Here is a 124,572-nt window from a genome sequence, read left to right on the forward strand (position 1 = left end):
ATCTAAACGCTGGGAGGAGAATAAAGGGATTCCGTCGTCCTGCCTCTAGCTGACTAATAACATCATTTCAGCCGAAAGGTAACTGAGTTTCATGATGGCTTTTAAATCATAGAAGGTATTGGAAAAGTACTGTTGCAATTTATTGTAGCATTAAAGAAATGTAGAAGGTGGTCAGCTTATGCTTTGCAATTAAAAGAGAAACCCAACGCTTCACATTGGTAGTTGCCTTCAAAATTCAAGGCTGCACCATCAGTGGTTCTGTTGAAGAACAGACGTTCTAGACTTATGCCTTGATGAGAACCATCTATTATCAGCTAGCAAACAAAGTATTTTCCAGTGTTATATATATATATATATATATATATATATATATATATATATCTGTGTTCATCTTAAACCATTACTTCCCTCTCTGCCTTGCATATATTTCTAATCCTAAACCCTTACTGTTTACTGATTTTGAAACCCTTACTCCCTTTCCTGTCTTGTTTCTGACTTTATACCTTAACTCTCTCAGCCCATCTTGGTTCTTCTCCAGATCTAAATCTTAACCCTTGCTTCCCTTCCTGCCTTGTATCTGGTTTTGATCCCAATCTATTGCTTTCTCCCTGCCTTGTTTCTGATTCAGAACTCTTATTTCCTCCCTACTTTGTTTTAGGTGGTAGGAAGATTGGGGTCAGTTTTTCAAATATTTGGACATTTCCTTTTCAATACTCCTCTATCAGAAGGCAGTTCCACCGTATGCACCTAGTTAATCTTTTTATCTGATGATATTTCCCACAAATAAGTGAGTATCGTGAGCCCAATGTAGGTGTTCAAACATTAAGGTCATGAAACTAGTTCAATTTGTCTTTCCCCTTTAGATGGCCTGTAGGTGTAGACACTAATTTTTCCCCAAAAAGAAGCTACAAAAAGATTTGCACACTAAGGGTATATTTATTATTGCTATTTGCAGCTTTAAATCCAACCCAAAATTAATCATTTTAATTAATAATAATACATTTTACCAAAACATTGTCTGGTGGAGAATCCGGGGTGTTTCAGTGGCAGTAAATGATTCACCAGGGAATGTTTCTATTAATGTCAGGTATACCCCATAGAGTAGAGTCTGGACCTGCCATCTGGTCAACAGAGGCTGCCCTGGTGGGTAAATGGGAGTCAAAATTTCTTGAAAGCCCAACTCCAGCCTGTAAAAAGTAAAAAAATTCTGGACTATTTATTTTTAATGAATTCTGTGTGATGCAGTTCTATCCACGGGCTTTACTACTTTGTCCTGTAGTGGACGTAGCCACAGAATGCAGGGGAGGACCAGGTATCTATAATATATATCAAATCTTTATCTTTTTATTTACTAACAATTGCTTAAAAATTACATTTTTCTTCTTTTTAGAAACAAAATAGATTTACATTTCTTGCAATAATGACAAAACTACATAAGGTAATGTGCTTATACGGCACCTGAAATGTTTGAATTTTAATTTAAACGTAAATACAGTCCATTTGGTGTTTTTTTCTCCCTCTTTCACTTTTTTTGCGCCAATCAGAACAGAATGTGTTTCCGAGGAGATTTACTGTACGTGAACTATGAGGGAAAGGTTAATGGCTGTATGCTACTTAACTGCCCTACGGAGTAACAGGGGGAGGTCTCTAATTGCTTAATCCAGCTGAAGGAGCAGCAACACACTAGCAAGTGCTACACAACGAGGAGAGGGGGGAAGAATGGGAATAAATGAATGGTTTACTTGATGGGTGATCTGAGAGATCCTTTCAGCTGGATGTAACGCACTAACACAGCAGTTAGACTGGAAGAAAACAATCGCCTGTCATGTTTAGCCATTTTCTAACCAAGAACAAGCTCAGCATGTCAAAAATTGAACTCCTCATTTTCCCTCCCACGCAACATTCTCATTAACTTTTCATTCCTTTATACATACATTAAGCTAGTCACCATACTGATGACTTTTTTTTTTCATACTGGTCAGCTTAACACTTTCAGGCTTTTACGGGCCAAGCTAAGCTGAGAAATGCAATAACCTGCGCATCTGGGGCCAGATTTTTATCACCACAGAATTTAGGGATACATATTTTGGCCCCCGTAGTGTTTTAGTTGATAAAGAATGATTTCTTTGCAGCTGTGATATTAATTACCATGTGCCTACCGGACAAACAGACCACAAGTAGTCCTATTTATGGCATATGGAAGTCATAAAGCTATTGTTGGCTATATAGTAACACCGACTGATCGCATCAGAAAGACAGTGGGCCTGATTTATTAAAGCTCCACAAGACTGGAGAAGATAGACTCTGAAGGGAGAACATGGGTAATCAAGCAACCCGGAATGGATATACTCCAGGATTGAAAACATTTGCCAAAAAAACAGCAAATAATTTCAGGAAATTCGTTCCAGGATCACCCAGGTTAACCCATGATAGCCCATCTTCTTTGGTCTTGGAGAGCTTTGATAAATCCGGCCCTGAGAATTATACAGTGTATGTCCCTGGTAGTCAAACCTGTTTATTGCTGATTTTCTGCTCTGCTCCAGAGGACTTACATCCCATGAATGGATGAGAGGACAATGATTGTGAGCTTTCAGTTAAACCTTCCTATATAACTGATTGAGGATTGCTGGAATCAGAGGTGCAACTAGAAAACAGTGGTTCCTTTTGCAAAATATGTAGGCACTCATGAAGAAAATCTTAAGGCTCTAACTGCCATTCAAACAGCCTTATTAGACATGATAAACTATACAATGTTTGATTGTTTTTTATATTAATGATATTAGGCAGTGTTGTATTCTGCGCTGCGGGTTAACACATTTCCACAAATCACTTACATTCTTGGTGGCATTTTCAAAAAGGAGGAAAAACAACCAGAGAGCAAAAAGCAACATATTGCATTCAGGATCCACGCCACAACCCTACAGCAATCGCAATGCAATACAACTGCATGCAAAACTTTGGAGTGCAAATGAGCATGCGCTAAACCACTTTAGATTACCACACTTGCCTTCGACAACATGTCCCCCACCCAGAACCATTGTCTGCATAGTGATTAAAAAAAACCCGTCTTTTACACCCAACTCTGTGGCACTGGGCAGCAACAAGTAGCTCAGAAATCTGGTATTGCCTGACCAACTTCCAATCCTGAGGAGAAGGAACAATTTGGAAATCTATAGCTGTAGTTGGCTCCTTTCCCCGGGAACTCAGCGACTATAAAGTTTGAGGAGTGATATTTATGCCATCTGGCAGGCCTGCCAATGCAGTAGTGAAAAAATACAGAGATCCAATACATCAGGGGTGCCCACACTTTTTTGGCTTGCAAGCTCCTTTTAAAATGACCAAAATGATCTACCAATAGTAAAAACTTGGACTTAATAACTCCCGTGCATGGTAGAGTTTATTTTGAAAGGCAGGGCTCCACGGTCTACTCGTGTTGCCTTTGCGATCTGACGGTAGATCGCGATCCACCTGTTGGGCACCCCTGCAATGCATGATCATCCTTTTCTAAGGGTCTTCTGGCCAGTCCAATGCCATATTAAGTTTTCCTTCTTTCCCAACAATATGTTTTGAACAGTGCAGTAGTAGTTTAAGGCTGGGCTGCTTCTTTATGCCCCCTCAGGGGTGGGTTCATGACATCCTGTCATTTGCCGGCTGTCATTTTACCTGGACGATTGGCTTCTAGTAGAAGAAAAGGTATTACTGCAGGGGACAGCTGTGCAATAATGGTATTTTTACTCCTATTGTGTAACTTACTTATTCTTACTTATCTGGAGTTTTGCATGAGTACTTCCCTTAATTTTCCCTTTAATTTCCTAAAGTTTTTTTACTGCAATTTCGGTGCAGGGGCAGAACCTGTACAATTATGCAAACTTCAATCCTACAATTATTACTTGGTGCAGTTTAAGATACCAGATCTGTTAAACATAAAACAAAACTTTTATGAAAGCCCAGATTCTCTCCATTTTATACTTACTTTTTTCAAGATTTAAAGCTGTTATTTTCTCTCTTGCTTTGCCCTCGTTTAGATAATATTACTACATTTAATGTAGTGAGAAAATAGAACCATGTCCTGCAAATATCATGCTGAGTGAAATGGTAAAACATTAGGAAGAACACCCACATATATTTATATATACAGGTAGTTCCCGAGGTAAGGACATCCGACGTGTGGACGACTCCTAGATAAGAACTGGGCTTCCCTGCTCCCTTGTGTGCAGGATGGAGGCTTGGTGGGGAAGGAGGGGGCAGTTTGCATGACTTGCAGAAAAACTCTGTTGCAGAAAACATCTTGTAACTCTTTAATGACCAAGACAAACTCTGAAGTTGTTTCTTTTTGCATATCAAAGCACAGCTTGCTCTAGAAGTTATTGAATGTCTAGGCTCCATAAAAAATTTTTTATGCCTTGTTTGTGATTAACTCACAGTGAAGATTTTATACAGTAACTGACACCACACTGCCTAATAATATGTTGAAACAATCATCTGTCCTAATTGCATTTATTAAAATAATGTTCCTGTTCCAACTTACAGGCAAATTCAACTTAAGGACAAACCTACAGTCTTTATCTCGTATGTAACCTGGGGACTCTCCATATATATGGGGACTATCCGTGTATATATATATATATATATATATATATATATATATATATATAGATATATAGATAGATAGATAGATAGATAGATAGATAATTAGTACTATGACTTAGGGGACAATCACATTACATTACATTGTTTAGCTATCTGGTGTCTCTGAATTTGCTATCACTTTTTAGCCTTTTTGGTTAACTAGATAACTTGCAAATCTTTTACTCAAGTAACACAAAATAGAATTTGTTCTGTAAATGTGAAATCATTACCAGTGTATGTAAGACAGCCTAAGGTCCAGGGAATGAATTTATTACAGAAGTAAAGTGCGCCACCTAGTGCTAGTGATCTCAATTTTGGGTTTGGAAGATGTATTTTCTAAAAAGATTATCCAAATGGACACAACACACCTACATAAATATACATATCACACATTTATAATTTCCTTTTAATTATTTACATGTAAGAAAAGCTCTTTTTTATATGAACAAGCCAATGTTATATAAAAACCATCATTTACTAAAATTCAGTGAGCCTTAAGGACCATCTGAATGAATGGCCTCTAATGTAATGTATGTACATTAGACATTAGCTAATATAAAACAGAATTACATTATAATTAAACTGATTACTTTTCTTTAAATAATTTGGCATTTGGATCATTAAGGTATGTCTTAAAACAGATGTTCATTGATGGCTATTATCATCAACTCCAGATTGTTGGCTCCCCTTCTATAACTTCATTCCTTCTTTACTGCTTGTCACTATTGATCTACTGATAAGTTTATATGACACCCAGAATCATTTACCCTTCCTATGTGAGTCCAGGTCATACCTCTTTGGGGTACATCATTACATCAAACTGAGCTTGGATCACCGCAGAGAAAAATCCCAATGAAAACCCATTGCTGTCACGGCAAGAGAAGACCTAAAGTCATCAAGTGATTATTCAGCAGACAGTTGGAAAAAAAGTGCAAAATATTTTTAAACCCCAACTAAACTTCCTGTTTAAATTTACCAAATAAATTAAATGTGTATGTCCTGACATGCTTCCTTCTGAATCAAAGCTTCCCAACCTCAAGGTAGCTTTGTACATTAAGATATTGGGCCTGATTTATTAAAGCTCTCCAAGGCTTGAGAGGATACACTTTCATCAGTGAACATGGGGAAACCAGCAAACCTAGAATGGATTTCATAAAATCATTGACTATTTGCTAGCAAATGTTTTCAATCCTTGGCCAGATCCATTCTAGGTTTTTCAAATTACCCAGGTTCATTCATAAAATTGTATCCTCTCCAGTCTAGGAGAGCTTTAATAAATCAGGCCCATTGAGTACTTTTTATATTGATGCGCATGTCAGGAGGGGTTATTCAAGCAGACTGTATCCATTACCCAAAAATACTGCATGCACATAATTTTGTTTTGTTATGGATGCAGTGATTTGGTGGAGCTTAGAATTGTGGTGGGATGTCTTCAAGTCATCAAGAGATACCAAGTTGTCCACTCACCAAACCTGTTTTTTGAAGAAGTTTCACCCACAATGCTAGAAAAGCATCTAAGTCTTCTGGGTGTCCCAGGCAGTTATTGGTCAGGTTTCTCTTGGAATCTCTAAGAAACCCATTTTATTAACTGACCCCCTGGTATCAAGGGGATTTCTATGGCAAAGGCTGATATTGGCCACTTTACCATTCCTTAAAGCAATCTGACTTCACAAACTTAGAGGCCACTTTAGCACCCCTTAAAGCAATTCTGCTGGCTGCAATGACACGGTAGCCTATTAACTGAATCTGCACAGCAGGGGACAAAGCATGACCCAGAAGTGTGTTGAATACCGTAATAGTATAAGCTCAGTGGGCTTGACAAGAGAGTGAAAATATAAGTACTAAGTGTCCCTGTTCATTTTAGTTTAAATTGTTTACTACAGCCCATTTCCAGCAAAATCTACCATTTTTGTAAAGGCTGTAAAGAATTCAGCAATTCTCTTCAGTGTTGCTCATTACAGTTGTAGAAGCTTGAAGTAAATACTCATATAATGCTACAGATCTGTGCACAGTTAACTAAAGTTGGACCATACAGACGCTTCTCACTTAACCCCCCTAGAGTTCCAATTCTGTTCATATTTTCATGCAAAAAGCGTTACTTTGTTTTGCATGGAAATTTATTTTACATTGTAGACTTATAATTCTTAGGCATAACTCACTGAAATATGTCCAATATTTAATAAATTTAATCAAAACACAAAAATCTGTTAAAAAAGGTGCATAAAAATAATGAAATCTGTATTATAACTGTACAGTAGCATGTATATACCGTTTTTTTGTATTAAATCCAATACATATTTATTTGAATTTACCGCCGCGTCTCCCGCACGAACCAACTCATGCACCGACGTCAATGGGAAACTCCAGAGAATGTCTCTGCTGTTACCAGGAGAAGATTGGAGAAGAAGGATGCCGTCGAAGACCTGTACAGATGAGCAGGACACCGGAGTACGTCAAAGGAACAAGGTAAGTGGGCTTTTTTTATTGTTTTTAGCAACCCCGTGTGTGACTCGGGATTACCGCTTTTTACAAGTAAAATCCACCCCGAGTCACACTCAGGAATACCGCTAGGGGGGTTAATCACCAGGTTCTGATCCTATGACTTGGTCATTTAGTCATTAATTGAAGAACACAGTAAAGAGTTAGTCTGCAGCCCTGTGAACGTGCAGTGAGTGTCAGAGACAGGATCACTGGCAGCCTGCAAAGACCTGGATCGTGTAAGAAGCCAGAAGAACATTACACAGAACAGGGGCCGGAGCTCACAAGTCCGAAGAGGAAATGCCATGTACCCGTACACTCTACAGCTTTTTACAGTGTACTCTTCAGAGGGCCGGTCATAAATGTGAGCTGTCGGTGTTAAATATTGCAGTACACAACAAAATATTAAGCCACAAACAGAATACCAAAGAATATGCAGTAAGTGAGCTATAATCGGCACTACCCAAAAAATTAAAGGATGCCTTAAAACTTTCATTATAAATTCTTATTTAGAAATGTGTTGCACTGCATTGATACGACACAGGTTGGTCTTGATCATATAACACTATATATGCCTTTCAGAATTTGGAACTGCACTTTACCAACTACTTTCTTACACCTTAAAATCTTCTGTTTAAGGATGGAAATCTAGTAAGTCAGTAATATGGCAGAAGTCACACAAGCTGGAGATTTCATGTTTGGTGGCAATAGCCTTTAATTTGCCCAATAAAACTATGTATATCTAAAGCACAAGGGCCAAAGTTGCTTCTTTTTCCAGACGATGCAAAGTTACTTCTACTCTATAAGCCTGAAGGTCACATGAAGTCAGTGTTGTAAAGTACTGCATATTATATAGTTACTTTCTCTTGCTAGTCATTACACAGAAGACAACCTGGCATGCCAAATCACCGGCTGCCTAAATTTGAACATTTCTTTATCGTTGGGCGTTTAAAGAGCTTGACTGACTTTTCAGCTAAGCAGTGAGGTGTGAACGTACGTTTACCTCTCTTGATTATTAGCGGCAACAAACATTCCCTATATAGGAGTCGAGTAAAGTAGGACATCAGCGAGCTATAGAAAGAGACCAATATGGGGTTGATTTATAGCAGAATATCTCCGTTGGCGCCACTGCAGTGCTCAGCGGCAGCAAAGTGCTAGAATGATTGCACCATTGGGCTGAGTTTAAACTTACAGAAGCACATAAAGGCTCTTAGAAGGGTGTCACCATGGGGAAATAGTGTAGGAAGTAAAATGAAGAACAGTTTATTTGTTGACTAGTAAACTGACTTGAGGGTTCCATTTGTGGTTCTGACTGGTGTGAGGAAGTTTTATGTTTTTTTTTTCCAGTAGAACGTTGAATCATAAAAAAATCTTTTTCTTAGATTTAGCATTTTGACTGTTGGAAAGGATAACAGAAAAGTAGTACTTGTGCTCTTGTAGTTCCAAAGAAACATGGTTTTGTAAAATAAGGAACATCACTGGGAATCAAATCACTACTATTATCTTTTATCTAAAAGGAGAACTCAAAAAAGAAAAATGTCACACTTACATTTATTCCTTTAGATCCCTCAATCGTGCTGGACCTTTCCTTGATTGGATACCGCACTGCCCTGAAATATTTCTTTGCCGGGAGCTGCCACCTTCAGTCACCTTCTTCTTCTTGCTACATCCGCATGTTGCAAAGGTGAAAAAAAGAGAGCCGATCTCACTGTGCATGGGTGGGATATACATAAGCATCTCTTTCCTCTCAGTGTAGGGACATGCCCCTTCTGCACATGCACAATCTCAGGCATGCGCGGTAGGAGCAACCAGGAGCCTCCCAGGATGCGTGACGTTGGTATCTCGGGAGGCTCTACTCTTATTTAGTCTTGATCACCGCAAGACAGAAAGGGGAGGTACTTCACCCTTTTAAATAAAAGGGTTATTAAAAAAATGGGTTGTCTACCCTTTTATGTAACGTGAAAACTTTGAGTTTAGGTTGGCTTTAATGTAACAGTCTATTTCAGCCAAATTTGACAGACCTTTCTCCATACTTCTTAGTTGGGACTGCAGGTTCTCAACTCATGAAGGTTCTATGAAGAACGGTGGTCAGAGTAGGGGCAGTTTAGAAGAGAACAACATTCATAAGAATTTTTTAGAGAAGCACGTCAGTACTAGAGACACAGAGCAACAGCAATGGGCCTGATTTATTAAAGCTCTCCAAGGCTGGAGAAAATTCACTTTAATCAGTGAACCTGGGTGATCCAGCAAACCTGGAAAGGATCTGGTCCAGGATTGAAAACATCAATGGAAAATTTGTTTGGGGAAATCCATTCCAGGTTTGCTGGATCACAGAGCTTCACTGATGAAAGTGCATCCTCTCCAGCCTTGGGGAGCTTTAATAAATCAGGCCTAATGTCTCTTTTAAGTGAGTTTAAAGAGCACCAGTGACAAAGGGCTTCAGTGAAAATCATAATATTCAGCCTTTTATTTAATAAAACTGTAATTTCAACATACCTACCCCAAACAAATGTTATTTCCACCCTCCTTAGCTTGAATCGCTTGGTTGAGCCTGACACTTTTGGGGTCACCAGAAGTCTAACAACTGCCTGTCACCAGCAACCAGCAAGTGGTCATGATTTTTTTTTTTAAGAAAGAAAGAAAAGAATAAAATCTTTTTTTCGATGACCCTTTTTCATCGACAAAGAACAAAAATAAAAGCAGGTGTATCTTTAATCTGCTTATTCCTAACACTATTTATTATTTCAACCTCTGTAATAGTTTAGTTATAAGAAATATAGTAACATCTCTCAGACTCTACAATTAGAGCCCACCATCCCTTCCACAAAACATATGTACATGCAGAAATGGGAAAGGGTCTTGGGGAGGGAGCTCCCGGATGCCTTTTGGAAAATTAAATGGCAACAGGCTCAAAAAGGCTCTCTGTGTATTATATACAAGGAAAATACCTACAAAATCCTTATGCACTGGTACCTTCCAGGATGTATGGTGCTTCAAAGGATATATCCGATGACTAGTAATTTGTGCTGGTAATTCTGATATGGGTACCTTGCAACACATCTTTTGGTCCTGTCCATTTATAGTCCCCTACTGGCATATGGTTAATAATCTCCTTCAAGTATTGCTTGAGGTTCCTCTAACCTTAGATCTCCTAACTCACCTCTTAGGACCCCCAGTACGCGAGATGTCCAAGCCTAGTAAACGCTTGATGACTAACAGACTTACAGCATCCAGTTGCCTGATTGCCGAAAACTGGAAATATATAAGGATGGGCATATGGTAATCAGCACTTATATCAATGTCTGCATACATTCCTTAAATTGGTGTAAATAAGTGAAGGGCAGAAGGTAGAGATTTAGCCAGTGGCAATTTTGCCATTACAAAATTCAGTAGTTGCCAGGAACAACAGCTGTTTACAAGTAGGACAGATATTAAAACAGTAAGTCCTCAGACAGATGTTCAGGGCCAACAAATGACAGTAGCAAAGTCAGCAGACTGAAGACCAAATCGGGGCAGGCAAACAGAGTTCAGGTTCCAGACAGAGCACAGCCCGCCAAGGTAACAGGCTGAATTACTAATGCATTCCAAACAGTTCACAGGAAGCTCAAAGACAGACAGACAGCCAGATCTGTTTTCCAGTAATATGGACAATCTGGTGGCTTCGCTTTAAAATCCCCTAATGAGGACAGGTGTGCACAGCAAAGATTGAAACTGAAGTTGTGTGGAATGACCGAAAGATGGAATTTCAAGATCCTTACAGTCACATAATTACAGATAATAGTCGCTTGAGGCGTGCGGTTGTGCTTGTTTCTGGTGAAAATTCAACATGTCTAAAGCGAATGACTGCTGTGCAGTTCTATAGAGGAGAGCACGATGGGGTGCAGCTTGTTCATTCTCCCCTCTCCATAGAACAGATCGGCTCTTTGTGTACAGCGTTCAGTCATTCATCACTAGGAACGATCACAAAAGATAATTTCCAGAGACAATTCACTGATGTCTGTATAAGGCTTACCTTGGACAATACAAATTTGATCAAATGAACACTCCATTTCGGTCACTGAGCTGCTTAGTCAAATTGTATCTCTTTTATAGAGTGTTTTATTGTGATTGTAGTTAGGATAGTGTTTTTTGTGTAATTTTTCAAAATGAAGTTTTGTAATTTTGCCTTTCCAATTGACTCCAATACAATTTGCCAAAATTAGAATTTTTCATAAATTTTCCAATTTTTTACTGACATTTTTGGAGAAATGTCTTCATTTCTTCGAACCATATAAAGTACATTCCTGACAATTACCAATAAATTGTATTGATCATGTTCACAAAAACATAAAAACCTGTTTTGGACAATCCCACGAGCCAGAGAATCCCTTATGTCCAGTCAATACCTCTTTTATGTCACATGGAGTACCCACTTGACTTCAGTAGGGAAGAAAATAGGAGAGGGGTGGGAGGCATGTTGCTTCCAAAAATCAGATGGATATACTCTATGACACCTAGTTGTTATCTGTTATATAATGGCAATTTTTCTAACTCAGTTGTTTGTTGTCGTTGGCGAAATCTGTCCTTTCCAAATCCCGGTTCTGCTCCCGATGTGTTTCCTTACGGACACAGTTTCATGCTTAATGGAACTGTGATGAAGAAGATGTCACCTTACAGAACTAGGACCCAGACTAGCATCCCTTGGAGGCTGAGTTTCAGATCATTATTTCATTTGACACCGTGCAGCTGTTGAGGCTTCTTTTCCCTAAAAGCGACTTTGATTTTTTTTCTATGTTTTTTTTTTTGCCACAGAAGTCTTTAGCAACAGCAGTATGACACGCCTTGTTTGAGATGAGATGTAACGCCAAATGACAGGTAGAATCCATGGACTTCTCCCCAGCCGCCGCCTCCTGAGTGATTTTACCACTCTAAACTCAATTACAGGGGAGTTTTACGCTCCACGGAAGACTCAGGTCCATTTTTGATAAAACCCTGCCAAGTAAATAAATCATGATGATGATATGGGCCCTCCATTTAAAATTCATACAACTACATATGTTTGGAAATTGGAGGCAGCGAGTCATTCATTCTTATTTATATCAACATGAAGCATATAAATGGATACTCTTCTTACCATTACCTTATCTGCGTAGAGGCAAAACCAGGGAGTGCAGGTCCTTTTAGAGATCAAGAAGAAGCAGATGTCCCATTGGCAGTTATACTATTGATAGAGGTATCAGTGAACCACATCTGCTTCCTGCAATGGATGATGGTAAAAGATTCTAATATGGATAAAAGGATGAGAATGAATCATATTGGCTGTCTGAGAATACCAGCATGGTGTGATGCACAAGAAATGAATATTGGACTGAAGACTTAGGTGTCCAAATAAAAGTAACTGTTTGCTTTTGAACCCCAAAGGGGTTTCAAGCAGAATTGCAGCCTGTCATAATAAACAATATAAAAAAGCCCACTTCTAATTCCTTTTTTGTTATTATTGTTTCCTACTTGCCTTTGACTTAGAGTAATATAATGTGTATAAAAAGTACAAGTAAAGTAAATGTACAATACAGTGATGCTAGTACCAGCCATTATGCACGATAATATCCTGTTTGGAGTGACAGGTGTATTTTTTGGGAAAATAAAATTCTGTTGATTACGATCAGTGCAACTGTAGCCCAAAAACTTTATCCTTGGTTTACTAAGGGAACAGAAACCTATCTTCTCCCCTCCAATCTCTTTAGGCTATGTTCACACTGTCCATGAGGTTGAAGTGCAGCTACCGCTTCCTCATGCCAGTGAACCTCTGCTTCGGGAGAGACGTAGATACTCCCTGTGATAGTCCCACAGGGAACAAATTGGGACAGCAGTCAGAAGTTCAGTTACTGCTCATTGCCACCAGCTGTATTGTGCAGACACTTGTGCTTTTAGATGGCAGGGTGCCAGCCGCTGGAAGCAGTGCAGGATCGCTTAATCCCAAGGTGGGTCTGAACCACCCCTTACAGCACCAAGTGTGGCACTATTTCTGTGAGCAATGTTAGGTAAGGAGACTCCAGGGAATGTGATAATAATTATTTTACCTATTTTAGGTACTAAACTGAATTCTTGGAACTTGAACGATGTGGTAAATTTATTAGAAAACCAGAGATTTGCCTGGAATTTCACTTTAATGAATAAATGAAATTCAAGTAGTAATGGCTTGTCCACATATTATAATTTGTATGGTAAAATCAGTCCAATTATAGAACTGTAATTGTTCATTTTTTATAAATATGAAATCGGACAGTTCTTTCAGTCAGAGACAGTTGAAAGGTATGAAGAGGGACAGTCTCCTAAATCAGAGATGGTCTGGGGATATGACCTACTAATGACTTCTTTACTTATAACCTCATCACATGCACGGCTCCAAGAATTTGCTGAACTTGCTTGCCCCAACTCTCTGAAATGATCTTCATCATCCTATTCAGCTTGCTCCTACTTTCTGCTCATTTAACAGAGCACTCAAAACCCAATTTTTCAAACTTTCCTACCTGTCTTCTTCTGTCTCTTAAAACTCTCACAATTTCCCACCATTCCATATCTCCCCTCCTATTGCATGATACTCCTATTGTATGATACTTCCTCTTAGATTGTAAGCTCTTCTGGACAGGGTCTCCTCCTCCTGTGTCACTGTTTGTATCTGTTTGTCATTTGCAACCCCTATTTATTTGTACAGCGCTGCGTAATATGTTGGCGCTAAATAAATACTGTTTATTATTATTATTATTATTACTTATAATAATAATAATATTAATAATAATAATATTATTAATAATAATAATAATAATAATAATAAAAATGAGGGACAGTCTAAGAAGTATGAAGAGGGACAGTTTCTCCAATCGTATACAGTTTGGAGATATTAGGGGGACAGTCCCTCCAATTAATGGACAGTTGGAAGATATGAAAGGTACAGTCCCTTCAATCTGATACAGTTGGGAGGTATAAAGATGAAGTCCATCCAACCAAAAACAGTTGAAATAAAAAATCAGGGTCAGCCGCTTCAATCACAGTCAGTTGGGTGGCATGTTTCAGAGCACACAATGTTATCAGTTTCCCAGTTATCTTCTGTGAACTACAGAACACATCCCTATATGGTATGGAAAGGGAAGTGCAGTCCAAATCAAAAGAAAAGCCTCGGACCTGTTTCTGTACAAAAGAAAATTATTGCAGGCACCACCCCTGACCAGTAAGCTGCTTTATACTACATTTTTGTTTTTGACTTTAGATGCACTTTAACATAAATGAAAAATTAGGCCTATAACATTGTAGAGTCATTTCCAGAACCATTTCAAAGAAGCGAGAGATACGTACAGGAGGCATGGAGGAGTTAATATCATGAAACAACCATTTATACGACTGACTGTTTAAGGTTGGTGGTACGGCTGATGGCACCTTCTTAAATAATGCAGCACCCTGTTTCCTGGGGGGACAGAGCTTGATTTGAAAACAGAATATGGTGCACTCTATATTTTCTTCCCCGAGGAAGGCTGACTAACTGATAAGTGCCATGAGCCAGCGTGGGGACTGATTCTGTCAAATTAAGCTCAAAGGCAAGAGCACAATGCGGAATCTTCTCAAGTCCCGGTGAAGTAATCCAAGCAGACATTTGTGACATTAGACAGTGCATCAGCCATGGCATGCTGTAAAAGTTCACTGGCTTACTACATGGTGGTCTTTAGATGACAGCGATAGAAATCAGTGCAAATTTGTTAATGTAACAACTTGGAAGAGAAGGCTGGAAAAAAAAATAGTCACTCTGCTGGGATATGTAATGCAAGGATATGTGACGACCGTTTGTGAAGCCCGGTGAAAGCATTGTTGCGAGCTACCGTACGTTGGATGATTAAAATAGTTAACGCGTATCGAACGGAAGAAGAGGAAAAACATGAGCTGCTTGTTAAGCACAAGTCTGTTAATGTGATGTGATGGCCATGCATTACCTTTCCCGGCTGTCCCAAGCGCTGACAGCTGAGTGGCGTTAAAGTTTTCTGATGCAAAATGTCATTTTTTTTATAAAGTTTTTTTTATGCCAGTTATGTCGTTGCAAGCACTTTTCGCAGCTTAAAGATTTTGAAATGCCTTAATTGCTTTAAAAGATTCAGTTCACTGAGTCTCAAATATTGAAGCACAACTCCTGCTTTTTCCCTCTCCCCCTGTTTTCTGAACTTTTTTCCTCTATTGGAGCACCCCTCACACTTTTATTCTTAAAACTAAATTTGTATACATAATATTTTACCTTTAGTTAATTTCCTGTAGTGGTGAGAGAGTTTTAAAGTCTGCAGAGAGTAACACAACATAAGTGGCACCACTCTCCATAGCACGGTGGCTCAGTGGTTAGCATTTTGGCCTTTGCAATGCTAGGTCCCAGGTTCAAATCTCAGCCTGGACACTATCTGCATGGAGTCTGCAGGTTCTCCCTAGGTTTCTTAAGGGTACTCTGGTTTCTTTCCACATTCCAAAAACATTTTGTTAGGTTAATTGGCTTCCCTTCCCCCAAAATTGACCTTATACTGTAATAAAGACATATGACTATGGTAGGGACATTAGATTGTGAGCCCCTTTGAGGGCCAGCTTGTGACATGACAATGGCATTTGTACAGCGCTGCATAATATAGTAATTCTCCCGTGAGTTCATATTGGCCTGATGAAGGAAAGGGTCCTTGACGCTAAGCATTATTTATTATGAAATACAACCTGGACTGGATAACACAATGAGCCTCCAAGGCTGGAGAAGATAGACTATCATGGATGAACCTGGGCAATCCAAAATGGATTTCTTGAGTAATATTATTTGGAAAATGTTTTCAATCCTGGACCAGATATATTCCAGGTTTGGTGGATCACCCAGGGTCTTCCATGATGTTCTTTCTTCTCCAGTCTTGGAGAGCTTTGTATATCAAGCCCAATGCTAAGTCTGAGTTGGCTGGAACTGGAGAGTAAAGAGGTAAATGCTGCAGCCATGGCTGCTTATTGTTCATGAGGATGATGTTAATATGGCGGGGCAATAGTTTTTTGTAACTGCAGTAAGCTTTATGGTCTGGAAAAAGCCTAAAAAATTGAATGTGGCTCCTTGCAGCTCCGAGAAAATCTCACGGCATAAAGGCTTTTCTTACTCCTAGTAGGCACGTGCCTTGTGGGTTAGGGGGTGCAAATCCTATCTAAGTGTCTGTTAGCATATTGCATGTGCTTGGGATCAGATACTACGATGTGCAGCAGATGTTTTTTTATGGGAAAAGGGTTCATTCATAAATCTGTGTGCAAGGCACAGACAGTGTACTAGAATGGAGTATGAACTCGGAGTTTTGAAGTAATCTGGTACAGAGAAGTGTCAATCAGAAGTTCAGCCACCAGATATCCCACTGGAATATTAGAAATAAATTTGTCATTTGAGCTGTGAAGATACTGGATCATTTCTGATTGTGAAACAATCTGTTCCACAGGGAGCAGAGCCATGATCGGGTATCTTCAATGTTACTGGTCATTCATCTGTCAATAAAAAGGAAACATACATTATATAGAGCATACATAATTCTTATATAATTCAAAAGTCAGGGTAAAGTACCTGAGTCTAATGACTAAAAAAAATAAAATAAAAGTATTTTATACTTACTTCAATGTCTACATGTCATGCTTCTAAAGCTCATTCCCAGGGAGAACATTTCTAGGTCTGCCTTGGCAATATGTCGGATCTGCTATTTTTGATGTTTTTTTTAAATGCATGAAATTATTCCACCACATGGTTTTCTGGAGCAGAATTATGGCCTTCTATTTAACAATCTGGGTGGTGAAGCACTTAATTATAAATGCATTTTACCTACAGTAATATCCTACAAATACCCGTTGATCCTGTCAATGAAGGCAACCTAATTCAGCTTCCTATGAAAGGGTGGCAAGGATGCTGTGTTGCTCTGAGCAGATTTGGCGCTATGTAGGCTGCGTCCGCTTGCAATGCAGTGAGAAAAAAAAAGGTGGCGTTCAGTATTGTCCCTATTGACAGCATGGACCCTGCTGAAACAAGCCCATAGCTTGTCAATAAGCACCTGGCCACACCGAGTTCCACCTACTGCTTCATGGGCTGGCAGCATTGATGCTAAAACCCTCCCACTGTGAGCTGCAGTGTCTAGAAGGGGGACACAAAAAAGTTGACGGTAGAAAAGGAAGTCTTTTTGTTTGCTTTAAAAGCCTTGCGTATCATTGTACATTTTCAATATGGTGCCAAGGTCTTGTTGGCAAAAAAAAATAAACTGTAATCATGGTTAAACATCAATCACAATAAATCAAAGAAAAAGATTAGTTAAGAGAACAGAGAATACCAATGCCACTTTTCACTTACTGCTTTGGATAAAACAAAACAAAAAAATAACAAAATGAGAAAAAAGTTAAATGTATTCGGAAAGTTGTATCCCTCGAGAGCTCAAAATCCAAAAGCAGCATCTCATCAAAACAATTTTTCAGTCCAGATGAATAAAGCACAAGAATAGAGCCAACATAGTGTGAAACCATTTAATATATCAGAAAAATAAAAGCTAAAATTTGCAGCTCACATTTTAAAAAGCCCACTGAGCACTATGAAGAAATATGGCTGCGGCAAGTAATCTACCTAACAGTACAGCTATGGGGATATTGTCCACTCGTGTCTCATGTTCTAGGACAGGGACTGAATATAACACACAACACTTTCTACAAAGCTGCATAATATCATAATATTAAGCTGCATGATAATCATCCTTTTACAGATAGAGTAAAGGGAAATAATGAAATGAACAGTGTGTAATACACATGTGAAAGAAAAACAGTAAAAACCCTTTACATAGTACTGAATGCCAAAAAGAGAAGAATCACAAACTTTGCTGGTAAATGACCTTACAAGATTTTTATTCTTATCCGGATTTGACATAGTCACTAATAATAAGCTATGGCAGGTGTTTTGTATTTGTCTATTTTACCCTGCCAAAGATAATGGTGGTATGGCATTTAGCCCCAATGCTGCTTATCCATTTAGCTTTCCAGAAATAAGAGTGTGGTAGCCCCTGTGGGGAACCCAGTGAAGGCATTAGAATGACTAGGGCAAAGCTTTAGTGTTCATTCTTATTTAGTCCCACCATCACCTTACCAGATACAATAAGGAAAAACTAAAACTTCTGTAACTTTTTATATTTATTATTTTTATTTATTAATTTTTACTTTAGCAAAGAACTAAATGGGAGTGAGAGGAATTACCATCAAATTGAGTTGTTCCTGGAACAAGTATACCCATTAGAATTATTAGAATTTGATTTTCCTTCACATTGTGGGTCTTTTTAAAAAAAAAAAAAATGTCAAAAATGGCGTTTGCCCTTTTTGATTGGATCTTCTTTTAGAAAGAGATACAGAGAAGAAAAAAGCCTGATAGGAGTTGTAACCATTCTATACCTTTATGCAACATTTTAACCTCCCTGGTGGTAATCCCAAGCGTGGCTTGGGGTTAATTTTCTGTACCAAAAGCAGTAACCCCAAGCCACACTCGGGGTAAATGGTGCCTGCAGGGTCCTCCAGTGGTGCCCGCGGCATCCTCCAGTGATGCCCGGCATCTTCTCCCCTGGTGATACTGGCCCCGCATCTGTGTAACGTGGCGATGCCCCACCAGCATCTGTGTCCCCTGTGTGTCAACGTTGGGGACGTGAGGCTAGGGGATGCAGATGCCAGCCGGGTATCTGCTTGCAAACATGCGGCTGGGGGGTGGGGCTGGGAGGCGGGACCAGGTGTAAAATTTAAAATACTAAGAATTTTTTAATGTACTGCTTTTACATTTAAAAATACTTAAAATTCATACCGTCAGAGGGGTTAACAAAGGCTCTGATTTTACATAAACTTTTATACGTTTTTGTTTATATATACCCCCTTACAGAGGGCCAGTACGGCCTACTTTGGAAAGCACTGGTTTACCATGATCTGTGAATCCTAGAACTCTGTGTTCATCACCAATCTTTAAGCTTTGTGCAGCCATCGATAAGTTGCAGTTGGGACCATTGTTGTCAATAAAATTCCAAGTGTTATAGACTTTTGGTGAGTTTCCTACAAGAAACATCAGGTCCTGTTGTTTCTGAATCCATGAATCAACACTATTAAGAATCAGGCCCTGTAATTAGAATGAGTACATTTTATATCCTTAAATGAAAACCTATTGGATGGCAAGTCCGGTGCCAGCAGCCATGGTAATTCCAGCTCCAATAGCATTACAGTTTCTGCGGTTAAAAGCTCATATTTGGATCTTGAGATTGAGCTGGCGTCAACCCGGAGGCAAGCTACCGCCTGTCCAAGCCCCTGCCTCTTGGCATCTTCCCGATGCTCTTGACTGAATGTCCCTGGAGGAAGGAACCATTTACTTTGAAAAAAAAAAGAAAGTGTTCAAACCAGGCTGGTTGCCTGAAGGAACCAGCAAGGAATAATGGAACAGGAGTTCTATTTTGTTGGTTTTCTTGTCTGGAGCCATGATTTAGTGGGATAGCTAGGGTTATTCGTATTGTGCTTCCAGAGGTGAAATTCTTGGACTGGATCAAGATGAAATTAAGAATGTTTTCACTAATCAAGAACGAAAGTCAGGTTTGAAGACAGTCAGATACCGTCATAGTTCCGACCATAAATGATACCGACTAGCGATCCGATGGCGTTATTCCCATGACCCACCAGGCAGCTTCCAAGAAACTAATTAGTTAACAGTAAGACATGGTTATGTGTCCACTCTCTTTTTTTAACATTTTTTTACTTGGCTTTGCTTTTACTAAGAGAATGACTTCCAAGCCGGTGCCAGCAAACACATTGCAAATAAATCAGGTAGAAACCGGTTTCAGCTGATGTCAACAGTGATTCCTGCTGGCATCGCAAAGCTTCCACAATACACAGGGGGCCCGAAAAGCACTGAGATGGCAGAGATTGTTGTGGCAGAAGCAACTGGAAGATGTCCTGAGATTGAAACACAGACATATTAACATCACCCTTGTGGACGCTAATGACTTGCATTTTAAAATGCCACAGGCTCATACTGCTAGCTGAAACAAAGAAAAAAACACATCTTTAGTCTCCTAAGACCTTAGATCTTTCCAAACTCTCAGGGCAAATTCAGCCATAATGTATTTTGCAGGATAGCTGGGCAGCTCATGCATGCCACTGGGGGAATCATTGCCCGCAGTCGCTGTAGGCCATCTAGCCAGCATAGCTAAATAAAACAGCAGCTGGGAAACTTAGAGAGGAAAAATCAGTTATGAAGCATCTTTTGCTTCCAAATTATCAAAGCTGAGTAGTTCCTTCTATAACTGACAAAAGAAATCTCTGATCACTTTTACAAGATGACAGTTATTAGATCAATACCTGAGTTGAAGCCTTTCATTAGCTTGTTCTCTGTCTGATCGTTAATAGCTAACCTGTATCTACAGGAGGCGTAGAGAGTGCAGGTGCTCCCGAGGCCCATCACGTCAGGGCACCAAATTGCAATTCCATTTAGTTTGTGATCCACTTTGTGCTCACATTATTATACTCTGTACAGAATAAAATAAGTCATTTTTCTCTCTTATATCCCCTTTTCTATTCTGCCACCTGTTGTTTGGGATTCTGGTTGACTTACTGAAACACAACAAACTATATCTCATTTCTCGTTTTGCCAAAGTTTTGGTAAAAAAATTGGCAGATTTCAGTAAAATTTTACCATTTGGTAGCAATGCAGTTGGTATTTTCGAATAGTACAACTAAAGTGCTTAAAAGAAAAAAACATAGTCAATAATGCTTGAACATAATATATGTAAAATCTCTATTTAATGTACAGCGCTGTGTAATATGTTGGTGCTATATAATTACTGTTTGTTAAAAATAATAATAATAATTTAATGTACACTTAGAATTCCATGCAGTCCAGCAACACCATGAAATTGTTTAAAGACTTCTTACCTCCTTTGATTTTTTGCATTGCAGATTCAAGTACTGGCAGGATCCTGTTCTGTTCTAGGTGCAGTGCATAGCATCCCACAATGAGGAGTTACAGAATGGAGAGCCTTCCTGCCCCTACCAATCATAACCACCAATAGAAATGCTCCTTGCTGTGTTACTTAACAACCCCAAACTTACCTCGGATTTAGAAAAAGAGCCCTACAACAAGATACTAAGGATATACGTATATGTAACCGAGACCCAGAGTACCGAGGGCACTACTGTGAATGTAGGGTGTTGTTGGCATGCCCTTTAAAGTGGAAATTAATTTTCGATCAGGCAGGTTCACACTCATCTGTGTTATCTTTGGCTTCTTTTCTTAGTATGCTGTGTTGTGCATGCAGGAAAGCACTGGGTATCCCAGGATCCCCCTGGGACTAAATGTCGTCACGCCATCTGGCCTGGTCAATCAAGATGGCAAAAGTTGAGAACTAGGAAGAAGAAAGGAAGACACTGACAGTACCCGCAAAGGGAAGGGGACATTTGATCAGGCAGGTATGGTTATTTTATTGCAGAAAGGACATTGCCTGTCCCCTCTGCAATAAAGGACCTATTTTGTTGCAATTTTTCATATTAGGGTTTACTTTAAAGAGGGGCATTATAACATTCTTCAGCAATACGTACTGATGCAGAGAATGATGCTGGATCAATAACATTTACTATGTCAAGATCACCCAACCCTTGAAAAAAAAAAGAAGAGAACCCAATGGGTCATATGATCAGCATGAAGACTTGAAAAAAGGTTGATGGCCAGGGAGGCTTAGCCTGGAGTTGGGCTTTGACATTGAGTTCTTTACATAATCTTTTTATTTTGTTCTAAATCAAATTGCTCTTTTTTTGTATACACTTCAGATGATTCTAGGACAAACAGTTATCCTCTCCTTTTGACATGTGTTTGGTGAAACAATGACTATGGAGGGAAGTACAGCGGGGTGCCGCTTGCTTATCCTTCCCTCTCCTCTCTCCATGGAACATGACAATAACAGTGATCTGACATCTATCTAATGTCTGTACAGGGCTATACTATGGGAGAATAAGTGATCAGTCACTTTAAATGAGAAACATAAGCATAGAGGCTGTTGCAATAAATGCTACAAAATATCTGATAATTGTATCCTTTCTATTCCTCCCAGTTACTACCAGAAAGAGGGAATGCATTCTTTGTATTTATTGCTCTACTGAATACAGCACAAGATACCAGAATACTGAATATTGTTTCAACCCAATTGTTTCCTTGAGGACAAAGTATAAACAGTATAATTACATTCATGGCATTTTCTAACAGTCTTACTTTGGATAAATCCAATGTAAAAGATTTGTATTGTTCATTGCACCACTTCTTTATATATTTTTTAAGCTCTTGCTTTCGAAATGATTTTTTGTTATAAATTGTTTGAACATTGCTGTTTGCTTGTTGTTTCTTTTTTGAACACCATCTAAAAAATGTTTTGTAACAATTGATTATACGGTGTTTTTTTTTGGATGTGCTTTTGTCACTGTGACATTTCTATTTATCTCAATTCCATGCTGTGTATTTGTTACAAGATGAGAAAAAACATTTTAAGCTAAAAGAAAAAAAAATGGCTGGCCAAGCGAAAGGAATTTACAAGGAATTACCACGCCCAACAGGGTCTTAAATTCAAAAGATTTGTCAAGATTTGGTTATTTTGGATAATATTACTTACAAATTCACAATATTTGGAGTGATAAAACCAAAACACCAATGAAACTGAGAAAGCAGGTGTTTATGCTACTTAGCAGTTGTAATGCGCCTGGGCACACAAATCACCACCAACTCCAGGAATCCCTTCAACAACCTTTATTGCGTAATCCAGATACAGGCCGAGGTCAAACACAAAAGGTCAGTCCAATAAAGTGAGGTACAGAAGGATGAGGCAGAAGGCATAGTCAGGGACAATCCGAAGTCAGGGCAGGCAGAGTTTATGCAAAGTCAGAAATCAGGCCGGGTCGCTGTTGGTAACAAGTCCGAGCTGGTGACAAGTCACGGAGGAAGACAACAGAGGTTATCACGGTAATCAAATACAAGGCCGCAGGGAATTTAAACTTAACTTGCCCCACCCTGTGGCAGGGCAACTAGCTGCCTCGCCCCAGGTGGCACAAGAGGTGCACCTAGTAGCACACTTGCTTCTTGCAGGAGGACCCTTGGACCATGCTGTACCGTGCACAACCGCAGGGATGCTAGGGATGCCGTTTGGTCGAACAGTAGTTTGGCAGGAACAGATCCCTACGCTGTTAGCAGAGCGGCTGCAGCTCTGGCTACGCTGCCTGCAAAGGTTTTTTATTTAAAAATACAGTACGATCAATGGGAAACATGATGTTGCATGTTCTTAGAGACAGATACAAGATCAGGTTCTAATGATGAGGAGTTCAGCAACAGAATGTCATTAAGGTGATTCTCAGTAAGCTGAGAGCGCAGCTTGTTCTTACAAAACTTCATCTTGGAGAACAGCTGCTCGCACGAATAAGTGCTGCCAAACATTGCGATCACACGCTTGGCACGGGCTAACAACATTGGAAACTAAGCATGTGGCAGCTGACGGTAGAAGTCAATAAAAGTCTCTGTACATGTGCGCGTGCTTGGCATCGAAATGCCCCTTGAAATTCGACCGCTTGAAAGTGCTGTTGGTGTTGTTGCACACTAAACACGGGTTTTTGTTGCCGCATTGGACAAAGAATAATTTGTCAGTCCATTCGGGGTTAAAGACATGATGTTCGAGGTAGCTGCTCGTTGCTTCGGCTCTTTAGGCATAGTAATTGGGATCACTGTGTGGGAACATGATGATGTCATGGGAACACGCGATAACGCGACAATTTAATTAGGCCGGACCCAACAATAAATAACTAGGGGGTCATTAGGCTGGGCTGGAATACTGGCTAGGCAAGAGTTTGCCTACCTCTGACCTAATCTATCACTGGGAAACTAAAAGCAATGTTTTCTAAATGTGGAACTTAATTCACGCAGTTTATATAATATAGCCTTGACTTTTCTGCACAAAACATTCAGCTCTAACTATCCATAGTCAAGGGACTAAGATAATTGTTTAACCAGTAAACCCTTGCTGGTAAGACAAAGAAAATGAAAGATATACAAATGGGGCAAACATAGGGCGGTGCAAAGTGTTTCATTGCATGAGGGCCCTGGATTGTCCTCAGTCAACAGGGACCCCCACAGCAGCCCTTTCATTGCCTCATTTATCCTTATATTATGTCTTAGTGGACTAAAAGCCCTTTGGAATGAAATGTGCTGTCAGGGAGTTTTGGATAGGGAGACGAGGGAAAGTCAGTTTTGCACAGGGGCCACTGTGGGCTACATTTGCCAATAGATCCAAACACTGCTGTGCTGGAGGAATGAAATACACAAATTGAGGGCTTATGATTTGCTTCTAACTGGTCAGTCCACCTATCCTAAACTTGACTTTTAATGTAATGTGTTATGTGCAATATAAAAGATCCTCCAATGTTCAGCAAAAGACAGAAAAAGCCACGTCCCCAAGGTAAGTATTGGAGGAAGATTTGGTGAACAAGAAGTGGTACTTTCAAGGGCTACCATATAAAGACAACAAATTGTATTCTGTGTCAAAAAAACTACATACAATGCACATTTAATAAACTGTATTGTGTCCGTATTGTAGCACATTACATCACACACATTTCACATATGACACACACATATTCATACCCACATATTTATACTGGATTACTGCTACAACTTTCAAGTTTTTTAAATAATTTTTTAATACACAAAAAGTTGATCCTGTTTTTAATAATACACAATTATTAACAATAACGCTAAGGCCTAGAGCAAAGGACCATAACATCCAGGTCAAACTGCTAACTTTTTGGCTTTTACATGATATAAAAATGTATTTTAGTGTGTATTAAACAAAAGAAAGCAGCTTGGTACATAAATCGTATCTAGTATCACATATCGTGGATGAGTAGATGAGAACTACAACCTTAGCGAAAACAGTCTACAAGACACAACATATCCTCAATTGGATAAAGAAGCCACAAGCATATTCTACAAAATCTGCTCATGCACTAAAGCCTCGTTAATGGTTGCTTTGTAGGTTGGTTACATTTGTTTTGCATTGTTCATTTGACTAAACAGAGCTGAATACAAGTTGGCTACATTGGACACTTCCAGGTACAATGATATATTGTGACTTGTTAAAGGTCTGGAATATTCTTAGTTCTTTATATTTTAAACCTACAGTTTAATGCAGCAATCATGTCTTTTCTCACCATTTCTCGGAAAACAGCAGAACATTTTATATTTTTTTCTGAATTTATCTGAATTTTTAGTTCAATTTGACTCTTTCTAATTAGACCTAATCAATTTAAACATTTCATACTATTGAAAAAAAAGGATAATTTAAAAACATAGCTTTTTTGTCACCGAAGCTATCACATTGTTCTGCAAAATTTTTTACAACATTTTTTTTGGAGGGGGGATTTCCAATTTAGGCATGTGGCATCTTGTTCTCTTCTTCCTCTACCTGCATCTGCATTGTTTTCAATACTCAGGCCATGAGATATCTGCAGCATTGTTCACGCACCAGTGTTGATGTAATGCAGGCTTTCTCAACTGTTTTAACATGTGGAATCCTTGAAATAATGTCCAGGTCTTGATGGAACCCCTGCTGTTATTACTATGTACAGTGCTGCGTAATATGTTGTCACTATATAAATCCTGTTTATTAATAATAATAATAATAATAATAATAATAATAATAATATTAATATATCCACAGCTCACAGTACATATGTACAATGTAATTACCTAACCTGAGAAGTCCAAACTGCTCATGGGTCAAGGAACCCCTAGCAACCTCTGGAAATACCCAAGGGTTCCAGGGGTCCTGGTTAAAAAACACTGATGTAATAAAACACCCTGGGGATGTGTTGGTGGTAGTCTGGGCTCACAGAATGGGTTTGAGGATACTGGAGTTTTTGTGAGTAATATTGGAGACAAGGTGAGTAATACAATTTGCATTGTTTGCATTTTTTGACAGTTTAATAACATTGTAAAGCATTTAAAAACAATTTTGCTGCTCTTTTCAAATAAAACAACGTGTTATTTTTATTTGCATTTGGTATGTATTATGTTTTATTCCAATAATATGCCAACATTCACAATTTTGTATACATTTTAAATAAGTTAAGTTGTAAGAAAATATATCATAGAGTCTTTTGTGTTTAACAAACCATTTTAAATTTAAAAAGAAGTATCAATCATGTGAAATATAGATTTAAAGAACCCCCATCTATTGTTTCATTCCTGTTCTTTATTTCAACAATTTACTATTCAGTATTTTCTTTGCATCATTTGTAGAGAAAAATAAGATTCCTTTACAGAAGGCACAGAAAGAAAAATGGCATATTTAATTCCCATTAAAGAATTATTCAATCATAACAACCCTCTATTTACCATAAGAAAACAAAGCGTTTGAAAATTGATACTTTAAGAATTTAAAGTCAGATCCAGCCTTTTGATTCTGTCAGGTTATAATATATAATTTCAGATGAACGATTGTGAATGATTAATAATATTCTTAGTACTGTACATAAAATGATATATTTACCAAATGTTTCCCTTGACTGATAACCATCTATCAGCATACCTATACCAAACAGTACAATCATGCCTTTTTGGGCCCTGGAGTTTCAATCCAAACAGTTTGATATCAGATCAAAATAAATTGCCATGTTAGCTTTAAGAAAAAAAATAACACAATAGTACCAACATTTATGTTTCAACTGACAATAGTGTCTTTTTACCTTCAAAACTTAGTAAATCTATTATTATTTTAAATTATACTTTACACACACTTCTCAAAAGCACTTATTTATTGTACACCCCCCATCCTAGTAATAAATAAGGATGCCATATATCAGTGCCTTGAATAATAATTGGTTAATGGGATGTTGGGTAGGGTTGGGTTCATAGTCAGCAAATAGCAATAGCAAATAGCAAATCATTTTGAAGAAATTCATTCTAGGTTTGCTGGATCACCCAGCTACACTGATGAATGTGTATCCCCTCCAGCTCGGAGAGCTTTAATAAATTAGGCCCATTGTTTCGGCAGTTTTTGAGGTGTATGTTAGGAGATGATTATCTGGCCAGCGATCCCGTGCAGTAAGCCACCACAGTTAAGCTGGCACTGTTTATTCCCGCTGATGGAGTCGCTTACAGCAGCGACGGGGATATCAAGCCCTTTGCTCTGAAGTCTGTGGCATCCCCAGTGCCTTTTTAGCTGTGAATGTTCTCTTGGCATCCCCTTCTTTTGACTGTATGCAGCTGAAAGGGATTTGAAGTGTATGCAACCAAAAAGCAGAGTGGTTCCTGGTCTGAATCCTGCGCTGCCATTGGCTGCTAGGACTTTATAGTGTCACTGCTCCAACCCAAGTTGCTTGTTGTAGCATTAGGAAGGGCTGACTAGCTGCTGGTGTGTTATTTTGTTGGATTTACCCTGCTGACCCTGCCATTGTATACTGCCTGGACTGACTTTTGCCTGTGACCCCAACTCTGCTTTGTCGATACCCTTGGATACCTGGTGGACAGATTATCTGTGTATGACCTCTGTCTTAGTATTCTGGACTTGCCTCTGTTGGAATCTTTTGTATTGCATTTTGTGGGCTCTTGGTCCTCTGTAAGTCTTTTCCCAGAACACATCCCTTACGTGCAGAAGTCCTGGGGGCAACCATGTGCTAGGATGGAGCAAGCTATAAGTGAAGAGTTCGGCATTAGATTAGGGGACTGGCATCTGGCGAGCACTGGTGCTGCACCAGGGCCTTACAGTATATCTAAAACAAAGACTTTTCATTTTGGACATAGTAGGGTACAGTATTTAACATTTTCAGGTGTCCCAACTAGGGATATTTACTCTATTTATTCTAGTGGCCTTTGTCATTAAGGTGCCTCAGGAAAGGAAGACTTTCAAACAAGAGGTGATTATTCCAATATGGCCAGCTGTTTTCATTACAAGTTTGGAGGAGGAGAATTCTCCAAATTTTAAAAAAGAACCAAACTTCAAAAGTGCACAAGGGGTAGACAGTATTTGTTCTGCAATATAAAAACAAACACACCTGCTTATTTGCAATTTTTTAATGCCCTCCCTTCTCTTTGTACTGTCTTTGGTTCCAGCATCTTTACCCAGTCTTCGTCCAGGTTTCGCCAGCTTTAGCCATTTTGATTGGCTAGGGCAGAATAGAGTAACTACTGTGCATGTGTGCAAGAGTAAATTTCCCAGCAGCTAGGATTTTACACACAGCTGCTGTTAGGAGATGCTTACCTGTCCAACAATCCCGTGCTGTGTGCCATCACAGTATCGCTTTTTTTTGTCCAGTAACCTCTGCTTCCCTTTAAGCCTGAGATGTGTTTTATCGGCATCCCCAGCACATACTCTGAGGCTGTGCACAGCTGAAGGGGATTTTAGAAGCAGATTAGTTCCTGACTCAATCCTGAGCTGCCATTGGCTGCTGGGACATTATAGCCTCCCTGCTCCCGGTCACCAATGCTTGTTGTAATGTTAAGTTAGGTTATCTTGCTACTGGAGTGTAAATTTGTCTGACTTAAGCTGCGTACACATTTCCAATTTTTGTCGTTGGAAAGGATCTTTCACGATCCTTTCCAACGACAAGGGAGTGCACGATACATGAACGGTGCTGTACATACAGCACCGTTCATGCTCTATGGAGAGGGGAGGGGGAGAGCGACGGAGCGGCACCCTGCTGCGCGCTCTCCCCCTTCCCTTTCATTAGGATCGGCTGTCGTCCATCGTCCGTGGATCCGGCAGGTCGGTCGTCCGGACGACACCGACTGTACACACGGCAGATTTTCGCCCGATAATTGGCCGATGTCGATTATCGGGCGATAAAAATCTGACGTGTGTACGTAGCTTTACTGTTGCTGACCATTGCCTGTTCCTGACCCTGCGACTTTATGCCACCTGGACCGACCTTTTGTCTGTTACTTCGACTTTGCATTTGTCTTGCCCTTGTCTGGTGGATTACCTGTTTATGACCTCTCGCTCTGTATTCTGGACTTGTTTGTGTTGGAATCTTGGTACTGCATTATCTGTGGGCTCCTGGATCTCTGCCAGCCCTTCCCCGGACACCATCCTTTGCGCACTGGGGGCAACCATGTGCTGGGAAATGTAACCAGTCTACCGAGACTGATGGGGGTCCTGCTATAGGTAAAGACTAGAATAGGTAAAGAGGTTTTAGATTGGGGGACCGGTGTCTGGCTAGTACTGTTGTCGGACCAGAGCCTTACAGCTGCGGATGCAGTGTTCATTAGGGGCAAGTACATTTGTATACTGAAAAAGGGACATTGTCTATCCACTTCTCAACAATATTTAGGTTAAAAACAAATGTGTGAATCTTGGGTGAAACCTGCCTTAATCTTGGGTTAAACATTTTTTAATAGAGACCTAAGTTAACAAATGAAGCAGCATGCACCATATGATGCCAGCTTTTAATAAGGACTTTTTAGTTTCAAGAGTTTTACAAGGCTGACAGGTCCACTTTAACATAACTGCTGCACAGTCCTTTACATTCAGATGTGTTCTGCTACCTGCATTTAAGAGGTGGATGCAAGAAGAGTCTACAATTCAATAAACCCGACGCCGGGATACTGTCTACCAGTGGTTGTGCAATCACTGAATCATCAAAATGATTTCTCAAAGGGACCCATACCCATATTTAGCGAGAACAAAATGGATAAAAAGCTTAATGCTGATAAATAATAGCATGCTATTAAAAGCCCACAGAATTAGGAATGAAAAAAAAAACTTTTAAAGCAAAGTTGTTTGGAGAACAATAAAAGTCTTTTTTTCTAAAAGCTCTGTAAAATGTCAGCTTTAGACAGATAATTGCATAGCACAGACTACCTTCCCTTCACTAGGATGATTTAAATAATGCATTTAAAATAATAATAATCAAGTATAAGACAACATGTAATGTTACGTGTCACTGTGCAGCAGATAAAAAGCTTCTCATGACCAAATATGTCTGTCTTTGTCGTACTTCAGTAATAATTACAATGTTGGTTAACAGGAAACTTAACTGTTACACACTCGCTGTTATTTGATGGATACGTGAACTGAACTTGTTGAAAGAGAGAAAACAGAATGTCTTGCCTTCTCCAAAAAAGTTTCAAAGTTGTAACAAAAGCAGAAAGTCTGCAATCATTTGGATTTTTTAGATGAAGGCTAAGAATGGCTAATAAAAAAATAGAATAGTCATTAAAATACAATGGAAAATGAAATTTGTTTAAAAAGAATACCATTTTAAATTCGCTAAAAAGCCATAATTAAAGAATTTCTTGAACTTTTTTTAATGACAGGCCACGTAGGATGAGAACATGTTCTACAATAAAAAGTATAACTAAGATTTGAAAGCTTTGCCCAACAAATAAAAGAGGGAGACTGTAATGGACAAGTTATCAGTATTTCCTGTGCTTTGTTCTGCAATGTGTCTTGGTGTGAAGGTGACCAGCTTCGTTAAGGCAGGGCCTTACTTCCTCATGTTGGAGCCTACAGCAAGGACAACAGTGAGCAGTATAGCGCTAAGATCACCAATTTTCACTCCAAGTGCAGTGAAATTATTTTTTTTAAGACTGCAGTGCCCTAGATCTTACACTGGATATGCATTGCTAGTTTAACGGAAAACCCTAACCAAAAGGTACATTTTTCAAAATACTGGGCGCAATATATATTTTCAAATATTCCCTATAAGACAGAAAATCTTCACTTAAGTTCAGGTGAACCTTAACCAGCAATTAAACAAATGTAATTGTGATAAATAGTGCAATTCTAATGCTTGATTTAGTTATAATTTCACAAATTTTAAACAACCTAAAATTCTTTTTAGCAATGATAATTAATTTGTAACCTGCAAAATTTGTATCACAATAAATTTAAAACCCAATTATTTACATTTTGAACTCTATGTACCATTATTCCTCATTTCATTTTTGAGTATTGAGTTGGCACTTTATAAAAAAGGGTTTTTATTATTAATAATAATAATAATAATAATAATCATCATCATTTGAGTATTTGTTTCAGCCGGGAAAATAGCATATTGTAAAAGACTAGAAGTAGACTTCTTGGGGCTTAAGGCGGTACATTAGTTTTAGTGACAGTAACAAACACAAGGTGTGTGATGAGGGGTGTGTGTCATCATACAAACAGCACTCGCAATACTCCTGGACATCTCTTACTCCTCTGGGCTGGAAAACTTTTTAAAAATGGCTGCTGCTCACGCAACAACTGGACAGTAGCTGAGTTCCTCTTCTGTCTGAGTGTAATTTTAAATGGCAACACGTTTACTGAGAACACTAGCTCACCTGTACTCCATTTGCAACAGCCTTCTTAAACCTCTTACTGAGTTCCCCGAATGGTGCTATATATAATCCCTCAGAAGAGTTAAGAATGAGCAGATCCAACAACTATTACCCTAAGAGTTGTCACCAAAACGAAGTATGGGCAGCACAGTGGCTCAGAGATTAGCACTCTGTTTGTTGCAGCGCCAAGTCCCAGGGCTTTGGCCAGGACACTATCTGCATGGAGTTTGCAGGTTCTCCCCGTGTCTGCGTGGGTTTCCTGCGGGTACTCCGGTTTCCTCCCACATCCCAAAAACATGCAGTTAAGTTAATTGGCTTCCCCCTAAAATTGACCTTAGACTCCATTAACCACATATGACTATAGTAGGGACATTAGATTGTGAGCTCCTATGAGGGACAGTTAGTGGCACGACTATGAACTTTGTACAGCGCTGCATAATATGATGGCGCTATATAAATACTGTATAATAATAATAATAAATTGACATATGACTATGTTAGGACATTAGACTGTGAGCCACTTTAAGGGACAGTTAGTGACATGACTATGGGCTTTGTAAAGTGCTGCGTAAAATACTGGATAATAATTAGTAAATTGCTTGGGAAAACAGAAAGTACCAGGTCCCACATGCCAGCCCATCATTTCCTCAATTCTGTCCCCTGGAAGTAATTTTCCAGCTTTATAGCCACCAAAGATGACGTGCAACACGTATTAGCATTGTTCAGAGATTGCCATGCTTTTATGGGGAAATTGGAGCGTAACCTTTCCTCTTTACTACTAGAATAATACTAGTAATACAAACCACATCAAATCTAAGGTCACATCAAAATCACTAGATGCCCACTGTATCAATGCTACAAGGTCAAAATGGCTAAATTTATTACAGCAGAGGAGACACGAGCTTTCTTTCACCACTATGAGGAAGTACTCTTAGGTTGCTGGTGCAGAGACTTGGGTGTCCAAAATAGAACAGTGGTCAGAGCTTGCAGAATATACATGAGATGTATGCCTCCACACTGCTAAATTAGAAGGCCAGACCTATACTAAAGTGTATCGGGTCTGAATCTCAGATGACTTCCACACACCCATGGCAGGATACACCTTTTAGCTGCATCACTCGGCATAAACTCTCCTCCCTATGATAGAGTGTATATTTCCAAAATTAGGAACATGCAATCTGCCACCTAGATGGTGTTGGTGGGGGTGCAATTATTGTTGCTGATGTAATAACTGCCTATGTATTACTTTTGCAAGCCTATCCATATTTCCAGTTACTGAATGATGATGCACTGGCCAACAATCCCACTGCCAGACAAAGCAAATCATGCCATTGCTTACTTCTGCTCCCTCAAACCCACCACCCTCTCCTCCTTTTTGTGCCCTCCCCACCCTAAAAAAAAGTTTACTACAAACCAAAAAACTAATGTAATGGTAAAACATTTTTGTAAGACCGCCCCAAAGCCTTCTACCTTTGCTTGAGCTGTATTTAATTTATTGGTTTAAAAGGACCTTTCAAGGGACTTTCCCCTGTCCTTATAGATTTGCATTGGCTTAGGAGGCTATAAACAAGGAGGTGGCCATTGGGGGCTTTGAACGCAGGGGTGGACATAGATATTGTAACTAAGGAAAAAGAAAAACAGAGAATGTAGAAGAAGTAAAGTGCATGGTAGCTGCTGAAATGGTGGTGAAAGTGGTTTTGCTAAATATTTCTAAGATGGAAATTTAAGAGTTTATGCCATCAAACCACATTCTACCAGTGGTAAATTAGGGTACTAAGGTGGTGGACATCAAGGAGGCAGTGCATTCCAAGGTGGATGTGAAAATCATGGAGGATGATAAGGAGCCTACCAGGGCCCATTTTATTATTATTATTAATAAAGAGGATTTATATACCGGTAGCACCAACATATTACGCAGCCCACTTACTGCTGCCCCCTGCAGATTAACCAGGGGGCGGCAGCAGTAAGTGGTATTGAACTGCTCACAGCTGACCATATTCATTTGCTAGAGGGCTGTCACAGATAGAAGCTACAAGTAGTTTCTTTCTCGAGGCAACAGTTCACTAGTAAATGGAAGCACTAACTGCCCTGCAAACTCACTGCCAGTCTGAACATAGCCTAAATGTAAATGGTTTTAAAAATAAATCCTCCAAGTGTTTTTACTTATGACTCTAGGAGTGGGCAGTGATTGCTGCCTCAGATGTACGAGTTACATTTGTATCAGTTGAACAATCAGTTGAGTATAATAAGGTTGTTTGCCCCGGTACAATCCTGAAAAACCCTAATAGAGCTCTGTTTCAAAAAACTTATGTTGCACTAATTTTCCTTGCTTCACCCTTTACCAACATAATCAGTTGAATTCTAGAAATATGGTAAAACATTTTTCTCCTTTTGTGTATGCAAGATTACATAGCAATTTTATTCACATTATCTTTTCTTCTGCCCCTTAAATAAATACACCACTATGTGAACATAGAGAGTTTACGTCCAGGACAATTAATAGGAAGCAATGCTATTCTGATTTCTGATTATTTCAAAAACCTAAAATATACATTCATTGGAATGGGAGGGGGTTAATATGTAATCAAGCCATGTAAACATGTAAAGGTTAAAAAGCTTTTTAAACATGCCTCAGAATAAAAAAAAGACTGTGTTTACTGTAGAACTGTGTATTGCAATTTGAAGTTTTTTCTTGAATAGGAAATGTCAATTATGGTAAAATTTGTTTTTTTAAAATGTGATTCCCAGGTTAACTGATAAACTGTACAAACTTTGTTATTGCAAAGATAATATTGCAAACTATGCAGCATTGAAAACTATACAGTAACAGAATACAGACTTAGCTTCAATGGTTACATAATTGGGAGTGTGTGAGTGTGAATGAGTGTGACTAGATACCAAGCAAGAAATGACAAACCAGAGCTACTTACATACCATTTTGTAGTTTTAAAATTTAGGCACTGCAGTGTCCTGTCTGGTAGATAAAATAATTAATTGAAAAATAACAGCCCAGAGGCTTTCTCCTTCATGCTAGAGATCCGACCCACCATAATATTTGCATTTTGGACAGTTTTAACTATTTAAAAGTCATACCTGACTGCAGCATTAAACATAAAGTGTTTTTTAAAGCGTACCTAAACTCAGAATTTTCACTTTACGCAGGGTAGACAACCCCTTTATGAAAAGTACCAACTCTGTTTGTTTTTTAAATGCAACACCCCTTTTTAAAAAAAAAAAAAAAAAAGGTGCAGTACCGCCCCCCAATTCTCGATCGCCTAGGGAATGAATGGTAGCACAAAGCCTCCCGGGATACCTATGTCACACATCCAAGGAGGCTTTTGGTCGCTCCTTCTGCACATGCCTGAGCAGCAGAAGAAGCCTTTTCGTGAAAAGGGAAAAAAATGCCGATCTCAAGCCTGGATCGTGTGAGGTAGGAAGAATGCTGAAAAAAAGAAGATGGCGACACCCAGATCGCCGGCCGGAAGACGGATGCCGGGACGATGAAGGACCCAATGGAAGAAACCTCCAGATGGATTGGACTGGCATGCAGGATTGAAGGTAAGTGTATTTTTTTCTTGTTTTGTTGGACTTTTGAGTTTTATTCCTCTTTAACTATTTAAATCATACCTGACTGCCTCATTAAACATAAAGTATTTTTTAAATAACAGAATGAAAACTCTGAAGACACTCTTATGTGGCTTTATTCTTTTATTGAGTAAATTGACAATTTCAAAACATTTTATTTTTTATTAATATAGCAAAGGTGGGATTGCACGTTAACATTTCTCTAGAACAGCTAGCACTGGCCTAATGCTTTTATTAAGAGAAGCCATCTATTTGGAGCAAATCATGACTTCTCCATTACTACCGTAGCTGCACCAAGGTTGCCATGACAGCACACCACCGCTCTACTGGCGGAAGTGCCAGAATTCCGTCTTCCGTGACGTCACTTCCTCTTTTCTCTCGCGTGGACTTGGTGCTGTGTGATCACGTGTTCCCACTGTCCTTGGCCGGCGTGAGTTGTGAAGAACATGGCTGCACTATTAGCAGGAGCTCGGCTTGTCCTTCGCCAGGGACTGCGCTTCCTCCCGGCCTATAGCACTGTCTATAGAGTGCTGCCAGCGCCAGTGTCCGTTAGGTGAGTGCCTGTCCCGTCTGGTGTGTGTATATCTGCAAAGTCTGAGTAACATGTCAGTCAGTGTGTGTCATGTCCTGTATGGGACTCTTGTTCTTCATATGGCTTCCACCTGACAGGACAAGCTTTGACCTTGGAGAACTGAGCTGCCTGACCTGTCCTGGGTTCCCCATACTAAGACAGGGTCATAAAAATGCTTTTAATACTGCAGCAGAATTGATATTTATAATTCTCTCAGGAAATGCTAATTGCTTGGCTGTCTGGGCTTATTCATAGTGAGGTTGGGGTGCCTTTAAATAGCGTTTACAACTTCCTTATGGCAGGAAATGTAGCGTCTCCCCATTTCAGCCCCCATAGTAAATGAATGGGGGAGGTTGCCGGTACCGCTTCCCGTCTCCAGCTAACGAATGTGCCAGGTGAGGGGCTGAGAGTCGGGTAATGTGTGCAAAATTGCGCCTTGAAGAAGCAGGTGTGCACCTACCCAATCAGACACAGTCATGGATATTCAAGAAGCCTGGTGCCTTGTTTAGTCCTGGGTAGGGATTGCAAATTGTGGAAGCTGAAGCATCAACATAGGATATGCAGAGTTCATGAGTATGCAGAACACTTTCTAAGCAGGTCAAATGCACCTGAAAGCTTTCTGATCAAGTCAAGGTAATTTCATCAACACAAGCCCAAAGCTTGTGCACACCGGTCCTAAAAGCCAGGTAATCATTCTGATTTTCCTCTGACAGGTGTCAGAACTAAACTTACCTCTGCTCCAGAGTTTTATTGTTTACACAATCCACAGGCACTGATGTCTACTTCCAGGATTCCAGCATCTATGACCTTTTTGATTGGCTACCCTGGGATGGCGTAGCTCCCACACCAATGTAGAATGACTGCAGAGCAGCATTTGCTTTAGGAAGCTTGCTAGTGGGCAGGTAAGATTTGATTGCAGCAAGACATCTGAGACTGAGTTCACAAATCTCTAACACAAGGGTAAGGACTTCTATAATCATTCCAATAAGATTTGAAAATTACAGTCACATGGCTAAAAATTCTTCCTGTAAATTGGGTGTAGAAAGTTCTATTTATAAAGTAGAGAATCTGACATTTACCAAAACATTCCCTGGTGGAGATTCAATTACTGCTATTGAAATACATACAGTATTCTCAGCCCCTTTTAGCTGGATGCACCACCTGGCACTTTTTAGTGATCACTATGCTGTCTTTGGGTGATTACTGGAGTTGGGTCACAATACAGGGGCAGCCACCTACCTACCTACAGTTTCTTCCAGTCATGAGGTCATCACTGCTTCTTGTGTACGTGTGATGGCATACTGGCTATCTTCTTCCTGGCATAACTTAGATCACTATATAGGGATAACACTGGGTTCATATTTGGTACACAAGTAATGTGACACATACTTTTCAGTGCATCAGATGCCATTTAGTTTGCTTTTAGAAAATGAAAGCAATGGAGATTAGGAGTAAACTGGACCAAAAAATGCATAAAAAGGTACATTATTGCATATGAAAGGGTGCAGGAGTGCCTATAGAAAAAACAGATTAGTGGGAATGATAGGCTGACTCTTCTTTAGAAAATTGTTTGTACTTTTGGAGTACAAAGTATGCTTAAAAATTCTGAACCAAAAGTTGAGGCAATGGGTTCTTCACACAGTTGAAAAATTCTTACTTTACTGTGCTGTTCCCTTGCTGTTTGGACAAGCTAAGTTTTCTTCTCTGGCTGATGGAAACTGTAGAATGTGAGTCGCCAGTTAGAAGGCCTCATGTGAAACTGGGTGAGTCCTTTTCCAACTTGGGCTTGTGTCCATAACATTAGTTTGAGAGCCTTAGACTACTTACACACAACAGATGATTCTCGTCAAATAATCACCTCGGCTGATATCGGATGAGAATCTGATGTGTGTACAGCACTTGTCAACCTTTCTGGTGGATCCACAGACAACAAATGAGGAAAGATCATAATGAAAGTGAAGGGAAGAGAGCACAGCGGGGTGCTGCTCCGTTGTTCTCCCCCACTCCTCTAGAGCAGAACAGTGCTGTATGTACAGCGCTCGTTCGTTCAGCGTGCAGTCTTTTGTCATTGGAAAGGATCATGAAAGATCCTTTCCAACGACAATTATTGCACGTGTGTACCCAGCCCTAGACTCTTTGCAGCTACCACAGCATTGTACTGTATGCTCAACTGCACTCCTATTCAGAAACATTTGGGACTCACTTTGTGTATGCAGTGATGTTGCAGCATTTACAGGTTTCTGTGGGTGTCATGCTGCTTCCAACTCCATATGATATGCAAGGGCAACGCATGCAAACAGTGACTTTCCGCGTGGTATGCCGCTACTGGGTGCAAAAAAAAACACACCAGGAATCAGCTAACCATGGAGTTTTCACCACAAATCTTAAAGAAACCCAAAAATCATTTGCTTATAAGTATTTTTCTACAGCTGACCTTTCTTTTACCCTTCACTTGGACTTTACAATCCCATTGACTTGAGGTTTGAATCAACGTCTGTCAACATAAACCTTTCCTTTTTTTATTGCAACTTTTTTTGTATTGTATTATCTTGCTGGCTGTGTTGCCAGTGTGGGAGTCCATTCATTCAATCCTGCTGTAGGATACATATTTTATGTATGTTTTTTAAATCTTTTCAATTCCTTTAGAATGTCCTAAATAGTTCTGGAGTGACCTCTAGAGGATATGTGAAGGTCAAACTGATTCAGCTTATTGTTTACTAAATTTTAAAGCACACCTGTTCCTGTGTACACAACCTGGATTCCCCCTGGCCTGAAACCTATGTTGTATGAACATGTAGACTTTAGGCCTGAGTTTGAAGGAAACTTATATGGTGAGAGGCACGCAAGCATACTGCCGAACTCTTTTCATACTTTTCTCCATGTGAAAATACTAGCTGCATGGATGTCATGAAGATCCAGCATAATACTATGGGTCACTGAACTGGAACACGCATGCAGATCAAGTATTCTGACTTCACATACTGATTGTTTATTCCAGTACTGTGATTTCAAGAGTACTGGAGACATAAGTGGCCATTTAGATAGCCTTTTCAGGAGTCTAAGGATTTGCATCGAAGGGTATTGGAATTTTTAATCAGCAAGCACATTTACTTTCAGTGTCTTTTCTCAATACCTTTTGTGTTCTTTTTGTGGTCCTTTGAAGATCATTGAGAGTCCATCACCCAAGCTTAATCAACCTGCTTTAGACTGTTTATGAATTTCCATTGACTTTTATGGAGAGCGAAGCAGTTTTGTTATGAACAGAAGCCTGTCGACAAAGGACCTAACATAGCCTCCTCTGTTTTTGTGCCAAGTTTTCTTTGGCACCATATATTAGCCAACACAATGTGGACATCTCTGAAATAGCTATTCTTGAACTCTTGCTATATTGGTAAAGTTTATTGTAAAAACTAATGATTGAACTTCCCTAATAAATTTGTCTAGTTATGGTTCTTTATTTTTCTGAAACATTTCAGTGTGGGTAAAATACATGCTGGTACTTCCAAATTCTTTGGTTAAATACAAACCCAATACCAGGATCACTGGGGCTTTATTTATCTCTATGCAGTTCAGGCAGCTCATGACTGGTGGGTAATGCCTGTACATGCCTACAGGATGACATGCACAATTCTTTGAAAATGGCTTTAGCATGTAGACCACCCTATGTAGTATCCACATGTGATGCTGTGCCTCTGTTAAGAAAAAAAAATTGAGGTTCTGCAAGTGAAAAGGATACGCAGTGAGATCGCCTCCTCCTTCACAGTGGCTGCTTTGCCAATGCAACAAGAAGACGGATAGCAGCGCCTGGCGTTTCCTTCACACCAGGACGTAGAGGAATTCCAGGATGACGTGGCACCAGATCATGGGAAAGGCCAGCGCCATCGCTGTAGTTCTTTCTGTTTTAGGTTGTCTGTAAAATAAAAGATGCAGTGCTCAATGTTGGTCTGAAAACAGATATAGTTTTCCATGCTACAGACCCTCCAGGTCCACCAACTTGTTTGTGCTGTATTTTATAATTGTACATCTTTTTAGGAGAATTACTCTCTCCATTATTTTCCTAGGAAAGGCTTGGGAATTGAGTTGCAAACTAAGTTATTTTTTTTTTTTCAAATTTGACAGATATCTTCATAACTCAGCAAGATTCCTCACAACAGCTTTACCAGATAATGGCACTGTAGATGTGGAGTCTGTTCAGTCACGTGACAGTCCGAAAACACAGCCTGATGGTTGGTCACTCCATATTACTGGAAGCAAGTTGAAAAAAAATGGACGTATTAGTAAACAACATCTTTTAAATACCCTTGAAAATGTGTGCGCAGCAGGTAATGTTTGTCACTTCTGTTTTGTCTTTATATATCTAATATCTGGGGCAAAGGGTGTAAATAATGAATTGTGGCAAAACCTAAATAAATTTGATGTGATTCCTCACCTTTAAGTTTGCTGCTTGGAATGTAAATTGATCCCTGTTCAAGTTACCAATAGTTGGAATTGTAACTTGTATTAGTACTGGTTGTCTCAGTTCTGTCACAGTTGAGCCCACACATTGCCTATCACTACCCACAGCAGAGTAAAAGTAATACTTTTAAGACTATATTTTATTGTGTATCTCTTATTTAATGACCTGTAAAGGCTTGCATTATTATTGGTTTTGCTTTCCTGAACAAGGTTCGTCTACTTGGGTATTGTGTATTTCTCTTTGACCAGATGTAGTCTGTAGTAACACACTTTCTCTTAACAGGTAAACCATCATCCAACCAGGCCTGGTTTCTTTTGCAGGCATGTGGGTCTTCAATGCCAGAGGTGCCCCTGGCAGAAAGAACAGAGATTGCAAACACAATTTGGGACAGGCTGCAAGGAATGGGTATGGACTATTTTATCCTCTGATTACAGTGTGTTTAGGAAACTGTTGGCCTGTTTTGACTTCAGTCACTTGTAACAGTGTTCTCTCCAGCCCCTGGGCGGGTGCACCACCTGACACTTTTCTGTAACCAACTGGGTCGTTACCGAAAAGCTGGATAACAATAGAGGAGCATCGGACCGACAGGGCCTAATACAAAGACAGTCGAAAAATGGGAAATACTAAGGGGTAGGGAAATAGAAAGTTGGAACAAAGATTAGGAAGGCAGTAGAAAGCTGACAGAATTGTAGGGGCTATTGGATTCCTATGGCAGCAACAACTGGGAACTTTACATTTTTCATGTGTTGCCTCACCTATTTTTTTACCACTCACCTACAATTTCTTCCCACCCAGGAAAATTTTTTTTGGGGACAACACTAAACTGTTATATAACATGAATGTCACACTACATCATCACATCAATGACACACTATATCATTTAAATCGGTTTGTAAATTCTTCCTGTCTCCAGTCTGTATTTTCTTAATGTGAGTCCTGTGCTGAGGACACATAAAAAAGCGTTCTTTCCTTTGACACTTTGTGCCTGACTTTATTAAAGCTCTTCAGGGCTGGAGAGGATACACTTTCATCGGTGATGCTGGATAATAAAGCAAACATGGAAGCTTTCAGTCTAGGTTGATGATTGGAAAACCAATCTTAGTGCTTCCTTATTAAGTGAGTTTTATGTAACAACTAACATAACTATTACAGGCTACCATTGGCACAAATGAAAGCATGCAAATTCAGGCTGTAGTGTTCATTTGCCATGCCATAAACCTGTGCCTGCTTTTCCACTGGCTTCCCACAGTGCTGAGAAATACTGATAGTGTCTATCTCCTGGTCAGGTCTATTTATTGTAAGTTCACATCTTTTCCGAAAGAGTGCATTTGCTGATCAAAAGAAAGAATTTGGTATATGCTTGGTTTGCTTGTGATTGATGTCTATACATTTAAAATACACATGGAAGTATTTTGCCAATGTTTATTTTATTTATTTTTTTGTATTAGGGGTTGCCTTCAATGAACACCATTACAACACTTTATTGAAAGTTTACCTTGAAAATGAACACAAATTCTCTCCTACTGAATTCCTTGCCAACATGGAGGCTAACCAGATACAGGCAAATCAGGTAATGTGTGTGTACCTTTGAAACAATATTGCAGCTTATTTATTAAAAACAAAAACAAAAAAACATGTCGGGCGGGCACATGAGTCACGTTCTTTATTTTTCCATAAAATCAAAGATAACTGGTTCCATTTACTACAGTTTTATTTATGGCACCAAGGTTTGTATTGCTAACCTATTTGTACAAAAACTTTAAAATTAATCCCCTTAGATCTTAGATCTTTGCTTCTGTGCCTTTTTCTGCAAGCACAAGGAAATCTCGTGGTAATTCTTGTGAGTTTTCAGGCACCTTGATTTTCCAGCAATAAGGTTGCCCTTTTATTGGCACCTTTATTAAAAACTGTTTTCTTAGCAGGGGTCTGTCATTAGGTAGGTATTGAAGTAGGTCTCCATGTATTGCAGAGATTTAATTTTATTAGGAAATAGTCCAGAATACCATCTATCCTTGTACACTGTGAAAAGTATTTCAATAATGTTTTATTTCTTTGCAGAGTACGTATGAACTTCTAATTGCAGCCTACTGCCATGAAGGAGATATTGAGGGAGCAAGGTAGGCTTTTTAAGTTACATTACACCTTGTAATGTAAAGCAGAAATGATGTGTTTTATTTATTTTATTGGGATCACACACTTTTTATTCCAACACCTTGTGGTGGTGTTAGATTTAAATATTGTACAGAGAATAACAGATAGTGGCCAACTTTTTCTTGAGAAATATGTCTTTGCTTTAGACAGTGGTCCAAAGTAGCTTTTCCACCATTTACAGTGTTCTCCCCTGCCCCTTTTAGCTGAGCGCACCACCCGGCACTTTTCAGTAACTACCCAGCTGTTTTTGAGTGGTTACTGATAAGTTGGGTCCTAATAGAGGGGCTGTCGCCTGTCTACAGCTCATTCCCACCAAGCTCAAAAAATTTTCAGGGAAAATACTGATTTAAATATAATATTGCTTAGCATATACAGATTTAGGAATAGTTTCCATGTGAATGAAATTGTCTTTCTCAACAGTAAACATTTTAAATAACTGAAAATTTTTGCCTTGGTTTATAGCAAAATTCTCGGTTTCATGAAGAGTACCGATCTGCCGATCACCGAAGACGTTTTTAGTTCCCTAATTACAGGACATGCAAGATCTGGGTAAGTTCTACAGTCTATCTGCCTTTTCCAGTTCTAGATTTAAAAGATATGTAATAAGAGAAATGGTAAACTTCTATTGGTGACCTGTAAAGACAATTCCAGGTTTTAAAATGAAATTTCCCAAATAGTTGAACCCTGGTTCCATTTTCCCACAGGTGCTTCCGCATGTGTAAAACATTTACAGCCTTGTGTCAGGGCACTGTACAACTCAAACGATGGCTGTCATCCAATAATGCAGCAAGGCCAGTTAAACCCCCCCTTTTATCCCTAGCTAGTCATTGGGCATTCACAGAGTTCACGGCTTTCTGTGATTGGCCAAGGAAAGAAGGTGCTTTGCTGAATGAGAGCCTTTGCTGATCATAGTAATTTGTTTTCGTGGTGATTGCATGATTTTTAACCACTTGGAGCGGTCTGTAAGAAATCAAAAATAAATTGTATACATCCATCTTTGATGGAAGTCATAAGTTTTATGCATACATATGAAGTTTGGCTAACATGGGGGGGTGGGCATTCAAACTTGCGCTCAAATTTACACAGCTCATTCTTCCCAGTATCGAGATGTACTGCAAAAGTGTGCATAAGGCAGCTCTCTCCTCAGTTTACATATAATATATAATCTTGTCCGAACTTTTGAAAGAAGGGGGACAGTAGAATTTGCAAGCAATTGTTTATTCAGAAATGGCTATGAGTGATGTGATGCTGTGCTGGAGTTCAAGAAGCAGTTGTATGTTTGATGGGGGAGGAGGGTTGAGAGTAAGTTTGGTATGAACGAGATTTCAAGGTATAGCATTCTTCTGAAGTTTGGAAGCAGAGAGTTATTTGCAGGTACAAGAGGGTGCTAAATGGGGAAAAATGTAGCTGCTGCAGTTTTACTTTTTACCCTGTGGGTGCTACTATCCTTGACCTTTTAATTTAAAGAATGCACCAATGTAGGCAATCAGAGGCCTCGGTTTTTTAAATAGGGGGGGGGAACAAAATTTTTTTTATATTATGTGCTTTAACTAGTGATTTAATTGTAGCTGCAAATCATACTTTGTAAAGTCTCTGGTAGCCCCAGGACCCACGTGCAAATTCTGACATGGGCAAAATAGGTCAAACTGGTCTGACCCTTCCACCACTTACTGTGGTATCTTAGATTGAAGGGCAGTCTCTCTTGCCTAAAGCAAAATGCTTTAGGCAGGAGCAGTTGAACGGAGCAATTTTTTCCATGCTGAAGTTTGTATTTGATCATGTTGGGTTTTTAGTATCTCAAGCCCCAAACCTAAAATCTGTGCAGTGTATTAATTTCGGTTATAAAGGCAATGCATGGTAAAGCACCACAGTGCACACATATACCCATTGGTTATGGTGCATTTCGGTACTGCTCCTATTACTCAATATCTGTGTTCAAATGAACCCTAATGCTCAGTATTTGCTGTTAGCTGTGCTTAAAACAATAACTCAAAATGTGATTTTCCTCTCATTGTTCACCTATGTGTTCATTGTTGAACTCTTTGGCAAAGACAGGTGTCTACTTAGAATGCAACGACACAATTATTGGTTTCTGTCTTCAAGGCACCCCCACTACTAAAATGTTACGAATCCTGATTTCCTGGTTTCCCTCAAGAAGGGCATTTTTTAAGTTGCCCCACAAGTTTTCAATAGGATTAAGGTCTGGAGATTGGGCTGGCCATTTCATAACATCAATCTTTTTGGTCTTGAACTGATGTTGCTCGTTTACTGGTGTGTTTGGAGAATTTGTAATGTTGAAACACCCATTTCAAGGGCATGTCCTCTTCAGCACAAGGCAGCATAATCTCCAAGTATTTTGATGTATTCAAACTGATCCATGATCCTTGGTATGCAATAAATAGGCCTAACACCACAGTATGAGAAACATCCCCATATTATGATGCTTGCGCCACCATGCTTCACTGTGTTCTGTGGCTCAAATTCAGTGTTTGAGGGTCGTCTGATAAACTGCAGCCCCTAGACCAAAACAAAAATTTTGATTTCATCGGTCCACAAAATGTTGTGCCATTTTTCTTTAGGCCAGTCAGTGTGTTTTTTGCAAACTGTTACCTATTTAGCATGTCTCTCCCCCTTTTTTTTTTTTTTAAATTTACTTTTGGGACTCTGTGAGGGCTTCTTGCCGATAGCTTAGCTTGTTCTCATTGTAACAGTACAAACGGGTAACTTTAGACCTTTGATTTTCCTGCAGCTGTCCATTTGCTGACTATTTGCTATTTTGGCTATTCTAATATCCATTTGAAGGGTAGTTTTCCATTTTCTTCCACATCTTTAAGGTTTTGGTTGCCATTTTAAAGCATTTAATTTCATTTTAGCTGAGCAGCCTATCATTTTCTCCACTTCTTTACATGTTTTCCCCTCTCCAATCAACGTCTTAATCAAAGTACGCTGTTTTTAACAAAGTCTGGAACGACCCATTTTACTGAGATTTTCTGAGACATGCACCATAACCAGCTTGTACATTTGCTGCCTTCCTTCCCTAAATAATAGCTGTAATTGACATCTGCTTTTGCACAGAATGAATAACCTCACTAATTGAACTCCATACTGCTAATATTTTGAACAAGCCTATTCAATTATGATTCAGTTACAAAAAATCGGCAGCATACATGTCATGACTGTTTGGTCTTTTGGTTACTCTGCTACACCTGCTAGTAACTTTTTTGCAATGTACAAATATAATTTCCACCAAACAGAGGTTGATCAGGTTATTGATGTCTGACTGCTATTATTCTTAAAACTGTATATGTTGTCTTGCAGAGATATGGAAAGCGCCAAGAACATTCTGTCTGTCATGCAGGGAGCAGGGTTAGTTCCCAGAAGAGGCGCATACACTGCATTGCTTTGTGCATATGCTGAAAAAGGTGATATTGAAAGCATCAATCAGGTGAGTTGCTTTTTAGGACCTTTTGTGAAATGTGCCAGTGTAATGTATTGTAATGTATGTGATTCAACAATTGACTGTTAGAGAGTTCCTGAATTGTGGGGACTTGTTATAATTCACATATAGACTAATGGAAGTGAAGACATTCTTCTGCTTCCTGGAGAATATTCTATTCCCAGCATTCCCTTCCCACATTACCTCTGCTGAATGCAGGTACTCAGCCAGTATATATTTTATCCTTCAGTAATGATGACAGGAATAATATATAATTCATACAAGTGGCTAACACTTAATCTGGCTCCTATCATTTTGCTTGGTAAATGCAAAGTTACAGCATTTTCTAATATCCCTACCATGCCCCCAGAAAAGTATACTACACTGATAATTAAATTACTCCTTCATTACTGCCTGCTTCCTCAAAACCTTCTGCTGTAAGGGAGAGAGAGGTTTCTTGGTGTGGGGAAGCATGTGAGCGCCACTCCGTGTGCCATGTGAATGATCAGTAATTTCGGACCTTACTTCAAGCCTTCTGGATGGTTTGGTATTGGTGCACTCCTATTACTAGTTATCTGTTAGTCCAGACTCGTAGCAATGTTGTCAGTACATCTTTTCTTGCCTGCCAAAGGAAAATACCTACCGCCTTTTAACTGAGCAACATTTTAAATAACCATTTCTCTCAACAATTGCAGTGATGGGTAAAAAAAAGTTGCCCCAAATGAGCATTTAACAAGTCCTAGATTTTTACCCCTATTAAGTATTGAAAATTTACATAAATTAGCATTTGTAACTGCAATGTATGTTAGACAGGAGGTGTAACTTCTTGTTTTTTTTCATTAGACTTTGCTCAGTTGTACAACAACCCCGACAGACAAGGGGTTCTTGAAGGTGATATATTCTTTGGCTAAGTCCGGTCACTCTCAGCTTGTGCCAAGTATCTTTGACCATATGAAGAATTGCACAGGATATATACAAGGTAAAAAGGAACAATCAAATGTGTCATACATTGGTTTATAAGAAAATGTCAAATAAATGTACTTTGTGTTTTGTTCTTGGTTGTGTTTGAATTGGCCACTCCTCAGCTATAGTCCCTCTTTTGGTTCAGTGGTCATTCACTTTTATTTGTACCTTTAACTTTTTTCCTTTCCAAGTCACAAGATAGTGAGCTCTGCCAGAAAAAGACCTTTTTACCATGTTCTGCAATGGGTTAACATAGGGCAACATTGTCACCCTTTGTTGAAGTGTGCATCTCTAGAGACACAACCCATTTCCCATTATATTTTTTTTTTTGGTGAGTAACAGTATGAGTAGGAAGCAATGAGGGACATGAAATCCCATTGTACCTTCCAATGATATATTGATTTTCATCACTGATCACAAACAGTCGGGTAAATCTCCCCAGTGGAGACACAAATACCAATAAAACTTGGCAAAAGGCCTAACTTTTACATACGCTACCAAAAAAGGTTATGCCCAGTGATTCACTTGATGCTCAGTATGAAAACAACAAAAAATAATATTTTAAGAATTGCCAACAAACATAATACTTTGCAAGCTGACCTATAAATATATAATGTTTTAAGTACAATAGTAAAAGTTATGTAACATGCCTAAAGTTTTCCTTTTTTACACCGTATAACGTCATATAATGAAATGGTACAACCTGCAGTTTGTTTGTATTACATGCAAGATTGACTTTTCTTTTTTTGGGGTCATAATCTTTTTTTATTTTTATTTATTTACTCCTACAGATGTGATAAAAATGTGTTTGGCATTATTGACACAAGGCTCTGGAGATACAGCGATACTGTTAGCAAAGAAGTTCCTTACCGTCCAGCCATCAGATTTTGATTTTTCAAGTCAGCCGGGCAGCTTCTTTTTACGTCACTGTGTTCATTTAAACTTGGTATGATCCTCACTCACTTTACTTATTCTATATTGAGTTGACAAAATATATGTAAGAAAATTTGCAACACCACAAATACACGTCAGTTGATTTCTTTGATTTGTGCAACATTTGTGACATGGTATAACTGGGGACCAACATTTGGATACCTTTCTAATCAGGTTGGAGGCTGATGGAATGTAATTCTTAGTAGTGCTCAGTGATTCAGAATGCTCAATCACTCACTGAAAACCAGAATGTATTGGATGTGTCTGTTTCAGAACTACCTTGACACCCTTAAAGTTGAAATTTAATCTGCTTATCTTTTGCTGCCCTTGATCCCATTTCGTGTTTATAAATATAATTTTACCAAGTACACAAGTCAGATGATTATCGCCTGAGATGAATAGATGTGTACAGTGCTTGCCAGAGATGGTTCATGGATCCACCAGGACAGATCCGTGAGCAGCTGCAAAGCGATGACCTCATACAAGTCAAAGAAGGAGAGCACAGTGGGGTGCTGCTTGCTCATCCTCACACCTCTCCTCACTATAGAACAGAATGGAAGCTGTGTGTATAAAGCTCATTTGTTCATCTGCCACTCACTGTCGCTAAAATAAACCATGGAAGTTTGTTTTCAGCGGCGAATGTTATACATGTGTTATGATATAAAGCCTTAGACCTAGTGATGTCCGTGTTGTTCATCCTTCAATTCAGGCATTTGTATTGTTGTTGTTAGGGGTTGTGAGTTTGCTTCCTAAACTCCAACTGCAGACCCTTTTAGTTTGGGCATGCAATTGATGTTGAGCCTTCATAACTGAAAGAACTGAAATGCAGTGAATTAAAGGGATAGGTTGGGGAGGAAAGGTCTGGATGATGCTGGAGCCAGCAAAGGAGGTATACTGTATTTTACTTTGTTTTCTAATGTTAATTGGGACCTGGGCAATTTAGAAAACCTTAAATGGATTTCTCAAAATTTGCTAAAAGTTGGCAAATGTTTTAGTCCTAGACCAGATCCATTCCAGGTTTGCTGGATCACCCAGGTTCACCCATTATAGTCTACTCGAGTATTGGAGTGCTTTAATAATTACAGAAATAGAGATGATCGTGTACAACTGTGAAAGGCTAAAAGGAAGGCATTCCTAGCATTAGCATTAAGCTGTGTCTGGTTGACACTTTTAACAAGACCACAACGTTTAATAGTTACTGATAACTGTTGTCAGTGGAGAACATTTTTGTATCCGTAAACCTGATATATAGACATTGAACAATTAGGTATTATGTAAAAAAGTCATATGTACTAGAGGCAACCTTTTTGTAACTGATCCAGCGATCCAACTATCCATTCATTACTAGCCTATTACAGTGCTGAGGCATATATTACCTGTGGTCCTGGCTGTGTATAGTAGAATCTTTTAGTGCAATTCTGTACAATAGTTTCCTTTCCTGTGTTAGATTTGGTGCACTTGTTATTTGTGATTTTGATGTTTTCTTTTACTTTTTGTAGCCTGCCGAAACTATCAAGAATTATGCACATGAAATGGCTAGTTCCGAATTGCACCATTCACCTCTGCAGTTCGCTTTGATGTGTGCTCTGGAATATGGTAAAAAAGGTAACTATTCTGTTGCTGTGTGTTTTGAGCCATTATATAAATTTGGATTTTACTCCCATAGAAACCAATAAAAGTCTTCCTTAACCGTATTGGTCATAGTGGAGCACAATAATGAAACATTAAAGTTCTTGCATATAAAAGTTTTTTTTTCTTTGTGCAGTCATAACAGTTCTTACCTTTTAGGTTTGGCATTTACAAGTCCTCAAAAGGTGTCCTGTGGTATTTGGCACTGAGACATTGTATCTGATACTTTAAAGTCTCACTTCCTCTGGCACATTGCTTTTTTCCCTGTGTTGCATTCCGCTGCCATTTTCCCCATATAAATGATGCATGTGCACCCAACCATTCACCAAAAAGAAAAGAAAACGGGTAATTGTTTAACCAGTCCCTTTTTTTTCAATTTCTTTTTGGTCCACTTTTAATTCTTACATGTCCCTATTTGTTGCTTTCAGCAATGAATAGGGGTCAGCATGGATACTTTTACTGGTCGTCTTCTATGCGTCTTCATATGCTACAAGCTGAGAGTATTATGTATCCTAACAACTTTTTCTTATGTTCAGCATTAAGTTCTTTTTACAGTTTGTGCTACGGTAGACCTTTGAGCCTATGACCTTGCAATTTTGTTGGTGGCTTTTATTAGGTACTAACCACTGCATACTGAAAAGACCTGGGCTTACAATGTGGACATTGCTAAAGTTGGTTAAATCCTTTAGCATGCCAATTTCTCCCAATATATTCATTTTTCTTAAAAGGTGCCATTGCCATTAAATCATCAGTGCTCTACACATACATCCTGGCTTTAATGTTTTTTTTGGCTAGTTGGCATATTTTATATGTCTAGCTGGTCTTCAGTGAGCTGTACCCTATTAGAGGCAGTGGGGCTTCTGTGTTGAAATATCTACATGACACACTGAATCTTTAATCTAGAAGTACTCTTCCTGTTCTGTTAGAACTCTTTTTAAGATGATCTTCATGTCTTTGCTTTGCAGTGCTTACATCCATCATTCCTAGCATGCACTAATATGCAGGTACAGGGGCCTTATTAATCAAGCCCCTTCATTTTGAAAAATACAACAAAAAACAGACTTGCATTACAATATCTGCAACTCAGCTTAGCTATTTTTAAATCAAATACAGTAGTAGTGTGTTAGGAAGATATTTAAAGTGAATGGAAATGCTTATTGTGCTCCTTCTCCCCCAGTTTGAGCATTGTCGTACAAGAACCAACTGATACCAAGCCAAATGCGAGTACTTAAACTGTTTGCATTTAAAAAAACACACACTCTGAAGGATCTATTAATCGGTGCAGCGCTATGGCTATATTTCCTGGAACTTTGCTTTAAATAACATTACCTTCTTTTCTTTTAGACTTGGCACTTAACCTTATAAGAACCTTGAAAGAAGAAGGCTTACCTGTAAGACCGCATTACTGCTGGCCCCTGCTAGCTTCCTCAAGCAGAAAGAACGATGTACAAGGTAAATCTCTCCTCTTCTGGTGGCTGTAGGTGTCCAAAGATAATGTAATAAATCTGCTTGACTACTTCATGTATTATCCTCCAACTCTCCACTTTCAGCTTCTGACTTATCTCGGGTGGCATCAAAGTTTTCTTCTTAAATGAGAAAATGCGGGTAGTTCAATATTCATCCTGCCAAATATGTTGAAAATTTTTTATCTGTAATAAGCTGGTCAGAAGCCCGTATAACTTGCATTGCCTGTTTTCCAGTCCATCACTAGCCACTTATTGCAAGTGATGCTTGGATTGTGCTACCAAAGTTACATGTTTACTTATTAAATCTGCCCTATTTTATTAGCTTCTGATTATGAGCATTTTGTCACATACTTGCATTGTTGTAAAACATGTATATATCCCTGTGTCCAACACAGAATAATCACATCACTGTCTTTCATGATATTTACCTTTCCCATGTACAGCAAAAGTGGACATTGTTATACATTTGAGTGACCCCAGGATTAGCTCTCAGATCAGCAAAGAGGCCACAGATTTTCTCATTTCAATTTAAATCTCAGTACACAGTGTTGATTTCAAAAACACCTGGTTTACGTAGCACAATTAGTCTAAAATATAGAGCTCCAGCCAGCTATAGAGGTATTTCATTTAAGGTTTTAACTCATACTCAAAACTGTCCCCTCTGTACCTTGAGGAACAATAGGGCAGTGATAAAGTGGGCCATAACCAGATGTCCCTTAAGCAAAGTGCTAGTACTAATTCCTCATTCTCTTAAAGGAATTCTTAACCATGAGAACAAATATAACCACTTACATTTATATCTTAGCTCATTTGTGTTTTCATTTTTGGGCATTCACCCCATCAACAAAATTTAAAGCGCTCTGGAAACTGCATACCTTCTGGTTGTGAAAACAACATCCACATGACTGTGTATAGGCTACTCTGCTACCTTAAGATCATGTCCAAACTACCAATATTTATTTATTGGTAACATTTAGCGCTCCTGGGTGCCTATTGTCAATGGCTAGGCATCCGGGAGTGGTGACAGGCTATAATGCCTGTGCTGGTGTTTACAAGCAACTGCAAAAGACTAGCAGAGTGGTGCTTTTTTCCTTTTATTCCCATTGCACAAATGCTTTTTCTCTTTTTTTTTTTTTCCCCCATTGCACTTGTGCTTTTAAGTGCTTGCAAGCATCACCTGTTCAAATCTACGGAGGAGGCAGAGAGAGCGAACTGCCCCAAGATGCTCTATGTAGTTTCCTAAAAACTGCCACCTCCTACCACTTGTCAATGTTAAAAAAACAAAAAAAAATCATTCTTTCCAGAGTTAACCTTTTTTGCAAGCATTTTTAAGTGGCAAAACATTTTATAACCATTTGAAAATACTTGTGGTCCGATTATGCCCCAACTCGGTCTCCATAATAAACCTTCTAACTGTATCCCTAACATTTATTCTAACAAGGTAATGAATACAAAGCTTTCTTTCTATCTTTTAAATCTGACTGGAGTTTGGCTTTGAAGGCTTTAGTATGTTTTTAGTAGTTATTGACCCAAAACAAATATGTAAATTCAGGGTTTTTTTCCTGAGTACATGCTTGTTCTCAGTTAGTGACTCACATCATGGAAACCAAGGAGCTAGTCATCTAGTTTTGTGAAAGTAAGTAATGTTCTGTTATGTATTTCTCCTACAGGTTTGCTTTAGCATACCAGCATCCACTTAATTTTCAGATCTTGGTGGAGTTTGCCTTTAGGAAAAGTTTACCTCTTAAACATAAAAAAAAAGTAGTCTGGTAAACTCCTGAGACTGTCGTCTTTTAGGGAATTCTTGTAGAATGTAATATAACAATCTACAGACATAGCAAACATTTTATGCCAAATTTATGGCTGACCCGCCGAGAACACAAGAGACAGAAAAATCTATTAAGGAGCCTTAAGTGGGCCTGAACACTTTTTCTCTGTTACACGTGGGACACCATCAAAGTGAGACCAAATTAACCAAATGTGACTTTTTTTCATCTTAGAGTATGGTATATTAATTCTTTAGGTTGTGTTAGTGGTATTTCAAAAGGTGTAATCTAGTAAAAAAACATGCTTTTAACAAAAGTATTTTCCCCTCGGGGATACAAAAAATATGTCTTCTTCATCTTATCACGCTGTATAATGTACCGAAGATTGAGATGTGCAGTTGTTAGCTTGACACCAGGTGACAAACAAAATGCACTAACGAAATAAAATGCTTTTAGCTGATTTAGTCTTGTTGCAATTTTAGCTAAAATATACATTGGTATTAAGGCTTGGAAGGAAAGTCGGAAGCAAATATTCCCTAATGGTCCCTTGCCGTAAGTGGCAAAATCTGTTTTCAAATGTGTTTTTTTTTTTTTCCCCTTTTTTTTTTATCCTTATTTAAGCTATCGGATGAAAGTTAACCCCAGATGTGAGTACCCTAGATGGATAATTTGGAGTTGGTGTTTAAGGTTAGAAACCAATGCTGTAGGTTCTTTGTCTACCACTGTACTTTTTGTGGCAACTTAAAACTAAACTCAAGGCATACACCTCAATACAGATATACAAATTTTGGAACTGTGTTTTTACTTTCCAAAATATTTGCACTGAGCCAATTCTAAGCTTTACAGAACTCTACCCCACAGCACAGCGCTGGCCATCATAGCAGGGGATTTGAACTTATCCTTTTGCAATATTTAATGTCCTGTCCTAACGTATGACTGGACATTAACAGGAGAAGCAGCAGACTGATGAGCTCATCTATGCTTTGTTACTGTTTTCTCTTCCTAGCAGCTATCTTTCCCAACATTTACATGCAACACACTTGTTTGGCAGCCAGACCTGCCACTTCCTCTCCCAGTGTGATCTCTCCTATACAGTGGCAAGAGACTGATACAAAGTCAATGGTGTGGTGCCTGCTAGCATTGCAAAATTACTTACTGACCTAATATTGAATGCAAAGCTGCATACCTTTGTGTCTTAAATATCTTCTTGCAGTTTTGCTTTAAATGGAAGCTTTAAAAGTTCAGCCAAGTCTTTTCACTACAACTTTTCCTTCTAATAAAAGAAAACCAACAACTGAAAAATGAAATCTGTAGATAACAATAAATAAGAGCACTACAGGGGTTCCCCTGAAAATCACTGCATAGCTTGTCCAACTCAGGGTGGTGTTTCTGGTATTTTTTCCTAGAAGTCATAGACCCTCTGCAACTTTGCCAGGTTACCTGAGCAAGGTGAAGTTGGACAAGCAAGAAGAGCACAGACTCAAAAACATGGTTGGGCTTGAGCTGAAACTTGTAGCAAAAACACAGGGCTGAGTTGCTGAAAACTGGCTTTTGGATGATGCGATCCATGGTAGGATACACATATGAGACTAGTCAAGCTCTGGGCTGGTAGTCATACAGAACAGCACTGTTTAAAAAGGCTGCAGAATGTTTGATAGTGGGGTTGTTGGAGCCCTGTTGTTTTCTTTGAAGGGAACAATGGCTGCTAAGGAGGCAACTGCAGGGCTTCAAGGCTAGTGAAATGGAAGTCAGGCGATGCGACCAGTTAACACTGCCATTCTGCAGCATGCTGGCAGTAGACAGGTTTATCTCTTCAGGTTGCGGCTGCTCACTAAAGAAAACAAACTAAACTTTTTTTTTTTTTTTTTGCACTTGAAATGTATTTATCATATTTAAACTGAAAGTTTGCTTGGGCTTTAAGAATATATTACTTACAGCAATTGCCCTGCTAAATTGAAAATCTGAAACAAAATATCTCCACTGACAGCTTGCTTTTGCGTGAAGAATCTGTTGCCTGAAGAAAGCTTCTTTGACTTGACATATATTTACACATACTTAGAACCGTATACACATGTGCAGTGAAAAGTCTGTATATGGTTTGCAGTTCTGGTTGCAACAGGATTTTTTTTTCTTAACAGTACAAAGTACCAAGGGATTTTGCAGCTAATGGTTTTAAATTCTAATTGCAAGTGATGGCCAATCAATATCTGTTTGTAGCAGAGGACATCCTTAAGTTAGAGTAATCCCCCCCAAAAAAGTGTTTAGATTGCAACGTGGTAGCAAGTCTCAAGGTGAAAGGCTGCATCAGGGTGGGGATCCTTCGCGTTTTAATATTAGCAGAAAGTAAGATAACGTCCAAATCTTTGCACAATAAACTGGGTATTTAAAAATAAGTTAAGACCGCTTACCAGCAAAAAGCAGAAAGGACTAGATGGCCTGGTTAGAAGAACAGAATAAAGGCAGCAACCGTGGCCTGTGGCTTTGTGGATGTCCAGGGAATGCTTACTCAGCTATTTCTGGGGTCAAGAAAAGTGTAGGGGTAACCTGTTAAACAGCATAATTCCATGCTAGGCGTCAGTGCTCTCTTGGGCTATGCAGATCACTAGACTACCCTTTTTATGGGTTACCACACTGTTATATTTCAAGGAGTAACGGCCTTCTCAAACTTGTATTTGTAATAAAATGTTTTAATTTTGGCTTCAGTGAATTGAAACCTAGGCACTGGCATTTGAGCATCAACAGTAAGTGTATGGAAAGATCTGCATAATCTGTGTGATCACATGGCAACTAACTTGCCTTCTTATTCCTTGCATTTCCTGTTGTGTTGCATTGTTTTTATCTGCAACTTCACCAGCCATATATTTGGCTGCATTCCTCCTCTTTGCAGATAGTGTCCTGGCTGAGAATGGAACCTGGGACCTAGCGCTGCAAAGGTTCTAACCACTGAGCCAGGCATGCTGCAGCTTTTTATGGTTTATTGTATGAGTTGTTAAGTTATGGTGCAGGCTGTGAATTTAGTATCCAAATTCTGGTTTTACTGCCCAATGACATTTAGTACTTTAGTTCTCTGAGCATAGACACAGGTTGGGTCCATAGCAGATTTGGTTTAGTGAAAGTGGTTCAAGGGTTTTGCTTCTATCTCTATATTAGAGGTTGAGGATTTAAAGCCACCCCTTATATTAATAGTTTAGGAGAAATGAAAAGGCAGAAAAAAAGAGGGGTTTGGAGCTAAAAGCACCTATTTACAGACAGTACATAAGGCACATCATGGCCCATTACAGTCATGGGGTCTGGATGTTGGTACTATACATTAGATTCCTAAACATAATACTTGCAACCCTGTTTGTTTTTGGAAGTATTATACCCAACATGTTTTGCCTCGGTGGGCTCAGGGGTGATAATTTGATGCACGTTTTTTTATTGATGTTTCTCAAAGGTTTAAAAGGTAGAACAGGGTAAACTTACACAACGGTGCAAATGTTTGGGATCATTGGACTTCTTACCCCCAGGATGTGGTAAATTTGGAGATCCTGCATACTGGGACGTGGTAGTGGGTTAAACCATGCTGCACACCATCTTACCCTAAAGACTAGTCACTTCTAATACACAAAGCAATTACTGGAACAGCTTGAAAAGTGAAATATTACAGTGAAAGCTGCATTTATATTGTTGGCTGTAAAAGCGGAGTGTCACACACGAAAACTCTGTACTTTGTCCTGCTTGCTTGTTCCAATGGCCAGCTAGGTAATTAAACTAAAATTAGGATGACTGCTACAGAGCCTTCTCCGTTAATATCTAGTTTATAAAAGCAACTCCTATTTCTTTTTTTTCTTTTACAGTCTGACAGGTTTCCTTGAAGCTATATGAAGATCGGTGAGCTGTTACATTGACAGAGTTCACTGACCCCTTAGTGCTGGCTTTAATAGCCGTTTAGTGCAGCTGTGAAAACTGACCAAGTGTCTCTTACATGCTGACATGCACTGTGAGAATATACAGAGCATCTAGACAGAAGGCCATAATTAATGTGCTATGAGATTTCTCTCTCTTTACAAGTCTGGAGCCAAAATCAGGCATTTAGTTTAAGGCAAACTTGAGCAGCTGATGCGACTTTAATTTAGTGTGACTTGCCTGCATGTATTTTTAAGTGCTCAGAGGGAATTCACATCGTATTATTTGCACCATTGTGCACTGCATAAAATATTCATGGAAGTGTCACTTTTCCATAGGTAGCACTCCAGGGCAGAGCTGGGGACTTTTTCAAACTTTGCATTTCAAAAGTAACAAATCCACGAGGCAAGCCGAGAAAAAAAAAAGAAAAAAGCATATGTTGTGCCAGGACACAGGCCCGCAGCTTTCAGAGCACCCGCTTTGAACTACTGAGATGTCAATACCTGTGGAACTTTTGACATAAGCAAGATAAGTGTGTATAATGGAATGAAAGCAAAGTCTTGTAAATATTATAGATTGACTGGGCTACCCCTTTGGCTTGACAGTGTTAATGCTTCAGTTGCTGATGGGTTCCATTTATTCCAATTATGGAAAGTTATACAGTGTACTCTTTCTTTCCTGATACAACAATGAGATTTAGGGAAAGTGCGTTAAAAAGATGTGGTGCATAAAAGAACCGTGTCTGGTAAATAAAAACAGGTTTATTTACTGTTGGATAAATACTTGTGGACACTTCATTAGATATTCCCCTCTACATACTGATAGGCTCCCCCTTTTTAATTCAGAACAACCAGAATTCTTTGCAGCATGATTTCAAATGGAAAATGTTCGTTTAACATCTGATAATGTTTATGCATTTAGAAACACAATTAAGCCCCTGTCTGGAACAGCAGTGAGAAAATTTTGGTGGTCCACAGAAAAAATTTGGACATTATTTTCAATTTTTAAGTTTTATTAATAAAACAGAAATAATACTCTAATAAATTCTTTTGTTCTGAATGACAGTTTTTGCCTTTATATTGCACTAAATTCACAAACTGTACTAGAGACAGAAAAACAAGGAAGGTGCAGCGTGACATCAGTGTAGTATTAAGTTGGATGAAGCAACCATTGCTGTGCCGTACGCTTCATTATTGTTTTACCCCGCTCTGCAAATATCGATTTCTATCCGACTGTATTATTTCATTTATTTTTCAGTTGCTCTTTTAGGTAAGTATGACCTTAACTGTGTATTTTCTTTAACTGTTATATTTAATGGCATCAAATAGTTTGACTTTTAAACCATCATTTCTTGTTTGGTCTTAGAGTCGAACGAAGTAAACCCATAATGAGCGAAACAAAGCAAACAAATATTTTGCATTTTTTTGGTAATGCCAAAGATAATGCTACTAATAGTAACAATAGTAATACTGCACTTACCCGTGAGCTGATCAATGAACCTCTACAGTCCTTCTCAGGAACCATTAGGAAGATCATTATTTTACAAATGTGTTAATCTTTTAAAAAAAATTCATATTAATGGTCCGCTGGATTTAAATGATGAATTTAGTGGTCTGTGAGATCTGAAAGGTTGGCGACCGCTTGTCTAGACTGCTTTTGGGCACCACCATTTTGATTGTGATATTGAGGCCTTTGGACAGAGTAGTTGGGCAACCGAGGAGAATAAGTTGCTTTTCCAGAAGAAGACATAGGCAGGAGGGTGCTAAAAATGTAGTTTCAGGAAAGAGAAATTACTGCAAGTTAGTGTTTATAAACGCTTCATTTTTATTTTTTAAATGTTTTGTTTTTCTGTACATTTATCATTTTTTGCACATGTTGGAGGCAGTAATCACTTAAGAGTTCATATGCATGACACCCTTGTTGCAATAGAACAATGGAATCGTCCATCTCTGGGGATTTTGTTTTGTGACTAATGCAAACTATGTGGCAAGTCCCCCCTTATGATGTGCAAGTGGCTTTTAAAAAGTGTTTCTTACCTTATAGTAATGTTCACTGCTGTGTATTTAATGCACAGCTACTTGCATTTCTCTTCATAGTGATGCTGCAAGCATTCATTATACTGAATTTTGAAGTGCACATAAATGGGCAATGCACTGCCCTACATCATGTAAAGTGACACAATTGGACATGGGAGGTGAGGTGCAGTGCACTGCATTATACCACATATAGGGGTGAAGAAATACGTTTGGGTAAGAGCCCAGAATGAGGAATTAAGGCAGGTTCAGAACTTTCAGGATTGAGTGATCCTGCTTAGCTCCTTGCAGCTGGCACTATGCCCTATACCAACCACAGCACTGAAAATTGGACAGCAGGCGGCAATGAGCTGTACTGTACAATTCACAATCTCCTATTAATATTAAACGTATTTGTATAGTTCCAACATAATATGCCGTGCTGTACATTTAATAGGGGTTGCAAATGTCAGGCAGATACTGACCGTTACATAGAAGGAGGAGAGGGCCCTGCCCAGAAGAGCTTACTGTCTAAGAGGTGGTGTAAGTAGCACACAATATTAGGCTGCCACGCGTAGAATCAACTTGTAGCACCTTCCCCAAGCAGCATCTCACTATTTTGAGGAAATGTAATAGCACAACAACCTCATTGCCAGACATAGTCTAAGTGCAAATTTAGTCTAGACCCCCAAAAGAACAATGAATTGTGTAGCAGTTCCTATACAAGAGAAACTATATTATATGTTGCCAGCATCAGCCACCATTGTGATTGTACCAACCAGGTGTATATTGGACAACATATGTCTACTAGCAAAGTGCATTGCAGGGAGCTGATGCTAGTGAAGTGCTCAACTGGGAATTAATGTCTGCCTGGTAGGCACAATTGGGGAGCCTGATGTTTGCAGTGTAATAACAATGTAAAGTTATGTGCTTTAGCCTGATGAATCTGCTGCTGTCAGTTCTCCACAATGTAGAAGTTAGCCAGACTATATAAATGATTCTAATAAATAGTTCAGGTAATGGAAGCTGTCGTCCATCAGATTTGCTTGGGAGGCGTTAATAATGTTTTAGGCTGCTTCAAATGTACTTTAACCTTTTTATTATTGTCTTCATTTTGTTTCATGTATAGGTATACTTTAGGGGTGAACTCTAGGCAAAAAAAGGACCCAATAAATAAAGCTTTGTAATCTGTAATATATCATTTTTTTTCATTTTCAAATGTTCATAAATATGCTCTGTCATCGGCAATTTAAAATCACTATACTGCAGGGCTGGCGTGCGAGAGAAAGAAGCCGTAAAGGAACCAGTCAGCTTGAGGAGGAAGTAAAGTGAATAAAATGAGCTTGTCACTGTGCTGCTTCTTATTTTGCTGTCCAGTTACAAGCTGTGATGGGTCCAGGGAAAAAGTATTGAACGATACTGGACATATCTAGCGGCATATTGGGTTATTCGTTCATAAGCTATTGATTTTTATTTTTGGTTGGAGTTCTGCTTTTTTTACATCATACAATATTACCTGGCTTACTAATGCAGTACAAAGAGTACTTTTGAAGTCCAATAACTTACAGCAACAGAAGTTTTAAGAGTTCTACCTCTAAAGTGCTTCCTGATGGGTTGCCATAAGCATCTGCATTTTGCTCTTCTCTGCTCATTGTGCTGCTTTAATAAATAAGCTGATGCTATTTAATTAACGTGCTACCTTTTACCATCTCCTGTTTCTGCTTGGCAATGCTGTAGTCAAGTCGTTACTTTGTGCATTGCTGTCAATGCCAGTTTCGGTGATTTTGTAGCACGTGGTGATTTGGAGCTGTGAGGCATTCCTCTTTTCTCATCACCCAGGGACACGACAGCGTTAACAGGTTTAGTTGGCCAGAAAATGATGCTCTTTGTATGCTGTTTTGTGTCTTGATCTGTTTTCTTTATTTTCCTCTGTCGTAAATTACTATGATGTGGCACATGGAATAATACGTCCGTGAAGAGATGCTTTATTATTTGGAGAATTCAATTTCAGTGGCCATTTGTCCTTGTGTGCCTGTGTGTTTTATATTCCTGCTCTCCTCACTTGGCTGTAATGGGTCATTATTTTGTCTCCACAGATAACAAAGCTCTTGTACCAGGATAGCTCCAGACTCCTAAAACCTTCGAGTGAAACTGGTAGCGTTTCAATTTCTATGATTGTAACATATCCGTAAATCTGTTCTCGCGTGTAATGGTTGTAGGCGGCGGGAATGACTACTGTAAACTGTGATTGCTACATTTTTTTTTTTCCAAAGAGAAAGAGTGAATGCAAGCTAAAATAATCCTTTTGTGGTCAGATTGTTGATTGTTTTGCATATTTTACATGTAGATTGTATGCAATTACTCAGGTTGTTTACGGTAAATACACATGCATGATATATATATATTAATCTTGTAATTTTGCTGGTAAACCACAGGGTTATAATTTCCTTTAATACATTTTTACCTTTTTTATTTACTTACTATATTATTCTGTTTCCTTTTGTGTTTTGGAAGATATTCAGGTGGATATTATGTGCAAAATAAGCTGTAATAAACAGATATTTGTTTTTACTTAAAGCTGAACTAAACCTGCCATATTCACCTGTTCCCGTTCCCTCGCAGGGTTCTGTTGTCGTCTTCTCTTCCTGAAGACCCTCTTCGGCCATTGTGATTGGCTGGGCCAGGTTGTTGTAACTCCCGCTCAGGAGTTCCTTAGTTCCCGGCATGTGCCGGGGAAGTTGGGATTGCTGGGTGGCCTGGCAATCCAAGCTGAAACTCAGCTTATTTGACAGATACCCAAAGCTACAGACAGATGCGAGGGAATATTGCAGATGGGACATTGCCTCTTCCTTTCTGCAAAAATGACCTGGCTGCATATTTAAAAATGGAAATTTAGTTCCGCTTTAAGGTGATCTAGAAGAGGTTATTTGATTGGGTGACATAGTTACCAAACGTTTAGATTAACCAGCTTTGGGTTAAATAGTATTAAAGGAAATTTGTCATGAGAAAAATTTGTTTCAAACCACTGCTGATCAGAAATATATTTTGTATTCTTTTAGACTGGCGTTAGTTACATTGAAACTCCAGACAGCTATAAAAACATAAATGGACACCACTAGATATTAATATTCACAAATCATTAAATATCTTTAAGTACCTGAATTTGACTTGTTATGAGACTCTCTCTATACTTTAAACCTCATAGCTTAGATTAGGCGACACAGGAATGGGAGCAGATGAGGTATATTACATGTAAATGTGCTTATAGAGAGAAGAGTGAGCAGAAGGATTACTTCAATGCACCGCTGCTGCTTTTTTACTGTCCAGGTATGCTAGGGGTGAATAAAGGCCATAGATTAGATTGCTAGAATGCTAGATTGCTGTAGTTTGTGTTGTCATTCACCTGGTTGTGCAGTCGGACTACCTAAGTGTCTGAACTGGACAAAAATAAAAGTAGTTGGCATGTAAAACAACTCACTTTTATGTATGCATTTCATATGTTTATCAGTTTGCCTGAAGTTTAGCTCCAAGCTGACCTCCAGACAGAAAGCTAAAATAAAAATGTTTCCACATGTAAAAAAACTTTTTTGTGCAACCAACCTTGAGTCCACAGACACTTGCCATACTGTATAGCCAGGTCTATAACCTATATACACATTACAACATAACACCGGTAGATTTCTTATTGCCCTTTTTTTTTTTACACAATTTTAGCAATAGAGTTGACGAGCAATCTGTTTTACTAGAGTGTAAGCATTGCCCCAGTAGCTCTACAATGGGTAAAGTTGATGCCTTCTGCTGATGTGAGAGCTTTGAATCAGTAGGGGCATTCCATAGGGGTTCTTGTTTAGGCAATTCTTATTGTAGGGGGACAAAACCCTGTGCTGCTTTTGTCACCCAGCCGCACGCTTTCTTAATGAGGACTGTGTGCAGCTATGGTGAGACACATTTCAATGACATGGTCTGCTGATATAAGGAGACTGACACAAGCACAGCCTTGTAAGCATTGCTAGAGTCTATATAGACAGGAATATATAAGTGCAAAGTGGCTGCAGGGGAAAAAAAAGCACATATATTTAACATGAATAGTGAGCGTGTTATAATCCACACGTATGATCCACACATAACTTCAAAATGACCAAAAGGGTAAATGAGACTTGCCTAAACCATCCTATTAGAAAAGATCTTACTTTGCCAAAATCAAATCCAATCTTTACCAATCAAATTGAATTACTATAGCTAAGAATTAGCACACATTAAAATATAGCTTATGCAGCGAGCTTTACATGTAGTGGCTGCTTTAATGTTCTCTTTTCTAGTATCCCTTAATTTTTGCCTGGCGATCATGCCATCAATACACTTCCTGTCCTACGGTGACAACAGTCATATTTACTATTGTATTGTTACTCCAAGGCTCCCTACCACACACTGCAGAACACAATAGTATTTCCCAACTGGTATAACATTCCCCAAAACAAATGCCACATCCCAGTATATTCAAATACCAAAGGAGACCGGTTTTTATATGATTGTTTAATAAATATATATTTTTATTTTTAATTTGGTACATTGTGGTTTTGATATGAATTTTAAAAGTCCCCTTTTCGCCTTCTCCTTTGATATTTGCACCACAGAACACATTCACCTCTCCTAATTTCCATAATTTAAAAAACAGTTGAGGGTCAGATCCAAAAGTTTGCAGTTTTAGTACAACCGAGCCAGTGTGTTGGCACAAACAGGAAGTAAAAAGTTTTTTTTTTGTTTTTTTACATTTTTTTATTCAGATATTGCAAAACTTCTTTAATTGATCTATAATATGACAGTAGGTCCTATCTGTACCACGTCCCAAATATCTATTAATCCACCACCAGTCACATTAAAAGGGCTTTTAAGGTACAAAATGCCTTTAATGACAAGTGTATAGAAAGAGAGGAAGAAAGAAGACAAGTAGCGCACCTTATTATTTGTATATACATTGGAGAAAGCGAATAGGCAAATACTGGTACTTAATGGTCTTTGTGAAAGCATGTAATAACTTTTTAAAAATAACATTATTTTTCATACGTCTTTGGATTTCAGTATAAAAAAAACTGATCAACTCCAGCTATATATAAAATATGTATACTGTATGGTGTTATTAGTCGGCTAATAATATAGACGTGTATACTATATGGTGTTAATAGTCGGTAATAATATAGATATACATCTGTAACACCTATATCTCCTGGGATTCTGCATTGTTTGCATAGCTCTCCTACAGTGCAGGGAAAAGAGGGGGGAGAGTCAGATTGAAGTAAGACTGGTAGTGAAAAGCTGTCAGTGGCTCTGAAAATAATTAGCATTCCTTTCACTCACCAGTTAGATATGTGCTCCCAAACCACATAATCTCTATGCCTCAGTGATCATTGTTGCCATTCCAGCCTCTCATCAGGGTGACATCTCACACCAAAATGATTTCTTATAAATTAATCTTGATAACATGACAGTCCCAGTAATTTCACTAGAACGCTTTCTCTATCGTTTTTTTTTTCTGCTTCCTTCAACAGAATCTGTTGGCTATTTTCTGTACCGCTTGATTGACAGCATGAGTGACTCAGAGGTACAAGCCAAAGAGGAACATCTGAAACAATACTTCCATCAGCTTAAGGAGATGGTACTATTTTCAGTTTTTTTTTCTCCCCTACATAATGTCTGTCCTGCCTGACATGTATCTATTAGATTTTTAAATTGCTGCTTTTAAGTCGAACCCAACCACTTCTCAATGTCATGGCGGTAGCTGGAGACTTAAATTATGTTGGAGATAATTTCTGTTAGACAGATTTCATTTAGTCTGTGTTTTAAAACTAATCCATATCTTTCTACCCCCCCTTGCCGCCTTTCTTTATGGAACAGGACGTTACGGTTGACGATAAAAAGGCTGTGAAAATCATTGAATTATTGAAAGCTCGTGAAGTTCCTGTCTTAATTGAGGTCTGTACTTTTCTTTTTGACTTTTTTTTTTTTTGTGGGTTTTAATTAAAAAATGATGTCTGTTAGAGTCTTGAGGGCATAGTTTTAGAGCAGCAAATGTGACTTTTAACAAACAAACATAGAGTTCCTGTAAGAGGAATTGGACGCTGTCATTTTAAACATATACATACACATAAATGTTTTTAAAAAAAGTCACATTTCTGCTTTTCAATAATGACTGGAAGAGTCGATGTGTATTAAAGTGTCATGAGGCAAAATACCTATCTGAAAATCCTCACCACTCTTTCTAAAGGTAAACATAAGGGTGTGAATGCTGTGCTAGCCCAAACCCAAATTGTGCCCCCTTTTGCCAATTTCCCAAATTGTGCCCCCTTTTGCCGATTTTCCCATGCATCTAATATCGTCCAACTAAGATTACTGGTTGGCATTGTTTCACCCCATTAATGATATACTCTTGCTTTTTTGTATACACAGCAGATATCCACTGTGTTCCCATGGTGCAGTGGCTGTTATGGCCCTCTATGTGGGGTGCCTCCAACATAAGTGGCACAAGCCCACTTAATGATGTAGCCTGTGGCATCAAGCAAATTATGGCTGGGCTGAAGTTGCTAACATGAGAACAGTGGCCAGTCTTTGTTTTTGCAAACATTCCTATGTTCTTAACACACAATAAATACATTTTAGAATAAGCCCCCCCAATGGCCACTTCAGTTGCATGCACTGTGGAGCAACTTATTGTATATTTTTTTTTTTTTTTTTTAAGCTTAATAGCTGTTTCTGCTTCCCTACTAATCTATCATGAAAATCAGAAGAGCACTGTTTATTATTTTATTATTATTACACAGTATTTATATAGCGCCAACATATTACGCAGTGCTGTACAATGTGCATAGTCATGTCACTAGCTGTCCCTCAAAGGGGCTCACAATCTAATGTCCCTACCTCAGTCACATGTCATTACCACAGTATAAGTTCAATTTTGGGGGGAAGCCAATTAACCTTACTGCATGTTTTTGAAATAAAGAGTGCTTAGTTACATAAATTACTTAAATGCTTCACCTCCTACTATACTACTGGTAATTGTGGATATAAATTTATACAATTGTACAATTTATCAGTTACTCATAATTAGTAAATCCTGTTTGTTTAGAGTATAGTAAATATTTAAATGTTTAAAACTTGGTTGTAGTTCTACTGCAAGGTCCAAAGAATGTTGACGTCCCCTTTGTCCATACTGCCCAAAAAATCTGTTTTACATGCTGGTTAACACACCTGGCATTATTATTATTATTATTAATATACAGTATTTAGCTTCAACATATAACGCTACACAGGAGGAGGAGAGGACCCCCAGAAGAGCTTACAATCTAAGAGGTGGGGGGAAGTAGAATCTTATTATCCCCTCATTGCAGCCCAGTGGCTTATCTGGATCTAGTGGTGATAAATGTAATAGGATTGTGAAGGATAAAAAAAGACTGATGGATAACACCGCTAAGGGTATCTTTTGTTGAATAGAGGTCTGGAAAATAAATGAAATATATTTATATAAAATTAATGTGTGTAAAAATTTGCATCATGCAAAAGTGGTGATGAGAAAATTTGCTTTTAGGTCCGTAATCCATTATCTCCTGGAAAGTTTACATTTCTGGAACATATGCATGCATATGTATACAATCTGCAGCACATCTCCCAATTCATCCTTTAAGGAATTATATATTAGGGCGAATCAGCAATTTTCCCGATTGAGTCAACATTCGGCATAAATTTAGCAAGCTGACTGTTCGCAATAAATGTGTGTATAAAAAGTTGATTTTGCATAATAAATGTTTTTGTTTTTTTTCCCCCCAGCAATTTAAAAAATTGGTTTCTGCACATGTATCTGCTGCCAAGGTATGTAATGTTTACCTTTTCCCCTATAATATTTACCGAGTAAAGCTTCTCCTCTTGTCTCTCTCTGATATCATTCGGAGCTGACCTTTCTGAAGGGTCTTCTAGATGCATTGGATTTGTGGTACCCCGCTGCATGCTTTGCTTCTTCCTGCCGGATCCTACTATACTACTCTGCCCTGTAATGCTGTAGGGTCTGTTTGAAACCACAACACGCAGTGTGAAAAGCAGGCATTCAACACTCTTGGAAATGGGGAATGGAGAATTTTTTTCCAGCAAGCTTATCTTTTGTTGACTGGTTTTGGTGGCACCTCCCCACCATTGGAGAGAAAAGTATTAACATTTTTTTTTTGTTTTGGTCAAAGTTTGTCAAATAAATGTCCTGTCTAAGAATTATGGACTTAAAGGCTTTTGTGTAAGAAAGTTGCTCAGCCAGTCTCTGTACTGACAGCACTGTTCTATGAAGGAGGAGCAGGAAGCATGCTGCGGCACCCTTCCCAGTAGTAATCAAACAATTTCTTGGGGATGTTCACAAAGTAATTTTGGAGCGAATGCTGTACAAATTCTGGATTGTAACCCAAAGTTTATCAAGAACAATCATTGTGGATGACTAAAATCTAGCATTTGTACAGGGCCAATGATTTCTTGAGGTACCCCAAGTTTTGGGCACAGCACAGTTGTACATTTTTACCAAGATTAAAAGATAATTTTTGTGTTGCCTCTCCTTCTGTTTCTGATCTCCAACATCCGATTCCTTCGTACATAGAATCAGTGAATCCTATTTCCTTGGGCAGGCTTTCCAATGGTGACAATAGTAAACCATGTGGTGTTGAAACAGCCCCTTGTAGTATCCATTAGAAGGCCTTGTGAAATGATGACGACACCGCAACATAATTGGGAAACAGACAGTGATAGAGCTTTGTCAGGCTAAAATGGGACACACGTAAACAAGGACCTTAGTGGCAGGATTACCAGAGGTATTTTAATCACTTTAGAAATGACAAGAACATGTTATGTTGGGAGATTTCATTAGATTGGGTTTACAAGTATTTTATAACAACAGTTTCTTATGATGAGACACAATCTTCTATATGGGCTACACGGTACGTGTACAAAGTCTCTGTCATCCTCTCCTGCATCCTTTGTAATTGATGTGATAGCTGTGTAGTTTTGGATTTTTACTTATTGTATGTCATTTATTTTATTTCATTTTAGACTGTAAACATCCCTGAAATGGAAGAACAATTAGAGAAGAGGAAAGCCAACAATGAACCTTTTGATAAGACCTTACAGAGCCTACTTGTTGCACTAGTTGCGGAAGAGGTAAAGCATCTCCTTCACACTACACTGTTGGTTGGGTCTCCTGAATTTACAGCTTTTAATGTCCTTGGCAGCTAAGTGACATGACTTATTTGAAGTCATTGGCCACCTGTTTGGGGGACTGGTAGTGATTCAGCCTAAATGAGGTGGGTCAGTAGGAGGTACTGGAAGCATCTAAGCCTGTAGGCTTATGTATTTCAGAACCAGGGAAGTCTCTGAATGGATGGGATAAAACAAAGTATGGTTTGCATGTTATTTACTTACAATAATCTTGGTTGTGTGGACATTCATTGTAAGCTCTTCGGGGTAGGGTCCTCTCCTCCTGTATCACTGTCTGTATTAGTCTGTCATTTGCAACCCCTATTTAATGTACAGCGCTGGCGCTATATGAATCCTGTTTAAAAATATTAATTCAAAGCCCTGACACTGCTGCTGGGTGCCACCATCTAATACTTATTGTTAGAAGCCTGAGCAGACTCGGAGCTGTTACTCAAGTGCGGGATTGTAGGGTCATTAGACACTGCCTGGTAAAGAACTATAGTCATCATGACTTTATTTACCTTGCCATACTAAAGGTGTTGATCTGCCATGATACTCCGCATGATTAATAGCCCTATTAAACTAGTTCCTAGCAGTCCCGGTGCAGACTGTGCTGCTTTCCATCTTTATGTCAGCCAACAGATATGCTTTTTTCCCCAGCACATTTACAATTTAAATTGGACCCACTTTTAATGTTTGGGATTAAAATTCCATTTTCCCAAGGAGGGATAGAATTCTGTCCGATAAAGGTATTTGTTCTGTTCGATGGTCAGCATCCAGATGTACTTGATATTCATTTCTCAAGAGCGCCTACAATTTGTGGGATATCATCAGACTTTTGGGGGCAATTTCTTGTTCTAAACAATTTCATTCCTTACCCATGGTTTTCTGCCAAAGATGATTGCAGCGCTGTATTTTGTATCTCAAGAAATCCACTTTAAGATTACTCGCTTGTGACAACATTACAGATAACATAGTATTTGAAGCCTGAGATAATTTAAAGGTTTAGTCCTTGGCAGGCTGTGTTTAGAGGAATGTCTGTTTTCTTGTGCCTGGAACATTTTAACTAACCTTTTCATGCATGCTTATCTCCAGCTGAAGTCCGTAATTGTGTTTTGTGTTTCAGCGCATCTATTATCAATTCTTGTGTTGTGCATCAAGTGTATGTTGTTTTTTGTGTGTGTGTGTGCGTATAAACATTGCTATACATGCATATATGTGTAAAGTGTGTAAACCCCTTTGAGTTATTGTGGAAAGCTTCTTTTAAGACATTCAAGTTTAATTGCCATGGATGTCCCCATTGGTGACCCTCGATTTGTACAGATAACCAGAAAGTGAAATGACATTCAAAGAGTGAGGGTATACCTTATATAGGGACATCCAATATGACAATGGACTTTGTAAAGCACTTCATAATATGTGGCTACTATATAAATACAAAAGTGAATAAATAATATTGATGATAATCTGTTTTGAGGACAACTTTAAGATGAGAATCCCTCCCGGACACACTCTTCTTTAAGTTTTCTGTTTTGTTTGAGGGTTCAGAAATGAAAGGTAATTTCACCTCATCTCTCAGAAATATCTCTAGCCAAAACTTTGGTTTCAAAAAAGGAGGGGAGGTGTTAATGCTGTCCTGGGCTGGGTTAGTCTACGTACACATGTCAGATGATTCTCGTCGGATAATCTCATGTCTAGTATCGGACGAGAATCTGGCGTGTGTACAGCGCTCGGATGGATCCATTAACGACAACTGATCAATATACAAGTGAAGGGGAGAGGGTACAGTGAGGTGCTGCTCTGTTGGAACAAAACGGTGCTGTACAGCGCTCGCTCAGATCCTTTAGAAAAGATCTTTTCCAACAACAAATATTGAACATGTGTACGTAGCCTAGCCTAGCTTGACAAAAATGTTTATCAGATGGAAGCTGAAGGAAAATCTTTAGAAGGGATTTGCAAACAGGTCAGCAAGACAGGGGGCTTTTATTGGATCACACTGAAACAATAACAAACTCTTGTGTACTGCTGACTTTACATGAGTATTATTACTGCCCAAGGTTTCTCTTTACATCTTGTCCCACTCGCAATGTTTTATTATACAGTAAATAAGGAAATGAAACTCTTTAAAAAAAAAAAAAAAAAAGTCTTGATCCCCTGTTAGCTTTATTATTTTGGTCTGTGTCCCTACTGTATATTTTGAGAGGGTGAACAGGGGATAAACGTGCAGGAGACGACTCGATTCTGGAATATCAAAAGAATTAACAATAGCTTGGTTGTTAGCCTACCAACTTTTCAACATAGACAATTGCAAACGATCACAACAAAAAGTTAGGTATTGTACGTATGTAACCCTAACCCACTCTGTCTTAGATTTATAAAAGTAATCACTTTTTTTCCTCTTAGAATTGCCGCTTCCAGACCACTAAACCCTAGATAATGTCTTACCCTAAAATGTAGGCTTATTCTGATCTCAACATGGACTTCAATGTGACAATAGCAATGAGGGATGACATTGTCTGCTTTGTTTCTGTATATACATTTGACCAGCAGTTCTGTATCTTCACCAATTTATTGTCTAAATATGGATGAAATTCACAAATTCCACAACGTTGAGGTCATTTTGAGCTTCTGAATAAATAGGCCTCATTAGAAAGAAAAGCAAATTGAACAGTCCAGGGGAGAAAACAAACAAACTTTGAAACAAGTTTCAGGATGGTGTTTATGGTGATTCAGTCTTGACCCACACATTCTTCTTTTTTTTTCTCCCAGCAGTAAGACATTTTGGTTGAGCGAGGTCTATAAAAGTTCACATAGGTTTAGCCTTTTTGTATAATGTATATTTTTTGTCTTGCAGAACCTGGATAAAGTTTTGGAGTTAACATCCAAGTATGGGGATGATTTTACTTTTGGCATGTATATGAAAGTCATGGGTTTGTGCTGTAACAAGAACGATCCAAAGGAAGCTCTGAAAATCATGGAGGAGGTGTAAGTAATTGATGTATTTGTATACAGTCACATTAGGGCAGGTGAAGTCTAGAACTCTGGAACATGTCCTTTATCTTCCAGCTCATCCGCCATTAGTTTGAAAAAATGGATAATAGACTTAAAGCGGCACTTTCACTTAAAAAAAAAAAAAAAATCACAATCCTAACAAGTTGCATGCTGGCTCAGACTTTTTCTTCTCTCCAACACTCACCATAGTGTCTAGCATTAGCACTTTCTTTCCAGTTTTTTACACTTCACCCAGTCTCATACTGTGCATGCGTGAGACTGGGAATTTTTATTTTTTATTTTACATTATGGGGAAGCTCCTGATGACGCATGCACAGAAGGAGCAGCCCACAGCCTCCTGGGATATGTGACCTATGTATCCCAGGAGGCTGCAGGTTTCCCCTTCAGTCTCAACTTCTGCAGCAGTAAAAGTGGGAGGGCTGCCCCCCTCCCCCCACCAAAAAACACATATTTTTTTATTAAATGTTATATTATACCTTCTTTTACTGGATACAGTTCACCTGAATACAGGGGCTATCCAACCGCGGAAGCTTAAATACACAAAGTATGGGAATTAGCGATAATTGCTGATTATGGGGATGACCCTATCTCTACTACCCCCCACGTTCCTTCCTCTTTGTCTCTGTTCTACTTGTTCCACAAACCCCCCCCTTTTTTCCCCTGTAAGATGAATATTTATATAGTTAAACATTGCTTAGGTTTGTTTGTTTATATACAATATACAAGAATTCTATGATACTGATGCTTGTTTGTTTAATAATCTTAAAAATTGTTAAAAACTCCCTCTCCCTCTCCCTCACCCTCACCCTCTCTCCCTCTCCCCCTCCCTCTCTCTCTCTCTCTCCTCTCTCCTCTCTTCTTCTCTCTCTCCTCTCTCTCTCTCTCCCTTCTCCCCTTCCCTCTTTCTCTCTCTCTCCCTCTTTCTCTCCCCTCCCCCTCTCTCTCTCTCTCTCCTCTCTCCCCTCCCCCTATAACCTCCAGGTTAAATAAATGAAACATAAATGATCGTGTTTTAATAAGTTCCCGCTATGTCTGTAAAGATTTTGTCTGACAACTAATTAAGGTCTAATTGATTAGGTTAATTGGCTTCCACCCATCTAACCCTAGAGTGAATGTGTGTCTGACGCTTGTAAGGCATGCTTTGGAGCATAAATTCTTTTAATTGTAATGTGCTCTAAAGTTAGTGTGTTGGAGCAATATAAAAAATGACCTTCTTTGTATACTCAAGTATAAACCGAGATGCCATTATGAAAACAAATCTTGGTTTATACTTGAATGGATGGTGCTGTGTACTTATATGCTTTTATCTAACAAAATCTTGCAGAATACTAGATAAGCTAAAGGTTCCACATCTCTTAAAAAGTGATGGAACAATTTCTCATCTTATCCAGAAGGCCTAGTGACATCACTTGGTCTATGATGTGGGGCAGAGCTGTGTTTATATCAACTGGACAGACAAATGCATGTACTTGGATCATTTAATGGAGCGCTCATATATGTACTATAGCTATGCACTATATATGTACTTACATATGTACTATGTAGTATATAGTGTCTATAGCTTATAATAATTCTTTTATTGAGTATTATTGTGTGTGTGCGCATGTTTATTTTATTGAAAATATCATATAATCATCATATAATTTCATAGTTTGACATTTTTTTTTCTTTTTTTTTTTTTTCCATTCAGGAAACGAAAAGGTTTTTCTGACGTACCTTCAACAGCCAAGTTCATTCAACTTGTTAAAGTGCTGGCAATAAATGGTCATGTAGAAGGTAAGCTCCATCCCTACAACATTAATTATTTTCATTCTGTAAAAATATCTCTCCACCCTGTGAAATAAAAGGGATTTGTTATTAATGGTATATCATGCCCTGGAAAGTGCCTGAACATTTTGCATATAAATTTGCATGTGAATTCACCCAAAGCCTCATGGACTGTGCAGGCCATTAGTTTTAATGGCTTGGCAGGCTTGTCATTTACATTTGCACAGCTCAGTGCATTTTGCATTTCTGTGGCTTTTTTTTTATATTAGCATTGCTGTTTGGATTGAGTTTGAAGATCATGACTTATGGCACAAATTGCGTATGTGCCCACACTAATGGCTTTGTTTGTGCTTAAGGAGGTTTGATGGCTGAGCGTAAACCTAAAATGTTAACCTTCGTGGAAAGGAACCGGCAAAGCTCCTAAAGTGATAGGGGGATATTTCCCTCCCCCATTCTTTTAGCAATTTACCCATCTCTTGGAAATTTAGTTAAAGGTGTGAAAAAAATTGCAGGATGAAGTGAGTTTGGTTGATGCACTCCATTTTGAAGTTCTAGTACAGCTACTAAGCCTCACTTAGAAGATAATTGTGAACTTTTAAGTGTGTGTAAATTTTCCTGGCATTTATGAACATTTAAAGCATAACGTATGGTCAAAATCAAATTTTGCGATTTTCAGTTTATAGTCCCTTTTGTCAGTTTTGTTATTAGATCCATAATTATTCCACTCCCTTTACCAAGGTGCCAGCACTGTTTGTTTTGCGGTAAAAGCACAAGCAGCATTGTTACCTTGTAGGCAGGTTAGCTCTAGTTAGTTGGTAGGACTTGTTGTTTTACACAGGCTTTAGATGAGTGAAAAACTAATGGCCAACTCCAGCTAAGAAAAGAAACTTTGTATCAACAGACTACATCATATGTGTTACTTTTTTATTTGGCCCATAGATCCATTTTAAAAAAACACAAAATAAGCGTTTATATATTTTTGTAATATTATTTACAAAAAATTTGAAAGGATAAGTGCACTATTCATACAGAAAGAGTTTGCACTTAATTTACATTTGGATTAAATGTATTTCTTGAATCAGTCTGAAGACAATCAGTGGGTTCATAAGGAATAACGACCCACGTTCCCCTTACCCCAGATTCCAGGAATATAAAATTTGAGTAGGGGAACATACAGATGGTAGGAATATGGAGTGGAATCCTGTGTACACCCTGGCAGTAGAATGTGGAGCGGGAGCCTGCGTATGTTTTAGGAGTAGAAATCTGGAGCCAGAGCCTGTGTAAGTACAGGCAAATTACATGGTGGGAAAGCCTGTGTGCATCAACCAGTGGGAAAATAGAACGGGAGTCAGGGTATGACCAGGCCGTGGGAGTATGGAGCGGGAACCTGTGTGTCAAGGCAATGGGAATGTGCAGTGGGAGCCTGGGTATGTTTAGGCCATGGTAATATGGAGCTGGGGCCTGGGTATGTCCAGGCAGTGGGAATGTGAAACGGGAGCCGGTGAATGTCCAGGCCGTGGGAATGTGGAGCAGGAGCCTGTGTCTGTCGAGGCGGTGGGACCCAGAAAAGGTAAGTGTGTATGTTAGATCAGTTTATCATATCAAGCAGGTGCTTATTTGAGCTAAACCATTATAGAGGAAGATTTCAAAGTTTCCATTTCCACACTTTTTTATTTTTTGACACAGTTTAACATCATGGGCGTTAGGGTTCCTTACTTGTCTATATGTTCGAGGTCCTTGATATGGGGTGTAGTGAAGCAAAGATTAGCTTTAATTTACCACCCATGTCCTACATACCTGGTGACACTACAGATTTACAAACAGTCACACTTTAATAATGATTGATCATGCTCCAAGCAGTGCATTTTGGGGAGGCACGAGAGCCATCCCTTGCTCCCATATACTTGGAAGCATCAAGGTTCTTCAAAAGCAGTTGTAAAGGTAAGGTATAAATGTTAGGTTATAATCTCATTCTCTAAGCCTTAGCATATTTGAACTTGAATAAATATTTGACTTTCAAATACTTGTTACTTTTTACATGGCTTGAGTTTTTCTGTTTGGCTTATTACATTTTTTTTTTCAAGTTTATTTTGATTTTTGACCACATGCCAGTTCATCACCCCCCTGATTCTGTTTGTGACTGTATTAATATTTTGAATTAAGTTGCCAGCAGGGTGTCTGCTCAGTTTTCCATAAAGCCGTGGTTTTTGCTTTGCATAAGGTTGAGCTTATTTAAATATGTGAAGATTTGCAGTGAAATTCCAATTTTCAGAGAATCATCGGAGAGCCTCGCGCTCACTCATTGCGCATCTCATCATCTTTGCTGCAATATGGCCTGCAGTGGAAACATTATGTGCTTGGTCAGGCTGCTGGAAGTAAATTTAGCTTTAAGCTTTCCTTTATTGTTTAAAATATGTACCGGAGCAGAGAAATGTGCAGAGCCAATGAGCCAGTGCATTGAATATAAATAAGGCAGAAGTAACATGTTCGCCTTTAGCCCTGTGCAGGACAGGCAGCAGCACATTTTCTACGCCTTATTTGCAGAGCGTAATTATTTTCTCCGCTGTAGCTTTCTTCGCAACTTACTGAAAACAATGTTAAACTACTTTAACCCCGCACTGATAAAATTGCAGTCCAGTTTCTTTCCCCACCATGTTTAAAGTAGATGTAAACTCTAACAGAATGACTTTTATTCAACTAAAGAGCGATATATCATAAACCATTTTTTTTTTTAATTTCACCTTTATCTAGTCCTGCAGCTATTCCCCATGCCGTTTATGCACTTCATGGCATTTCTAATGGATTGTGGATCCTGCCTGTCTTTGTGTTTTAAATGGCCTTTTGGGACTGGGTAATTCAGAAGCACAATTAGGAGACCAGGAAAGAGCATGATCAGGACACCTAAAAAAAAAAGTCAATAGGCCCCATTTCTGAAAAATGAAAGCTGCAGATTCAATACATGACATGCAGCTTAAGGTAAAGTTTTAGATGGTGACAGGTCCACTTGCAGTATTCACACAGTGTGACAATCCACACGCATATGTGGGAGACGGTGACACAGCATTATCACTCCACAACCGTGACAAACGCCAGCTATTATTTTTATGAAAGCCACAGGTTTAAAGATCAAACCACATTAAGAAGGTAAAGCTTTAGCGAATTTACAGTTATCTTAACATTTGTTTTGTAGTGATATACTTTTTCCTTATGATTTTTCTTATGTATTATAGTGTAGTTCTAGTGTGTTATAGCTTTTTATTTTTTGTTTTGTTTTTATTTGCCCAACCTGATGGCCTCAAAGAACCAAATCTATTCAATTTGCCATTTAACAAATATGCTGAAAGCCCTATAGAGGGCTGCCTGTGCTGAACAGCTGAAAATGTTAATTACCCCTCAGTCAATCTGATCCTCTGACTTGATTGCTTCTGAGAGACTGTGTGTAGAGGGAGCACTGGACCTCAATTAGTCGCATGATTTCCTTTCATTCAAAGAAGGAGAGGCAGCTTCTCTATTCATCGGTCTGACTAGTAGGGGTCTCCATATCTCAAAACTGAAGTTGATTATTTGAACAAAGAGAGTGACCCACTTGTTAAAAAGTCCTATTTTTCTTTGTCATTCAAAATTAAAAAAAAAAAATCCAATAATTTCAGATACCTAACAAGTAGGGTTTTTATTGGGAATATTGAAGTGTAATACCATGTGTTGGATCAAAACTAAATCTGAGGACCTATTCAGTTCATCTTTCTGTAGTGACTTTGCATAGGACATAAGGAAACAAACTTTTTCTAGCAAATGCTAAGCTCTCTTTCCTGAGCAATCCCCAGGGTGTGATTGGGATGCCTAGACAATTAGGGTGGAAGGGGGCACTTCTGTCAAATTATTTCAGGTGTTTGGAATATCTAGCCAAAGCATTTTTAGTGAGAACAGACCAGTTCTGTTTTTAAAATCGTCTAATGTACATAATAATTTATTTGATTGCTTCACATATATAAGTGCTTACTGTACACACCTTCAGGTGGTGCTGCAAGCGTAACCCGAAATAGTTTTTCCCCTTTGCTAAAGAAATATAGGTGGTTATCATTCTCCTTTTTTTTTTTCTTTAAATTTACCCAGGGAAAACCCCTGAAGAGATAGGGATGCAGCTATAAAATTGTTAGAAGCAACATTTTGTTGGGAACAAAGACATGGCGACCAAGCAAAAGTTGAAGAAATCTGCTTGTTTGGTTTGCACTCCACCTCCTTCGCATCCCCATTGTAAATTGGTCAAAACATTTTGCCTGTGTGATAATTAAGAAACAACACAACGCAAATCCCCTTTACTTATCCCACACACCAAAATGTTTATTTCTGCTTTCCTAATGAAGCTTAATGAGCCTAATGTTTTAACACGCAGTCTGTTGGAAAGCTTTCATTGGCTCGGCTTGTCTAATTAGTATCGACACAGCAAACAGACCCTATCGGTATCAGGCCATTAGTCTGGCTGTATATACACTGTAAACACATCTTTATTATCTGGCCTCCTGACAAGCCATCTGCTGTAGAAACAATGGTGTGATTTAGCAGATGTTGGCGTTGAGCGATAAAAGCATCCATTTACTGGGATGGCGCAGCTATAGGGCAGACAGTACAGGGTTACGTGGTGCAGAGTGGGCACGCGGTCTCCTATCTGTAATTTGTAGTCACAGTTGCATGGAAATGATAAAACCATGCTATTGTGGATTTATAATTGTAGTCTCGTTTAGAAATGCAAGTAGTAATTAACTTGAAATCGGCATTATACACCAGAATTTACATTCCTGCTGGGCCTGAAATGCTGTTTTAATAACAGTTTGTTTTCACTCCATGAAATTACCTAAGGGCCCTTTTGTGTTGCTTCATTTCAGATGCTATTAACGTTCTAAAGGAGATGCAAGAGAGGGATGTGGTTGTCAACGAATTCTCCGATAAATCGTTCTTTCACATCCTCAACATTTTGGCGATAAAAGGTGACGCGGACAGCATCAGTCGATTGCATGAGCACATCATAATGCTGGGCCTGGCTAGGCCAACGTCCAACTTTTGTTCCCCACTGGTGATGGTACACTTGCATCGGTAAGTAAACAGTCAGCAGTAACGCGTTGCATCCGGTAAAATTTGGATGAAATGTTTAGCACAAATACTTCCACTTCTTACATTGCTAATAAAGTACAGCTAAATAAATAGGTTTTTATGCTCACTTCTACTGCTTACTTTATTAGGAAAACCGTGTTTAATTTTTTTTAGCGTTACCAGTGCCAAAAATAACACTTTCTGGATGTGCCCAAATCTCATTTGAATTCCTTAATGAATACAGTCCTATACTTGCCCCTACATGTGGTTCTTGCTGCACCACTTTGCATTATTTAGCAGATTAGCCTCAAATCAGTGTCTGTAAGAGCACACATACAATGTTGTCTTTTTGAAAAGAAAGACGAGTTTCTTTAATTATTTGTCCAAAAAGAAAAAAAAAACACAGGGAAAGGACAAAAGAGTAGTTACCTGTATTCTATATGACCTCCCTGCATTTTTTGTGTTTTTCTTTTTTTTTTCTTTAAATAGGAGACCCCTCAGTAGTAAATCAACATTTTGGTTTTTCATTCAAGTTATTCTTTAAGTTATGCCACAACCCCCTGAGTACAACCCACCCAGTCTGAAACATCCCAACTCTGTTTGCCCATATCCAGAGCCACACATCTTGCTTTTCAAAAACATTATATCCAGGTCCCTTAATCCTGCATATGCTATCTACAGCCATTGTCACTGCAACAATCAAAAGGAAAGACCTGCACTGTTTCGTTAGAGCTACGTAACTTTTGGAAATAGATGGACTGCAAAAAAAAATTTTGGTACATTTACCTCATATCTTTTGTGTGTTATACTAATCTTGTATATATCAAAATCTGGCCTGTATCTAAACCTTGAGGACTGGAGTCAGACTTTGGAGCTGTCATTTTTATTATTATTATTTTAATGGGTAGTATAAATGTGTTGCATGTAAGCTTCAATTCCCAAGAGTGTATCAATCATCTGTAACCTCAATCCCCCCAAAAAATTGGTTCTTTTTACCACAATTCTTTCTCCTGTTTAAGTTGTCAGATCTTCAGCCTTCTCTTGTACATTAGCATAATTTTTCATCTGTTTGCTTGTCATTGAATTTTTCAAACAAGTAAATAAGTAAAGATTGCTATGCCACAATGTTAAAAGGTAGTTTGGTTCTCTTACACAATTATCGCAATTAGAAATTTAGCACTCGAAGCAGAGAAAAAAAGCAGGAGCTTGCCCTAACAGGACAAGACAGCGATAAGATGGCTTCTCGTCAAGGATCGCTGGGTCGTAATTAAGTTACATTCACGGCTATTGGTTTTTGAAGGATGATTGGTAAATGACTGGCTTGATGTGCTTTGTACGGACACCGTTCGATAGGGCTTCCTATTTTCTTCTCTGTGTGTTTTTTTTCCTCCCCTCTCCCTTTCTCTGTCAGAAAATCCTGTAGTGTCTGATAATGTAAATGTGGCATTTTTATGCTGAACAAAAGAGCAAGGAAATGAGCTATCCTGTCTAATCACTCAGTTGTTTAACACAGACTTCCAGTGTAGACTTAATTGGCTGGAAAGCACTTGACATGTGAAGTTAGCACTGTTCGAAATGCATGTTTGAGTAAATTTTAAAATAAGTGACAGCTAAATTGTACCTAGGGAAATTACAAAGCCTTCAACACAGTTAATTTTTTTTCCCTCTTCCTTTTGGCAATGATTAATTGTAATTGCAATACCAGTCTCCTTGAAGACTCCCCTTTTATTTTGGCTGAGCAAGGTAGGAGCAGCAAAGGATTTTGCAGAAGGATTGCCCAGTATGCAAGACACCTTCTTCCTCCATTTAAAAAATGGGCAAAATGCGGTTTTGTTTCTTTTTCCCCCATGTGTAGCCATTTCCAGCTACCAAACCCTTTTGCTAGTTTTGTTGGCCAGACCATGCAGCTTGGGTGAAGTTGGTTCAGTGGTCCTTGAAAGCTATTTTAAAACAAAGCAGTGTGGTGTCAATGGATCATAAATGATTCTTAGAATACATGACTAATGCCTTGCACAGACCTGTTTGAGTGCAAAAAAAAAAAAAATTTGTTGTAAACATTACTCTAGCTTAAATGAGCTCTGCAAGGGTCCCATTCAGTGGTAATACCTGCATTACCATGCATTGTGGTACAGTGCATCTCAACACAACTTCTAACAAACACACACACACACACACACACACACTGCACGGTGACACACTGCACGGTGACACACTGCACGGTGACACACTGCACGGTGACACACTGCACGGTTTTAACCCAGCCCTTTCCATTGGCCTTTGAAACATTTCATTGCATAAGTGGCTTCTAGGTAAGATGCAAACCTAATGGACTGGCTCAAATTTTGAAACTCTTGAGGCGCTGGCCAAAGACTAATGGTGTGTGTCGAACAGTTTACTATGAAGTAGAGGAGATATTACTGAGAGCATATTTCAGTACAATGTTTATTATTTATCTTATACTCTCCCCTTCTCCAGCACCGTTTGTAGATAATCTTCCCCACTCATATCCCTTTAGATTTGAATAATGTTTTATTTAGCCCGTTCTCTGTGAGCCCAGGATGTCATGGTCACTCTGGGGTGTGGGTGTGTGACCATATTATCCCAGGCTCATGGTATAAAACTGCAAAGGGTGCTGCAGATGTATTATCTATTTAGGTAAGACGGGTCTTTTTTTTATTTCTTCCAGCTAAAGACCTGCTTTGATTTATATTTACAAATCTGAACTCTTCCAGCATAAAACCAGGACAGACTTTTACCCCTTTACTGCTCTGCAAACCAAACTAGTGACATTTAAAAAAAATGTCTGATTAGCATTGTGAAGGTTTCTGTTCTGACAATATGGAAATACCCCACTTTGAAAATTAACTTTGGGTGCTAGAATGTTGTTGGAAGTTGAAAAGGGTTAACCAGGGAGGTGCCTAAATTGGACTTTTCACTCTATGACCACATCCACTTAGAAATTAAGCTGGAAGGATTTGCCCTAACATTATTTTACCATCCTCCCTTCTAATTCCTGTTCTCTCATTCTCTAGTGGTTTTAGGTTTTGAAAGCTTTTCAATCAGCAAAGCCCTTAGGTAAATTGCCACTTAGCTAAAGCTTTGAGTGTAATGTCTTAACTCTTTCACAGTATTATCAATCAATATTGGTTTTTTTTTGTCTGTTTGCTTATTAACATCCTAATTTCCTCTTCTGTAACTCTTGAAAACACTCAAAGAAATTTTATTTGTTTCTATGTGTGTCCACGCCTCCTCATTTCTTATAGCAAGCTTAAATGTTTAAAATGGTAATCCACCATGGGTGATTTTTCTGCCTAAAGCATCTTTTCACCAGAAAAGAAAGTCATTCTGTAAAAGAGGATTCATAATGCTTGTCAACAGATCTTATATTTGCTTTGTTGTAGAGCTGCACTAGCATAGAAGTCAAAAAATGACAATACACTAGTCAATGGGTGCACGACCAGGTCAGCAATCCATTTTTTTTTTTTTACGATGCCAGTCGTTTTCCTTGCATAACCGCTGTACCCTCTTTACCCAGCCCAAGCACTGCAAATTCTTTCCACCACTACAACAGAACAATTGTAAATAGCACTTTCTAATAATCACCAGTTGGTGAGCGTGCTTGCTGTTGTTTACTATAATAGTTGGATTTGACGGCGCTGAGCTGCAATAGAAAATGGCAGGGAGTGCCAGAGCAGCTGTGAAGCTTTAGGAAATGGCATGTGTTTTGGAGTTCATTTGGTACCGGCAGCCCCAGCAAATGCCTGAATACCCATCATATCCAGTCAATCCTGCACAGAGCTGCAAGATTGCAGACAGACAGGTAAGCATGTTTTATTGTGGAAGCGTCATTACCTGTCCTTTCTGCGATAAACAAACGTGCCATACTGATTTTTCCTTGTGGATCTAAAGTTTCACTTTAACCAAAATAGCAGTTGTTTGCTCTATCTCCAAAGATTAATTGAGGTGAGTAGGACTGTAAAACCAAAGCAAGGCAGTTGTCCCTTTTAGGTCATTGCCTCAATTCTCTCTATAGGTGATGTTTCTAGTCTTCAGGTGTGGTACCCTCTTGGAATCTAAGCTTATGTATATCCGTGTCTCCAGCTTGGTCCTTTGACACTTCTCATCCAGCTCAGTTAGGTTTAGCTAAATGCCCTATAGGGCCCAACAGTAAGGGTTTAGTAGTTGAATCAACACCTTCATCTGCAAATTTTAACTAATATTTAGCCCCAGTGCTTTGACATCACAGCCCCTGTCAGTTTTTGACTTTCTGCTGAGCAAAAATATATTTGAGTACTCAGTCAATTGCATTTATTCCTGTGCTTATAGAGACCATTTCAGCTCTTAATGACACAATTCTCACTACTTTGAAACTCATTCACCCTATGGTCTCGGGGGTGGTACAATAAACGACAGAAAAGAAAAAGGGAAAGGAAAGAAGGGAAGGTAGGGTGGAATTAGAGAGTCACTAGACTTTTCATCACTGAAAAAAAAATTTTTTTTTTAAATAAGTTACATTAAATGTTGGCATCTTGGCAAGTACTGTGTCTTACTAGCATCAAACATTCATCAGAGTGTTTATATTGAAACCAATAGAACTAAGTTTGGGTAAATTTCACTATTTAAATCTTTGCCATGTGACGCTACTAATTCCTCCATTTCCGTCTTTGTGTCTGAGCTTGTATATGATATCTGCTACCCGTCACTAACATAAGGAACGCTCCAAAATATGTGAGGTTGTGTACCTGCTTCTTTTTGACATCTCCAACAAGTTCCATCAGTATGCGGATATAGTCATGCAATCACTATGAGCAATTTATACATTAGTATAAGGGGTTTGTAGTTTGTTTCTTAGTATTTACTTATTGAAGCTTTGTGACAGAACTCATTTTACACTTAAAACTGTCGGGGGTGAAAAGTCAATGTGGAGATCTCGGTTCAGTGTTAAAGGGTCGAGTTGAATGGAGTAACCCGGATAAAAGGTGTTGAAAAGTGCAAGAGATTGTGCCTCTGCACAGGGTCTGTGGAGTGGTAGATAGCCTCTAATAAAGACAATTGATGTTAGAATTGTAGGGAAGAAATAAGGATCGAAGAAAATGGTTTCATTGTAAAGTACATCAGAAACCAAGGTGAGGCAGGAAGTGCTCGAACTGCATTAGGAGTCCATCCCAAGTCCTTTTGGATTCTAAATGTATGTTCAGTGATTTCCTTTAGGAAAGTTTATTGTCTTTTGTCACTGCTTCTTTGAATAAGATATTCTCCAATGCCACATGGTCCCTCCTTTTAGTGGTTATAATGGTTAGTGGCTCCTAATGTTGCTTGCTGAAAGTGTGTGTGTGTGGGGGGAATTATCCTGGGTTGGCTTACGTTTTTTTTTTTTATTGTTGCCAAAAATCCTACAGTAGGCAGCAACAAAACAGCCTTTAATGGATGCCAAGAAAAGGATATTTCCAATTTTATTTTTTTGTTTGTGTCCCTTTGAGTCTTCTCTAGTAGTTGGTGATCTCAAATACTGCTAAGAGGTTCAGCAACATTGATATTACAACATAATTTCTTCTTTTTGTTGTATTCTTTTGTACTGTGGGGCCAGGACTACATAGTTACACACTTCCAGTGAATGTGTCCATGATGCCGAAAGATGAATTAAATGTCACTGGGCATCATTTAACCTATAATAATAGCAGTAGCCATATGGAGAAGTGTCCTTTTTTTCTAGAGCTCCATTAACTTTTATTTTAGGTTCAAAGTGATGTTGTCCACAGTGAGAAATGCATTTCTCATACAAGCACCAATTTTTTTAACAGTTAAAATATCCAACCCTAATTTTCTAATTTTTTTTTTTTTAAGACATGTTTTACTTTTTTTCTTCTTTTTTCTTTTTTTCTTTTTGTTAAACCTGACTTTTGATTTTTTTTTTCTTGATTTTAAATATACTGTATTCAGGTTTACAGTGGAAATACTAATGCACTTTTGTCTTTACGTTTAAGAGCCTTTTATTTCATTTTATCCTATTGTCTCTTCCATCAGCGTACGTTCTCTGAGCAATATCTTTTCACATCGTGCTTTCTGTGACGGAAGTCAATTAGCTTGTCCATTTGACTGGCACTATAATCGTTCATTAATTAATCGTTTTGACCTAAAACAGTTCTGTTCATGCTGTGGGGATTGGGTATAGTCAGGCCATACTATAGCATAATTGTTTTGCCATCATCATCTTGAAAAGTGGCATTTGTTGCCGAGTGTGAAATTACAGGCAAGTCTGTCTTTTTGTGCCGTTATAGATCTTTCTTTCGAACGCCATCCATCTCACCTTTCAAGAGGCTTTCGTATTTTCTATCTGTCAGCTAGAGGCTGCTGCAGATGAGGTAGATAGACAGATAATAAAAGCAGCAGCGATAATACAATATCAGCTAAATGTATTCAATAAGAGCTGCTGATCCCTTTTATAAAGAGGCTTGCAAAAGATAAATAGATTGAAAATTATTCTTAAGATGTGTTTTGGCTACATGATTTACCTATCTATTGCTTTATTTTTTTTTATTTTTATCTAGGTGTATCTCCAATGATCTCCACCACTATACTAAAATGCCCTTTTTCTAAGGTTTTGGAAGTACCAGATGATGGTCTATTTTATTATGGCAGCCAGCTTTTCTTGATAGTAAGAAAAGCTCCTGCTGTCTTGCTAATTTATGGGAATAATAAATTCTCTAGTATTTAGATTGGGGGGTATAGAGTATGTATTTGTTTCACTCTATTTTTCTATCTGTATTTGTCTATCCTACTACAACATGAACAGAGCATATGTCACCAGTGCAGTCATTTGCAATATGCTATACTTGCACCTTAAAAAGTGAAACATTTTACTTTTTAGTCAGGGACAGAATGGACAACTGGTTTGCAGTAGGAGTAAAGGAGGCAATCGGCGGTAAACTGAATTAGTCATCAACAAACAGGAGTGGCATCTGCCACCAATATAAAGTGCTGTATTACATTCTCTACCAAGGAATTTCTATATGATTCAAACCTGAAAACATGTAACACTAACAGTAATAGCTGTTCCAGACTTTAGCGGACGTTTATAGGGATTAGCATAAGTAAATAGAACAGGTTTCAGACACTTATTAGAAAAGCTGTTGAAAAAGAAACCAAATGTCAACGAGTCCATGACTAACCACTACTAGATATTCTATACTGGCAGGGCTAGTTTGTTCTTGAATTTGACCATGTATCAAACTCTGTGGAGCCTGCAGGATTCTGTACTTACTTAAGCCTGCTTTAGTACTCCTCAAACCATCAGTCCTGATGCTGTTATCAAAGTGCCCAAATTGGTGGATGTCCATCTGAAGTAGTGGGCATTTGTAAGCTAGCTGCAATTAGGGACACTTTTTAACACAAAGTGTAAGTAAAAGGTCACATCCTTATTTTCAGAGGTCATGGAAAATTGAAATGCAAAAAATCCTTTTTAATATTTTCTTTAATGCTATAATGACTTTTCAAAGTAACAAAAACTATCATTGAGGCCTTTAATCAAATGTCTAGTGTGGTAAAATTTAGACGAATACTTCATTTTTCTTTTAACTGGAAAAAGTAGAAAGAGGAATCTGTTTGCAAAAGATGAATAGTCCCTCAAAATAAGGGACAGTTGAGAGCTTTGCGTATTCTTATCGGTTTCCCATTTATTTAGGACAAAATGGCTGCTTAGCCACTGACCAATTTATACTTTCTCTCCAACATTGTTCCCCCATCACCCAAATTGCTTGGAGCGAACTGTGAGGTCACCCCCTTTGTTATATTATAGTGCTCAGCCCTTGCAATGGTCCACCAGCTTACACCATGGGGAAAAAGTGGTAGCACTGATCATTTTTTGGTAGCAGCCACAAAACTTAGATGCATGAAAGTGGTAGTTAGGGGGGCACCAAATGCTTTCATTCTGTCCTGAATGGATAAGGTGACTTATGTTCTTTTAATACATTGTAAAGATGTTCCAAGGCAATATTGAAATGTAGGTGGTATGGTGGTGGTAATATATATCATCACTCATCTTATTCATTGTCCAATAATTACCCTCATCTGCTAAAAAGGTTAATCCCCATTCTAGAGTTATAATACTGTTGATGTTTTGTGAGCCTGTATGTAAACTGACAGTGCCTTCCGCCCGTTGTGTCATGACCATCGTCTGAGTCATTGCAAGCTCTCTTACCCAGTTAGCATCACCTCACAGCCTTGAAGTTAACCTGTAATTTAGTCTTCACCCCAAATGACAAAAATTCAAATGTCTCAGTGGGATGCTGGGAGACGAACTGCAAACAGGGCTTACTAAGAGGGAAATAGCACAAGAACCTGTCATGTAGGCCGTATTTTTACCCCTTTGTCAGTATTATTGCAATCAAATTAATGTTTTATCGGCATGTGTATTTTTCTTTTTAGCACACCCTTAAATCTTTCTGGGGATAAAATAGTAATTCAGTTGCATGGCAACGAACAGTCACTGCAGTGGGCAAATGAAGGGAAAATGTAGAGATTAACAGTAGGGTATGAAAAACGTTTAATTTAAACGTGAGTAAATGTGACGGGATTGAATTTTTCATTTGGTACAAAGTGACTGCCATTCTTCCTTTCACGTATATCATGTTATGTTTGGGTTTTTTTTTTCTCCTTGTTTCTTGAGGTACTTCGAGGTTGATTTTTTTTTTTTACACTTTTTTATTATAAATGTAATGTTTTAAGGTGTGGTAGAAAAGTTATCTATTTTGTAAATGTTATTCATCTCCTATCGTGTTGGCTTTTGCTTGTGCAGGCTAATAAAGTGATCCCGTCAGACAATAGGAAAGATCAGGAGCTTTGGTGCATGATAGCCTTATATAATATTCTGTCTGGCAGCCCACTTTGGCGGCACTTAGTGTGTCAAATCAACAGAAGTATGGTTCACTAATTATCTTCTATATACTAAATTAGGACCTGTAGCACACTTTGGAGACCTATTGAAGTTGGAAAATCCATTGAGCTACTTGTGTTTTGTATAAAACTTCTGTTTTCTCTATTCCTGTAGGAAGAATCCCGTTGCTGCTTTAGATGCCATGGTGCACTGTCACGAGAAATACAAGTGCTGTCCAATGGAGTATTACCTTCTGTTGATGTTGGTAGAGATGGGAGAAACAGATCTTCTAAAGAAAGGTATGTGCACAATGTATTACATACAGACAGGTTGCAGACAGGTAATTTCAAGCTGAATATGAAATATCCCCTCAGTTCATTTTGCTTGCTTTGATCCAAGTATATCTAAAAAAAACACCAGCACACTTCAGAATAGCTTTGCAAATTGATGAGTAAATACAAACAGTTTTGTAAACCAGAAATCCAGTTATCAATTAATAAATAATATTATATATAATGTTATAAATTTATTTTGTTGGATACAGCCTACTTCATTTTAGAAAATATACGCAGTAGGGCATTGGATAAACAGATACTGAAGTTGGTAACCGTCCAAGGATTATGATTCACCATTCTTACTTGTTCCTATTGTTAATATCAGTGGGAGAAAAAATACACAACTTCACCTCAGAGAGGTTGTTTTATTTCTTTTATCATTCGGCTTTTTAGAATGGTTAGGAATAACCAACCACTAACATTGTGAAGAGCGTAATTCTGATTGTACTGCTTCATTGTTTGTTGGTGGGAGAATTTGTGCTCCAAGGGCTAGGTGAAGACTAGCAAAGGGTCGCTTAGAAGGTCTGAAATCAGAATATATCGGCAAATATATTTGTGTGTGCAACTTGCCATTACCTTCAAAATTGCATTGTTATCTTAAGGATTTCGTCTTGAGCAGATCCAGTTTTGTAAACAAACATGGACTATGCATTGACATCTAAAAAAGTATGTCTGCTCAAAATCTTTTTTTCAGTATGTGCAGTACCATGCCTCACTGTAGGCAGTTTTCATGAGCAATCTATTTTATTCTAAGTTTCTTCCCTGGACATCAAGTGAGTTAACAGCTAGACTGACAACATTAAGCCACTGGCTTTTCATTAGCAATGCTAATGTGATGTGTACTCCTTCACTTGGCCATACTGCATGTTGAGTCCATCAGATAGGATGCCAAACAGCCAGCTGAAGAGGATTGCATAGCACACTGGCAACATGAATGTCAGGCAGTGTCTTAGCATTATTGTTACTATTAATAAACAGTATTTATAAAGTGCCAACATATTACGCAGCGCTGTACATAAAATAGGGGTTGGAAATGACAGACAGATACAGACAGTGACACAGGAGGAGAGGTCTCTGCCCAAAGGAGCTTACAAATAGGAGGTGGGGGAAGTATCACACAATGTCAAATTTTGCTGAGCTGCACATGCTCAGCATTGGTTGCCAGGTAAACCTTACAATCCTGGCTTCCTTTGCATGTGCAGGGAATGAACTCGTGTACTCGTCCTAGCACAGCCAATCAAGATGGCTGAAAATAGTCTTATGTAGTAAAGAAGATGGAGCTGTCCTTCAATGGAATGGAGATAGGTAAGCAATAGCTACAATAAACCTGTGGACAGTTGGGTTTGATGTCAACCATACTGAAAAATTAGATTTTAGGTTTAAAAACTCTTTTTAGAGAAGGCCCCTTCTAAGCGCAAGTGATTAGCATTTCCAATTCCAAAGAGCCAGAGTGTAATTCTGATTGTATGGCCTAACAAGCCTAATTCCTGTCATCTCATAGCTTCTCAGTTATATCTAATCTACTAGGTTCAGATCCCCCTTTTTTTCCTCTAAAGAAAGTGTTTATACATGAAGTCTAAGATAAAAAGCTTTCTTTTTCTCTGTATTTGAAGCTCTTAAAAAATTTAGCAAACCTTTAATTACAAGCCTTCCCATAGTGCAGCCTTTTTATTGTAGAAGTCCGCAGTTTCAGCCGACATTTCAACAAAGGCTAATGAATGACAGGTATTTATGCTCACAATATTATCCTGATGCCCTCCCATGTTTTCCCGAATAATGAATTAAACCATCAGCGGCCATACTTCATTCTAACTCGAGACCCTATTGAGGAACGTTCTCTGCAGCTTTTGTGTATAATAGCCATACATTTTGTAATTGATCTGTAAGTGAGAATCACCTTTTCATTCAAAGCAGGCACTGCTGTGGGCACTGCGATTTTCTCATTTTTCCTTAGGGCTGTATGAATAGCTGCTTTCTATTTTCAGACTTTTTTTTTTTTTTTTTATCAGAAGAAAAAGTGAGCGTTTTTTTCTTTTTTCCTAGGTCATTATTTTTCATTTTAACTAAGCATTATCTTGAAATCCTGCAGCCTTCGCTACACACATATAATGGGTGTCTAGCAGTGAAAAGGCATTTAAAAAAAAAAAGGGGGAAAAGAGAAGACCATGCAGGGGCATTGTAGAGGATGGACAAGATGAGTTTTAAAGTAAATTTGGAATATGGAGATGGCCGAAATTCACCTTGTTGCTTTTGACGTCAATATTGTTTTGCCAGATTTGGCATGAAACACATTTTCAGATCAGGAATGCTAGAGAAGGAAAAACTAGCAGCTTTGTGCTTACTTGCCCTTGATGTAGGACTGATCGGAAGAGGTTTCATATGACAGTCGGGTATCTATCATTTTACAAAATGAGAAGTCTGCAATTGCATTTGCTATTGGTGTTGGTAGTGTGATAATCCTTTCAGATTTTTAAAGTTTAAATCTATAATCTTAAGGTTTGTCCCCCTTTTAGGGAGATTTTCTTTTTGTAATGGACCTTAACATTTAAAGGATAAAATCACCCAAACATGAATAAATGGTACACTTGGTTCCATGACCATCGCCTGATGTTTTGTTGAGTCCACAGTAAAAGAAATAATAATCAATATTTAACCTGGGAGTTCCCGGTGAGGACAGTACATGCAGCCATTATGTCGGGGGCGTGGCGGGAATTTAAAATCTTTTTGTGTTGCATTCAATACAAAATAACTGTTTTGAATGCAAAACAGTGGATTTATAAAAGGTCTAAAAGCAGTAAATTGTCTCATGAAAATTTATTTTACAGTATAAATATAGTATGAGTATAATATTTATTTTTATCATTTTTTTTAAATTATTTAATGTAATATTTTGACATGATTTTGTTTCAAACTTTATTATACTCATACTATATTATACTGTAAAATGTTTTTCATGAAAATTTAATGTACTGCTTTTAGACATTTAAATCAGGACAGAAATGAACTGCCCAGGAGCTTAATAAACAGGTGGCAACAAAAATGGCTACAGTTTTACCCCTCCCATATGCCATCCAACAACAAAAATAAAAAGAAAGTTTTGGCTTTGAATACATTGTGTTGATAAGGTATCTTTAGGAGAATAATCTGCTGCTTTTGCCTTCGGCCTTTGTACTTTACTTCTCTTCCATATAGAAACAATCGACAGGCAGGGTTTTGTGTCAAGAAATTATTTAGTAAAATTTAAGCAATAAAGGCTAGTTTTGTAGAGACTAACTGTGCATTATTGTACAATAATCACAGTAGTTGGTGACAACATCCATGTTTAGTTAATAAGTATTACAGCAGAGATCAATATAAATAGATATGGTTTTTGGCACATATGGTTTTTGAAGCATAGGGGGGAATGTTGTTCCTAGCCTTGTGGGTGCAAAGAATCCCTCCAATATGGAGGGAAAAATTTCAGGGTTGCCTCACAATGGGAGGACCTGTAGTAAGTGGGTATAATCATCAGTAACTATATACAAGTATATCAGAAATCAGAAATTCTAAAAGGAATATTCTATGTATTAGATAATAGCATTTGTCCTACCCTTTTTAAATGTTCTTGTGTACAAAGGTAGTGGGGACCGCAGTCATGGACTTCACATGTAAGATGAAAAAAATCCAAATGACGGAAGATTCCAGAAGCCGCCTCTTTAAGGGCTACAGAGGACCGCAAGCTGCCTCTTGGACAGCGTTAGTCCTGAATCCTATAGGCATATGTGGTGAACTTTATTGCCTGTTCGTTTGGCGGATACCTTCAATTTTTAAACACACACACAGGCCATTGTTTAAAACACAGTGGTTTCGGTAGCCTTAAGTCATTCAGATTGGGTTCAATCTTTAAAGGATCCAAGTACCTGGTGGCATACAATTTCTTGTTCTCCACTTCTGCATGTAAAGACCTGTAAACATGTTGCACATTTGGTTAAGCCTCATTTTTCCTGGGGTTTGAGCCATATGATTTTGTTGAAAGGCTGTTGACACTGCATATGAAACCTAAAGCCTTTTATAGACTTAAGAAAATGCATCAGTTGTTCCTGCATTGTCATTCATCAATCTGCCAGGGCGTTGGGCAACCACTATGTATATGCAAAATATGTCTGACCATTTGACTTAGGCGGCATTAATCTAGCATATAAACATAACTTAAGTCAGGGTGATAATAGCAGAAGAAGACAGATGACCTTGCCTTCCATAAACCAGAATGGAGATACTTATTATGGATGACTTTGTTCTTTAAACAAACTGCATTTTTCATCTTTGAAAACATTTCTTAAAATCCCAACTTTTTGCCTCCCAACAGCTGTGGATTACATAAGTTACGCAATGGGAGAAAGGGTAATGCTCCACGACCTTCTATTTGTCTTCATCGAAACAGGAAAGTACGCGGAGGCCCTCAAGATTGCAGAGGTGAGGCGGTTAACTATAGTTCTTTAATCACAATGTCATTTGTGCGAGATGTTAATTGGAACACACTTAATATTTTAACCTCTAATTACACTTCCTCTGATTTATATTAATAGAATATATTTATAATAATGGGAATGAGAGAGGGAAAAAAAGATACATTTAGTTCTCCTGCTAAATATGTACAGTTTTATCACCGTAATTATAGATCAGGAGACACAGTTTCATCTGTGCGTAGGATCTGTCTCTTACATGTGCAGAATGCGGTCAGGAATTAAAACAAAAGTGATATTTGCATAATGAATCGGCAGTCGCGGAACAATTAAATTAAAGCACCATTCCTGGGTGTAAAGTTGCTTAATCCTCCTTGCTTCGGAATTCTTTGTACTTAAAAGCTCTGGAATTTAATTTGTGACTGTCCTTGCTAAGATTTATTTGTAATGCTTGTCTTCGAGTTAATCAGCCAAACAAGTGCTGTCTGCTAGTGTTTGGCATTTTCATTTAACATTTTTTTCCCCTCCCCTCCCTGTTCTCTGCCCCCTCCCGCTGTAGTAAGCAGCTTAGAGGAAGGGGTAGGTGACAAACTTGGTCTGTTCAGGCTTAGTATATTTCATCTACAGTTGATTGAAATTTTACCTTCTGAAACTGATAAGTCAAAACAGAATGTGTGAATAGACAGTCTCTTATTTTTTTTCCTTTTAACATATTAACCCATTGCATATTCAAGCCTGCTGGTAGTTTTGCAGTTGACAGAACTCCATCAGAGAGTTCTGGAGAGGTTGATGCTGTTCTTTTGATTACTAAAAGAGTTAAAGGGCGATTAAATTGCAATCACGCAGGTTCTTTATTGCAGAAGGGACAGGTATCCGTCTCTTCTGCAATAAAATAACCTTACCTGCCTAATTACTATTTTTTTTAAAAACACTAATTTCAGTCCATCACAGATGCTGGCATCTTTTCCTTCTCCTCTTCCTGATTCTGATCTTTTTTTTTTTTTATTATTATTAATATTATTATTATAAAACAGAATGTATATAGCGCCAACATTTTACACAGCGCTTTACAAAGTCCATAGTCATGTCACTAGCTGTCCCTTAAAGGGGCTCACAATCCAGTGTCCCTGTCATAGTCATATGTCTTTAATACTGTCTAAGGGAAATTTTGGGGGTATGCCAATTATTCTTACTGCATGTTTTTGGAATGTTGGAGGAAACCAGAGAACCCAGAGAAAAAAACCATGCAAACACGGGGACATCATGCAAATTCCGTGCAGATAGAATCCTGGCCGAGTTTTGAACCTATGACCTAGCACTGCAAAGGCCAGAGTGCTAAACTTTGAGTCACCATGCTGCCCCAGTCGTCCTCTATTTTGATTGCCCAAACCAGGTTGACCTAACTCCTTTTCATTCTTATGGGAGTTTACTCACTCCCAGCATTGTTGCATGCACAGCTCCGTGTTTTTTTTTTTTTTTCTTTTTTGTAAAAGTAGATAAGTCAGGCAGGGAAGTGTATTCTGCACTAGGCAGAACCTTTGCTTTCTGTGGTAAAGCAGTGGCTCTCTGCAGAGTTTAGATACACCCTTGCTGAGTCAAAGGAAAAGCTCTTCAGTCAGCAGGAAGCATGGGCTTTGCCAGTAGAAGTGCTGTAAGTCCAATTTAAGGACCTTTGTGGTAGGACTCCCTTATATAGACATCAAGACACCCTGAAACTGCTATCTGGCACTGCCATCCTAGATGTTACTCAGTATCGCTAAAAACATTAAAAAAAACCCAGTTACCTTGTTTCGTTGGCGTCCTGCTAGTCGTTGCAGGTCCTCGGGACACGTCTTCTTCCTCTGATCTCCAGCTGGCGACTGCAGAGACGTCGGTGCGGTCGGGAGGAGCGGTGGGAATATCAAATAATAATTTGAGTTTTTTTATTTAAATTTTAATATTAAATTTATAAAATATTGGACATATTTTGGTGAGTTATGCCTAAGAATTATAGGCCTACAATGTAAAATAAATTTCCATGCAAAAAAAAAGTAACACTTTTTGCATGAAAATACGGACAGAATTAGAAAATTAGGGGGATTTCTACAAAAAGGATATATAAGGCAAGAGGACTTGCACAAAATAATTAAACACTGCCAGAAGAAAATAGGGTTATATCATTCAAGGAAGGAGGGTGGCTGTGGTATGGAATTGACATTCTTGGAGTAGTTAAATTTGCTAACAAGTTTAGAAGCATATTGCAAGTAAACATTTATAATGAAAAGACACTCCAAGTAAGCTTTAGCTATGCTGGATTTTTATCAGCTTTTTACCTAAAGATTGGCGACGGTGTTGTTAATGGTGGCGATCATTGTCTACAGCTAAGAGTTATTGTTTCAAGGTGAGTGGCATTTGAACATAACTGCTCGTTCCTAAAGAAAGCGCATAGTTCTTAAAAAAAAAAAAAAGTTTGCCTCATCTATCTTCCATCATCCATTTGTGGATACTTTGAAGGGTTTCTGCAGTTTGTCACATATGATGTGATTCTTTTCTGATCTTTCATTTATTTATGGCAGACATTTATTGCCTATGGGCGCTGTTTGTGTGCAAATCTTAAACGCATTACATTATCAGCCCCTTTCAGGGTGCTTCCAGTTTATGGCTTAACCATATTTCTAATCTATCTCTGAGGAAACAAACTATAAAACAATTCTGAGTTTGAAGATCCAGAGATTATAGACACATTTTATCTTGATTACCTTTCTTATGAATTATAGAATCAACAGGGAGTTATGTTTGATGTTGGAAGTGGAACACATTTAAGTAGAAGATATGATGAATTGAAAGTTACAATTTGCTTTCTGGTCTAAGTAGGAATGGTAAATGAAGGATTGTGCTGTATGTGCATAATGTTTCTTGGGACTGATAATGTGACATGTTTGAAAAAAAACCCAAACCGTTGTTTGGAAGGAAGTTGTCAGATCGAAACACAGGCTTTTTTGTACTTTCTGATCTCTTTTGTTTCTATGCTAATAGTCTTGAGTGTATTTTATGTCTTTGCTATTGTTTAAGCCCATATTTATTGGAGTGATTTTTAAATACGCTTTCATCTTTGTGACTGCAAATCCAGTCCTGGTTAGGAAGTAACAATGGAGTGAATTAGTGTAAAATAAATGATTGTCAGTCTTAAGACTTAAAGTCTTAAAGACCCTACCCCTTAATGTCAGGTGAAAGTCATGGAGCCTGGTGGTAAATATTGCTGGTAATAGTAAACTGTAAGAGCTACTCAAGGGTAATTGCAAAATATGCAGTTGAATACATTTTTTTTGTTTGTTTTACAAAGGCATTTATAATTCTATACATGCAAGCCATTTGCACAATGCACAGTCAGGGAGCTGTTATATTTTTTGTATCAGTGATTCGGCGTTCTGTGTATATCTACTTCTCTGTTTTGATTACTGGGCAACAAAATGTCATCATCGCCTCTGGCAAGTGATCACAAAACTGTCCTTGGAAACATTAATAGAGGGATAAGTGGTAACAAAGTAATCATCATGGCTACCAGATCGTATAAGAAGATTGGTTGGATAAAATGGCAAAATATTTCACAGGTAAACAATAAAGGTTTGATCTGCAGTATCCTATACCTTTCATTTAACTTTTCCCTGCTATACTGGAAATACTGGACGTGGGAGCGTGTAACTCTTTACACATTGCTACTGGACCACATTCCATGGAATTTCACGGCCCTGAGGAAGCTGTGTCTTGTAATTTTTGCACAGCATTTTTGTTTTTCTACCAGGAGTGAAGTTGGGGTATCATGTGAAGTGGGAATGCTTTGGAAATGCATTATTTCATGAATGTCTATCTACAACATGGAGGTTTTTAAACCTTTCTAGCTGTGGAGAAAGCTGCACCAGGGGATAGTACTGTGGAACAGCTAAAATTTAGCAGCCCATTTTCTGAAGATGGATGGATGAAGCGATAGACACAGGCCTTAGGAGGATGCAGGGCTTGGTATTTCAAACACCATGATCTTGGGGGGAAAGCAAATAAGCCTGCTGGAACGCATGGCACCTGGAAAGTTTGGAGTTTGAAGTGCTGCTATCTTTTAAACATAAGGTCGTCCCACATTTTACATGTCATTCATTCAAGCTGAAGTTCTAGTTTTGGTAAGAAGCAGAAGGCTCACATTCCATTAGGCTTTGCCCTGCTGTTTTAACAGAAGGGATTTAAGACAAAACTACATTTTTCAGGGCGATTGTCAGGAGCAATTAACGTTCCTAACTGGTTCCCTAAAAGATTGTGAATCTTGAACTTACTCCGGTCCATTTTTTATTTAATTCTACTAATTATGCACTGCTGTATATGGCCTCTCATTGAGGTGAACTTGGCTCCTAATGACATACATATCGCTGCGTTGGATGGATGGCTTCTCATGCAGTCAGGCAGACTCGGATGTTTGTAATTCACTCAGATGTAAGAGATAAGCTACAAATATGGACTGCTGTGCAAGCCAAGGAGATTTAGTTAATCTGACCTAGATGTTCTTTTGATGATTGAGACCCTGTCCTCTCGAAACAGTTCTCAATATCAAAATGAAATTCAAGGATATCTGGTGCTCAACTCCTGCGTCCTTGCAATGACAGCCCTTTCAATCAGCCAGGAACAAGAGGGAGATTTACTATATTAAGTTGTGAAGCTTTGCAGCTCTTTAGATCATTGGCATTTGAGTCTGCAATGATATTGAAAGTTGTCAGTGGCTGTAGCTCCTGTCTCTTTGGGAGGAGGATTAGCAAGAAATGAAACTCAACTTACTTCAATATTTTATTCTGTCCTTTCATTTTTTTTGTGTGTGTGTGTATGTGTGTGTGTGTTTTTATTTTTTTTATATTGTTTGAAGCAAAAAACTGTCTTAGGAATGGGTCTGTTTACCTTGTGCAAAGTTTTAATTTATTACTTATTTTCTTTTTTCCTTAGACTCCTGGCTTGAGAGCCAATCCAAAGAAGATAGACTGGTTTATACAAAAATACAAAAAGATGAACATGGTAATATGCACTGTTAAAAATTGTACATTACCTTATACAGAAAAACTTATACACAATAAAGGGTGTTCTGAGGACCAGTTTTCCATGAAGACCCCAGCCTAAATTACCTTACTTTTTTAACTAACACAGGATAAGATTTGGAAGAATCTTACAGGGCAAATGTTCCCTTTTGTTTAAAACCAAGAAGTTTGTCTAAAGTAACTTTTTCCCTCCCCCAAGTTGTATTTTGATTGATAATGGACCTCTGAGGAGGGATCCTTCGACTGAATGTCACCCACTGCCTCAGATATCATATGTCTTTGGCAGTATAAGACCGCCAAGCCCAGGGGTAAGCAGAGGTTGGACTTAGTCCTCACCCTTCAAGTCCAAGTCGAGTCCCAAGTCAAATCATTTCATTTATCCCCATTTTTCCCCATATAGGAACAGAGCACTGATCCTGTTCTTGAGCACAGGATCACATTCTAAGTTTACGGCTTTCTCCTCTGACAGCTAAAGGGGGCGAGGAGGAAGGCAGTGAGGCTTCTGTAACACCGCCTTCCTCCCCGCCCCTTCAACTGTCAGCAGAGAAAGCTGAAATTCAAGTTGCAGGTCGAATTGCAAGTCGTTTATTAGGCGACTTAAGTCAGACTTGAGTCAAAGTCGCATGACTCGAGTTCCAACCTCTGATGGTAAGGGCTTTTCCAAGTGAAGGTGATGTCTTCAGAGTATGTCTGTTTTTACAGACTTCTGGCTGACCCACTTTTTACATAAAGTGGGTTGTGAGCTGGCAGTTCACAAACACATGAGTTTGTATGCCCTTTTCTGTAATGCTTCCTATTCTCCAGTCTTAATCTTCTCACTGTCTCGCAGGTTTGTTGTGCCAGTGCAAAGGTTAATAGCTCTGCTTCTCCCCTCTGCAAAGTTTTTAAGGTCTTATTAGAAACCTGGGCAGCAATTTCAAGCTAAGTTTTCTGTCAAAGCTGTCCTTACTTTGGTAGCTTCATTTTTCAGAGTGCTGAAAAGTCCTTCCCTTCCATTCACTGATCATGATGACAAACGCTAGCTTAACGGCCTTAGAATGTTTAGTGGGTCACCTCTTGGCTTAGATGATTCTAGATATTGGATTTCCTTTCCTACAGCTGTCTGATTGCTCAATGTTCCAGCATGTGGTTGGGTTAGTTTCCTGAAATGGCTTCCAGTAAAGGTGCAGTTAGACAGCACTAGGACAGTGATGTACCTCAGCCATAAAGTAAGAAGTGTTGACAGACTTACGAGGTCACCAGAGCCTGGATCGAAGGGAATAGTTTCTCTGCAGCACCTTTCATTGGTTCTGCTTGCAGTGAGAAAACCTGATGTGGATTTGGGAGTCTTGCCTAAAACATTAAGGTGGCTTGGTTTGTAGTTCAGTCAGTAAATTTCTTTTATGCGTTTGATGGACTTGTCACTCACCCATATGTTTTTGTTATCTGAGCCTATGTATTCTATATTGGGGTGTTTTTTCCATTCTTTTTATTGCCAATTAACTGAAATTTTCAGAAAGCAAAGAATTGAGTAAGACCAACCATCACCAGGGGCTGCTTTCTAGGTTGAGCTTTTGGTTTGTACCTACTTCTGTAGGTGGTCATATAACCTAATCTTGAAGAACAGAGAAAGCTATGTCCATCATTGAAATCAGTAAAAAAGAATTTTACAGCAAATACAAAAATCGATAACCATGGCTCCTTCCATGGAAACAGTGGAATGAGTTAGTGTAGTCCCCATAAGGGAGGAAGTATTATTTGTAGGATTACAGATTTAAGTTAAGTGAGAAAGATGAACATTTAGAATTTTAAAGTGTGATTGTTTTTTCCTCGTTACAATTTTTGCATCCACAAACAGTGTATAAATAGCAGGTTACTCAAAAATATACCTGCAATCCTGTGTTCTTAACCAGAAACGTTTTTTTTTTTTTTGTTACAGGTGGAAGTGTTGGAAAAATGTGTGGAGATCACACGGGGGCTTTATGAAAGTGACAGGCAAGAGATGTATTATCATCTACTGTTTCTTTACGGTGGGTACTTGTTTTCTAAAGTGGTGCTTCTTGGTTATTTAAAGCACCTGGCCTGCAGACATTATGGATTAGACATATTTTAACAGTGTGTAGGGGACTTTAAAGGCATATTTCCATTACATCAACTCAGTTAAAATGTATCAACAAATAACAGAATAGTAAACATTCACATACAGTGGACAAGACATTTTTGCAGATCCTGTCTTTCAAGTGAATACTCTACAAGTTCAAGAGGGAGCAAATTATATCATCTATATCCATTCAATAATAGAAAGCATAAAATCACTCAGTAAATACTACATAAATACTTATGTAAGTGTACATTTACATTAAACTATTCACATTGGATGATTGGCCCACTATGAGCTCACAGATAGCATATATAGGGAGGGAGGACTACAGTGCAACTAGCGTGACCTTGATCAGAATTTGTCTAAAGATTTTATGGATAAAATATGTTTATTTCTATTTTTCAATATCCCCAATGTTAATCTTGCCTAAATATCGCTTTTACCCACGTAATATATATGGATTAGATATGTATAGAAATATTTAGGGTCCTCACAAAGATATCAAAAGCCTTATTTTATGTGCATATTCCACTTAATGACTCCTTCAATTAAATTCTGATGCAAAGATGGCAGTGCTTGCATTGTAATAGGGATAGGTGAATGTAAAAAAAAAAAAAAATACAATTAGGCAGGTTATTTTTTTGCGAAAGGAGCATCACTATTTTTTTTAAAAAGGTTAAAAGGTTAAGTTCTGTTTAAAGAGCTCTAGATTTACAATCCGAAATCCAAAAAAACATTCCCTCTGTTTAAAATTTGAATTATTTAACTAAACTTAAATGTTTAATTTCTGTTTTTTGTGTTACAGAAAAGAATAATGATTTGACTAAGGCAACATCACTTTGGCACAAAATGAAGGAGGAGGGGCTCCCAGTGCGGGGTAAAACCGCGGACCTTTTCATAAATTTGTTCAAGAAAAGTGGGGAGAATATTTTCACTCACATCCCAGAGGTAACTTTAATGGTTTATTTGTTTTGTAGATAATAGAATATCCCTTTTTAAATGAAACCTGTTATGCAAGAAAAGGCTCTCTTTCCTGAACTCTGAAATGCTAGATGGCTGGCTCTCATGCTGCCTTGAGTCACTGAACCATAGAATGCAATGAAGGCTTTAGCAAGTTAAGAAAATGCATGGTGATCTCCAGCAATGTAGTATCCATGTCAGTTTCTGTAAGGCTGTGTGTACAAGTGCAATAATTGTCGTTGGAAACAAATGATCCAAGAAAGATCGTTCGATGGTTGTTAACAAAAAGGTGCACAATGATGCTAACGCAGGGTAATCTCATGGGAAACGAACAACCATTCTGGCGGATCTGATTGGTCGACAATCGTTCGTAATCTATTGTGTGTACAGTCATTCAGTGATCGTGGATTGTTCTGTGATACACTTTCTCCTGTACATGTCGCTTCTTGCATCGTTTGAACGATTGTATAAAGTGTGTGTACATTATTGGTGGATTATATTTGAACGATCGTATCGTTAAACAGAATTGTGCAGAATACGATCGTTCAAAATAATCGAGAATAGATAAACTTTAAGTAAAAACAATCTTATCTTTGTTTTGTAATATACTAATCTACACCCACATGTACTGTAGATGACTAAAGAGAGATACATTTCAGCCTGGGTAGCAGCCACTGAATGAGTGAATGTAGCCACCTAGGGACAAAGTATTATATTCCCAGGATGACCAGGTGAAAGTCAAGAGAAAAAAAAAACAGAAAAACTGTGGTCACTTCATTATAGGACTGGTAAGCTGCAACATATTAAATTGTTATGTTTAGGTTTGGAGAGACTTTAAATTGTATTTAAACTCATGCCTTCAATGTGTTATATTGCAGCATGCCAGTTTGTGACTGCATTATTTTTTTATTCTATTAACGGACTTCCTTTTTCCGTGGTGACAACAGTCAATCACTGCATCATATTTACGCAGGAACAACCCTGTGTCATTAGGATAGTAAGTGAGTTAGAGCCGCAAAATGCTTCTCCCTGCCCACGCCTAACATAAGGAGAAAGTGTACTGTAGTCCAGACTGAAAACTTGGTAAAGCTGGTAACATGTTTGTTATCCCTGCCCTGTTTTTGTCCAGTTTAGCGCCAAGGAAACTGCCCTGTCAATATTTGAGTTGTGTGTGTGTATATACATTTGTTGAAGTTCTGTTACCTCTGCTGTGTAACAATGACATGACTTAATTTGCTTTTTCTTCTTTTTTTTAATTTTTTTTTATTTTTAAGTTTGAGCGAGATGCCGGTGAAGACTTGAAATTAGAAGCCATCGATATCAGTAAAAAGGTGGTGGATTTATCAGAGGAGAACAATTTTAATGGTATGTTAATGCATTTAAAAAAAAAATTAATTGCATTTTTTAACATAAACTCAGGTGGTAGCCTGAAAATGTATGGCAGCAATATCGCAAGAACAACATGTATACAGTCTTGTAATCTGCCTTCATTACAGAATTTAAGTTTTTGTTGGTTAACCTCCTGGGCAGTTCATTTCTGTGCGGAATTTATATGTTTAAAAGCGGTACGTTTTTTTTTAATGAAGATCTATTTTACAGTATAATATAATAGAATGTGTATATATAAAGATTAAAACACAAAATCATGTCAAAATAATTAAATTTAGAGATAAATGAATTTAATATTAAACTTTGACATGATTTTGTGTTTCAAACTTTATTATACTCCTACTATAATAATAAATATATAATAATAATATAAAAATACATTTTCATGAAAGACAATGTACCACTTTTAGACATATAAATGCAGTGTATTGCATTCAATACAGTTATTTTGTATTTAATGCAATACAAAATAAATTGAAATTCCCGCCGCGCCTTAGCGGCAGCTGTTCGCACCAACATCACCGGGAACGTCAGCACACCCGCCGGGGGACAGATCGAGAAAGAGGACGCGGCCAGAGGATAGCAGGACACTGGAGGACGACGATGGGACCAGGTTAGCATTTATTTATTTAGTTTTTTAGCTACCCCAAGTAGCCCAAAATAATCATCTAAAAAAATTCCAGATACAGGATAAAAGAAAGTAAAGTCTTACATTGGAAAAATATTTCCCCTTTCAGCATGTTTCAGTATAGAAACCTTGTACCTCCAGAGACTGCAGAGACAGTTTTATAACTGTACCCCATTGATGGGGTTATATGGTCAGATTGGCAGATATTGATGGCTAGTAGGGCAAGCTTGCTTGTAAGGTTGATAGAATATTTCCATACTGTTTAAAGTTATATGGCAAATTTTTTAGTTTTATTTTTTTAATTTTTTTTTTTTTTGTAGATGCATACACTTTGTTTCTGGAGGCCGAGGAAAAACTTAGACCTCTGTCCAAAACCGCTTACACAAGGCTTATTAAAGCTTTGCTGGAAGAAGGCTTGCTAGAAAATGCTTTGAGAGTAGAAGAAGCGTAAGTATTGAATGTATTTTACTTTCTGTTTTATGAGTTTTTGATTTCTAATTGCGGAAAGGTAAACATAGAGGGAGCAATTCCTTCGAATATATATTTATAAATATATATATATATATATCAGTCTTACAGCACAGTTTTTCAGTTTAAATCCACTCCATTCATTTCACGTGCACGTTCAAAACAAAAAGTTTGAAAATCTTTTTATTAGAAAGCAATCACTGAGATGGCGATGTCCATCCCTTGCCAGAATGCTACACAGGACCATTGCTCTGTGTGGAGTCAGTTCTCTCTTTGCAGAGCACACTCCCTACTAAGTCAGGCCTAAAGCTCTGCAATCAGCAGGACTTGTGCTTGGAGAACTAGCAGGGAGCTTGTGTTTTACCTTTGCAGATAGGTCATTGCTTTCTGAAATTGTTTAACATGATTTGCACTGAAATTTCAGTTAAGCTTTAGTCAGTTGTATATCGTATTGTATCAAAGCATTGATCTATGGCATTGTTTTCTTCTAAAAGTTATTTTAAGGGTTCCATGGAGAATACAGTGTTAGTCAGGGCTATGCGTATGTTAAAGTTTATTATATGTATATATATTACATACTACATACACTTAGCTCTGACTAAGGCTATGTACACACATACACAGATTTTTGTTGTTGGAAACGAAGACTGTAATATCAATGAACGAGCAATGTACATACAGTGCCAAGTGGCACACTGCTGCGCTTTCCTCCCTTCACTTCCATTGTGGTTGTTCGTCTTCTGTCATTCGCGGATCTGCCAGGATATATCCATGAACGACGTCGGACGGCTGCTGTACAGAGGTCAGATTCTTGTCCGAGACGAGCCCAGAGGCGAGAAAGGGACAAGAATCATCTGACGTGTGTACGTAGCCCAACACCATTTGATTGAGATCAAATATTTACAAAAGGAAACCGCTCAAACTCAGGCTTTTATTGACACCCATATGTAACTGAAACGTTTGTTTATATAAAGCTATAAATATGTTCACCACAGACCCTTTTAGGCAAGCACACCACCCGACACTGTTCAGCAACCATCCAACTGTTTTTGGGTGGGTGACTAAAAAGTTGGGTCACTTTACGGGGGCACCACGAATACTGTGTGTGGGTATGTAAGTATGTGTATATATACAGTTTTGTCCATAAATATTTGGACAGACAACTTTTTTCTAATTTTGGTTCTGTACATTACCACAATTAATTTTAAACACCAAAATAAACTGTAATAGCTGTTCAATCCTATACGGGATATAGAATGAGAAGTCGGTAGCAGATTTGCTAGGCAACTAATGAGTTTTGTGTAGTCTATATAGAGCTAGTCTGGGAGACATGAAATTAGAGATGTCGCAGTATTGGAATGAAAGATTAGGCCTGTAACAGTGCCTAACATCTATTTAATCACACTGAAGATTGAAAGATTGGGGGAAAGTAAATCCCGAGCTTCATGTAATTTACAGCCCTCCCGCGTGAATTGTTGATTTAGGGCCTCCGACAGATGGGACAAAGTAAGAAGGAGAACTGAGCAATGAGTGCTTAGGCAGGGATTAAGGGGATTGTTAAGAAAATCCCGAGTCCAATGACTATTTCTGACCCCCCTGAAGCTGAAAGTGACTAAGAGAGGATGGTCATATTGTGTCGGCAAAGGATTTCACTGGATTGATGGGAATAATTTAGCAATGACCCTGCTTACTTCCCAATCTGCTCAGTGCATAAGTTTCAGTAGGTAGAATAGACTGCTCAATTGGTTAGCCTCAAGACGATCAGTGTGCTTTATCTTGATTGTTGATACACTAAATGACAGTGCCCTTTTTATCCCCTCTACTCTCACTGCTTTCCCTGCTGCAGATTTTTTTTTCTGCTTTTGTTAATCTAGGAAGGAACTTTGCAAAGTTATGCTTGGATTTCATTAGTGGTCATTGCATTTAGCAGATGCTGGAAAACAGATGCAGGGGCCAGCTCGGCTTCTTAATTTAAAAGCTTGTCTTGGCTTTCTGATATTAAATGCTCTGTCATTAGAGCAAAGAGACTGCTGGTAATTTTGAGATGCATGCATATGGCAGCAGGTGAGATGCCATGCGATTTATGTGGTGGTAGTGTCAACTTTGTGTTTGTAGCTTTTCAAAGCACAGAGCTATTTCTACTGTGTAAAGTTTGCATGTATTGATAGTAACATTTATGCAAATAGGGAAACACTATTCATCTCATGTTTTTTTAGAAGTCATTTACCAAACACATTGGAAAAAGTCTTGCAGACTAAGGCTACGTACACACGTGCAATGGTTCTCTTACGATAATCGGCTTAGGGCTGATATCGGACTAGAATCTTGCGCGTAAAGTGCTCGTCGTCCATCATCTGAATGACCGTCCTGGGGGATCCACGGACGATGGACAACGAATGATCAAAGGGGAGAGAGCACAGCGGAGTGCTGCTCCATCAATCTCCCCCTCCCCTCTCCATAGAGCAGAACAGTGCTGTATGTACAGGACTTGTTCATGCATTGTGCAGTCATTTGTCTTGAAAGAAGGAAAGGAAGAACATGACAGCACCCTGTGATGGAATAGGGACAGGTGAATATAGTGGGGTTTAGTTCTGCTTTAAAGCCGTCACCTCCTTTCCCAGTACGGTTCTGCACTAAACCTAACCCTTCAAAAAGTGTAATTTAGATGAATACTTAACAGGTGCACATATGCAGGGCAATACAACGAACAATACAAAAATTCCCCATTATTCAATCTAGCTACTTAGCAAAAAAAAAAAAAAAGAAGCCTAATTAAACGGTTTCAGCATATATATAAAAGGAAGAGCACATATTACAGAAATATATTTGTTCTTTTTATCTTCAGATGATCTGTGTGATTATATGGTTCTCCTTGACTGTAATGCGAAAATTAATCGTCCAAAAACAGTGCGTTAATTCCTGCAGTCAATTTCAGTAGCAGTAACCAACCCATCATAAAAAAAGGAGAAAAAAATATATATCCCTGCTCAGTGTTCTGTTTTATAATTACAGTGAAGGATGATGTAAATGAGCATCAAGAGGGTATCTTTCATGATATACGTTGAAAAGACATAACAGATGCAGTTATTTTAGTCATCTAATATGTCAGCGTTCCAGAATCAGAGCAGATTGTTTAAAAAGGAAAATCTCGTTACTTTGTTTCCTTTTTTGTCGCTCATTTTCAACTTTGTCATCTGTCAGATCATAAAGAGGGGGGAAAAAAAAGAAACGCGAGAAGGGGGGGAGAAAAATAATTATTCTATAACCATTGACAGTTAAGTACAAAAGCTGTCTCCAGGTCGATATTTTCCAGCAATATTTTTAACATATGAACAGTAGTTTTTGTAATTTCACCTTCGAGCTCAACCGATCATTATCCTATCAGAAGCATGTCAGTAATGCCTTTTTGACTGTCTGCCTCTTTTAGCGCCAAGAGCCACTTCAGTGACTACAGCATGAAAAATGTTTCCAGCAATCTCCTTCTGGCAGAGCAAGTTAGGCGGGACTGTTTGAAAGGTATGTCATAATGCTTGACCTTTACGTCACATTAATGCCTCTGTAGATTTTTCTTGTTACGCCCTTCGAATACTCAGATAAAGGAGTCCATTTAGCAAATTACCTGCTTATCAAGAGCCTTTTGTGGTCTCGGAGAGACGTAAATTACTGTACATGCATTTATAATACATCTTGAATATGAATGTACTTGTCATTTGACCACTTAGTCCGGTTTCCATCCCATTTAACACAAGATTTTTTTTTTTTTTCCTTAAGATGAATCCTTTATTTCCCCCCTTCTTTTCAGACATTCAGACATGCAAAATTTGTGGAGGGTAAAAAAAAATGCGTACATGCTTTCATCCACGTTAAAATTCACAGCACAAGTCAGTTTGATTTATGCAGATTAACATATTATAATGCTTATTAACACACACACTCTGCAATATTTATTTTATTATATTATTTTCTGTTGTTTCCAATGCAAAATTTTAAACAAGTTTTCTGTAAAACACCAATTTTTTTAATTTATTTATTTTCTACATTTTTTTTTTCACGTCTGAAATTTCAAAATTTCATCCTGAACAGTAGCAACACATATTATTTCCTTGATAAATGGTTTGGAGAACAGTTTATAATAACATACTTATTACATTTATATATTCTAGTTATAGCTATAGTATAGCTGCTCATTTGCGTGTGTGTGTGTGTGTGTGTGTGTATGTATGTATATATACACACACATTTTTTAGCTTTTTAAAATTTAAATCTCTTGGTTTTGGTGCAATTTATTCCTAGTTGTTACCTATCTTGTAAAGCTTATCCTTCTCTATAAAACATATTTTTTTCCTCCAATATAATGTGCTGAACACTATAAATACATTTTATTAAACGTATTTTTTCTACCACAAGATTTATACATTTTTTATCAAAAATTTTATTTATTGTTTTTATATATTGCACACACATCTCCATTATTACAGTCTTGAATGAGGCTTGATTCATGATTCAGTCTCTCAGAATTTCCTGTTCCTGGCTACGACAGCACTTGCATCAATGTAAATCTGTTATCACATAGCACGTTCTCCTGTGTAAATATTACGGGACGATATATCATTTTCCGATCATTTGTGAAAGTGATAGTGCTCCATTGTAACACAGATCCTATATTTGTGGTCTCGCATCATTCTGTGAACTGGTCATTAATACAATTTGTCTGGCAACCAGATTGCCGTTTTGTGCTTTGCGAATTCAAAGTGTTCAGTTAGCATCTGGCAGGAGTACATTATTGTATGGTGAAAACTGTTTTCCATTGACATGCTGGGCAGTCCTACTTTTATGTCATTTTCTTAAATGCTTTTCTGCGCTCTTTTTAAAGGAGCTGTGGGGACAAGGAAAAAATATTGTTAGAGATTGCTTAGAGGTTAACATTATTGTCAGAGATTTGTGTTTAGTTATTGGAGCATATTTTGGTTTACACATCTCTAAAAGAGCAAAAAACCATAACATGTATTGTGTGTTCTGCCTGACACAGCCCCTTTAGAGGAAAGCTATCCATTCCATATTGCTTTCTCAGCATCTTGCTGACAGTCTGCCAGTTCCATCATTAAACTCTAATCTCAAGCACTCACAACAGTTTTCTGCATGTCGTTAATATGAGAAACAACAGAGCAGATCCTAATCACATCTCAGCCTGTCTCTTCTGTTTTGTAAAGCCTTGGATCAGTGATTACTTTAGCAATTTTGTCCTGTCCTTCCTTTTCCTCTTCAATAGATGCACTAGTCACCCTAGAGAAGATGTTTAAGAATGGCAGGCTGCCCAGCCGTCTCACAGTGAATAGACTCAGCGATGCTTTTGCCGTGAGAGGAGATTTGGAAAGCTTGGAAGCACTGGAAAAGATAACCATCGACAGCAACTTATCCCTTCCCAAAATGAACAAGCAACTCTTTGTCTCCAAACTGTTTGCTCACTTCCTAAAGTAAGTGAAGATGTGATCCACCTATGTAACAGTGGGCCTCTTTTATTAACATTGGCAAGTTTATTATTTTCTAAAATGGTGCTCCTGTGCATAGTGATAAATGCAGTGTAAATACACTTTCAGTTTTCCGTCTCTGTCCTTTTTCTTTCCCATCTTCTCTGTGCACTTGTGCTTGCTGGAAAAAAATCATTGATGATTGATTAGGCCTGACTTATTAAAGTTCTCCAAGACTAGAAAAGATGAACCCGGATGATCAAGCAAACCTGGATTACATCTTGTTCAGGATTGAAAACATTTGCTAACAAATAGCAAATGGCTTTTAAAAAATCCAGCCTTGGAGAGCTTTAGTAAAGCATACCCATTGTTCCAACTTCTAAAAAGGGGTTAAGCAAAGTTGTTGAAGATTTGCAACAAGTAGTCAAGTCTCCCACAAAATTAAAATTGCATTATATAGTTTTACACCGGCACAAAAGTCAAAAGCAATCTTCCACCTGTACTCCAGATCAGGAAAGCAGCTTAGAGTGACAACACTGCTCCCCCATAGATTCAGAACAGTAAGCTAGGCATGTCACTTTAGAACGGGAGTGATACTGGCAGGATTACCGGGGAAAGATTGTTAAAATGTCACCGTATCTTAGTCCTGGCAATTTGTTTTTTTTTTGTTTTTAGGTATAGATATTTTTCAAGCTTTGGCTAGTGGGGGTGGGATTGGAGAATTGTTTTTCAACCAGAATTCCGTGGAATCCCAGGGCTCCTCTTTGAGATTCCTTAAGCCATTAGCAATTTGTGATCCAAGGTAGCAGTAAAAACCTGACAAAGGTTCTTTAAGCAAAAATGTTCTTTATATTAAATTAGTTAAGCACACACTGCAGCATTGGTACTAGTCATAAAATAATGCTACTTTAAACATTCACAGTTCTTATGGGAATCATGCACTTTCAACTGACATGCCCATGACCGGCACATTGATAACAATTCCAACTCTAGGGATCCACATAGTCCAGCCTAATAAAAAATGGTGATGGTGGAAACTTCATTACTTTGCATTATAATGATATACAACACACACTGGAATCAGGTGTTTTACCAACTTTTGTACTAGTTGTGCCAGGTTTGTGAATCAAACCAATGCAGTACTCAGAGACAATTATAGCCATGGTAAGCTGTTTTCCCATCTGGAGCCCTGGATAACAAAGTATTGCAAAAGATTAAATTTGTCCTGTTTTTTTTTCTAAAAACACAGAAATCTATCAAATGGAGACAAACTATATCATCAAAAAAAAACAAAAAAAGTTTTGATTAAAGTAGGTCAAACTAATCAAATGTACTGCTATGTAATAGGTAGTTTTATGTGTTTTCCATATTCAGAAGATAGTTTTAAATTATGAATTGCTGTCATTGGAGTGCTAGTTAAAGGCCAGAGTGAGTTAAATCATAAGCTGCACATTCGAGGCTCTTATCCAAGCATTTCATGCACGCCTTCATCAGAACTACAAATGGTGCGCCGGAGCGGAGACATGGCCAAATGAAGTTGTCAGGCCGGGTTATGCAGACAGCACATTTCCCGCGTGTGTGTGTACATGTACACATCATAAACACATTAAAATATTAGCATTGCCCCTTGAAGAATAAAACCTAAAGCACCACAACGTAGTGGACAAATTATATTTAATATCAGTTTTTGAATCGAACAGGACAGTTCTAGAGGGGAAAAAGGAGACCCAGGTAAATATTTAATTTTATATTTCCTGAAATACAGTAAGTTTTTCACATCAATTATTGAATATTAAGCCTTAATGTTCATGCTAGTGCCTTTTAGGTGGCTCTGGTCTCTTTCTGACTTGGATGAAAGTCACTCTCAGCTTAGAAAAAAAGCATTAATGTCTAGCCTTGTTCAAGTACCAAGTATTACCAAAGAGTTGAAGCTGAGTGAATATTAACCTCTTAAAACACATGGCCTTCTTTTTAGAATGTAGTTTTGTTCCCATATTAAGGGCAACTCATTAAAACAAAGACAGCCGATCATTAAAAGATGTGCTTATTTCTAACCAACCCTTTCATTCTTCTTCACTCATCGGCCATTACGCTAATCTTAACCCATGCACCCACCCATCTGTTAATCCTAACCCATGCACCCACCCTTCTGCTAATCCTAACCCATGCACCCACCCACCCTTCTGCTAATCTAAACCCATGCACATGCCCACTCTTACGCTAATCTAAACCCGTGCACCCACCCGCCCAACTTTACCCAAATCTAAACCCATGCATCCACCCACCACTGGAGAATTTTCTGGTGAAATGTTAGCAAAATCCAATTTCTCTCTCCAGAATTCTACTAAACAGTGATTTGCAAGAGGCTGATACCAGGTCATATTCAGGGAGCTTGTGTTACTTGCATTAAAATATATAATTTTATATTTAATAATTGAATCAAAGAGATGTACATATCAGCCTGGTGAAATCACTTTGGGCTCCTGACACTGCAATGCTAATTAATAATCTTTGAGTAAAAATTTTATTTTTATGCTTATGTTGACATCATCGTACTACGTTGTAGTAGTAGTTCCTTGTTTCATATATAATGTCTCTTTCAGTAAAAATTACGAAGAAGCCACCTCATTGATTGAATCGATGTATACAGAAGACCCACATAATTCCATCTGGCCCCTGTTAGTAAAGCTAATGAAGAACGATATGACTGAAGCACTGGAAAAATGTAGGTTTTTGCTAGTGTTTTATTATTATTCATTTTATTATTTTGTTAGAAAACCAGGGAAGACAAATTGAACTCTTTGGGAGCTTACAGGTTTTACACATGCATGTTCAAATCCACTAATTGAATGAGCAGCATAGAATCAAAGAGATAATCTGCACCAAAGAGACCTTTAAACTGTTGATGGAGTCTGATGGATACAGAATAAAGTTTGACATGACTTTTTGAAATAATTACCAATTAAACACCTACCCTGTTTCTCTGAAAATAAGACATTGTCTAATATTAATTTGTGCTCCAAAAAATGCACTGGGGCTTATTTTCAGGGGGTGTCTTGTTTTTTCATGAACAACAATCGACATTTATTCAAATGAAAAAATTGTCAAGACATGTGAGTGATCAGAGAGCTGTATATACGATTTATATTATATAAATTATTCATTTACATGATTAGCATTGTTTGTACTGTAATAGGATAATATCACAGTGTAAAGGGGACTGCTCAACTTGAAGGTGTAGTAGTTAAAGGTGTCAGGCTGATCCTGACCTCACTTAAAGCAGGACCCAGGGCTTTCATATTTTTAAAGTGGGGTAGGATTAGAACCTGAGGGTAGGGCATATTTTCGGGGTAGGGCTTATATTTCGAGCATCCTCAAAAAATACAGAAAAATCATGCTAGGGCTTATTTTCAGACAAAAACAGTAGTTCTGCACTGCATGAGTATATTTTACACCTGCCTAGATTTTCGTTTTAAAAATAAAAGCCCCCATCAAAGCCATATTTGACCTAGCTGTAATTTCTATATTACTAGCCAGTCTTATGTTTTATTTGTTTTATGACAAAAGTTATTCACCCTCTACCCTGCTGATCCAAATTCCCTAATACCTTCAATTGCAGTGAGCATTGTGGCAGAGAAGTTGTCCAATCAGTTCTCCATATACCGCCTAGTCACAGATCTGTTTCTTCTATACGTTCAGTCAGCAAAAGTGGAAGAAGCCAAACAATTATTACAGGTAAGCTTTTAATTTAGTTCTTCTTGATATTAATTTCAATGCTACTGACCTCTTGTTTCTCACATCTCAGTTGCATCTTTGTGTTCTCAACCGTAGAAAACCTATACTTAAGGTTTTACAACAGATTTTGCTAGGTGGAGGTTTCTGTCAAACGGCTTCATAGTGAACAAATTGTTTGGAATATAGTGTAAGAGTCTCTCATGGTGTGTGTCATTTTTCTCTATTTGATATTGACTTGTTGGAGAAATGTACCCTTAATTCCTTTTCAGGTGGGAAGTGGGGAAAAATCCCTCCCATGTGGGGCACAAACCATTATAATTGGATCTAATTTTCCTATCCCCATTCTCCGCAAAGCCATCAGAAATTGTTGGGCCCCATACTAGGCAAAAATCTTGAGCTCCCTCCCCTGTGTCTTAAAGTTCCAGCATTGCAAAATTCTTTCGATCAGGGTAACAAGACTAAAGGTGCGTACACACTTCCAATTTTTATCGTTCCAATTGAACGACGAACGATCGATTGGGCAAAAAATCGTTCGTAAAAAAGTAACCAACGACGCCGACGAACGAGGAAAGTCGCTGGAAACGAACGACCGGACCGACGGATCAGATTGGGCGACGATCGTTGAACATCGTTCGTGTGTACGGTCGTTCGTTGATCGTCCATGGGCTGAGCATGCGTAATGAACGAACGTCCGTTCACTTTCCTGTCGTGCACATAGTTCCTCTATCGCTCAAACGATCGTATCTATTGTGTGTACAATATCTACGAACGATCGTGTCGTTAACTCTATGTGCAGGATCGGTGCTATACGATCGTTCATATATATCGTGCATGAACGTTCGTCGTTCGTTTTCCAACGATAATAATTGGAAGTGTGTATGTAGCTTAATACATTGACTTATTTAAATATTGTAAACAAGCACAATCAAGTCCATCACTGACCTCTTGCTACTGGTACTGTGGAGCAATTAATCCTCAAAGTTCATAACAAAGGAACGGAGCAGCACATTTCCACTTGCTTTTTGTGGCAGTAGAGAGCAAATTGAAGGTGCTGTCATTTGTTTAAAGTAACTTCAACCCAACTCCAGAGACTTTGTTGTGACTTACTTCAAGTGCCTGCAGCTACAGGTGAGTGAGGGCTTGTTTTTAAAGTAAAACGCAAGAGAAGGATAAAAAAAATAGACCTGTGAGAGGAAAAAAATCTGTTTGTGTTAAAGTTCCCACCTCCAATTTGGCCCAGTTTATGTGCCTATTTTAATGAACATATTATTACACAGTATTTATATAGTGGTAACATATTACACCGTGCTTTACATAGTCCATAGTCATGTCACTATGTCACTACAAGTCCATAGTCATGTCACTAGCTGGCCCTCAAAGGGGCTAACAATCTAATATCATTACCTCACATGTCATTAACACAGGGGGGTAAGGCAATTACCTAACTGCATGTTTTTGGGATGCGGTAGGAAACCAGAGTACCTGGAGGAAATCCACACCAACACGGGGAGAACCTGCAAACTCCATGCAGATACCTCCAAGATTTGAATATTGGACCCAGCACTGAAAGGCCAGAGTGCTAACCTCTGAGCCACCATGCAATCTGATAGATACAATCTGTTTTTGCATTACCCTTCCCCGCAATTGTTGATCATTTATTACAGTCTGACATCAGTTTCCTTTTCTTCCTCATTAGAATAGGAAGTGATAGTCCCTTCCTAGTGTCCTGAACATTCTGTGCTATATTTGGGGAACAAAGCTTTGTGTTTTCACACTAAAACAAAACTTTAACCAATGCGGTGAGCCACAGGGGGTATGAAAGCTGCAGCTGGCAGTGTACACAAACACCTTCTGATGGAGGGAGTCCCTAACCTGCATTTGGCAGAAAAACAGTTGGAGATCCTGCTAATTTCTGGATTTCTGTGGTATAAATGTATGAAATTAAAGCCCAGTGAAAGTCAAAAAAAAATGTTCAGCTCTGGGCTTTGTAATAACAGCTTCCACTTTTCTAATGCAGCAGTTACACAGTCTTAATAAAACTGTGACGTTAAATGCACGGCAAAGTTAAATCTAGAGCGCTCAGTAATCAGCTCTTGGTAACTGATCTGACAAACCAACCTTTTCTTCCTTTGAAATACAAATGGATGCCGAGAGGTGTGGCTGTTACTTAGGTCTGCCAGAACTGCTTTCATAGCTGTTACATGCAGGATGACCCTGATGATATTCTGATTTAGTGCCCTCATGATGCACATACCTTTATTACTGCCTTAGATTGATCTTTAATATTTGTTTTTAAAAGGCTGAATGTGCAATTGTTCCATAATTTTAGATCAACTACAACCTGCCCGAGAAGTGTTAGAACCTGTGTATGTCTTTTTGCAGCTAGCATGCTGCATTCAATGTCAAAGAAAACAAATCCAGCATCACTTAGTGAACAAATAGGAGAATGACAGATAATATTAAATCAAAATATTTCCACCATAGCTTTAATTTTGATTTACAGAAAAGCAAACTACTTTATTACAGTATTTTCTTTTAGGACGGTTGCCACAGGTTGCCCTTCCAGTTTTTGTGACAATATTATGTTCTGGGGCTTTGTAATTAACTCATAAATTTGGCAGCCGTAGACTTTAATGAAAATAGATGGAATTAGCAGTAAATCAAACATTTTTATGCACTTTCAAGGAAATTGTTGTATGATTAAAATGCCCCTTTTGGACTAATTTCACCTGTCCATTCCAATTGGTGAAACTTTTTTTGTTTTTCTTTTTTTTTGTAACTCTGTTCTTTGTAACCTAAAATGTTCAGAGTTGGAGTATAAAATGCAAAGCAGATGAACCTGAAAGGATATCCCATTATCTTGATTTACACTTGCATGCTCCTCCCAACATCTTTTACCCTCTTCGCAATCTCAATTAGTGGAATGATAGACTCACCCCCCCAAATTCCTGATGCTCCTCCCATTTCTTGCACTAACCCTGACCCTTTCCTAGTTTGCCAATACTTTGCCCGTTCACACTAAAGTGATAAACTTGAGGATATTGGTGCAACTTCTCCCTTTTTTGTTAAAAAACTGCATGATCTAAAACTCTAGAGTGGACGGAAAAGAGATGTAAAATTTTTTTTAGGGAGATATCTCTGTGGAGGTATTCAGCAGTCTTAAGGTGCCAGATGTTTGCTCAATGTTTTTGTTCCTTTGTAACAAAAACATTTTTTTCGATTCAACAGGAAAATGTGCTTCTGTACTTTATATGAAGATATCAGTAAATCTTAACCCCCCCCAACTATGCCATGGCCTAATCCCTCTGGGCATCCTTCTGTACTGTTCTGCAACTGGGCACCACTAGAGGGTGCTTGTTGGAGATTGGGACAGAATGTAAGTAGATTCTAAGCTGATGCAGTGGGGTTCTTTAATAAAACCAGATCATTTCATGCAACCTTCAGGTTCAGAATATCCCCCAAGAGTACTGTTACACTTTAAGATGAATTGTCCTCTGATTTTGGCACAGCTGCAGTTCTTTCCGACAGTTCTCTTTAATTTACCCAGAGTCGGTGTTCTAAAGCCATGACAGCTGTCCTGACTACAGTGTACAACACTGTCTATCACCAGTGGTTATTATGCATCATTCTGTAATGTAGGAAAGACACTTGATTTCTCTGGCTTGTCATGTAAACTTTATTTTTATTCCTCCCCCCTCCCCAAGTTCAACTTTTGTCTCTCTCTTTCTCTCAAGAGCTGACTGTTGCATTGAAAGCCTTTTATAAAACAGATTGAAATCAGTCCTTTTGTATGCATAAGTGTAGGTAATTATACTTTAAAGAGAACTTGCTTTGTACATTTTAATTTTTATAAAGAAACGAGCAGTTATCTCCCTGACACCTTATTAAATGTATAATTAACCTTATGATCCCAAGCTCACTTATGAATGCTTGGCAGTATAATTGGAGACAAAAAGAATTCTTTTTTTTTTTTTTCATCCAGCTGTTCATTCTGACATGAAGGAACCCCTAAAAAAAAATTTGGTCTGAGGGAACCACAGTCAGTACTTGCTATGTCCACAGCTCATGATACATTAGAGTTGTGGTCACTTAGAATTGTGAATATAGATATCTAGAAAGAGGAGTGGTATCAGTGGTACGGCTAAAATTAATCTTCTCAGGATCCCTTAGCACCCCCTGTTGGAACCTTAAAAAGTGCAGATTTAGGCTAAAAGCGTTGTAAGGAACAAATTGCCTTAAAAAAAGTTTTCTTCTTCTGAGGTTGTTTCTATGCTGCAATTGGTCCAATTGCTTGCCATTGTAATGGCAGCTATAAAGCTAAACTCCAAACTAAAAACTATATTGGCAGATTTCAAGGTCATTTCTATGGAACATAGTAAACTACAAGCATATAGTGTCCCCATCACAACTGAACTCTGCAAGCAAAAGTATTGTATTCACCTATATTGCAATACGTCTGCTGCCTTAACCAAGCCTCACACTGCAACTTCTGAGAACATTGTGTGTTCCCGCTTAATGCCCATGCAGACACAAAAGCATCAGTATACTGCTAGGAATAAAGGAGAGATGTATTTACAAAGATAAAAATATTATGTACATTTGTGAAAGATCTGATCAAAGTTTTAAACCTTCCACAACTCATTGAAAGCATTTGAAAAAAATGATGTGTTTGCTTTTAACGTAAGCCTTTCCTATTGTAATGCAAGCTGACACAGCTTGCAATGACGGTGGCTACTCTGCTCTGAATTCAGGAACAGTGCAGCAGTGTTGCCACCTAGGAAGAAATTAGATGCAATTAGTGGAATTTACCGGCATGTATATTTGTTTTTGTTTTTTTTGTTTTTTTTTGTTTTTTTTTGTTTAATACATAGCTATTTTTCTATTAATATAGCTTGAGCTTTTCTATTATGTAGTGTGCCATTTAGTCCCTGTAATAGCCTTTCGCCCCTTGTACTAGTGTCACAGGGATTGGAAAATACCCACAATAGTGTTTCTGATGGAATTAAAAGCCTAGCAGAATTTAACTCTTCCCAGCTCAAGCATGTTAATAAAAATTGCTGGAGTTTGCCATCAAAGTTACTTGTGATACCAAATAATCCCAAGTATATAAATGACACTGTACAGGCTGAGCTGGGTTCATGGTTACAGAAAATTAAATGGTCATCATACATATCTGTTCTTTGTTGAAGTATCCCAGAATTTTACCCGGAATCATCTCTTAGCCTGCATCGTTATTCCAAACATAGATGCCGACAAATATTGCTCGAAATGAGGGTGTCCTTAGGGAGAGTCTATGATCTGTGCATGATATACCTGGAAATGTTAGTGACACATTTCTGAGCATGCTGCCCTAACATAAAAGATATATTAGGTTAGGTCCACTTTACCTTGTGTCAGAATTTTGCTGTCTGCTAATTTTATTCATTTTTCTAAATTCTTTTGCAGCAAGACACTGTTTACCAGCTGCTGGATATACTGGCTGATCCTCTTTACAAACAGCTTGGATACAACTACCTGATGAAACATTTCAGTAAGTAGGATCTGTGGCACAAACCACGTCATTAACCTTTTATGTAACATTTGGCTCAGTGTTCCCAGTTTATTACAAATTAATTTTTTCCCCTCACAAATAGAAAAAAACAGAGATTTTCTTCTCCCAACATTCAGACAAATTGAACAAAACCCATAAATTAAGTATAAGGCAGCTGTCCATGTGGAGGAAATAGGGATTGTGATTAATATTACAGTGCAGAATATATATTTTATGCATGCAGAAAACTGGTGATATTGAATCGTAATTCTTTTACAGGAAATGGCATTGAGAAAAAAAAATAGGTTATACAGTGTTCACTGGTTTATTATTTGTATACATGTAACTTGGTGTCATTTGTTAACCTCCTTGCAGTTAAGCCCGACCTTCGCTCGGGCAAAAAAAAATTGCAAGGATGGTTAAGCCCGAGATTTTTCACTTACCTGGTCCCCCTGTGCTCATCCAGCGTCGTCCTCCATCGGTCATCGCCCGCCGATCTCTCCAGCGTCGGGTGCCAGCGGGACCGGTAAGAAGCCGGCGGGCATCCTGTGTTCCGCCGGCCGGCTTCTTACCTGGTCCCGCTGATCGTCCGACCTCCTGCTCGTTCCAGCGCCGGATGATCTCTGCAGGGAGAAGCCATCCGGCGGAGAAAAAAAACCGGACGGCTTCTCCCTGCGTGCGTGATGACGTCGGCGCGTGTGCGGGAAATTTGGATTGGATACAAACTCCCGTATCCAATCAAATACAAAATAATTCAAAACAAACTCCAATAAATACACAATCAAAGTTTTAAAAATTGCCACACTAGGGAGGTGTTTTAGAATAATATAGTACTTTACAATATACAGAGTTATTGCTTTTTCAGTATTTTCAGTATTTATGATTTGTTTACATTGCTGATTTTTGTGTTTTTCCTTTAATTTTATTAAAAGTAATTTTTTTTTTTTACATGATTGTGTGTTTCAAACATTTTTTATATTCATATTATCTACTAGAACCCCTGTTGGGACATATTTCTGTAAGTTACAGGTCTACAATTTAAAAAAAAAATTCATGAAAAACAGTGGATCACTTTTGGTACAGAAATCTAGACCTCAGTGTAACGCTTAGGTGGTTAAATGTGAAAGTTTAAAATCAAGCTAATACATCTTGTACTTGCATTGTTTGGCTGCATAGTGACAGGGATTTATTGCTCAAGTGTGGCTTCAAGTGCAGTTTGGAGTGGAAGGCTTTTGGGTCAAAGTCAAGTTATACTATGAAAATCAGTCATTGTTCGAAAAAGGCACCCCTAGCACACTAATTTAGAGTCATAATATATTTTCCATTTATATCACTATTTACAAACTTGCTTTATGGTCAGATCGTAGGGGAGAGTAGGTCTTCTATCTAAATCTATGTCCAGCTATCACCTGGAGATCTTCTAGTAAGTGTGGAAAACTTGACCTAGTTGCCAATACTTTCCCTCTCATTATGTCCCTAGCACAACATTGTATGCTAATCTGTAATCCCCATATGAGCAGGTCAACTGTTCGTGTCTTTGACCTTTTGATTTCAGAAGAATCTTGACTAATTTATGGACTCCTCGTTGCATTTGAAGAACTTAAACTTAAAACTGAAAATTTTAAAGGCAACAACTTAAAACTAACATTTTTATCTTACATAAAAGGGTAAACATCCCTAAAAAACATAAAGATGGCGGGATCAAGACAGAATGAGAATCCAGTGCCTCCTGGGATACATACTTCATGCATCCCATGAGGCTTCTGGCTACTCCTTCTAAGCATGCCTGATCTCGAAGAAGCTTTTTCTTCAATGGGTTATAAAATAAAGCCAATCTCGCGCATGCACAGTGAAATTGGCACTCTTTTTTTTTTTTTTTTTTTTTTTTCCCCCAACTGTCACTCGATCTCATGCCTACACAGTGCGATATCGAGTGACGTAGGTGGAAGAAGGACAAGGGAGGTGGCGGCAACGGCTGCTGCTTCCTCAGTGCCGGGATGAAGCAGGATACCAGGATGACGCGGGACTTGATCCAGGAAACCTCTGCACAAATTAACACAACTGCAAAGGTAAAGGTGAGTTTTTTTTTTCCTGTTCCACTTTAAATCTTTGTGGACTTGTAGATGACAATTCTGCATGCAGCCTGTGTTTTTAGTTTTTTTCATTTGTGAGTAATATGTCCCCCTCTCAAGCTCTTCAAAGCAATTGTGAACTGATGGACAGTTCTTCCATTGTCTTTTCCTGTCCTTGAGACAGCTTTACCCATTCTTTGGATCACCGGGTCAATCATCTACCTTTGACTGCTGTGGATCCAGTCAGTGATCCTTTTGATTGGACTGACTTGCCTTTCTCGAAGGATTAGAGAGCCTTTCTCGAAGCCTTGCTTGATCTGAAAAAAACAAATGCACAACTTTAAGTGTTAAAATCATTCTAGCTGAATCAGTGGGCCCTTGCACAAATATCTGTATTGATTTCAGGCCCAGGTGTTTACAGTTGTAAAAGCTAGAGTGTGGTATTATAATATTTAATTTAGATATGTATTTAATGAATGTTGCTAATGTATATTTTGTTTTTCCTTTGTCACTTTACCCCACAGCCTCCACCCAGAAATTAGACCAGGCAGTTGCTTTGTATGAGAGAATGAAAGCCGAAGAGATAGAACCAAACGAAAGCTACTTGAAACTATTGGCAGTCCTTCTAAGAGAGGCAGACAAGCCTGTCCCTTTCCCCGAACCCCAAGTGAGTACTTTCCAATTATGCACACCTCTATAGATTGTATGCGAATGTTCTGCCTTCCCGTAATAAACTGTTGCTTTCTCTAAAAGGAAAAAAAAAAAAAGTTGTCTACTTAATTACACGGGGATTAAATCTTGAGCGCAATTTCTCTATGGGATGTGTTCATGTGAAGTGTTGGCGGCTCAGAGCTGCAGGATTAATTTAGTTATACTCTCGGGAGTAGATAACCTTCGCTGGATTATTGTGTTAAAAGCATCAGATATGATCAGCCCCACATCTGCAGGTCATTTTGAAGGTAAAGCTTCACCCACAATCCATTGGGGCAGCTATCTCCATGTTGTGCTGCTTGAAAGGTGATTTTAATCCTGTTATTTTTATTGACCGCTAATTGTTTTTGTTTTTTTTTTTTTTTTGCTTTTGTTCTTTACTACAAAACCAGCAAAAGCTTTTTTTTTTTTTTTTAAATCTATCTTGCTTGGTTCTTTCAACTCTTCAGAGGCAATGAAGGTACTAAACCTTATAAGTGTAGGAAAGAAGAGATTTAGATTAACGGTGACATTCAGAAGACAATTTGTGTTTTAGGGGAATTTAGAAAATGCTTTATTTTGCGCACTTTAAAAAAAATCTTTTACTAGCTTTTAGATCCTGTAAGAAAAATTCTTGATATGACTTTTACATTTTTTTTAAATGCTGGCTCTTGTGTAGGTGTTTGTTTTTGTGACTAGTGTCTGTCAGATTAACAAGTAGAGGGAGCTGTGTATTCGACTAAAGCTGAGCGCTGGGGGAAATGAAAAAATACCCTTGCATTGGCTTACTTCTGTTATGCAGCCAGTTCCCCAAAACTTGTTCTCCAAGACACTCCATCCATTGGTTTCAGGCTCTAATGTCATCACATACAATGTAGGACCAGCTGTCCTGCTTTATGAGTGAGGATACAGATGGCCTGGCTGCAAGCTGAAATGTCAAAAGGAAGTAAAGAGTGACGACTGCAAGAGGATAGGAATAGTAGAATTGTGCATTTTAGCGTGTGTGGAAAGAAAATGCTCTGGTAGTAAAAGGATTAAGGATTACCGTTGACCTATCCAACACTAATTTCAGCCCCTATGGCATTATTTCTCTATCAGGGTTTGGTGGAACCCTATGATTCCTTCAGAGGTTGTTAAGGGGTTCCTTGAGCAATGAGCAGTTTGTACCTTGCAGGTAATTTTAAGTGACACCAATGATCTTTTTGTTTATTGTATAGTAGTGACATTCTTCCCAATGGCCAGCAATGTAAGACGCGTTCTTCCTATTAACCACTACACTAATGTACTGTGAGCTGTAGATACAGTAAATATGGTAGTGGTTCACTGAGGATATGAAAGATATTTTTAAGCGTTCCCGTAAGTTAAATAGGTTGAGAAAGTGTGCCCCTATAGGATAAAAAATACACATACTAGTTAATGGCATCCACACATGACTTCCCTGCACCTGGAAGACATTCGTTTTAACTACCAAATGTAATTTTTCCCACCTAGGGAAAGGTTTTGTGAGTAAGGTGGTAAAATCCTAAAGGGGTAACACCTCCTGGTGTTTCCAAGAGAAAACTTTGTTATCGTACAGACGTGCAGGGATTGTATTTTCTGAATACAATAGTCAAGTTGTTTGACAGTGAGCATTCTTATTGCCTGGTGGTGGTTGAGTTTATTCAAACAGTAACACTAATTCAATCCCGTTTATACTGAAATGTTCATATTTGCTATAACTTACTGTTGCTGTCATTCATGTATACCAGGATTTGAAAGTGAAGAGTATTCAGCCTCACCACCCTGGAACCTTTGGCCAGGTATCTCTTACTTCCTGTGTCCTTTACTGTATGAACAGAGCAAACATGGAGTTTGTTCCCCACCAACCCCTGCATAGTTTAAAAATTTTGTCATATTGTACAGAAACTCCTAGAGTTGTGTATTCTGAAATCTGAATGGTTAGGATTTACTGCATTGTGCAAATTATTACTGCTCCTAGTGCAACTGCAATACTGCATTAGATTGTCACATTTCATTTATACCCTTGTATTCTCTCGTCATCCAGTTTCTTCTTTTAAGACTTGTGTTTGATGTTTTCCAGGAATCTGAAAAGCCATTCAATGAAGATCAGATATCTACATCCTCACCTTCATCCACAAATGAAGATAAACATTAGTTTTTGTCTGGGTTGTTTTTTTCTGTTTTTTTTTATGCCATTTTTTTAATGTTCATTTGTGCAAATTGTTTTTGTCAGGTCTGTAAACTAAATAAGTTAACATAAAACAATTAAACAATTTTATCTCTTGGAATGTGTGCCATTGTGTAAAAGAAGTGGTGGAATCATACAGTTTATACTGTTACATTAAACTAGTAAATTAAACACACCTTGTATCTTTTATATATACTTCTGCATGCATATGTGCCACGTATGGCTAAAAGGATGACTGGGGCTGGGGTAAAGTTTGACAGTGACACAAACAAGCATGCAGAAAATTGTTTGACGATTAGCTGAACACCTGAGCTGCATCCTCATTCTGAGGAGCAGAACACCAACCGGGCAAGCTGTATATTATACATCTCGGTCAGCAATGACCGCTTCGATTATCTCCACTACACGCATTGTTTCCTTTAAAAGTGCCAGTATGATCCAATGTAATGTATATACTTGCTGTTTATAAGGTCCCCATAGCATACAAATGAGAGTAATCATTAGGTTTTTAGCTACCACTGGTGATTTAATAAAAAGTCTATTGTTCCATATACACCTACAAGCTAATGGTATGTTATGGAGTAAAACAAATAAAGTGTTAAAAGATTTGTATTGTACAAAGATATTCTAAAACGGCCTACACACATTTTTTGGTACCCTAGAAAAGGAGTTGGAGTACATCTGTGTTTCTCAACCAAGGTTCATCCAGAGGTTGTGAGGAGTTATTTGAGTAATGAGCAGTTTGTGCCTCCCAGGTCAGTTTAAGTGACACCAATGATCTTTTTGGCTTTCTGTAATGGTGACATTCCCACTGACCACCACATGTACCTCCTACTGTGAGCTGTGGATATAGTAATTATAGCAGAAGTCTCCTGAAGACCTGAAAGTATTTCAAAGTGTTCCCGCTTCTTGAAAACATCAAGAAAGGCTTGGTAAGAGTGATTTAAAACTAGTTTTCTTTCATTAGTATCACACATCTCTAGATTCCATCTGTAATTCTACCTGACTAAATAGTGAAAATGGTCATTCTGCAGTTTGTCATCTTGTTCTACTCCAAAAGTAGACCAGAGAAAGCAAAAGTCTGAGGATGTCAGAAAGAAAATTATAGGTATGCATGGTGAATATAGGACCGCACTGATTAGTTTCATTCTTCCCAGCTCCACAGTACATTTTACAACAATTCCCCTTTGTTATAGAGAAATGAAATGGTTTTATAGTACTAACACATTTTTTTGTCCCAGGGTGACAACACTGCTGCTCCAGATTTCAGTACAGGTAGTCCCGAGTTTAAGAACATACAATGTACAGACGCCTCCTAGATACAAAGGGCTTCCCTGTTCGCTGTGTGCAGGATGGAGGCTTGAATGGGGGTGGGGGGCATTTGTATGACTTGCAGAAGAAATCTTTTGCTATACACAATTGAGGTTGTGATCTTAGGAGGACTGAGCTGTTTCTGCAACCTCTTTAATGACCAAGATGAACTCTGCAGTTGTTCTTTTTTGCATATCAGAAGTAAATGAATGTCTAGGCTCCATAAAGATTTTTTTTTTGCTTTGTGACTAACTCGCAGTGAGGATTTTATACAGTAACTGACACCATGCTGCCTAGACAAACATCTGCCCTAATTGCATTTATTAAAAATAATGTAGCTGTTCCGACAAACACACAAATTTAACTTAAGAACAAACCTACAGTCCTTATCTTGTATGTAACCCGGGCACTACCTGTACAGTGGTAATATTTTTGACCTCCTAGAACATAGACTGTGGTCCTGGCTCACCCGATGAAAGCAAAAATCCATGTACATTACTTTTTTTTGGTTTTAGATATGCATTAAGGGATGTGGGCATGGACATAATTTTCTCTTCTCTATGCCAATGTAATGCCTTCCTATTGCAAGCAATTCCTAGATCAGTGAAATGACTTCTCTAACATCTCCTTAACTAAAAGCAGAACTAATTGAAAAGAACATTTTATTGTATCCCTAACAGGCACGCAGCTGAGCAAAGGGAACATTGCGCCACAATTAAACATAGCTCAGCCTGCTGATCCTGCACTGTACCCGATTCCACCTGCAACCACTTCACACCGCATTATGCTGCATTGACTTTAAACCAATGGGAAATGGCCTTCATGAGGCATAGCAGCAAACTCTGAACGTAAGCTGGAGTTTGTGAGGCATAAAGAAGGCATCAGCACACAAACATCTTCCACACGGTCACACCAGTCACTTCTCAAACTCGCAGAGGGCTAATTCTTTTGGGCATTTGCTAAGTTGTAGAATTGCTGCAGCCCAGTTGATGAATCTGAACTGGTCTGCTGCTTCTGTGTCAGCAAGAATTGGGGCAGCTGTTAAAGTAGATATGTAAGATTACAGGAGCATTCTCAGGATCTGATCTGCTGTAGTGCAATACATAGAGCCGGCTGCTGAGAAAGGTTAGGGATGCTTCAATGTATGCAAAGACAAAGTTCATATGTCACTTTGAGCATACACAAAATGTAATGCTTTTTTAAATCCCTGGTTGGAAAAAAAAAAGATTTAAGTCCATTGAGTTTAACTAAAAGACAAAAATAAATTTTACTGCAAGTACTGAGCACAATGCTTATCCATCATATATATTTGTACATGGCACCACTTCCCCTACTTAACGATTAACATTTTGGATGGACTGACCAAAGATGGGAATTTTTAGGAAAAGACTTGTATCTCACAATAATAAACATTTGTGAATGACAGCATTGTATCAACATTAACAACATTGTTTTACGACAAACAATAATAAGAATAAGAAAAATATTAAATTCTATTAAATCTAAACATTTACTGCCAATCTATCAATTTACATCCAATACAGAATGGAAATATTGCACAGTACTGTACTTTCCTAATATGTTGCATTATTCTCAAGAAGTACTGAAGGACCTTGTGTTACAGCAATTTGTTTGCATAATATATATCCTGTATGTTCCTCCACGCATTTTACACACGGCTTCTTTAGCCAAGCCATTGCTTTAATTATTAGAACATGCCCCATATTACAAACCACAGCACAAGAACTGACTGACGTTTGGGATAACAAACTAGGCAAGCCTAACGCTACGTCCCTATGCCAGAAAATAGTCATTCTTGTCCTGGGTGAAAATCCTACATGTGTACAGCATTCTCTAAAGTCATCCATGAATGATCGGAATAACTGCTATGTGCTCCTATGGAGTCCTCCCCACTCCAAGGAACAGAACAGCACTGGTCTATAGCACTCATTCCATTC

At 38.4% G+C, this 124,572-nt stretch overlaps 1 protein-coding gene across 1 annotated transcript; it reads left to right on the forward strand.

Moving 5' to 3' along the window:
- Positions 1–35,439: 35,439 nt before the first annotated feature.
- On the forward strand, positions 35,440–121,270 carry LRPPRC (leucine rich pentatricopeptide repeat containing). The gene is made up of 34 exons (XM_072410289.1): positions 35,440–35,597; positions 39,735–39,937; positions 40,354–40,476; positions 41,520–41,641; positions 42,130–42,188; positions 42,685–42,771; positions 45,541–45,667; positions 46,502–46,637; positions 47,413–47,567; positions 49,054–49,159; positions 50,528–50,635; positions 56,642–56,784; positions 60,412–60,469; positions 63,862–63,968; positions 64,208–64,285; positions 66,134–66,175; positions 67,388–67,495; positions 70,386–70,516; positions 72,234–72,319; positions 77,194–77,401; positions 86,445–86,569; positions 90,951–91,057; positions 96,007–96,075; positions 98,014–98,104; positions 98,981–99,123; positions 100,410–100,500; positions 101,473–101,599; positions 105,048–105,136; positions 106,890–107,094; positions 109,692–109,813; positions 110,708–110,823; positions 116,269–116,353; positions 118,950–119,092; positions 121,196–121,270. Exons 1-34 carry the CDS (start codon positions 35,491–35,493, stop codon positions 121,268–121,270), a joined length of 3,882 nt encoding a protein of 1,293 aa, XP_072266390.1. The 5' UTR covers positions 35,440–35,490.
- The last annotated feature ends 3,302 nt before the right edge of the window (positions 121,271–124,572 follow it).

Source organism: Pyxicephalus adspersus, chromosome 4, assembly GCF_032062135.1.
Source record: "Pyxicephalus adspersus chromosome 4, UCB_Pads_2.0, whole genome shotgun sequence".
NCBI classification, from domain to species: domain Eukaryota; kingdom Metazoa; phylum Chordata; class Amphibia; order Anura; family Pyxicephalidae; genus Pyxicephalus; species Pyxicephalus adspersus.

What these genes read in the sequence shown, in the direction of transcription:
- LRPPRC (XM_072410289.1), top strand. Translation starts at nt 35,491, where the DNA reads ATGGCTGCACTATTAGCAGGAGCTCGGCTTGTCCTTCGCCAGGGACTG. An exon ending in CACATGTATCTGCTGCCAAG is followed by an intron (nt 66,176 to 67,387) that starts GTATGTAATGTT and finishes ATTTCATTTTAG; the next exon opens with ACTGTAAACATCCCTGAAAT. An exon ending in CTACCTGATGAAACATTTCA is followed by an intron (nt 116,354 to 118,949) that starts GTAAGTAGGATC and finishes TTTACCCCACAG; the next exon opens with CCTCCACCCAGAAATTAGAC.